At 39.8% G+C, this 144,179-nt stretch overlaps 3 protein-coding genes across 3 annotated transcripts; all 3 read right to left on the bottom strand.

Moving 5' to 3' along the window:
* Nucleotides 1-56,830: 56,830 nt before the first annotated feature.
* On the bottom strand, nt 56,831-58,188 carry LOC149248298 (histone-lysine N-methyltransferase ATX4-like). The gene is made up of 2 exons (XM_089448909.1): nt 57,902-58,188; nt 56,831-57,710 (listed from the first exon to the last, which is right to left on the bottom strand). The coding sequence occupies exons 1-2, from the start codon at nt 58,186-58,188 to the stop codon at nt 56,831-56,833; spliced, it is 1,167 nt and encodes a 388-aa protein (XP_089305035.1).
* A 9,300-nt stretch (nt 58,189-67,488) lies between these two features.
* Nucleotides 67,489-122,517, bottom strand: LOC149248297 (histone-lysine N-methyltransferase ATX3-like). Its single transcript, XM_089448896.1, has 2 exons — nt 122,092-122,517; nt 67,489-69,438 (listed from the first exon to the last, which is right to left on the bottom strand). The coding sequence occupies exons 1-2, from the start codon at nt 122,515-122,517 to the stop codon at nt 67,489-67,491; spliced, it is 2,376 nt and encodes a 791-aa protein (XP_089305022.1).
* A 2,509-nt stretch (nt 122,518-125,026) lies between these two features.
* On the bottom strand, nt 125,027-127,459 carry LOC149248296 (histone-lysine N-methyltransferase ATX3-like). Its single transcript, XM_089448892.1, has one exon. The coding sequence runs from the start codon at nt 127,457-127,459 to the stop codon at nt 125,027-125,029; it is 2,433 nt and encodes an 810-aa protein (XP_089305018.1).
* Between the last annotated feature and the right edge of the window lie 16,720 nt (nt 127,460-144,179).

Raw genomic sequence — 144,179 nt, 5'->3', positions numbered from 1 at the left:
AACATAATTGAAGATAAACTTTAAAATAAACTCAATGAACATAACAACGCATTGGAACATAACGCAAATATTCTAGAGGTCTAGGTTAGAGACGTGTTCCGGCGTCTTTAAACCTGGTAGTTTATCGTCGAGTGGTTGGGTGATTCCTCCACGGGGAAACGATAGGTGCCAATACGGACTGAGCTCCCACGTACCGTCGCGTATATACGGGAGACCCCACTAGGCTATCATCCTTTATCCATAGGAAGCCGAGTCTGCCGCCTTACAAGCCGTAATGCACTGAACACAGCATTCGGGAAGATTGACTGCAGTACGGGAAGTCCTTGGTTTTCATCTGATTGCCAAGGTGTATAAGTAGTTTTACGGATTGTTTGGTAAACCTTTTACCTAGAGTCTCCAGAGTAGTCACTTTTGATCCTTTTCGGACTCCCTAAAAGAAAAGGTGCCTGTGAGCGTCTTGTCACTTCGTGCTCATTAAATATTCGAAGGATACTAGAGTCATCTTTTATCCTTTTCTCGACTCTTAAAATATGAAAAGGTTAAGTTCAGTGTCTTAAAATTTATTGGCCACGATAACATTTACCTAATTAGATTTTGTTTGCGTCAGTTTAGGTAGGGGTTGTCTCAGTAGATTCCTTAGGTTTGTGAAATTTCATCCTGGTGGAATTACCAGTTTCGTCTTCTACCGAGACACCGGTTGTGAGTCTTCCTGTGGTTCTGAGTATACAACCACTTAGTTCTCGTGCCCCAGGTGATGAGACTTACCAGTTTCATTGGAACCCTACGTGGGAACCTTTTGAGGACGGTGTCCCTTTTTGGGACTATACTTCTCCTCGTGTGTCAGTCCCACCTGGTTCATCTGACATGGATGATTTGTCCCCTACAACGACTGATGAGTCCGTTGCGACGAGCGGTGAAATTCCCACCTCAACGGACCCTATACATGTTAGTAGTACACCTACTACTACAAATTTACCACCAGGCTATAAAGCTTTAAGAGATACTATGCCTTCTGGAACTCCATTCACGGGTACCATTTGGTCACCACACACTTTTCCTACTACGGAGCCTTTTACTCCGCAAAGTCGCAGTCCATCTGTTACCTCAGTCACAACCGCTCCAACGGTCTGTGCAGCCTCTTCGACTCCTATTTTTAGTCGTCCCTCGGCTTCCTTGTTCAGAGTCTTTGATCCCATGACAAATGTCCCGATACAGGGGCCATTCGATCCACATTTTTCATCTCAACCGGTTGTTGAGGTATCAGTTTCATTGTCAATTGATTGGACCTCCACCTCTTTCCATGGTGGCCAAGTTTCATCTACGCAGTCTCCACGACAACCCCCCCAAGACCAACCAGGGAAATCCTTTCATGGAAACCCTTTCGCTACTGGTGCTCCCTTTTCCTCTTCTTATATGCAACCTTCTGGTAACTCAGGTCAGTCGTCTTTTCAACAAGCCCAACCTGGTTATCCCGTTGGACAAATTGGTCAACAAACTATTAACCCAAACCAATCCATTGTCCAGTATGGTCCAATATCTGGACAAGTTACTCAACCACTTGGTCAGCCTACTGTCCAGTATTCACAACCTTCTGGGCAAGCTGGTCAGCCTCAAACACAGTTGGGCCAACCAACTGCCCAGACCTCTCAGCCATCTAGTCTGTTAGGACAACCTTCAGCGGCGCAACAACAATTCCAATCCCAACAGGTAGGCCAATCTCCGTATCAGCAGGTACAACCTTCTGGACAGGTCGGTCAACCTTAGTATCAACAAGGTTTTCCTTCTGGCCAGATAGCCCAACCTACAGGGCAGCCTTTTGGCACTGCTCAATCCGGTCCATGGCCCCAAACGGGACCCCAAAACCCATCTGGTCTTCAAATGCAGGCTGGTGCTCAATCGCAAACTTTTTATCCAACCCAGCCTGGTGCTCAAACTCAATTTGGAGCCCCACCATCGTATGGCTACCAGCAACCTCAAGGGCAACCTTCGTTCGCCCCATACCAGAACTACCAACAACTGCAGGCGAATCCTTCGCAGACTTATCACCAGCCATATGGCGCATCTGCAGCATCGTTTGGTAATCCTTATGTTGGGGGGAAAAATACAAATCCCTATGGCCAATACACTATGGGGCCAAATCCGTCCGGACAAACCCCATGGGGGCAACCACCACCTGGTTGGAACCCTGGTGCTCCATCCTACCAGCAGCCCCATATGTCTTTCAATCCTCAATTACCATTCTTAGTGACTTTAGAATTACCGGATGTGTCCAAATTAACCAATGATCCTATTCTTCATAATCCTTATTGGCCTCCAGTTCCAACTAAAATACCTGGTGACTGTCCAAAATTCGATGGTAAAGCCAATGAAGACCCACAAGCCCATGTCATGACTTATCATTTGTGGTGTTCATCTAATTCATGGCTTGATGATTCAATTCGGCTTCGCCTTTTTCAACGGACTCTCACTGGCTCTGCCGCTAAGTGGTATATCGAACTTAATCGTGGGTCCTTTCAGGATTTCAATTCTTTGGCTATGGCATTTCTCACTCATTTCCAGTTACCCATTCGATACGAAACGGGTACACACCTCCTCACTTCTTTAAGACAAACGACGGCTACGCATATCTCTGATCATATCCATGAATGGAGATGGCGTAGACGTATGATCAAATTTTGGATTCCCGACCAGCTTCTTACCGATTGGTTTATGACTTCGTTCGTGCCTCCAATAGCTCGGGATATCGCCATGGGAGCGTGTGTCACTGAAGAGCAAGCTATTGCGCGAGCTCAGTACCTTGACTTGGTTTATTCTCAGTCAGGTACATTATATGATTATTTACCTGATGTCCCTAGACCAGGAACATCCAAAGCCCCGCCAACACCAACTGTTGACGGTATCATTGGTACTGTTAGTTCAAACTCAAAGAAAAATTCCGCGAACCCTGGGAAGCAAAAACCATTTGCTTCGAATGAACAACCTTCCCAGGCACCACCTGGTTCAAATGTTACTTCCGAGGTTAATGCCGTCCAATCCAATACGGCAAACAAGGACTCGAAAGAGAAAAAGAAAGAGAAAGCGAAGAATAAGCCAGAACAACCCAAACCGGAAGCCCCAAAACCTCAACCCCAGGACGGCACTAAATGCAAACCCAAGTATCCTTGTCTTATCTGTGATGAGGATCACGATACCAAGGACTGCCCGAAGCGGTCCGAAGTTAGTCGTTTGTTAAAAGGTGCCCCTGGGACTCCTGTGGTGCTCAAAGAGCCCTTTCCCACCCAACACACTCAAAAAACTCAAATGGTGGCTGACCCTTCTCAGCCTCCCTCTTCCTTTGGTTCTCAAGTGTTTATGGCTGGTACAGTACCTATTAATATCAGTACTCGAATGAAAGATTATCCATCATCTCCCGGTAAGGAGCCTGAGGTTCCCTCGAGTGCTCCTCTGTTCAGTTCAGGTCCACTCCACATTGAGAGACCTACCACTGAGACGCCTCTTCGACCCCTCCAAAAGGAGTACTCCGGAAATCCTCGTACAATCCGAATGCTCGTGCTACACAGCACTACAACATCGTTGAGGACTTAGCACAGACTCCGTCGGCTATGTCCGCTTTAGAGGTTCTCCAGAGCTGCCCTTCTCAGAGGAAGTCCATGCTATCTGCCATTGGTGGCATAGACCCGGCTGATTCGGATTTAATAACTTTTGACTTAGAACGCTATACTCAGATACTGCCTCCCCAAATCGCCTTCCTCATACAGGTGATTATTGATTCCAAGACGATTCATCGTACAGTCATTGATGAAGGTGCGTCAACTTGCATCATGTATGTTGCCTATTGGAAAGCTATTGGATCTCCAACGTTGAGCCAGTCTCCCACTACCTTGGAAGCTTTTGATGGAAGAGCGTCCCGTCCTTACGGTATACTCCAACGTTTACCAATCTCTTTGGAAGGGAAGATGGTCGAGATGGAAGTTGAAGTTGTTGATGCTACTCTAACCTACAACCTCCTTCTCGGACGTAGTTGGATATACGCGATGCAAGCTGTTGCTTCATCTTTCTTCCGAATCATTCGTTTCCCTCATCAAGGGAAGATCGTTACCGTTGACCAACTCTCCTTTTTTGCTTCTTCTTTCGAAGGCACCATCCCGTTTGTGGAGCATACCTCCAAATTACCTAAGAGTCTGGGACCTGGACTTTTCAAAGATCCCGATCTTATGGGTCTTTTTCCACTCCCTCCTCTAAATATCGCCTCTGTCAATATGATCACTACTGGTTCTGATCCATGGATCATACCTCCCATGGACCAAGTAGATTCCTGGGGCGATCGGATGCCGTTGAGTCCTGCCGAGCTTAATTATGTTGAAATCATTGCTGCCTCGGCTCCCTCTTCCACGCTTACTCCATCCTCAGGGCTTCTAGACGAGGCTTCTGAGGATTCCTTAGGAGAAACATTCCTCTCCGACGAAGCCATTATTGAAACCATGTCTCTGGAGGAACCTCCTTGGCATGATTCTCACCATCGTTCCTCATTTCTCTCTGCCCTGTAGAATTTTCTGATATGCCTTGAGCGGTTTGCTCCTTGTCTCCCATCACAAATCCTTCAAATGCCTATTCAAATTGATCAGGTGTTTTCTGAAGGGAATATGGCGAACATTACGCAAACCCAACCCATCGACATCTCTGTCAAACTAGGGATTGTCGAGCATCTTCACATTGGAGTCACTTGTACTCCAGAGGAGATTCAACTTTATTCCAAACTTTTTCGCGAATTTCGCGATTTTTTCGCATGGTCCTATGAAGAAATGCCCGGCATTGATTCTAGTATAATGGTGCATGAAATAATCGCGTACCCAGATGCTAAGCCTGTTCGTCAACGGTTACGCCCTGTACACCCTCGAAAGGCTGCAACAATTAAGGCCAAGGTAGAAAAGCTTCTTAACGCCGGTTTTATTTATCCTATTCCTCTTACAGATTGGGTTTCTAATATTGTACCTGTCACCAAAAAACAGGGTACAATCCGGGTTTGTGTCAACTATCGTGATATAAACAAAGCCTGTCCTAAAGATAATTTTCCCACACCATTCATTGATCAAATCATTGACGAGTGTGCCGGCAGTGAAATGTATTCTTTTATGGACGGTTTCTCTGGTTATAACCAGATCAATATTGCTCCCGCTGATCAACACAAAACTGCCTTTATTTGCCCATGGGGGACTTTTGCCTATAAGAAGCTCCCTTTCGGTCTTAAAAATGCCGGTGCTACCTTCCAGCGTGCAATGTCTTATGCATTTCATGACATTCGGCATATTGTACAACCTTATCTGGATGATCTCCCTGCTCATTCAGCTAAACGTCAAGACCACCCTAAACACCTTCGCGAAATCTTTCTTCGCTGTCGATACTACCGAATCAGGTTAAATCCTCACAAATGTGTCTTCTGCGTCGAATCTGGCAGACTTCTCGGGTTTATCGTTTCTCGAGAGGGCATCCGTTTGGATCCCCTTAAAGTCGAGGCTATCGTGAATCTCCCTCCCCCTGCTTCTTTGCATCAGTTGCAGAGTCTACAGGGAAAAGCCAATTTTTTACGTCGTTTTGTTCCCAACTATGCCGAGGTGGCCAAAGGTTTTACACAGTTACTGAAGCGTGATGTCCCTTTTCATTGGGATGCCACAGCTCAGGAATCTTTTGAGCGTCTCAAGGGTCTCCTTGTTTCTGCTCCATTGCTCCGTCCTCCGAATTATTATCGCGACTACACCTTGTATTTGGCTGCCGCCGATACCACTATCGGCATGGTTCTTGTCCAACCTGATGATGATAACACTGAGCATGTTATTTATTATCTCAGCCGCAACCTATTAGACACGGAAACTCGATATGCTTATGTCGAGAAGTTGGCATTAGCCGTAGTTTGTGCTGTACAACGCTTCCGTCATTATATTCTTTTGCGTACTACTACTGTGATTTCTGATTGCAACCCCATGATGTATATATTGTCACGCCAGTTGCTGGGGGGCAAATACTCAAAGTGGATTGTTATCCTCCAAGAGTTTGACTTGGAATTTACCACTGCCAAGTCTAAGAAATCCCTTGTGTTTGCTGAGTTAATTTGCTCTTTGCCATCTTCTTCCTCGACCTCGCCTATAGAGGATCAAATTCCGGATGAGACCCTGTTCCTCATTAGCACCCTCGATCCATGGTATGGAGATATAATCACATATCTGCAAACGTCCTCCTTTCGCCCGGGTGTGTCTAAAGACGCTCGACGAAGGATTCGTCATCAATCTCAACCATACCGTATCATTGGAGATACATTATATCGTCTCGGTGTAGACTCTGTTCTCCGACATTGTCTTACTCTCAAGGAAGCTGAACGGGTTCTAAATGACTGCCACTTCGGTGCCTGTGGCGGACATATGTCCGGATACGCTACAGCCCAAAAAATCCTTCGTGCTGGCTATTTTTGGCCCTCTATTTTCAAGGATTGCATCCTTGCCGTCCGCTCTTGTCATGAGTGCCAGATATACCAGCGGAAAATGCGAGCGCCTCCTGCTCCGTTGCACCCTGTTGTTTCCGTCGGCCCTTTTGCAAAATGGGGCATTGATTATATGACCTGTAACCCTCGCTCGGCCGGGAGGCATGGGTTTATCGTCGTTGCCGTCGATTACTTTACTAAATGGGCCGAGGCGATGCCTACATTAACTGAAGACGGTCACACAGTGGCGCAATTTTTATTCAATCATGTTATTTCGCGATTCGGCGTCCCTCAGGCCATTGTCACTGATCACGGAAAACATTTCCGTAATCATATGATGTTGGAATTAACAACCCAGCTAGGCTTGCAACACGATAGTTCAACTCCATACTACCCGCAGTCCAATGGTCAAGTTGAAGCTGTCAATAAGATCTTGGTTACAATGCTTCAACGTATCGTTGGTGTGCATAAGTCTAACTGGCATTTGATGTTATTCCCTGCCTTGTGGGCTTACCGAACCTCTGTGAAGGATGCCACTGGTTTCACTCCATTTCAACTAGTTTATGGACTAGAGGTTACCCTTCCAATTGAATGTGAGATCCCTTCATTGAAATTAGCTGTCGAGCTACTTCCCAACACCACTCTGTTAGAAGAACGCCTTCTTTACTTGGAACGGTTAGATGAGACTCGTCGCCTAGCCTCTTTGGCCATCGAAACGCAAAAGAAGCGAGTCAAGACTCACTTTGATTAGACCGTCCGTCCACGTTCTTTCGTTGAGGGAGACTTAGTCCTGCTCTATGATCAAGCAAAAGATAAGCTAGGCGCAGGAAAGCTCGAGTCTATGTGGCTAGGCCCTTACATTGTCAAGAAAGTTCTGCAGAAAGGGGCCTACGAGCTGATCGATTATGAAGGAAACCCTCTTGGCAAGCCCCGAAATGGGCTTTATTTGAAAAAGTACTATGCGTGATGCTGGTACATTTTATTGTGTACATACATGTACTTTAGTGTGTTGTGTGTGTGTGTGTCAGTTTTCAAGACATAGCTACCACTTATTGTGTTTTTCGCTTCTTGTGCAGATGCCGGATGCACCTTATGTCGGTTTCGCTGATGGTGCCTGCCGCAGTACCCGCGATTTGTCTTCTGCGGCATGGGTGATCTACGATCCTCATAGCGAGCTAATAGATTGCCAGGGTGTGTGTTTAGGCCGTACTACTAACAATGTCGCCGAATACTGTGCTGTAATCGAGCTACTTGCTAGAGCAATTAATTTCGGTATTCGCGCATTGGTAGTGAACCTGGACTCTCAACTTGTTGTCCACCAGCTCAACGGGCAATATTCCGTCAGAAACCATCATATTCTAAGGTTGTATTTACGTGTAAGATTGTTAGAAAGGCATTTTGATTTTATCACATATCAACATGTTCCAAGACAATTAAACACATTATCTGATGCATTGGCCAATCATGTATTAGATAGACATTTGCATAATTTGTAATTAAAACAGTATATAAGCAAGCACATGAAAACACAATAATGAACCATAAACATATATATATATATATGTGTGTGTCATAATGTTTGCACCGCGTGCATTACATAACTCAAAAATAATACATGTCCAAGTCCCATACAGCCGCAGACAACATGTCTCTCAAAATATACAAAAATGAAACCTAGGCGTCTAAGCACGGTGATGCTCATGATAGCATGTCACCGCCCGCACCAAACGTCTCAACAGACGATGGACGCGAGTAGATACTCCCACCGTGTGCCTCTGATACGCTCTCGGCACGTCGGCCAATCTGCCATAATCTGGTATTCCTCGAGTAAGGGCCTCAAGGTTCTGAACTAGGTCATCCTCACCCTCTACCTGAGGGTCTGCTGCAGGTTGTGCTCTCCGCACGTTATGAGGCAAGTCGGCTGGTCGCTCTGCACCAACATCTGCATACATATAGATGTTGTAAGAAACAGACATGTATTACAAAAACTTGAATATATAAAAACATTAAAAGCATAAAGAGTTCTTACCTAGCTCCTCATCCCAATCCTCTCCCTCAGGCAATGGGAGGTCTAGATCTCCAGTAAAATCAGTGCCCGCATAGGGCCAGTCCTCCACGACAATCATCTGGTGTTGGAGCCAAATGAAGAACTCGGGCCTCCAGGCCATCTGCTGGCCCCCACCCCCTCTGGGCATAAGTGGTGCCCATCGAGCCAACCTCGGCTCCCGTGGCACTGGATCTGCCACTATACCTCCCAGGATCCGGAATATCGGTAGCCGCTCCAGAAAAAACGACACTATGATGGATCCATATCCAAACTGTTTATTTCCATCACGCTTACACTTGGTAAGCTGCCTCTTTATATTTGTTGTCACTGCCGATGCCCAATCAAATAGTGTCGGTTGCAGACACTCAGTTGCCAGCAGTAAGAGATTCTTGCCGGCCTCGTGGGGTGCCTGTATCCCAGCCGTCCGGGTGATAGTAAATAGTACCACTCGTAGCACCAAATCTGGGATAGTGACAATGTCTACCTTGGTGACGTTGGATCCAAAATGGGCCCCAGGACAAACCCTTTCCATTACCTCACCCATCTTTTCCCCGGAAGGCCTGCTACCGGACAAGATGGGCCGTACACCCCGCCGAGATAATCCAGTAATAAAATAGACATCTGAGACATCCAACTCCAATGTCTAGTCCTTCAGGCGGAATACCTGATCCTCAATATCCCAAGCATCCACAATAAACCTTAGTAACTCGGGCTGTGCACGTAGGTATGAGGTAAGAAAGAATTTTTTCAAACCGCAGTCTCGCAAAGCATCCATGCATGCATCATCTTCCATTGCCATGGCATCTATGGCCTCGTGTTCCCTTTCTCTCCATTCTATTGCCATTTTGACCAATACCTGCAACCAAAAACCGAAGATGTCATCAATAAATCAATGATGAAACCAAATATCAAGGAAAATTGAAGGTTTAACGGTGGAAAGAGGGTAAAAATTTGGTTCGCGCAATTGGCGCGACTCCCTTAGAGAAAATTGCCCATTGGCGTGGACCCGCGCGGGAAACTCGTGCCAATGGGTGCAACCCTAATTTTTGCAATCCCCCTTGCAGAGGATCATTCTGTGGAAGGAAAACTAAATAAAGGGAATAGAAATGGAGCTAAGGATGAGGCCTCTTACCTGTTTCAGACGGCGGCTCGAATAGTCTCCTGGATTGATCGCAATCAGCAGTTGAAATTTGCACCCAAAACCCTCGAACGGTAAACTCACAAGGTAAAAAGTGAAAAGTAATTTTATTTTTTACCATTTCACTATTTATAACTTCTTTTGGCTTAAAAATACATTAAAATAATGTTTTGTGGAATATTTTTATGTCAAAGTGGGTTTTACGCTGTTTTTTGAATGTTGACAGGGTTTAGTGCCACTCAAGCAACATAACGAGCTTCTTTTTTGACTTTTTCAAGCTCGGTAAAACATGAGAAAAGGTTACTTTAAGGTCTACTTTCAGCTCTTTTCTGACCATTTAAAGAGGAAAAGATTGCCGAGTCACTCCTCTTGACTCGTTAAACGTTAATAAGGGGCGGTCGTTTTAAGTTCTTTTTGTCGACCGTTAAAACATAAAAAGATTTCCGGGTTTTTGTCGTTTCAAACTCGTTAATGGTTACGAAACGACATGGTTTTGACCGCTTTTTTACTTTTTCAGGTCGAAATCACTAATTATGAAAAGTACTCCTCGATCGTAATGATCGGGCGGTTCTTTCGGGCATTATTTTATACTTTTTCGGGCTCGAGAGACACAACTTTACGAAAAAGGACACCCCTAGAGTTTCCTTTTCTGCTGTCTTTTCAAACTCTCTAAACATGAAAAGACGCCGAGTTCTTCCTTTGTCAGACTCGTTAAAACCTGATGGCATCGGATTTTGTCGAAATGACACACCACAAGCATATGCTATCCCCATCAAGCTTGTTAAAAATAACTGGGGTACTCGCCAGAAATGGCGGGGGGAAAAGAAAATTTTTGAACCCTAATTATTATCGTGTCGGCAGTATGTCGCTCTTGAACATGGAACTTTTCTGCTTTCGTGTCCAGGGTGGGGATATCTCATCTCATATTTTTCACTTGCTTCCATGGACTTGGGTACCTTATTTGACCTCTCATCCACTCATTGCCTCGTCATCATGACCTTTGATACATTGATGTCAAATACTGCCAATTCCATTAATGTGCCGCCGATATGTTCAAGAGAAGTTGACCTCTGCAAAGAAACAACCTCCCTCTGATAGTTCGTACAATCTTGATTCACAACATTATCTCTCTGTCTCATGTCGATGATGTGGGAAACATTATGGCCCACCTTCGATCAAGGTCACTTCCTGGTGACTTCAGCTCATTATCCATGAAGCTGATCTAGAGACTCCTTTCCGGTGCCCTGGAGCCTGCATGCCTCAATGGCAGGTTCTTCGTGTTCGACGTGAGGTTTTCATCATTGGCCTCCGATCGAATGACTCTACGGGTGTTCGACTTCAGATCATTAATTCGCACGCCGTAGATTGTACCTATAGTACCTTGAGGGCCATTGTCATTATTGGTGGTACCTCTCGCGTCTATTAACAGTTTCCACTATTGACTGGTAATCAGACGATGTTCATGCATGTTCGACTTCAGCTCATATATTCATATGCTTGAACTTGTACTCTTGTTCGGGTCGAAATGGAGCGCAAGACCCTGGATTGTGTCTGTTGTAATCCAGGCGTGATTCTTGATACATGACTCATTCACTGGATGGCTGCGACCATACCTGAGTCAATTCATTGATCCTAACCAGATGGCTGTGTCCATGCTATGGATCTAGATTATTTATGTACTCTCTTATGGATGGCTGCGACCATACCACGTACATCATGTAATTGAACTTTCAGTCGTGTCTCTTAATGCAGATCCTCGGCGGCAGCTATATATGTGTTCTTGTGTGTTCTTGTAAAGCATTTCACCCCTCTCTCTACCTCTCGGACTTCATGCTTTAGGGGGCATTTGTTACACAGTAATTTGTCACCATTGGTCACCGTCCCTATCGCCCCGTTTCCATACATTGGAGGACACATTCCGGGACCTGTGAGCAGTGACATAACCCAAAAACACTTGCATTATGTTCCCCTGAGTATGTACTTCATGATTCCTGAAGACACCTTCTGCAAATTATCCCTGGAAAGTACTCTTGTTCCATTGGCGCAGTCCCACAGTATCTTACCCGCACCAATCACTGAGATCCTCAAAAGAGGGCGCGACCATTGGCGCTCTGTCATAGAACAACACCCGTGCCAGCCCAGTTTGGTAATGATTTTTGCCAAAAGCACGCCCTTCTGCTTTTTCCATTCAGAGCACGAAGTCTTTTGAGGGAAAAATCCACCGGATAGAGGTCAAGAGTCATCATCTATCCTTGACAAATATCAACAGTAGCTTTTCCGAGATAATGCCAATCCACAATGGGTGTCCTAGTTCATCGAATCTTTCCACCTTCTCCATCTATAAATATTTGTCCTCATGCATTAGACAAGCTAGTGCTAGTTGTTGAGTTCTGGAGTTCTTGGAGGAATGCTAGTTGTGATTATGTTTGTCATGAGTGATAGTGAAGCATAGAGAGGTTATGCTGCCGGAGAGGAGGTACATTGCAAGACACATATAGTTGCTCGCCCAGCCAGAGGAGAGGTTCAACGTCAGAACCTTGGTTGTAACTTTTCCTGTCTATTATTAATTAATGAACGACTGCTATTATAGTTCCAATCTCATCGTCTATTATAGTGATGTTTGATTTATTTCCTTTCTGACTGAAATATAGTTGTGCCTTGGTGGATTTTATGCTTGTATCTGTTTCTTCCTTTGCATGTGCAGGTGTCCGTAATCAAGGAGCGCAAGGATTGTGACCTGCTGGAGCGAGGGAGCGGGAATACCAACTCTGCTTCGACTATAGCGTTGGATTCCAGGTTGGTCTTCTTAATTCACCTTTGATGTACAACTAGGAACTTGCGTGGTAGCGTGGTTTGATTGTGGCTAGTTCTGTTTTAGGCTAGTGGGATCGCCTCTGTCCGCAGAGGGGATTTACCTACCCAACATGTATCATCCAAGAATTCTTCATTTATGTAATGTAAAGGAGTTTTCCCCCTCGAAGAGGCTGAATTATAAGGCGTTGATCTATCTTTTCTATCTTTTCTTGAGCTGGTTTCATAACATTTGGTATCAGAGCTTTGGATTCTAGGGTTTCGCTGCTCCAAACCGGTCATCGTGGAATTTTCGCTATAATTTTTTTTCTGTAACGGTTTAGAAGTCTCAAAAAAAACCCATTTGAGTAGAAATCATGCTGAACCTTGGGTCCAAATTTCAGAGCTTTTAGCGCGATATTTGCGGAGATATGATCTGAGGAAGTTGGTATTTTTGCAGACTCTTGAATTACATTCAAAGCAGGTGACCCGGGGAAAATCGTCATAACTTTCTCTCTGGGGATCAGATTAAAATTTCGTAAGAAGGTACAGAAAGAGGACAGATTGTAGTTTCTTGTATGTGAGTTTTAGATCCAAAGGTTGAAACAATGACTCGCAGCACGTCGTACAAGTTCGCTCTACTGAACTAGTCTAAAAGCAAGTCACTGTGGGAGATTTCACATAACGCTTCCTTGGAGAATCCAATTTGGGTCATACTTGTGGCATTGGAAAGAGGATGCAGAAGGATACTACAAGTTTCAATTTCAGAACTGGATGATTCGAAATTACAGAGATACATCAGGTTCAATATCAGACTTCTATAAAGTGAAAAAAGGTGTGTAGTTTTTTTAAATTTTTGTGTAAGCTTAGTTTAACGGAATTCAAAGGGCATAGTAAAGCATTATTATCGGTAACTGATGCCCCGAGGAAAGAAAATGCAAACACCTAGTAAGGAACCTGAAAGCTCTAGCATGACTCATGAAGAAGAGGAAGAAATGCTACATGATATATCTAAATTACAAGAACAAGTGCAACAAATGTCACGCTCACAAAAGCTAACAGAAGCTAAGATAAATGGCGTGGAATCTAAGATAAAGGGCATGGAAGCTAAGATGGATGATTCGAAGACAGATTTGAAGAGAGACATGGCAAATTTGAAGACAGATTTGAAGACAGTTTTGACAAATGTTCTACAAGAAATACTTACTAATGGTGAAAAGGTTGTAAAGGAAACTCATGATGTGAACAAAATTAATGTTAATCATGATTCCATAGACTCTAATGTTGGATCGAAGACCCACCATATTCCAAAAATCGATATGAGGAAGTTTGATGGCAAGGATCCCGCCACATAGATATTACAGATGGAGCAGTTCTTCGATCTCAATAATGTGAAAAACACACAAAAGGTACGTATGGAAACTGTATATTTGGAACCAAATCAGTTTGTATGGTATCAATGGCTTTTCTCTCGTAAACAATTTATCACTTGGGAAATTTTTACGGAAGAATTGATAGCACATTATGAAGATACAAAAAGCAACACTTTTTTTAGCCAATTGATAAGTCTCAAACAAAAGGGTTCAGTAATGGAGCAAATTGAGGAGTTCCAAAAATTGAACATAAGGGTAAAAGATATTCCAGAGGAGCATAGGATTGATGTGTTCATAGGGTCTTTAAAGGATAATATCCAACATGATGTTCGCCTTTGGGAACCTGATTCATTAGAGAAGGCATTCAGGTTAGCAAGAAAAATGGAAAGCAAAATTATGGCAACCCACAACTATAAAGACGGAAGTGTTGTTGCCCCTAGTCTTCCACAACCTATAAGGTTGACACCACAAAAATTTGAAGAAAAAAGAGCAAAAGGGCTTTGTTACAGTTGTGATAGCAAATACACTAAAGGTCATAAGTGTGCGGAGAAGAAATTATTCTACATAGATTGTGAAGAGGAAGAAGAAAAGGAGCAAGAAAGGTCAAAAGAAGAAGATATACTCTAGGAACAAAGCCTAGATGAAGAACAAATAAATCCGACCATATCTTGTAATGCATTGGTGGGAATTACCACTCCTCAAACCATCAAGATAGAAGGACAAATCAAGAAGAAAAAGGTAATAGTGTTGATTGATTCAGGAAGCACCCACAATTTTATTCATTGTAATGTAGCAAAATAATTGAATTGCTTCCTATATCCAGCACCAGAGTGTCAAGTGATGATTACAAATGGAGGAACAATAAATTTCTCTGGAAGGTGCCATAATATCAAGCTATCCATGGGAGAATATGTATTGACTAGCCCAATGCTTTCCATTCCAATGGGAGGTGCTGATGTTGTACTAGGAGTCCAATGGCTACAATCCTTGGGTACAATAGCTTTTAATTTTCAAGAACTTTTCATCAAATTTTCTACGAAAGGAAAAGAAGTTGAATTAAGGGGTATTGCAGGGAAACCAAGAAAGATAATCAGCTCTAATGGTATGACAAAGCTTCTAAAAAAGGAGCAAAGAGGTGTAATTGCACAATTATGTTCACTAGATGTTTCCACATCGGAATCATCTATTTCTCCAGATCTCCAAAAAGTCCTGGACAATCATTCCAAGGTATTTGAGACTCCCAAAGGTCTCCCACCTATGCGTGATCATGGTCATGCTATTCATCTGATTCCAGGAAGTGTTCCTCCAAACATCAGGCCGTATAGATATCCCTATGTCCAAAACAGTGAAATTGAACGTATGGTTGCAGGAATGCTAAAGGTTGGTATAATTCAACCAAGTCAAAGTTCTTTCTCTACTCCAGTAGTATTGGTGAACAAGAAGGATGGATCATGGCACATGTGTCCGGATTATAGGGAGCTCAACAAGCTCACTATTAAAGATAAGTACCCCATTCCTATCATTGATGAATTACTGGATGAATTGCATGGATCAATTTACTTCACCAAGTTGGATCTTCGTTCGGGATATCATCAAATCAGAATGAAGATTGAAGACATTCCGAAAACGGCATTTAGAACTCATGAGGGTCATTATGAATTTTTGGTCATGCCTTTTGGCCTTACTAATGCACCTTCAACATTTCAAGGTTTGATGAATTCAATTTTCAAACCATTCCTTAGAAAATTTGTGTTAGTATTTTTTGATGATATACTAATCTACAACAAGACTTGGAAGGATCATGTTGAACATGTTGACAGGGTGCTACAACTATTGGAGGAGAAACAATTATATGCAAAAAGATCCAAATGTTTCTTTGGAGTCCAGGAGGTGGAATATTTGGGTCATATTGTATCTCATGAAGGAGTTAAGGTAGACCCTAGCAAAATTAAAGCCATTAAGGAATGGAAAATCCCCACATCCATAAAGCATCTGCGAGGATTTCTTGGGTTGACAAGGTATTATCGCAAGTTTGTTAAGAATTATGGGAGAATAGCAGCACCTCTAACAACATTATTGAAGAAAGATGCATTTTCATGGACTCCGAAAGAAACAAATGCCTTTGGACATCTTAAAGAGGCAATGTGCCAAGCACCGGTCTTAGCTACACCGAACTTCACAAAAACCTTTATTGTGGAATGTGATGCTTCAGGAAATGGAATTGGTGTTGTTCTAATGCAAGATGAAAGACCCATTGCTTTTGAAAGTCATCCAATCAAGGGAAAGTTTTTAAGCAAAGCTATTTATGAGAAGGAAATGTTGGCAATACTCCATGCACTTAAGAAATGGCGACCCTACCTAATGGGAAGACACTTCAAGGTAAAAATGGATCATGATAGCCTTAAATACTTTTTAGAACAAAGATTATCCTCTAAAGAGCAACAAAAGTGGGTCACAAAGATGTTGGGTTATGACTTTGAAATCATCTACAAAAAAGGGAAGCAAAATGTGGTGGTAGATGCACTCTCAAGAAAGGATGAGGATGTGGAAGCATTGTTGTTCACCATTTCTATTATCCAACCAGATTGGATAAACGAAGCAAGGGAGGAATGGAAGAATGATGAAGAAGTGTGGGCACTTATTCAAAAGCTACAACAAGATTCCAGTACATCTGATACATTTAGCTGGCAAAATGATTCATTATGGTACAAAGATCGCTTATACCTCTGTAAGAATTCCCAACTAAAACAAAAGATTCTTATGGAATTGCACACTTCTCCCTTAGGAGGGCACTCAAGATTTTTAAAAACTTACCACAGGGTTAAGAAGGAATTTTTTTGGGATGGCCTTAAATCAGATATTCAAAAGTTTGTGGCGGAATGTTTGGTTTGCCAACAAAATAAAGTTGAAACAATTAAGAAACCGGGTCTATTACAACCTTTATCCATTCCAAGCCAATGTTGGGAGGAGGTTTCAATGGATTTTATCACAGGTTTACCCAAGTCTGAGGGAAAGAGTGTCATCATGGTGGTAGTTGACAGACTTACCAAGTATGCACACTTTTGTGCATTATCACATCCATTTAAAGCCAGTACAGTTTCTACTGCATTTATGGAAACAATTCAAAAGCTACATGGAAACCCAAAGATTATTGTAAGTGACAGAGATCCCATTTTCACTGGAAATTTTTGGACATAATTATTTTCTTGTCTTGGTACTCAGTTAGCTCATAGCTCATCTTATCATCCTCAATCTGATGGGAAAACTGAGATAGTAAACAAATGTTTGGAAGGATATCTTCGTTGCTTTGTATCTGATAAACAGACACAATGGGTCAAATGGTTGCCTCTGGCTGAATGGTGGTATAACACTTCCTTCCATACAGAAACAAAAATGACCCCATTTATGGCACTTTATGGGTATCAACCACCATCCATCACATCATATTTAAGAGAAAATTCTAAGGTTCAGGCAGTGGAACATCACATTGAACATCAACAACAAGTCCTCCAAATCTTAAAGGATAACCTCGTGTTGGCACAAAATAGAATGAAACAACAGGCAGATCAACATCACAGTGAAAGAAGTTTTGATGTAGGTGATTGGGTATTCCTACGGCTACAACCATATAAGCAAATGTCCCTAAAGCAAGCTAAGAAGGATAATAAATTATCACCAAAGTATTATGGTCCGTACAAGGTGTTGCAAAAGATTGGTACTATGGCATACAAATTGGAGCTTCCTGCAGCTTCTCGATTGCACCCAGTTTTCCATGTTTCATGTTTAAAGAAGGTTATAGGTGACAAGCTCCCAGTTCAAACAATATTGCCAGAACTTGACGAGGAAGGAAAAATTATATTTGAACCGGAAGCAGTCACAGAAACAAGAACTTAACAGCTACGAAATCGACCAATTTCAGAGTATCTTATCAAGTGGAAGAACTTATCCGCTGAGGATTCCACATGGGAGGATGAGAATTTTATGCAGAAGTATCTAGAACTACTCAAGCGTTGAGGACAACACTTTTTTGAAGGAGAGGGGCATGTTGGGTCCTCATAATACTAGTGATTACCCCATTACTATTGTAGTTGTACCCCTTATTTATATTGTTGTGCCCCTATTACCCCCATGTTGTTATTTCTGTGCCCCATAGAATCCCTCTATTGTTATTTTGTGGCTTTATATTATCATTGTTAGGTCAGCTGGATTATATTGTGACTCCTTAGACTCCTATATATAGGAAGGAGGTTTTGTCATTTGTATCATCCAAGAATTGTTCATTTATGTAATGTAAAGGAGGTTGCCCCCTCGAAGAGGTTGAATTCTAAGGCGTTGATCTATCTTTTCTATCTTTTCTTGAGCTGGTTTCATAACATATTGTAGGAATGAAACCCTATGTATATATTCATCTGTATGATTGAAACCCTAGTATGAATAAAATTATTGCATATCTAACTTTGATGTATTAATGCTTGTGTCTTGGGCTTACTTGTAGATATTGATGTGAAATGCATCCTAGATATGTATATGTGAGTATGCTAACTTAATTGTTGATGTTGATGTTTTAATTTGGGTTTATAACAAAATCCTAGTAGAGATTGATATTCTAGGATATGATGATATTGTTTTCAATATGATTTAGTTTCAATGATAAAATATAGAGTCTAACATGTAATTCTAAAAGAATATTTTTGAAACCTTAGATGTATAGTAATATGATTGGATTGTTATTTGATTGAATGATTGATATCTAAGGATTTGTGTCCCAAAGATGGGGTCGAGGGTTTAAGACACAACCCTAGCAAGAAGTTGAAGTCTAGAATATAAATAATATGACCCTTGCTGATTTTGAACCTATCTAGGTTTAGGTATTTGATTTCTAAAGCATGAATGATTTGATGCTTCCATTATAATGACATGATTTTGATATAGTTGACTTCATGCTTATATATATTTATATTGGTTATGCTTGCTATAAAGTTTTACAAGTACATAATCTTCAAGATGTTGGAGATGTTCGTAATGAAGATGATGATAAAGATAACCTTGATGCCATGAATGAAGCTTCAAAAGGATGAAGTTTCTCTGATGTTATGAAGCTGTTTATATCCCTAAGTTGAGAGAGAGTCTGGATAGAAGAAAGGGTATATCTCCCTAATTGAGAGGGAGGGCATATTATGATAATCATAATGAAGACGTCGAAGTAAGAATGATACCGAATAACGAAAGTACTACAAATAGATGTTCATAAAGACTTGAGAATTATTGAAGCTATATTTGGTGCTACTGAAGAAATGAAAGAAAAATAAAGATTTTGATAAAGCTGTATTTGGATAGTTTGATTATGATACAAGTAGCATAAGAACATTTGAAGCATGTTGTCATGTTTCTATGCTATCATGTGGTTATGTTACCATGATGTTATGACGTCACATGGTTTGGCACCCAACATGATGATCATTGTAAATACCGTAATGAGCGATGTTATAAAGCTCCACTATGCGGTAGTTGTCATGTTGTTTTTCTTTTGAGCATTTCTTTCATTGTAAATACTGCAACGAGTTGTGTTATAAAGGTCCATGAGAAGTATGTCTTCTTTCACTGGGTTGTTGAGGTATATGCGTGATTCAAGATCAAGGACAATGTCTACCAAGGGGGAGGGTTCTGTAACAGCCCTGGTGAAAATCCCATGTAATAAAAGTAAAGAATCAATAAGCACGGTTGTTGGGAGACTTATTCCAAGATAAATGTGTGGCAAGACATCCTAGAGGGTGTTCATTTGGTTATTTATGGCTAAGGAATTTTTTAAAGGAAACGAATAAGGCTTTGGAAAGGCAAAATGACATCTTTGGCACATTTATTTATGAAAATAATGGAAATTAGGAGAAAAGGAAGGTGAAAGGTCATAGGTTTGATGTGAGGACGAAATTGAAGGAAAATAATGGAAAATGAAGAAAATAGAGGCCTCATTCATAAGAAGGCTTATGAGGACCAGTTGGTAACCTTTTGTTAGTTGAGTTTTGGAGCTCTCTCATTATTCTCTCTCTCTCTCTCTCATACTCTTTGACACTTAGAGTTCTCTTGGAGCATTTTGGCATTGGAGAAAGAAAGGAAAAGAAGGTGAGAAGAAGCAAAGATCATGAAGGAAAAGGTAGGATCTAGTAGTTACAACATGCTTCATTGTAGGTATTGACTTGAGTGTGTATTTTCCTTGCTAGATTTGGCATGCATGTATTGCATGTGGTTCTCTTCTATCATGGTACGGGTTTTTTTAGGTGTAACAATGTTTTTGGCCTAGCCTTGCCATTTTTGGATAGCCATGGTGTGATGGGGTTCTCATGTTTTGGTTGAGTTGGATTGCCAGATGGAATCAAAACTGAGTGGGGTGGATCTTTGAATGATAAAGCAAATGGCCTAGTGGTCCCTGAACTAGACCGTGGATCACGATAAATCCACTGGCCTAGTGACCCCTAAGCTAGACTGTGGGTTGTGGTAAAGCCAAGATTGTGTTGCCTCGGTGGGCCTATGAATCCTTGTCAGTGAATAGTATGATATATGGTAAATCCAAGAGGTTGTTTACTCTCTGTTGGGCTTAGTAATCCTGAGTTTGGGATATGTGGTAAAGCCTGGAGGGGGGGTCTTGGTTTAGGGCCTAGTGATATGAGTTTGGATTACAGTAAAGCTTGTGAGACTAGCAGGAGGAAAATTCATCACGGTGTAGGTGGAGAAATTTGGTGGCATCCATGATTGTTTGGCCTAGTGATCTGGTGGAGATCACGGTAAATCCTGTTATGATGTGTTCATTGTGTTTGCCTAGTTATTCAGGATGGTTTATAGTAAAGCCTGATATCTTTTGATGAGGGTGGTGGTTTAGCCTCAGTATTGCCTAGTTGGTTCTTTTGGTTAGAGTCCCACATTCATGCTTGGAATATGGAACGAGGGTGATTGGCTGAAGAGAGACTTGGCTCAACTAGTCTATGGTCAAGTGGAATGTGGTAGTCCCATCTTCGGTTGGTTCATTATATTCATTAATGAGAAATTCATTCCCTTGATTTTCATTGGTAAATATAATGATGTATATGTGGATTTTGATGGCTTATATGTTTTTGGTTTTTCTATTCCTATTATGCTAGTTATATGTGTATTTTATAACAGACACTATGTATAGCTCTAAACATGTGTTGACTTGGATATGAATGGATAATGTGTCTATGACCTAATATATGATAATGCAACAATTGACATGAGGGAATAATGGTTCATAGCAATTCTCAGGTAAGTATGAGATCCCTACACTTAATTCTTTTTTTCACACATGTAGGTTACATGTTGATGATATGTTTGACGAAATTCATGTCATGGCTAGTAGGGGTCTGGCTATGGTCTTGCTCAAATTATTGCTTTTGCATCATTGTTTCCCTATACTTTTACTAATTTCAAGCTATCACTCCATTTTGGATAGTGACCTAGTCTCTAGGAGTGAAAAAGTGGCTTAAATCCTAGGTTGTTAGCAATGAACTAGCAATTTTGGTCTTTGGTTGCCGGCAAGCAAGCTCGTGAGAGCGAATTTAGGTTTATGGTCACTCCCTTGCCCATAACATGAGATCGACTATGGCCTAAGAGACCTAGAACAATAGTGGGACCTAGGGGGACTTAAAAGGCAATTCGACTTATTTGGTTGCTATTGGAATGTGGGGGCCGCCAACATGGGAGTTCGAATTGGCCCATTCAAATAGCTTGGAGGGAAAGTCGAATAGGTGGATGCAGGGGCCCACATGAGGCTAGAGAGGCCCAAGGAGTTATAAGGAGGGAGAAACTCTCAACTGTTTAGCCATGAATATCTTAAGTCAGAGATTCAACCTCTACTTTGGGGGACCATCTGTGCCCGCCCTAGAGAGGCAGTTCCATAAGTATTTTAGGAGTTCTGGGAGTGTGTTACAACACTACGATTCAGCCACAATAGGGAGTGCACATTTCTAGCTAGCTGGAGAATACGCAACGGGATTTTGGAGCTACCAGTGATCAATCATTTTCTAGGAGAGTTAGAGGATTTGGAGAGCTGCAAAGGGCCAACCTTTCTTGCGAGTTGGAGCCAATAGAACCAACATCCCAATAGTTTGATTTATAGTTACTTGGGCCTGTGCAGAGAGCCATCACTAGGCTCATGTGGGAGTTGGAGGAAGGATATGTAGAGATGGAACTAGCCAAGAGAAGTAGGAGATCACGTGGAGGGCCATTTGCAGAGGATTTATAGTGTTGGGAGAGTAGAGATTGACAGGATAAGTCATAAGAAAAAAATTTGAAATTGGAGGAGGACCAAGCTTGGAAGGGTCAACTTTGAAGGTTGGAACCAAGGGAAACCCTTTTTGGGTTTTGTTGGTTTTTGGAAAGGATCACACTACTAATTTTATAGAAGTTTTGGGTAGATCTATGGGGTCAAACAGGGGTCCCAATTCAACCAACAACTAGAGGAGCTAAGGGGAATTTGGGCCAAAATTCTGAGGTCAACATTTGGCCAATTCCTTCATGGGTTTTTCAGGGTTTAGGCCAAGGAGCAAGGAGTTGAAATCTCCTAATTTTCTGAGCACGGGAAGTAGTGATTCCAGCCCTTCGAATTAAACAGACATAACAATTTTCTAGGGAAACACAGTTTAGTTTGGTGCAACAGTTGTAGCAGCCTTCAAGTTAGAATTTTCTCACCTAGGTTTTGTCATGCTTGTCCATATAGACAAGCCCAGGTGCACCATTCTATTTTACTATTGTATTTGTTCTTGAATAAGTAATAAAATGACTCAGGAGTTCTCTATTTCCAGTGTTTCCATGGGTGCTTAATGTATATTTCGTTTTTTCTGGTTACTGGATTGTTTGCATGCTTTATATATCACTTACATTCTTGTTTAGGAACATTATAGTGGTATCAAAGCCATAATCTTGGCTCAGCCTATTGGAAATATTAGAATCAAATAACATGGCGGTCGCCTGGAATGAGGTGGTGAGGATACAACAAATGATGATTGATGTGGGGAAGAAGTTGATTCATTCCTCAGTTGGGAATTCAGACATGATTGCAATTGATGTAGAGTTACTGGAGGAAATCTAGAGGGCATACCAATCATTGGGTCATGGAATTCAGACATCCCTCTCTTTTTGGGAATTCTGTGAACTAAGGGGTATGCACAAACCAATGGAGATTCAGTGGGATTCTGTAGGGATGATGAGAAGTATTTAGAAATAATGTGAAAGAGTAGTTGAAGGGGCCATGGTTGGAAAAGAGATAGTTGAGCATACACCCATTGATGAGGCATCATCCATTGATGAGGTATTTGGGGTTGTGACCGAGTTCTTAGGTGATAACAATGCACCACAGGTTGGTGAGGTGTCAGAAGACAAGTCCCTTGTTGTTGAGGAGCCGATAGGTACAAAGGCCTCCAGATCTATGTTAGCGTTTCTAGGCGACAGTCGCCTACAGCTCACTAGTGAGCATATTGTGCATTTGGGTTGTCTATGGAGGAGAAGTCGAAGGCTCATTTTGAGATCGTGATGGAGGAGGATGTGCAACCATCCCTTGGGCTAGCCATTGATGAGGGGCATCATAGAGGTCACACATTGGGTTTTCAACACAGTTCAGTTCATAGGCCCACTGGTGGGTTTTATGACGTTATCAACCCATCCTTATGCATTGGATTGAGGGAGGTTGCATTGTCTAGATGTACCAGAGGGGGTGGAAAGGTTAGCAGGACTGAGTTGAGCATGATACCACATAAGCTTGGAGGGTTTTTTCCTTCCACAAAATATTACACATTCGATCTGTCCTTTGGGATTGGATGATGAAAGGTATTGAGTTGGTACTCGATGGAGTGGGTTAAGCGGTTGGAAACATCCATGGCCACATGTCAGTAAAGGCCAAGGATTACTAGAGGGACTCAAGGGCGGGGCTATTTTTTGGATCCAGGTGGGATTTTTCATCACATAATAGAGCTGGTAGGTGATGGTAGTAGCTACGGGATGGGTTTGACAATTGAGCACACCCACATTTTCAGATCTCCTTCAAAGCCCCAGTCAACCCTAGTGACAGGATGGTTTGACAAGTGACCAAACAGATTTCATGAGTTGTCTTGGCATATTGTCGGTGCATGGAGTCACAAGGTGATTAACTTACTCTCGTAGGAGCTGGTAGGAGGAGGTGGCAACAACAGGTTATCAGACATGGCATTGTATGGAGAGAGTGATCTCTTACTATCAAATGGGACGTAGGGACTATTGAGGATAGGAGCAGTAGTGTCATTTCCGTTAGCATGTAGGGAGTTGGGCCGCTCGAGTCTTCCAGAGTAGATGGGGGGATGTAGCCCACATCATAGAGGGCGTACTAGCAGAGAGGTCGATATTTTGGCCCATGCAAGATACTGTATGTTAAAACGTGGTACGACAGTGGGTAGTGGTACACAAGACTACACAGAGTTATGTCATAGTGTCTAGTGTTATGTAGAGGGATGCAGTCTGATGCATATAGACCCAACGTCAAGTCAAAGCATCCAACGGTGTGCGGGGCTATGGAGTGAGGAGAAGGGGCCTGTAGAGGAGCATGGAGATATAGGGTGGAGTTTCATAGTATGTTGGACTGTTATGTAGAGTGGGAGTGCCTCACGTCGTATTGAGTACATGCAGGGAGTGACAGGTACAATGACACATGCAGGACCCAGGTCAGTACAGGATGTCATAACCATAGCCAAGGGTATCCAGCAGTGTATAGGGGTAGGCCGTGGTGTACAATGGCATGTCCAGGAATACTGGGATGATCGATTGCATGTAGGGGTATATAGTGCTGCACAACGAGGTCATGGAGTGTTGCCTCTAAGGAGACCCTTGGATGGAAGCACCGGTCATACCTTCAGCATATTTCACCCAAGATCGATGGGGACACAAATGAGTGATACTTGATGGTATCTGCGGGGACTCACACGCCTCACCCTATTCTACATCCCCCACAGGCGCAATCGATTTTTCTGTTGACTTTCTGCACTCTTCGCATGATCCGCGGGGGACGAGGATCTCACTCGAGATATTTGGGTGAGACTCAACACACTAGAGGTGAGAATTTTCAACAATTGCATTGGGTTGGTGCATCAGTTGACAACCACAGGTTGGGGGATGAGGTGATCATATATAGGGGTGGCATATCGTTTATCACCAAGCATATGTCTAGGGATCTAGTCCCAAGGGAAACATGTGTCACTCTTTTCTTAGGGCATGTTAGGAGCGAGCATGAGTAGAAGATAGCGGTTACAACTGAGGTAGTTTCCCAATATGTGTCTGGGCTCCAGACCTTATATTGACACATTATAAAGAGGGTGGATGGTAGGTCTAAGGGATATGGTTGGCAGGGACAGGAGGGATCCACATACCTTGAGTCGATTACGAGTATCAAATACCCATATTTTGGTTGCATTCAGGGGGTATGTCTTTGGCAGAAATGGCTTCCAATGATCATTGGCACTACACAGTGGCACGCACAAGGCATATTGACATGCATAAGATTAGCCCAAGATATATGGAACCTATATAGTGATCACATGCAAGACTAGAGACGAGGGCCAGAGGGATTCCATTAGTTTATAGGGCTATGCCACAACAGGTCTGGCTATGGGATGCAGGGAATCAGTTGATCAATATATCACTCACGATGAGTGGAGTCGTGGTAGAGAGTGATATAGTTCGCTCTTGGGATGACACATTGGGCTTCACAAAGGGTTCATCATATGGGGATGTAGACATTCTCTGTTGCTGCACAGGTTCAGAGTTAGATTTGGATGGGTAGGCCTGGGTACCATGGAGATGCCCAAGCAGGATGTGTCTCACCTCTTTCAGTATTCCACCTTCAAGTTCCAAGAGAGGAGGATACTGACTGTAGACGATGGGGAGTATGGCAAAAGTCAGAGTAGCGCAGCGTTAGCATGGTGGCACCACTCTAGGACTAGCAGGGAACTGGGGCATCACAACTCTTCACAGCTCAATAACGTTTAGGGATGCGCTGACTACTGCAGGAGGAGATCATACAAATCTTCCATTGGGATTTAGCGAGTCAGTGATGGAGTAGGGGACTCTGGTACTTTCACTGGGCAAGAAAGTGAGTGGAGTGAGGGGAGCTTCATGTTGGATAAGATTTCCTGGGATCTTGGTATTGAAGGATTCTTCCATATAGGGATAGTGCATAGGTCAGGCATGATCTAGTGGCACATCTCGGACCCTGGAAATTTTTGCAGTGACAATGGGAGAAACAATTAGAGAGGTTGCTTGCTCAGGCATTGCTTGAGGACAAGTGATTTTTGGTGCATTGGAAGAGCTTGCCGGATGAGGATGCCACCTGGGAGGGTGAGCACATTTTGGAACACCTAGCTGTGAGGTTGCTTGATGGCAAGCAACATTTGGGAGGAGAGGACTATCATGTCCCTTATCAAACACATTTGTAACGGGGTGCTGCTACACAATTTTGCACAATTTTTGGCTAAGGAAGAGAACCCATCATTTTCAACATAGGGAATTATGAGGCAATTCGACTTTATTTGGTTGCTAGTGGAATGTGGGGGCCACCCACATGCAAGTTATAATTGTCCGATTCAAATAACTTGGAGGGAAAGTCGAATAGGTGGATGGAGGGGCCCACATGAGGCTAGGGAGGCCCAAGGAGTTATAAGGAGGGATCGTCTCTCATTTTGGATTCATTCTTACACCTTGCAATCAAAATTACTTGAATGTTCACTCTATTTAGCTTAGTCAATGAACTGTTTAGCCACAAATATCTCAAGTGGGAGATTCAACCTCTACTTCGGGGACCATCTGTGGCCACCCTAGAGAGCAGTTTCGTAAGTATTTCAGGAGTTCCGGGAGTGCGTTACAACACTACCATTCAACCACAATAGGAAGTGCATATTTATAGCTAGCTGGAGAATACACAAGGGGAGTTTGGAGCTATGAATGATCAAGCATTTTCTGGGAGAGTTAGAGGATTGGGAGAGCTACAAAGGACCAAACTTTCTTGCAATTTTGGAGCTAGCAGAACCAACATCCTAGTAGTTCAATTTACAGTTACCTGGGCCTATGCAGAGAGCCATCACTAGGCTCACGTGGGAGTTGGAGGAAGGAATTGTAGAACTGGAGCTGGCCGGGAGAAGTAGGAGATCACTTGGAGGTCCAATTGAGGAGGATTTATGGTGTTGGGAGAGCAGAGTTTGATAGGATCAATCACAACAACAATTCGAAATTGGAGGAGGGCCAAGTTGTGATGGGTCAATTTTTGAAGATTGGAACCAAGGGAAACCATTTCTGGGGTTTTATGGGTTTTGGGCAAGGATCACACTCCTTAATTTATAGAATTTTTTTGGAAGATATAAGGGGTCAAACAGGGGTCCCAACTCAACTAGCAGTTAGAGGAGCTAAGGGGAATTTGGGCCAAAATTCCGAGGTCAACATTTGGCCAAATCCTTCATGGGTTTTTCTGGGTTTAGGCCAAGGAGCAAGGAGATGAAATTTTAGAATTTTCTGAGGACAGGAAGTAGTGATTCAAGACCTCGAAGTCAATACACATAGCAGTCTTCTGGGACAACGTAGTTCAGTTTGGTGCAACAGTCATAACAACTTTTAGTTCAACATTTTCTCACCAGGGTTTTTTCATGCTTGTCCATCGAGACAGGACTAGGTGCACTATTCTATTTTACTATTGTATTTTCTCCTGAAGAAGTACTAAAATGACTCAACAGTTCCCTATTTCCAGTGTTTCCATGGGTGCTTAATATATATTTCGTCTTTATGACTACTGGATTGTTTACATGATTTGTATATCACTTACATTCCTATTTAGGAACATTACATAGGGACAGGCTGTCTGAGTGGCTGACATGTCTCCTGAGGGTTCTAAAGTTGATGTTGGATGATTGTGTGTGATATTTCCGTCGATTCCACTTCCTTAAGGTCACATAGGAGGTCGAATTTGATCATAATAGCCTATCGTCTCATTTTTACCTTGGTTGGAATGGTCACATGGGTAGATGTGGGTGGAGGGTGTTATAGAGTGGTATCATAGCATGGTTCAACCCTTGGACAAGATGGGCGGTATGTGTTGGTCATGCATGCATGTCAGTTACATGTGTGTCTCTTACACTTGAATTTCACGTGCTTGATTATGGTTATAGTATGGTTGTCATGGAGAATTTGATGTTGATTTTTGGAATGAATTTGTCATGAATATGTGCATAGTTTCATATGGATTATATGTTGTTTACATGTTGATTATATGTCTCCTACTTACATCCTTTATGTTAAGTTACATTCTTGTATGTTTTGATTACATGTATCAACCTTGTAGTTTGATTACAAGAATTGTTCGCTTATGTTCGACTGCATGTGTTTGTGCGTAGGTGTAGTTGATTAGGCATTTCTTATGCATGTTGATGGTTGCATGTGGCAATGTGTACAATGGAATAATGGTTGTTGTCATGCATGAGGTCATAACATGCATTGTTGATGTGGCCTTGCATTGATGACTGAACCCTAAATAGAGTGATGTTTATATGTTGATACATTTATTTGTGAATGTATATATACTACTATGCTTATGTTATATATGTATAATGATGACTTATTGATCTGGCAGGAAAGGTATCCTCCTCGAGCTATACTAAGGTACATTGATTTATTGTGATTTGGTTTATCTGACATTTAAGAATTGTAGGAAAGAGATCAAATGGCTAGCAAGATGGTTGACTACAAATACTCTCCCTATGAATCTGAAGAGCAGTATGGTGTTGGGATCTCTTTCTGTTTGGCAATTAGACTAAGAAGTTTGAAGGAAGAGATAAGGAATTGTAAGGCAGATAATGACTGGATCATATAGGCACAAGAGAAGCAAGTGGAAGTTAATGCTATACTTCTTTAGAGTTTAGCAAACTTGCAGGGAAAATGGTTGCTTCGGATTAGCCATGGAAATGAGGATATAATTAATGGGGCATATGGCAATAGGTCTCCTGGTAGACACAAGTCACATAGATCTAACATAGTGAGAGATGGAAAGTTGACAGACACTCTGGATAGGAGCGGTGAAGAGTACAGGTACTATTCTAGTTCTGGTTATGATAGACATCATGATTGTCATCACTATCATCCTTATAGGAGGAATGATAGGGGATACTTCCCAGATGAATTCAAGAAAGCAAAACCACCTATGTTTGATGGAGATGTGAAGAAGCTGGAAGATTCAGAGGCTTGGATACTTGGGATGAACAATTGTTTTGAGTTGCATGATTACACAGATAACATGAAGGCCAGAGTAGCGATCTTAAACTTGAAAGGTAATCATACGTATGGTGGGAAGACGTTAAGTGGGTTAGATACATTAGGATAAATGACTTGAGTTAGAGGGAGTTTAAGAGGATTTTTAGGAAGAATTACTTGTCAAAGAGGTACTACAACAATAAGGCTAAGGAATTCTATGAGCTAAAGATGGGATCAATGAAAGATGAAGCATACACGACAAAGTTTCTGGAGTTATTGAGGTATGTATCATATCTTACTGATGAGAAGGATAAAGTTTAGAGATTTGTCAGTGGTTTTCCATTAGCATTTAGATATTAGATTGAGTATGATGAGCCTCAATCAGTTGAGGAAGTTATTGAAAACTGAAGCGTTGCTATGAACAATCAAAATGTAGGAATGAATCTCAGCAAAGACGGGAGGGAAAAGACAAAGGTAAAGGTAAATGAAAGCCTCAGAGGACAAGGCCTTTGCATGCAAATGAAAAAGAGAGCGTGGCACCGAAAAAGAAGTTTACTGCAACTAGACATGGACATGAGTCACAACAACATCATAGAAGTATGGGTACTATTCAGTTGGAGTGTTGGACATGTGGCAAGGAACACCTTAAGAGAGATTGTCCATTGAATCAAGGTGGTAGGCCTCAAATATACAATGCACATGAAGCGTAAATTTCTAGAGATGTTGGTCAAAGTATTCCACGTATTTATGCACCAGTGAACAATAGGTAGGGAGAACACCAGACATATATCATTGAGATGGATGGTAAGCTTTGTGATCGAGTTATTTCTATTTTGGTTGATCCTGGATAAAATTATAGCTATGTTAGTCTTGAATTGGTGGATAAGTGTGTTTTGAGTAAAGAATTGCATGCAAAATCTTGGTTAATGAAGTTGGCTACAACTCACCACTCTCAGCTTCATCATCTTAGTCAAGTGAAGCGGGGCTCCCTTGTATCTCATCGTCGAAATTTGCATGTAATCAACAATAGCATGTGCGTTCGATAAGATACGTGCTCTTCTAGCACATTGTTGCTATCATCCATTGAGATGGATGACTGCCTTAGGCATGATACCAAACTTGGAATACAATGCCCGTATAACTGTGTCAAGGGACAATACTTCATCTAGTTCTATGTTCTTCAGTTCTGCTCACACAGATTCTTTCACCAACTCTCCTCCTTGCTTGGCCGTCTGTAGCTCCTTAGCCATTCACTCATTCTCAGCTATCAGAAAGTGAACACTTGAGCTAGTGGATTCAGCATATGCTCTAGTGGAATTGGCCAAGGCTGCTAGATGTTTGCGCATGTCAGACACGATCACTCATTCCTCATATTGCACAAGAGATGTATGATCTTCTAGAGTTGACACTCTGCAAGATTGCAAAACTCTATGTTGAGACTCGTCGAATGAGATGTTGTGCATCTCTCCTTTCGACTGATCTCCAAGGATCTCAATGTCTCCTTGGTCACTTGGGACTTGCTCATCTTCTAGATGTGGTGAAGCTGGTTAGTCGACCCCTTGGTTGTGAGGCATGAGGTCGATGTCCTGCTATAACTCCTGCTGCTCCATGTCCGTGTCCATCTATTCAAGTGCTTGCTCTATCTCCTGAGTGAAGTCCTGCTCCTGCGATGGTTCATCCTGTTCGCCTGATGCTAGCTATTCTGATGAGTCCACTACTTGTTCCTTTTGGAGTTGCTCCTTCAACTCATGCAACTCCTTCTCTATTTCCTACATTCTCCATTTCTCTCTCTACCTTTGCACATTTCACTTGTCGCGTTGTTGCCTCTTTGCCTCCATGGAAAAAGCTGCTTTCTCCACAAGTGGATCTGCTTGAGACTTGCAAAGTTTCTCTTCCTTCATGTGATCAACAATATTTCTCTTACCCTTGTCGCGCACTACTATGTTCACCTTTACGGCTGTTGTTGCTTCAAGTGTTGTTCAGGATGATGCTTCACATTGCTTCGCTAGCCATTCCACAGTGAAGCTGACCTGTTCATTGGGTCTGGAGAAACTGTAGCAATATCTCCATCGGTCCTCCTTTGCCCAATGAAATGCCCCGTGGATCCAATTGAACTGCACTCTTGTGCAGTGATCTTTCACAAGACAATGTAGGTCATACAAATTGTAACTTCAGAGGTCAAATGGATACTTCTTCATTTTCTATACTTTGACATCCGCATTCTTGAAATTCCGGATCTCGTATAACCTAATGCGCAGCAGATGAGCAGGCCAAGGTGCCTTCTTCCAGTGCAACCTAGCTATCAATCCTACCGAGATGTGATATGCTACTTCCTACATGGCGAGCACGTTAAAGGAAAACTTCGGTAGAACATTTGAAGGCTTCTCAGCGTTGTACATCCGTATGAAGGTGTTGGATAGTGAAGCATACCAATCATATATGTCTATCAGTGCCTCCATTGTTGCCATTGACATGCAGGGTGGGTCATGTTCGAATATCATCTTTTAAACCAGGGTGAAAAAATTATCAGACAGCCATGTGATAACTCCTCTGAAGCTGCATTCACACAACATATTTACAATAAGTGTTCACAGCAGTCTCCACCAGTGACCATGCCCAATTCAAGCCTGGAAACTCCTATTGGGAACATGCTACATCCATGAGTAGGCGGACAAGTAGATTTATTCTTGCATACCTTTGGGTGATTATCAAGCCCTCGTTACCTGTTCCTTCAGTTGATGAGAAAACATGCTAGACCAATTGCATGGTTTTCCCTCTCTAGCCAGTCGGTCTAGCGCAATCACCCAGCTCCGTGGGAAGGTTTCCTTGCTTTCTTGGCCATACAATTGACATGAAAAGATGACCTAGTATTGATATGCCTTCTGCAATATCTTCATCTTGTAGATTTAGTTAGGTGTCATCCTGAATCTAGCTGATTCCTATAGCCAGTTCTTCTGAATGTCCTTGGAGTTGGCATTGTTGTTGGGTAAGCTGAAGGGAGTCACCATGATAGTTACAGGCTCTGACATCTGATACATCTCATCATAATCCTATCCCATGAAGGTTGAAATCTTCGTCCCACTAACACTACTCAAGGTCATTGTCTCGGGGTTAGTATGCGAGACAATCCGGTGTATCATGTACGCACATGGGAACATGGGGTATCTTCATGCAATCTAGTACAAGCCGGACTTGTGGATGTTCAAGTATATCAGAAGATCTTCGAGGTCTTCACGAGATGTGCCTGCAAATGCATCATTGACCTCTTGCCATTTCAGCTTGATGTCCTTGTCTAGAATCAACTTGGTATCTTCATATATTTTTAGACTTGCAGAAACTCGCTCAACTGTTGCTCGAGTTGCACTTCCATCAGAGTCCTTTAATCCTGCTCTCTTAGAGGCCATTGATCCTAAACTGTCAAGAGGTGGACAAACACCTACTAGATCTGGAGACAAAGCAACATGCATGGCAAGAAATCTGTCAACGAAAACCAAAGCAAATTCAGGAATGACATAACACATACCTGGGGATTCATAGACAAGGATTGCGCAATTTCTTCTGGGAGGATGCCTAACTAGTTTCCAGAACTGCACAAAAGGTAGTCTGGGATGTCTAGGAGGCATGATTGGATTTTGGAATTGTGCAATGGGAATCTAGGTTGACTATTGACTGCTAAAATTGCACAATGTGCAATTTCAGCTAGCAACGGTTGTAGGCTCAGTGACTGCATTGCACAATTTTCTAGGCCAACACTCAATGTCCCTCAGAATTGTGCAAAGCAAGCCCGGGGAAAAACTATTGGGTAGAAATGCACACTTACTGAGGGGAAGACAGAGCCTTCCCTCTTAGGATTGTGTAATTCTATCTTGGTGAGGCAGAGTCCGGGCGAAGGCTGGCCAGACCCGCCGATGGGAAATTGAAAGAAAATGTGAAAGTGAATGCATGGTGATACTGAGTGCACGAAGAAGCAAATTATCGTGCATGAAAACATTTAATGAAAGATTCAAAAAATGGAACAACATGCATGTGGGTGAAGCGAGTCGTCGAATCAGCCATTGTTCATGCAAAATAGTTTCATGCATGCGACAATAGTGAGATAGTAAAAAAAATGAAACGGTGCTAGTACAGGTTAGTATGCATGTGAATGAAAAAAAGCGTTCAAATAAATCAAGCAAACAACACTCACACAAGCAAAACAAAAAAAGCGACAAAAATACTGCAAAAGACAAGTTGACACCACTTACCTGTGAATAGTTGAGTTGGATGTGTCAAAAAGTCCTAGATGTGCTATGGGATGTCAAAGCTCCAAGATCGATGTGAAGAAATGAGCTATGAACCATTGAATAAATAAGTTTGAAGCTCATGACGCACATGCCACAAATCAAGGAAAAAGTGACACTTGGAGGAAAGATTCTAAAACGATCTTTGCATGTAACCTCCAACTGCTAAAAATAGCTCCCTAAAATTTAGGGATGCTTTTTGCATGTTGCTTTTTCTATTCTAGGAAAAGGAAACCCATGCATGCAAGTCAAGTTTCCTTGTTCTTGAGTGGAACTGGTCAAACCAACTGCACATGCAAGAGCATGCTCAAATGCTAGGAGAAAATGCGCATTTCTCGAAGGGAGTTAGGCTCACTGCCCAGGAGATATGCGCAATTTCTTGGTAGAGCATCTGACTGCTACCCAAGATTGTTTAATTCCTAGGTTGAGCAGCCCAGCTAGGAGGAATTGTACAATTTTATGGATGAAGCTTGAATGGAAAAATTGCACAAGTCTGGAGCCTAGTAGGCTGCCATACTGAATTGCGTAATTTCTGGAGGGAAGGTTGGTTGCCCTCCAGAATTGCGCAATTTATTTAGGGAGCTGCTCAACCTGCAGCTAGACATAGTCTCGAGAAACAACCTATGAGAGGAATGCATCAAGCTTTGATAGACAGGTTTTCTTTTTGTAAGAAAATCACTGAAGCTTGTGTACTTAACGAAGCAAGACATGCTGCTATGAAAGGTTGGTAGGGAGGCTCCAAAACAAAGCTAAGGAAAATTTTTGGAGGGTGTTTGTAGCCGCTACAACACTTGGCGACACAGTGGTAGAACTCCATTTCTCTGAATGGACCTTGTTCATGAAAACCAAGTCTAACACATTCAGAGGTATTGTTGAGTTCTTAGTTTGTCTTGGTTTCACACTAGCCTAATTGTAAGATGTAGCATCTACCAAGCTCTTGGTCGATTGACACACATTCCAAGCCAAGTCAACACAGTTGTTTCAATTCGGGTTGAGGGGTATATTGGTGCACAAGCAGTATAATCGTCAGAGCCTTAGTTTCATCTCTAGTGTTGCTCCATTACTAGCAGGCCTGGATAGTACCTTGACGGAGTCACGTAGGAACACAAGCATCGCTTCGCTGCCAGCAAGCCTAGTCAATACCCCGACGGAGTTACTTGCATCACCTCTCTGCACAGGAAGCCTTTCTCTTCTTTCGCTTTATTCATTTTTCATTTTTTTCATTTTCACTTTTCATTTTTTTTCACAACTGTGCATATCACTTATTCATTTCAGAGGTGGAAGAGGGATCCTGAATTATTGAGATCAGAAGAGTTTGTTCCTTCAGATAAGTAGTTTATTATATACCTTTGATGTGCTTGTTAAGGTTTTTCCCCTCACCTTACTCTACTTGATTAAGCTGACAAGGGTTAACCCAAAAATAATTGACTACAATAGGTTACACTATTTAGCACATAGATATTGTGTTTTCACCAGGGTTTACTTTGAACAATGCGTATTTTCCTTCTAAATATCATGGAATAAAGGTAACAAGTTCATGATATAGAGGCAGGATGACAGATAACCAAGTAGTGATAGCAGTACAAGATCTCTTGTACTTTACCTAGCTTGTCTCAAGAGTCATACATGGTTTCATGCGAAACTAACCTATGAACAACAAGAAAAAAAAAAAAAATCAAAGAAGAAGCAGAAGCAAATGCGTAAGAAAAGTAAGAAAACAAGAAGAAAACAAACAAACGAACAAATAAAGTAAGCAAACAACATGCAAGCAAACAATACTCCTACTCCTAAGATAACGATGTATGGGATTGATCACGTGAAGTGATACTTCCAATGCGTCCGCCGATGCATTGGTTGACCCATGTTGGTGAAGTCTCGGTTTGTGAGCAACCTGGTTGTACGAACGAGCAACCAAGAAAGATATAAAAATGAAGACAAACACACTTCATGTTTAAAAGTGTCCATGGGACATAAGTGAGTGCAAGTGCATGACATGTGGTCCATGGAATTGTCACAACGTTGTGCGACACTGTGTGCAGCTTTGAAGCATACACATACCCTTGAATGTGACATACAAGCAAATGAAAGGAACAAAGACAACTTGCGTCATGCACACATGATTTCAATGTAAGATTCCTCCAATGTTTGAGCAATGGGATTGTGAAGTTTGAGTGGAGGAAGCATGATCTATGTGTGAGATTGATCTTCAATGAATACATATGAGTGGTGAGGAGCCTCGGGTGATTGAACATTTTCTTGATCCGAAGTGAAACTAACCCCAAGAGAGTGAGGGCCTGACATAACCATCAACTTAGGCTGAAGTGCCTCAATAGTCTTGGGTGTTTCAACCTCATCGTTAGATAGATCATCATAAATCGATGGCTTCAAAAAATTGATTATGATAGAATCATCATCGTGATCGAATATGGGAGTAAATAGATCATGACAGTCACAATCATAAAAATCAATGATTTCATTGGCATCCTCATGATCTGATGAATCAAACAGAGGGGTAGATGAGAAGCGAAAAAATTCATCCTCTGTGTTTCCAAAAAAGGTAGATGAAAGATAAAGTGGATTTTCAATGAATGACTTATCCTCTCTGTTGTTGGATGATGGACTGATGTCTGGTGTAATCTACGAGTGATCAACAATGGGTGCATCCATGGATGAAGATACAAATGCAAAATTATGGATGGTAGTTTCACCAAAAATGTTAGGAAAGAGCGGAGGAGGCTCATATGGAAGGGAGTCATCCTTCGTTGAGTGTTGATGCTCAAGCTCCTAGTCATACTCTTCATCAATGATAGTGCATTTTGGTTGTGAAACACCAACTCCATTAGTGGCTTGTTCCTCGTTCACAACAAGTGTAGAGTCCGGAATGGAGGAACACAAGACAGTATCATCCAGAGGATGATCCGAGTATTAAGACAGAGGTTGTGGAACGAAATGCATATGAAAACTCGATGGACTCACAACCACTTTGCCTTCACCATCATAGGTGTAAGTGGAAAAGTGATCGAAAAAATCCCATGTGATGGTAACATCTTTGGCATTCAAAAAACATCGCGGAGGGAGAAGAGTGTAAGAATCCATGATAGATATGCAAAGGTTCAAAATAGGATGAGAGGACATGGCTTGTCATCTTCCCTCCTTTTAGTGCCAGAAATGTTGATGGTGTTGGACCCAGCAACATGTCAGGGGATATCCCCGGTAAGAAGTCCCAATGAAACCTCAGACCATTTGGTGTAGGAGTCCCAACAGTGGGTCATACAGTAATGCCTTGACCGTGATTTCGCATAGAGGCAAGTAAGATAACTCTTTTGGTAGCAAGGGTGTGACATATGAAGTGAGCCAAGGTAGGTGCATGAGAGGTTATAACACACGGGTTTCATATGAGTGCGCCCCTTGGAAACCAGTGATAGCACGGAGTTAAGAAGGGAATACACAACTAAGGATGCCTCACAACATGGAAGGAAAGATAGCTAGCAATCCAAAGTGATGGTTAAACCAACAACACATTTCAAAAAGATTCATACATACATACACAGAAATAGATATACATGCATGTGTAAGAAAACAAATACATATATCATTTAGAGTAAACAGATAGATGAAATACGATACAACATATGCATGAAATGTGTTGTCTCTTGTTATAATAAGAAGTGTAAGTTCCAGCCATATAATACATCCATGTCCAACTACTAGTTCCGACAATAGAACGTTACAACCACAACCGTTTGCTCCTCTAAAGAGATGTACTAGCTCTGCGTAGTGGAGAAGCCGAGGCTCGTTACAATATTGTCCAAGCTCTCTCTAAGATAGTCCTATCGGAAGCTTGGCTAGCCAAAATCCTTTACAATGATTTATGAGGGACTATTTATAGAAAAGGGTGGGATGACCCTTGACATTCTCCTTTGTGACAGTTCTTATACCCTCATGACTCTTCATCTACTCTATGGCTATTTGTTGTGGGGGAAAGTATCCAACTCGGAATGACCCTAACCCACTCTAAGGGTGACAGTTCCTTAGCAACAGCTGAAAGCAAAGCTATCTAAAGTTTCTTCTTTATGACATGCAAGAGATAGAAGGAAGAGATCCACTTACCGATGTCTTGCGCAAATGGTCGATCCAATCTCCTCTATTCGCCGCTTGCTCCCAGCTCCAAGTCTTTTCACGGGCCCAGCTACACGAGATCCTGCAAACAAGACAAAGAAAGGAAACTACAAGAGGCATGCATTCATAACTGATTCAAGGATTAGCATAAATCAAATACGCAAGTAAGACAATACATCATTGAAACACATGCGAATAGAAGAACCTCAAATGCTTTATTAATATATGGAAGTAAGGTTCAGGCGGTGATACAACCATGAGAGGTCCAATCCAGCATCACCTTCCCGACGGAGAGAAATCTCTTCTTCACCTCCCTCAAGCAATCACCCAATGCTCACAACTGTAAACCAACAGCAATTCTTTGCACAAAATTCCCAGCCTCCAGATCCCATGGGATGAGATCCTTATATAGAGTTTTGGAGTGAAGATAAGTCAGCTTGATGTGTGACTTGTTGTCCTCTTCAACTCCAGTTGTTCTTCAGTTCTTCACTCGGAGTTTCTGCCTTCCACTTGGAGTTTTAGAAGCTCTTAACTCATCATTAGGCGAATCTTATGATCAAGTGCCTTTTTGGAAGCTTCCTGGGTACTGGCACATTGGGAAAAAGATTCCTCCACATGTCAAAGTACGCCCAGCGCAGGTAGCCTTTGTTGTACCTGCTATGCAGCGCAGGTAGCCTTTGTTGCACTTGCTATGCAACGCAGGTAGCCTTTGGAGCAGCTGCTTTGATCCAAAATTGACCTGTTTTTGAGTGTTTTTTAGTGGAGAACTGATTTGCAGTGCTGTGGTTTGCTGACCTTGTTCCTCTAAGGGTAAGAACAACTTGTTTAGGGACTTTGGATCCCTTAGATTATTGACATTTCATGCTCTATGCTGTAAGGCACAAAAATTTCTATAACAGTTGCCCCCTAAAGTATGAGGTCGTTTATCGGGTGAAATGCTTTATTAGGAGGATCCGAAGTTCATTCAATCGCCGGGAGGTGACCTGTAACAAAATACAATACAATACATTATATTTTCATACTTTCTTTTCATGATCTAGCTGATGCGGGCATTTCCCATGCTCAGCTTTATAAATACATTTGTTGTACATAAACAGACGATCGTCTGATAATAGACTGATAATTCTCTGCTTTTTAATTATCATCCTTTTAGTAGGATGATCATCTGCTGCACATGTCTATGTTTTTATCTCCTGAATATATATCGCAGCCCGGATGGATGAAACTAGATCAGGGGTCTTCAAACTTGTCCGATTTTCACTTTAGTACAAGTTGATCCATGTGAGAATTTCCTGAAGTCGAACATGGAAAGACATCGCTTGATTACCAGTCAATAATGTAAACTGTCAACAAGCGCGAGAGGAATCATCGATAATGATGATGACCCTCAAGGTACTGCAGCACAATTCACGTGGTGTGAATATAGGATCTGACATCAAACACCACGCAAAGTCTCCTGGTCGACGGTCATTAATGTATACCTATCGCCGGGAGTGAGAAACTTGCCATTGAGGCATGCAAGCTTCAAAGTACTGAGGGGGTGTCCTTAGATCAACTTCTTGGATAATGAGCTGATGTCGACAAGAAGTGATCCGTCAAAGGAGGGCCTTAATGAATCCCACATCAGTGACACGGAACGGAGCTAGTGATGATGGTGAAAACGATCTGTGAAATATGATTTAGGGTGGCGGTCATGGAAGGATGAAAGATGATGTACGGTAGTGGATGGGACCCGGTTGAAACTTTCTAAATGACATCTCTTGAACATATAACGACACTGATGTGATGGATCAGTAGCATTACCCCATGTATGGATGGTATGGCGAGACCATGGTGAAGGGACCGGTGAATGATAATAACCCAACCCGATATTTACGGAGGCAAAAGTGTCATGTTCAAGAGCGACTTGCTACCATTAAGCTTTGAGGTTCTTCCCAATTTTTCCCCAGTCATTTCTGACCAGTACCTCTTTATTTTTGTCAAGCTTGAGGAGGATAACATATGCTTGTTCTATAACCTGCCCTTCGGGCAAGCCCATCGCTATGTTTTAATGAACCTAGCGATAGGAAAACTCGTTCTCGTCTAAAGACAAGTTTGTCGCTATCTAATATTTTTAACGAGCCCAGCGACAACGACAACTCGGTCCTTTTCATTTTTAGAGAGTCTGAAAAGTGGACTCCAGGGGTCCTTTTTCGTCATCTAATCCCTTAAGTCCGAAAAAGTATAAAACAATACAGAAGGGATGAATGTTCGATATCTTTATCGAGCCGAACTAGACAAGCGCTCGATCTTTTTGTGCAATAATCCCTCAGGTCCAAAAAGATTAAAATCTAGAGGAGGGATAGCTCTTCCGGTCCTTTTAACGAGCTGGAAGGCCAAAACTCGGCAAACTTTTCATTTTTTACGAGTCAGTGAAAAGAGCTCAAAGAAGACTCGTATTTTGAGGAACAAGTGATAAACAGGGATAGCAACAGATTCCAGGTACAGGTTGGAATTTTCCAATCACGGTAGTATTACAAGGATGGCTAAGTGGGATCACTCTTCGCAGCTGTTCCTCAAAACAGGTAAACAATCAAGTGGATGTGAATGATCGGCCAAATGAAAAGTGGAGGTGACGGTGCACAAACACGACCAAGGCTCTTATGGCTGATGAATTTATGGTCTCAAATGGTTATTTACCGGTTCATTTTTCTGAATGAGCTTGAACTCTGGGGGAAAGCCTGCTCACAAGTGCATTTATTTTTTAACGAGCATGAACTCTTGCTAAAACTGCTCGGTTTTGCGTTTATTTTTTAACGAGCATGAACTTTGCCAAAACTGCTTGTTAAGTTTGCATGCCCCCAGCATCATAATAACGCATGTAGTTTGCATGCCCCCAGCATCATAATAACGCATGTCAAAGGAGGGTGCCCCCCAAGCTTCATTGCATTCAACTTGGTGGTTGGAATGAAGGTTTACCTTTGAATTTTGAAAAGGGGATTTGTTTCATTTTTTAATGAGGTTGACATAGTAAAAGAACTATCCTCGTGACTCCTTGTTTCATTTTTTAACGAGGTTGACACGAGATAAGAACCGTCCTCGGAGCCCACTGTTTTTACAGTATTTCCATTAGGGTGATGATCCATGCTGACAAAATGTTTAGGAATCTTCTGAATCCGTTAGATATAGAAGATTTCATATTGTAGGTTTCCCCTGTGGCTACTTCCGCCAGATTACTCGTCGGCGGTAGGGCAAAAGTACCCATTAAGGCAGGGTCTTTTAGGAGACCTACTCCGATATTTTGGAGTGATTGATTACTTTCATGGATCATTGTGCTGCTTCCCGTAACTTGAGAACTGTTGGGGAGAAATGTTTGTTGGTCGACGATTGTAATTTTTCCTTGAAAAGGAAATACAATCCTCCTGAAGTAGGTCGACACAACTGCAACCATGGCATATATCCAAGGCCTTCCCAGTAGGATGTTGTAATCGAGGTTTCCGTCGATTACTTCAACATCAACTTCTACTGTTTTGCCCCCCAGTTCAACTTGCAAGTTATTTAAAATCCCGTATGGAGTGTATGATCGTCCATCAAATGCTTTTAACGTCGTTGACGATTTCGACAAGGGTGGTGAGCCTAAATTTTTCCAGCAACTCATCGACATAAGACATGTAGATGCCCCCTCATCAATAATTGTTCGATGAACAGTTTTGTTGAGGGCTTTCACTTGAATAAGGAAAGCTTGTTGAGCTGGTTAACTGAGGGTCATATCCTTTATGATCAAAGGCCACAAGATTGGAATCCATTGGGCCAATCCCACCTATAGCTGATAATAAAGCTTGCTCTTGGGAGGTGCAATTTTGCGCTACCTCAGGCGTCGACATAGCGGACGACGATTGAGCCAGGTCCTCTATTATATTATAATTCTGTGCTATTTTTGCACGAGGATTAAATGTCGATTTGTGTACTACTCCCTTTGGCGACTTTATGATTGGTTCAGGAATGATGGGTGGCACAACTTTGGTCAAAGTTGTTGTTGAACTACTAGGTTGTTTATTCGCCTTGTTGTTCAACTGCTTTGGATTCTTGTGATCTTTATTCCTTGTCAAAGCATTATTCTGTTGCTTTGAGGTGGACAACATAAGCACTTGGGATCGGGAAGCATTTTGATTAGCAACCAGATTTTGTCTTGGATTAGGAAATGGATCAGTCAATACTGCTGGGGTTTTTGAACTCTTGAAGAGTTTCTTAACTTCAGCTATATGTGGACAATCTTTCGTCCAATGATCCTCATCGCATATATGACACCCTTTCGGGGGTTTCCCTTTCCTTTTCTTTTTCTTCTTGCCCCCTGGTTGCTTCAGTTGTTTGCTCTTGTCGGTCGACATGGCATTTACTTCTGAGGCAAGAAGTTCCTCATTTTCATTTTGACTAGAGATTTTGCGTTTGCCAGTCACGCCATTACTGGCGTGAGAGTTAGTATTCGATTTAGGAGGGGGAGGAATTGAAAATTCAGGTCTAGGGGCATCAGGTATTTTGTCGTAGAGCGTGCCCGACTGAGTATATACTAAGTCTAAGTATTGAGCACGAGCAATGACTTGCTCCTCTGTTACGACTCCTCCCTTGGCCACATCTTCCGTTATAGCTGGAAGTAACGACTTTATAAACCATTCAGCTAACAGCTGATCGGGAACGTAAGTTTTCACCATCCTACGACGACGTCGCCACTCATGTATATGATCAGATATGTGAGTGGCCGTTGTCTGTTTGAAGTTGGTAAGGAGTTCTGTTCCCATTTCATACCTTATCGGTAATTGGAAATGGGTTAAGAAAATCGTGGCTAAGGAGCTGAAATTGTCGAAAGAGGCTCTTGGCAATTCAATATACCATTTAGCCGCTGGACCTGTCAATGTCCTCTGGAAGAGGCGAAGTCTTATCGAATCATCGTTTAGAGTGTTCGCTGAACACCACAGATGAAAAGTCATGATGTGATTCGATGGGTCTTCACCTGGATTTCCATTGAATTTAGGAATGTCCGATGGAAGTTTATGCGGAATTGCTGGCCACCAAGGGGCATAAGCAATTGGATCATTCGTCAGCCGGTTTAGATCTGGTAATTCTAGAGTTGCTACAAAGGGCAACTGTTGGTTCAGGTTAGGCGAAGCATATCCAGGATAAGATGGTATCGCCTGAGCAATGGGTCTTTGCAGACTGGCATAATGCTGACAACTTTGACAAAGTTGATGGGCATAACCATTATAGCATGGTTGCCCATTACTTACAAAGACTTGTTGCTCAGGTCCTTGATATGATTGCTGGAATGGCGGTTGTTGAGATTGAACCAGCTCTGGTTGTTGGACCATTTGCTGTTGACCAATACTGGATGATTGACCAAGATGAGGAGTCACAGTACTTGTTTGAGCCTGAGTCGCTCCAGATAAGGAGGCACTACCCTGAGATTGTGATTGAGCCGCTGAGACAAGAGGTTGTTGTATTACAACAGGTAGCGCTTGTACTTGCGACGCATTCGCCATAGCAGGTGTGGTGGTAATATTTGACGCAGGGTGTACTGGTTGAATTGAATATACAACTCCTGGTTGTTGGGGCAGTATTGGTACCCAACCGCTGGATGTAATTCCAGTTTGACCTGAACCTTGTTGTAAACTCCCATATGGTTGTTCTCCGGGAGGGAACAATGAAAGAGCATACTGCCCTCCATATGGTGGAAATCCAGTACTTAAAGGGTAAATTGGCCTTTGAAGACACATTGGATCAGTTTGTTGAGTTTCAACATAAGAAGTACCAGATGATAATCCGGATGAAGAAATAGGAACTAACCATATTGTCGCCCCCGATTGGACTCCGACTTGTTGTTGACAATTTGCCGGGACATATGCTATACCAGCGAACATCGTTGGAGTAGCAGCAGGAGGTTCTGCTGCTGCCGTGTCAGACGACACAGTCCTAGATGTCGACGGTTGTTCAGACATATCTAGTCTATCCAAAAGATTTCTTAGCGATTCTACAAGAACTTACGATGCCAAAAGACTAACTTCGAAGATCAACGCAGGAATAGGAGGTGATTATGTTCCGTTTAAAAATGAATTTTATATGACGACGCTTTTAGAAACAACTTGCTTTTTCACTTTTTAAGAGTCGAGAAAAAGCTAAAGATGACTCTAGTCTCCTTCGATGTATTAACGAGCCCGAAGTGACAAATGCTCGGATGGAATTTTTCAGTTATAGAGTTTGAAAAAGGCCAAAAGAAACTACTCTGGAGTTCTAGGCAAGGGTGTGCCAAACCTTTCGCGAAACCACAGAATACGTTTTACGGTACGAGTGGTCGATCTTCGTGAATGCTGTGTTCACTGCATCGCGATCAGTAGGGCGGCCGACACGGCTTCCTATGGATAAAGGCTTTGTTCCTATAGGGGTCCCCCAATATACGCGACGGTACGCGGGGGCACAAGTCCGTATTAGTGCTATCGTCCCTCAGGAGGAATCACCCACCTTCGTAGAGATCGACAGTCACTATGTTTAAAGACGCCGGTTCACGTCTCTACCTAGACCTCTACTGTGTTTCGTTATGTTTCAAAGCGTTGTTAGATAAATTTAGTTCTTTTTAGGTTGATCTTGCTTAGCAGTTTTCCTTTATGGATCACCACGTGATGTATGATACAACTCCTAAATGCAGTCTAAGAATGATAAGCAAGCTTTTTCAATTCTTTCAACTTATGAAAACCTTAACTACTGAAGGAAAAGAAAGACATCATCTTTTCAAACAGATCATAGAGCACACACTGATGCAATTTCCTAAATCGACATGCAAACTGTCAAAATGCACATGCACAATGCAAGTATTTCTTTTCTTCTTTCTTAATGTTGATGTATTACAAAAAGAAAGCTGTTGTATAATTTTGAATTCAATTTCAAGTGAAAGAAAACAAGATTTTGTCCAATAATCAAAAGAACACCTTAAGATTCACTCGTTTCAACACAAGAAATACTGAAATTCGAACCATATAACGAAAGCAAATGCTCAAGCGGCTATGAACAGCAATAAACTAGCTCTTAGAATCACAACGACACTTTCTCATAGGTCTAGATCCAAGAGGTCATAGCAAGACTAGTTCACTTTCGCTATGGGAAACTGTGAATGACGGCAAGAAATACAATAAGAACAATCACGGTTTCTTCATACAACTGAGGTGGAATGAAGGCAAAGAGAAGTGGTTTCAGCTGGGTATACAGGTTGACAACAGGCTGCAAAAACAATACTGAAAATTGGGCAACAGACAGTGGGGAATCCCAGTTGCACAAGGCAAAACTGGATCAGCGCAGGTGCTGCACTGTCAAACTGCGATGCAGCGCAGGTAGCCCCTTCGGGACCTGCGTTGTAGTGCAGGTAGCCTTTGTTGCAGCTGCACTGATGAGACAACTCTCGTCTCTCTCAGATTCCGGGTCACAGTTTGCTCAAAAATCAACTGTTTTTGGCCAAATCAGAGGCTATCAATCAAGTATACTCTAGAGGACGATTAAGGAAGATGAACACTATCACAAAGAGCTAAAAAGAGTCCTTGTGGATCAGCTCTTCAAATCATAAACATGCCCAGCACTGGGCTAGAGTAGCTACCCTCTACTTTGCATTCGAAGGATTCAGATGCAGTTCGATTCGGTACTCCCTTTGTTTAGGAAATGAATAGCAAGAAACACAAGCTACCAACAAGACACGATCCCCAGCGGAGTCGCCAGTCTATTGTGGGGGAAAGTATTCAACTCGGAATGACCCTAACCCACTCTAAGGGTGACAGTTCCTTAGCAACAGCTGAAAGCAAAGCTATCTAAAGTTTCTTCTTTATGACATGCAAGAGATAGAAGGAAGAGATCCACTTACCGATGTCTTGCGCAAATGGTCGATCCAATCTCCTCTATTCGCCGCTTGATCCCAGCTCCAAGTCTTTTCACGGGCCCAGCTACACGAGATCCTGCAAACAAGACAAAGAAAGGAAACTACAAGAGGCATGCATTCATAACTGATTCAAGGATTAGCATAAATCAAATACGCAAGTAAGACAATACATCATTGAAACACATGCGAATAGAAGAACCTCAAATGCTTTATTAATATATGGAAGTAAGGTTCAGGCGGTGATACAACCATGAGAGGTCCAATCCAGCATCACCTTCCCGACGGAGAGAAATCTCTTCTTCACCTCCCTCAAGCAATCACCCAATGCTCACAACTGTAAACCAACAACAATTCTTTGCACAAAATTCCCGGCCTCCAGATCCCATGGGATGAGATCCTTATATAGAGTTTTGGAGTGAAGATAAGTCAGCTTGATGTGTGACTTGTTGTCCTCTTCAACTCCAGTTGTTCTTCAGTTCTTCACTCGGAGTTTCTGCCTTCCACTTGGAGTTTTAGAAGCTCTTAACTCATCATTAGGCGAATCTTATGATCAAGTGCCTTTTTGGAAGCTTCCTGGGTACTGGCACATTGGGAAAAAGATTCCTCCACATGTCAAAGTACGCCCAGCGCAGGTAGCCTTTGTTGTACCTGCTATGCAGCGCAGGTAGCCTTTGTTGCACTTGCTATGCAACGCAGGTAGCCTTTGGAGCAGCTGCTTTGATCCAAAATTGACTTGTTTTTGAGTGTTTTTCAGTGGAGAACTGATTTGCAGTGCTGTGGTTTGCTGACCTTGTTCCTCTAAGGGTAAGAACAAATTGTTTAGGGACTTTGGATCCCTTATATTATTGACATTTCATGCTCTATGCTGTAAGGCACAAAAATGTCTATAACACTATTACTTCCAACTATCGACACTTGAACTTAAACTTGACAAGATGTTACATTACAATGCACATGTACCCATGTGAGACAAAACAACTTGAGCAAGCCATGCAAGACATCACTATGACTCAGACAACCACGGGAAGTCCGACTCTTCAACATCCTTGCGATGATCAATAACAGCGTACTGATGCCAAGATTGGTAGTCCACGATGGTTACCGTGCACTCCGAGGTGACATCTTTCTGGAACCTGACTCTTGCCTCCATAGCATCCGGGTACATTGATTGGGATCCTCTGTCCAACTCATTTGAAAGTATGCGCATCATTGTATTCAATGTGGTCGGACCAACAACATACTTGTGCATGGTGTCTGCACTGATTGGCAAGTCTGGGCTAGTGGCTATGTGCATCAACTTGTTAAAGTACGAGTCAAGCTCTAGTTAGACTTGTGAATTTGTCTTTGCCTTGGTGAGAGTCCCAATAGATGGTATCACATTTTTGTGCACCACAACATCCATACTCTTGAATACATGTACACGGAAAGCCTATAGACTAGTGATGAGCTGCGGGAGCTCTTCATAGTTTCGGATCCGACACCGAATGTGTGCCTTCAGCTCGATTGCTATGGGCTTCATCATCTTACACAAGTGAAGAGGGGATCCCTTGTATGTCATCATCCACATTTTCATGTAATCAATAGTAGCATGTATGTTCGACAAGGTACGTGCTCGTCTAGCACATCGCTGCTGTCATCTGTTGAGATGGTCGACTCACTTATGCACGGTACCAAACTTGGAGTACCACGCTCGCATAACTATGTCAAGGGATAATAATTCGTCTAGTATTGCCACCTTTGGTTCTGCTCAGGTGGATGTTGTCACCAACACTTCTCCTTGCTTGGTCGTCTATAGCTCCCTAGCCATTCACTCATTCTTAGCTATTAGAAAGTGAACACTTGAGCTAGTGGCTTCAGCATATTCTCTAGTGGAATCGGCTATGGCTGCTGGATGTTTGTGCGCATTAGACATAATCACTCGTTCCTCATACTGCGCAAGATATGTATGATCTTCTGGATTTGACACTCTCCGAGATTGCACAACTCTATGTTGAGAATCTTCGAATGAGATGTTGTGCATCTCTCCTTCTAGTTGATCTCCAAGGATCTCAATGTCTCCTTGGTCACTTAGGACTTGCTCATCTTCTGGATGCGGTGAAGCTGGTGGATCAACCCCTTTGTGGTGGGGCATGAGGTCGATGTCTCTCTCTAAATCCTGCTACTCCATATCTGTATCCATCTATTCAAGCGCTTGCTCTATCTACTGAGCAAAGTCTTTCTCCTGCGATGGTTCACACTTATCGCTAGATACTAGCTATTCTGATGAGTCCACTACCTGTATGGGAGTTGTTTCATCCATCTGCACATGTTGCGTCCCCTACTGTACCTATTGCTATTGTGCTTCCCTCTTCTGTTTGCGCAGTTCCTGTTCCTTTCAAAGTTGCTCCTTTAACTCATGTAACTCCTTCTCTGTTTCCTCCATTCTCCATTTCTCTCTTTGCCTTTACGTGTTTTGCTTGTTGCACTATTACCTCTTTGCCTCTATGGCCAAAGCTACTTTCTCAACAAGTGGATCTACTTAGAACTTGCAACTTTTCTCTTCCTCCATGTGATCGACAATCTTTCTCTTGCCCTTGTCGCGCACTAGTATGTTCACCACTACCGTTGTTGCTGCTTCTGGTGCTCTCTGGTAACCATTCCATAGTGAAGCTGACCTATTCATTGGGTCTGGAGAAACTGTAGCAATATCTCCATGGGTCCTCCTCCACCCAATGAAATACCCCATGGATCCAATTGAACTATACTCTCATGTAGTGAGCTTTCACAAGACAATGCGGGTCATACAGATTGTAACTTCAGAGGTCGAAAGGATACTTCTTCATCTGCTTTGCTTCGACATCCACATGATTAAAACTCTGGATCTTGTATAACCTGATGCACAGCGGAAGAGCGGGCCAAGGTGCCTTCTTCTTTCGGTGCAACCTAGCTATCAATCCTACTGAGATGTGATAAGCTACTTCCTGCATGATGAGCATGTCCAAGGAAAACTTTGGTAGAACATGCAGAGGCTTCTCTACACTGTACATTCGTATGAAGGTGCCGGATGGTCAGGCATACCAATTAGCTATGTCTATCAGTGCCTCCATTGCTGCCATCGACATGTAGGGTGGATCTTGTTCAAATGTCCTATTTTAAACTGGGGTGACAAAATGATTGGACAATCGTGTGATAACTCCTCGACAACTGCATTCAGACAACATCTTACAATAAGTGTTCACAACAGTCTCCGCTGGTGACCATGCCCACTTCAAGCTCGGAAACTCCTATGGGGCACAGACTGCATTCAAGATGTAGGTGGACATGTAGATTTTTTCTTGCATACCTTTGGGCAGATGTTGAGCCCTCGCTACCTGTTCCTTCAGCCGATGAGCCAACATTGCAGACCAGTTGCATGGTTTTCTCTCTTTGGCTAGTTGGTCTAGTGCGATCACCCAACTCTGTGGGAAGTTTTCATGCTTTCTTGGCCATACAGTTGACATGCAAAGATGACCCAATATTGATACGCCTTCCATAGTATCTTCATCTTGTAGATCTGGTTGGGTGTCATCTTGAATCTAGCCAGCTACTTTAGCCAATTCTTCAGAATGTCCCTAGAGTTAGCATTGTTGCTAGGTAAGTTGAAGGGAGTCTCCATGATAGTTATGGGCTCCGACATCTGATACATCTCATCATAATCCTATGCCTTGAAGGTTGCAATCTTTGTCACATTGACACTACTCAAGGTCATCATCATCTCGGGGTCAGTGTGTGAGATGATCTAGTGTATCATGTTCGTGCATGGGAACATGAGGTATTTACATGCAAACCGGTATAAGTCGGACTTGTGGATGTTCACGTATACCTGGCAGTCTTCGAGGTCTTCCCCAAATGTGTCTGCAAATGCATCATTGACGTCTTGACATTTCAGCTTGATTTCCTTTTCTATAATCAACTTGGTATCTTCATAGATTGGTAGACTTGCAGACGCTCGCTCAACCGCTGCTCGAGTTTCACTTCCATCAATGTCCTTTGATCTCGCTCTCTTGGAGGCCATTGATCCTGAACTGTCAAGAGGCGGATGAACACCTTCTAGATCTGGAGACAAAGTGACATGCATGGCAAGAAATTTGTCAGCGAAAACCAAAGCAAATTCGTGAACAATATAACACATACCTGGAGATTGATAGGCAAGGATTGAGGAATTTCCTTTCGGAGGATGGCTGACTAGATGCCAAAATTTTGCAAAAGGTAGTTTGGCCTGTTTGGGAGGCATGAATGGCTACTTTAATTTTGCAATGAGTAATCCAAGATGAATGTTGGCTGCTAGAATTACACAATGTGCAATTTCAGTGGGCGAAAGCTGCAAGTTGAGTGACTTCATTGCATAGTTTTCTAGGCCAACAGCCAATATCCCTCAGAATTACACAAATCAGGCTTGTGGAACAACTTCTGGGAAGAAATTCACATTTCCTGAGGGGAAGACAAAGCCTTCCCTTTCAAGATTGCACAATGCTATCTTGGTGAGGCAGAGTCTGGGCGAAGGCTGCCTAGACTTGCCAATGAGCAACTAAAAGCATTTGTGAAAGTGAATGCATGGCGATACTGAGTGTAAGAAGAAGAAAATGACCGTGCATGCAAATAGTGAATGATAGGTTCAGAAAATGGAACAACATGCATGTGGGTGAAGCGAGTTTCCGAATCAACGACCGTTCATGCAAAACAGTTTCATGCATGCGACAATAGTGAGATAGTAATGAAAAACAAAATGGTGCTAGTACAAGCTAGTATGCATGTAAATGATAGCAGGCATTCAAAAAAAAAGTAAACAACACTCACACAAGCGAAAAGACAAAAAGCGACAAAAATGTTGCAAAAGACAACTTGAGCCCACTTACCCATGAATAACTCAGCTGGATGTGTTGAAAAGCCCTGGATGTGTTGTGGGATGTCAGAACTCCATGATCTATGTGAAGGAATGAGTTCTGAAGTGTCGAAAAAATGAGTTTGAAGCTCATGACGTGCATGCCACAAATCTAGGAAAAAAATACACTTGGAGGAAATATTCTAAAATGATCTTCGCATGTAACCTCCAAATGCTAAAAATGGCTCCCTAAAATCTAGGGATGCTTTTTGCATGTTTCTTTTTTTATTCCAAGAAAAGTCAGCCCATGCATGCAAGTCAAGTTTCCTTGGTCCCAGGTGGAACTGGTCAAACCAACAGCACATGCAAGAGCCTGCTCAACTGCTGGGAGAAAATGCACATTTTTGGAAGGGAGCTGGGCTAACTGCCCAAGAGATTTGCGTAATTTCTGGCAGATTAGCTTACTGTTGCCTAGGATTGCATAATCGCTGGGCTGAGCAGCCCTGATAGGAGGAATTGCGCAATTTTCTGGATGAATCTTGACTGGCAGGATTGCACAATTATGGAGCCTATCAGGTTGCCTGGATGAATTACACAATTTTTGGAAGGAAGGTTGGTTGCCCTCCAGAATTGCATAATTTCTTGAGGGAGTTGCTCAACCTGTAGCTAGCCCAAGTCTAGAGAAGCATCTTGTGAGGGGAATGCATTAAGCTTTAATAGACAGGCTGTCTTTTTGCAAGAAAATCACTGAAGCTTGTGTACTTGACGAAGCAAGACATGCTGCTGTGAAAGGTTGGTAGGGAGGCTCCAAAACGAAGCTAAGGAAAAATTTTGGAGGGTGGTTGTAGTTGCTACAACACTTGGAGACACACTAGTAGAACTCCAGTTCTCTGAATGGACCTTGTTCATGAAAACTAAGTCTAACACCTTTAGAACTATTGTTCAGTTCTTAGTTCGTCTTGGGTTTACACTAGCCTGATTGTAAGATGTAGCATCTGCCAAGCTCTAGGTCGATTGACACACATTCCAAGCCAAGTCAACACAATTGTTTCGATTGGGGTTGAGGGGAATATTGTTGCACAAGGAGTATAATCGTCAGAGTCTTAGTTTCATCTCTGGTGTTGCTCCGCTACTAGTAGGCCTAGACAGAACCTCGAGGGAGTCACATAGGAACACAATCATCACTCCACTTCCAGGGAGCCCAGTGAGTACTGCAACGGAGTTACTTGCATCAGCTCTCTATGCATGAACCCTTTCTTCATTTTTTTCATTTTCACTTTTCATTTTTTCATAATTGTGCATAACACTTATTCATTTCAGAGGCAGAAGAAGGATCTCGACTTATTGAGAGAAGAAGAGGTTTTTCATTCAGAGAAGTAGTTTATTATATATCTCTGATGTGCTTGTTAAGTTTTTCCCCCTCACCTTACTCTACTTGAATGAGATGACAAGGGTTAACCCAAAAATAACCGACTAGAGGAGGTGACACTAGTTAGTGCGCAGGCGTTGTGTTTTCACCAAGGTTCACTTCAAACAATACATATTTTCCTTCAACGTATCATGGACTAAAGGTAACAAGTTCATCATACAGAGGCATAATGACAAATAACCAAGTAGTGATAGCGGTACAAGACCTCTTGTACTTTACCCAACTTGTGTCAAGAGTCATACATGGTTTCATGTGAAACTAACCTATGAACAACAAGAAAATAAAAACAAAGAAAAGTAGAAGCAAAAGAAAATGCCAAAGAAAATTAAGCAAACAAGCAAGCAAACAAACAAACGAACAAAGAAAGTAAGAAAACAACTTGCAAGAAAACAAATTGAAAGCAAACACTACTCCTACTCCTGAGTTAACGGTGCATGGGCCTGATCACGTGAAGTGATATTTCCAATGCAGCCACCGATGCATTGGTTGACCCATGTTGGTGAAGGCTTGGTCCGCAAGTAAACTAGTTGTGTGAACCAAAAAACAAGAAAGATATAACAATGAAGACAAACACACTTCATGTTTAAAAGTGTCCATAGGACATAAGTGAGTCCAAGTGCATGACATGTGGTCCGTGGACTTGTCACGGTGCTGTGCGACACTACATGCAGCTTTGAAGCATGCGCATAATCTTGACTATGCCATGCAAGAAAACTAAAGGAACAAAGACAACTTGCGTCATGCATGCATGCTTGCAATGTGAGATTCCTCCAATGCTTGAGTGATGGGATCGCACAGTTGGGGTGGACGAAGCATGATCTCTGCGTGAGATTGATCTTCAAAGCATACAGATGAGTGATGAGGAGCTTTAGGTGATTGAACAATTTCCTGATACTAACCCCAAGAGAGCGAGCGCCTGACATAACTATTAGCTTGGGCTGAGGTGCCTCGACAATCTTTGGTGTTTCGACTTCATCGTCAGATAGATCATCATAAATTGGTGGCTTCGAAAAATTGATTTCGATAGAATCATGATCGTGATTGAATATGGGAGTAAATGGATCACGATAGTCATGATCAGAAAAATAAATGATTTCATCAACATCCTCATGAACTGATGAATCAAACAAGATACATGCTCTTCCATCAACCACTCCTCGACAAGTTGCACTTCCATCAGTGTCCTTTGATCCTTTTCCCTTGGAGGCCATTGATCCTGAATTGTCAAGAGGTGAATGAACACGTGCTAGATCAGGAGAGAAAGTGACATGCATGGAAAGAAATATGTTAGTGAAAACCAAAGCAAATTCGGGAATGACATAACACATACCTAGGGAATCATAGGCAAGGATTGTGTAATTTCTTCTGGGAGGATGGCTGATTGGCTACCAGAACTGCGCAAAAGGAAATCTGGGTTGTTTGGGAGGCATGACTGGCTGTTGGAATTACGTAATGGGAAATCCAAGCTGACTGCTGACTGCTGGAATTGTGAAATGCACAATTTCAGCTAGCAATGGCTGCAGGCTCATTGACTGCATTGCGCAATTTTCTAGGCCAACAGCCACTGTCCCTTAGAATTATGCAAAGTAGGCTTGGGGAACAACTTCTAGGTAGAAATGCACATTTCCTGAGGGGAAGACAAAGCCTTCCATCTCAGGATTGCACAATGTTGTCTTGGTGAGGCAGAGTCCGGATGAAGGATGCCTAGACCCGCCGACGGGCAACTAAAAGCAAATGTGAAAGTGAATGCATGGCGATACTGAGTGTAAGAAGAAGTAAATGATCGTCCATGCAAATACTGAATTAAAGATTTAGAAATTGGAATAACATGCATGTGGGTGAAGCGATTTGTCGAATCGGCAACCTTTCGTGCAAAATAGTTTCATGCATGCGACAACTGTGAGATAGTAACAAAAAATGAAATGATGCTAATACAAGTTGGTATGAATGTAAATGACAACAAGCATTCAAAGAAATCAAGAAAACAATGCTCACACAAGCGATAACACAAAAAGCGACAGAAATGCTGCAAAAGACAAGTTGAGACCACTTACCTGTGAATAGCTGAGCTGGATATGTCGAAAAGTCCTGGATGTGCTGTGGGATGTCAGAGATCTAATATCGATGTGAAGAAATGAGCTTTGAAGCATCGAATAAATAAGTTTGAAGCTCATGATGCACATGCCACAAATCTAGGAAAAAGCGACACTTTGAGGAAAAAATTTTAAACGATCATAGCATGTAACCTCCAACTGCTAAAAATAGGTCCTTAAAATCTAGTGATGATTTTTGCATGTTTATTTTTCTATTCTAGGAAAAGGCATCCCATGTATGCAAGAAAGTTTCCTTGGTCCTGGGTGGAACTGGTCAAACCCACTGCACATGCAAGAGCCTGCTCAACTGCTCGGAGAAAATGCACATTTCTGGAAGGGAGCTGGGTTGATTGCCCAAGATATTTGTGCAATTTCTTGGCAGAGCAGCTGACTACTGCCTAGAATTGCGTAATTCCTAAGTTGACCAGCCCTCCTGGGAGGTATTGCGTAATTTTCTGGATGAAGCTTGATTTGCAGATTTGCACAATTCTAGAGCCCATCAGGCTGTCAGACTGAATTGCGCAATTTCTGGAGGGAAGGATGGTTTCCCTCCAGAATTGTGCAATTTCTTGAGGGAGTTGCTCAACTTGCAGCTAGACCAAGTCCGGAGAAACAACATGTGAGGGGAATGCATCAAACTTTGATAAACATGCTACCTTTCTGCAAGAAAATTATTGAAGCTTGTGTACTTGACGAAGCAAGACATGCTATTGCGAAAGGTTGGTAGGGAGGCTCCAAAATGAAGCTAAGGAAAATTTTTGGAGGGTGGTTGTAGCTACTACAACACCTTGTTATTTACATTATTAATTTACATTGTGTAAAGGTTACATTATATGATGTAGTAGTTGATTTTGATTAAAAAAAATTCCTTCTTTCACCTATATTGCACTCAGCTTATTACAAGTTCAAATAGATTTGGGGTAATAAAATGAATGATTATGTCAAATGACTTGACCCTACTAATAATAAAACAAATATCAACATTGCCAAATGTACTCTAAAAAACATCATTTACATAAATGTATCTTCTAAAATTAAAAGAAAAAAATTATGCAAAATTTTAGAATTGATAAATGATAATAAATATAATCTTCCAAAATAAATAAAACTTACTATAATTTTTAATGTCTCTATATATATGTAAATCAAACACATTGTAGAGCCAATATGATATCACACACAATCAACTAATAAAACTCATTACATTGAGGCGACTTAGAGAAATACTTATTGAAAAAGCAATAATGATAAGATTAATGAATTATTAACCCTACCCTATCAATTGCGTTATAGAAAATGATAACATATTTAATCAATGCAAAAATTTGCTAAATGTTCATAATATTTATAAATAAAAGAGACTTGTGAAATATGCTTTTGGAAAAATATAATTTGACTAGGATCAAGATTAAAAAATGACACACATATATATAGAGCAAGCAAGAAGATAATGGCGATATACACCTATGCATTTAGGATTAGAATCATAAGACCTGGAGCGAGGTGGTGTTTGAGAAAAGGGATGTAAAGGAATAAGGGATATCTAGGATAAGAAAGAAGGGGATATCAAAGATGTTAGAATGTGGAGGAAATGGGAAATGCAGGGGAAATAGATGTAGAGGAAAGCGGGTAAGCAGAGAAAATGAATATGAAATTAAGATAGAAGGAAAATTGACCATAGAGGAATAAGGGATAAGGAGGATGAAAAAGAAGGGAATGTGGGAGATGGATGAATATGGAGGAAATGAAAAAAGTAGAAATAAATGTGGAGGAAAGAGGGTAAGTGGAGAAAACGAATGTGGAATTAAGATAGAAATAAATTCATTTTCATGTGTATAAGTGGTTTCTACATGAAAATGATTACAAATTTGAAAAGATAACATAATAGTTATATCATATTATTTATGGATAAACACTCTTGCTAATGATATTAGATTATTAAATAATTATCTTATTACTATATAATAATTATTTGAAACTCTATAATAAATCCATGTGGATGGATAAAAAATAAAATTACTTGAAAGTAATATATTAACAATTTTTTGAAATATTGCAGTTTTTTTTTTTTAATTTAATATATGAACTTAAATAAATTGAATTTTATTTTTATTAAAGTATCATATTTCCCATGTTTATAAAGAATGAAATTAACGTTTTAAAATTTGAATACATTTTACTTGATTTTAAATTAATCAAATTAATCTTAATTTATCTTAAAAAAATTAAATATATTAAATTGATTTTTAATTTATTAAAAAAATATACATATTTCAACTAAAATTAAATATTAGTAAATAAAATATAAATTTTAAAAATGTATTTCATTTTCAACTAATTATAAAAAATAAAGATATTTCTCTCTATTACAGACATATTAATTAATTAGTAAATTTAGAAAATTAATTTAAAGAAAGACCAAAATTCAAATCACACTAATTACGCGACGTGCATGACATAGTGGCTGGGGCAGATGGCTTTCGCTCCCCCCAGCCGCGATCGAATCCTGCGACGGTTGGTTGTGGACCCCCCGATTTGGTATCTGCAGGCTTTGGCCTATGATTTGTAATGGCTATGCCGTAAATATTCTGCGTTGGTTATCTGCTGGCTTCGGCCTATGATTTGTAATGGCTATTCTGAATTCCGCTGGCTTCGGCCATATATTGTAAATATCTGCTGGCCTAGGCCATATGTTGATTTTCCCTCTGAAAAAAAAATACTAATGGCTATTCTGAATTGTGCTGGCTTCGGCCATATATTGTAAATATCTGCTGGCCTATGCCATATGTTGATTTTCCCTCTGAAAAAAAAATACTATTTTAAGAGATTTACAAATTTATACCCTTTTTAGGTCCTTATAGATGATTCTCTTATATAAAAAAAACACACCCATATTAATTGATTAGTAAATTTAGAAGATTAATTTGGTTAAAAAACCCAAATTCAAATCACACCCATTGCTACTATTCATCTCAATTTCAAGATATTTACAGATTTATGCCTTATAAGATTTTTCTCAAAACTAATGAACAGTAATACTCAACACTCAACACTGTTTCTTATTATTTCACGCCGATATTCTATCACCATCTCCCCTCTAAGAATGGGTTCGATAGTAAAACGACCATGTCCATGAACTCCAGATTTCCCAAAGCAAAATCGTTTTTTTTTCATCTTTCTGGAAGTAAGAAAGACGGTCTCTGTATGAAGAGAACTGTGGTGGATCTGCTTCTCGTTCTGTTTTTAATCTCTTGTTTATAGCTTCTCTGGAATGGTGGGCGTATCCCACAGGTCGGTGAATTATGGAACTTATGCCGGATTTTGCTTTCAGACGATTATGCACAGAGGTTCTAGATGCATATGTTTCTTTTATTTTGCAGAATCCAACTTCTTCTAGGTTATTATCATCGTTTGAAAAAGAACTCTCATATGATGAATCTTCTGAATGTGTCATTGCAACAACTTCCTTTTGGATTCCCATTTTTATAGAATCTAGATCATGGATTCTTACACCCACGTTTGGATCTGGAACCCTATGAGAGGCGCAATAGGAAATGTAGGTGCATACATCCTTTCCTTTATTGTTCCAGTAGGACAGCTCCATGTGATACCCTTCAATTAATGCACAGGTGGGGTGGTAAAAAGTTTCACATTCCATACACTTGACGCAAAATCCCTTCATTTTGTTACAGACTATGCGTGACTTCCGAAAAGAGCCTGGATTGATTTTCAATATGCCATCAACAGGTTCCATAATTTTATCATTCACAAAAGTTACTTCATTAGTAAAACAAGCACAAGTAACATGCACCCAAAATCTAGATGTTGTTGTAGGTTTCAGGGCGCCACCCATCACAGGGCAGAGACAGCAGCGTTGTGGAGTAGTGTCTGTCTTTAAACTCTGGCAAGCTGTGCAAAGCCAGTCTTCCCCTGATTCACTTGCACCATAACAATTTTCATGAACTCCAATATTACATCTATTGCAGATGATGAGTTTATTATCATGCCAATCTTCAGCTCGGCGGCATATTGCACACCTTTTTGGTATCCAGGTTTCTTGGATTGGTTTGTATGGTTCTAGCAGCCATCCTCTTAATTATCTTTCTCTATTTGCTGAATGGTGTCTTCCCTCCCTGGGTAAAGAATCCAAGGCCACCTGGCCACGAACCCCAGCTTCATAGGCCTTGTTAAGCCCCAATCAATGAGATGCTGATTGGAACCGTTGAGTCTAACACTTTGCTTCCATTTCTTCATCTTAGAGCCCACGTGCTTTTCCCATTGCGACAGGCTCATCGACTTACCCTTTTCACATTCATTGCCTTCACAGAGGATTAAGTGGCTATTAGTCACATAATTCGCCTCCTTGCCATTACAAATAACAGTAACGTGCTCTGGAACACTGAAAGGTTTTTCTCCTTCAGAGAGGTTCCCAGGGCCGGTTGCTTCGGTGTGCATTGAGGACAGGAATATTCAATAAGGTTTTCTAGTTGTTCACTACTTATATTATCACAATTATAATGAACCCAAATATTGCATTTTTGACATTGAAGCCAACCTATTTTGAAAGTGGGAGTCCGTACCTTCATGCAAATGCCACAGTACTGATTGATCTTGTACAACTTGTAGCAAGGTCGACAGATCAACAAAGCCTTCGCAGATGAAGTACGCAGCTGCTTCACCTGAACAGATGGTAATAATCCTGAAGCGGGAAACTTCTCGTTACAGCTGCTGCACGTTGTTTCTTCTTCTTGATCTTGCATAACCCTGTATCTAGACCAAAAATCTGCTTTTGTGGCTTCGTCAATTGCCTCAGAAAACTCATCCTTAAGGTCCTTAGCTTTTCAAGAATTTCCATAGATCAACAAGCCCTTCTAAGATGAATTACCCAGCTGCTTCGCCTGAACATATGGTAATAATCCTGAAGCTGGAAACTTCTCGTTACAGCTGCTGCACGTTGTTTCTTCTTCTTGATCTTGCATAACCCTGCATCTAGAAAAGAAATCTGCTATTTTGGCTTCCTCAATTGCCTCAGAAAACTCATCCTTAAGGTCCTTAGAAGAGCTTTTCAAGAATTTCTGATTCTTGTATTCTAATGTTCTGAAGTATTCCCAAAAAGGGAATACCCTTTTTTCTTTAACCATCTTTATGCCCAATCCGAGTTATTTTTAATGTGGAAAAACTTAACACAAAGTCTTCCAGGAACACAAACGCTCTGCATAGATTTTGGGGCATCTTTCACCGGGCGGTTAACTTTAGCGGGCCAAACAGGTCTCTCCTTTCTCCTCTTAGACTTCACCCAAACGATATCACCCACGTCAAACTGTTCCCGACGCGGGCCCTCTGAACATTCAAACCCCACCAGAGAAGATGGGTTGGAAACCCTAAAATCATCATACTGCTGCTCCTGATTTGCCTCCGTCACCTGCTTCTTATTGGGTTCGTTAGGATAGATGCTTCCACCAACCTCTACCGTAGCGTTTTGACCCTTCAATTTTATGCCTTGCTCGGTGTCCGTACTTTTCATGCGCTTAGTTGGTCTATTTCTGAATTTCCCTGATTCATCTTTAACATCGCAAAACAGAGCCTGAAGCCTCCCATTTGCAGGCACCCCGTAATCATCCCCACTATTATGGCGACGAAATACATACCCCAATGATCCCGCATCGCCCCTCTGGCGTCTCACATCTCTAATTCTGTTCCTAGAATTCCCCATGTTAAAGTAAAACCTCGATGAAACCCTATCTCATTCGCCCACAGGAGTTATATTGAAAATCAATGAGCCATCTTTTTGGCATTCATTCAATGGCAAGATTGACTGGTGATGATCAGAGCCACAATAGGCTAGATGGGTGGTAGATAACGATAACTCCTAGTCAAGAAAATCACTTCCTCCTAGAAAAATGATCTAGCCTAGTTGCTATGTGCCCTCGCTCGATTTATTTGTTGCTCAAAGTATATTTTGATAGTTTTGGTTTTACATCAAAGAGATATAACTCAGAAATAAAATCCTCCTTTTCTTGGAATTGATTTTTGACTAGGCTAAGATTCCTCCGATTCTTCTCCCACCGGTGGATAGTAACCTTAAAGTCCCGCCTAATATATGACTGGAATTCTAAAGATGATCTTTCTTTCCTAAGAGGTATGTAGCTTGAAAGAAAGGGATATCAAAGATGTTGAAATGTGCAGGAAATGGGAAATGTAGGAGAAATAGATGTAGAGGAAAGAGGCTAAGTGGAGAAAATGAATATGAAATTAAGATAGAAGGAAAATTGACCATAGAGGAATAAGGGATAAGGAGGATGAAAAAGAAGGGAATGTGGGAGATGGATGAATATGGAGGAAATGAAAAAAGTAGAAATAAATGTGGAGGGAAGAGGGTAAGTGGAGAAAATGAATGTGGAATTAAAATAGAAAGAAAATTCATTTTCATGTGTATAAGTGGTTTTTGCATGAAAATGATTACAAAGTTGAAAAAATAACATAATAATTATATAAAATTATTTATGGATAAACACTCTAGTGATATTTTTTTATTAAATTATTATCTTATTACTATATAATAATTATTTGAAACTCTATTACAGTTCTTTTGAGATTTAATATACTAAATTAAATAAATTGAATTTTATTTTTATTTTTATTTTTATCGAAGTATCATATTTCCAATGTTTATAAAATTGAAATTACAACTCACTATAATGTTTTAAAATTTGAAAACATTTTACTTGGATTTTAATTTAATCAAATTAGTTTTAATTTATATTAAAAAAATAATTATATTAAGTTAATTTTTAATTTATTAAAAAAATGAAATAAATATACATATTTCAACTAAAATTAAAGGTTAGTGAATAAAATATAAATTTTAAAGATATATTTTATTTTCAACTAATTATAAAAAATAAAGATATTTCTATCTCTTACACACATATTAATTAATTGGTAAATTTAGAGGATTAATTGCAAGAAAGACCCAAGGTCAAATCACACCAATTGATACTATTCATCTTAATTTTAAGAGATTTATAGATTTCTGCCCTTTTTAGGTCCTTATAAATGATTATCTCACTCATACACAAAAACACACACACATATTAATTAATTAGTAAATTTAAAGGATTAATTTCGTAAAAAATCCAAGATCAAATCACACCAATTGCTAATGTTCATCTTAATTTCAAGAGATTTACAGATTTATGCCTTGTAGATTTTTATAAGATTTTTACCAAAACTAATGAACAAGAATACTCAACTTGTACAATTTCTTTTTCACAATAGCCACCATGTCTCCAGAGAATAGAAATTGCGTAAAGAGAAATTAAACCTACTTACTTTCACTAGAACCATTATCCCTTTACTATATTATAAATATTTACAGATTATGAATATATTTAATAACAAATATAAATATATAATTATATGAATTATTAAATATAAAAATCTGATTATTAAATAATTTTGTAATCGCACGTTATCTCTTCGCCAGCTTCAATGTCTTTCTTCGCAAACAATGCAATCCGGTTCTCAGCACTGACTGGCAATATCCTCGAAAAACAATTGGGTGCACACGAATGGTTGATCATACGCGTTGCATTTTGTTGGAATGGTAATTTCAACTTGTAGATTTTTTTCTCTGCGATGCGATCGCAGATCGCATATCGCACTTTCCCTCGTCACCCTTCGTTGCATGCTTGTATTATCTGCGATGCGATGGTGTGATAAGCCATGCATTAAATTCAAATAGGATATTTTGAGCTGTGTAATAAATGATATTTACTAGGGTCGGTAAATGTAGGTGAAATCTTAAATTTTATTATTCTTTATTTTCACGGAAGTAGGGTAAAGCAACATGTATTGTAAAAGATAATTTTGTGTTGTTCGATATAAAAAGGAATGCAAGAGCAAGAGACGAGTGTAGAGAGTATTAGCGTGAAGAGCTTTTTCTTCTCTTTCTTCTCTGCAACGCACAACAGTGCTGACGATAATTTTCTGAGATAGTGGAATCAGATTCTGGAACTGAAGTTCCTGTTGTAAATCCCTCTGAGTCGAGGAAGGCAATTCTGTAACAGTTTTTATTTTTATTTTATATGATTAAAGATCCTGTAGAAAACCAGAGCGTTGTTCTCTGTGTGTTATTTTTGTGTGTGTTTGAAATGAACAGAAATTTCCATCATGGTATTAGAGCTAGTCTAGGCACTCAGTGAGTTAAAAAAAACAGAGCTTGTTTTTCACTGTAGGAGCTGTAAGAAGTTTGTTGAGCAGATTTTTCCAGTAGAGAAAGTTTTTGCTTGTTTTTCAAAACACAGTCAGTATCTCTTCTTTACAAGTACAGGTTAAGATGGCAGATGCTAGAACAGGTTTGACAAATCCCCAACTGCCACAGTTTAATGGGAAAAACTACAATTATTGGTCCATAACAATGAAGGCATTGTTTGCTTCTCAAGGAATATGGGAGCTGGTTGAAACTGGCTATGCTGAACCTGCAGATGCAACAGCACTGGCTGCTTTGACAGTAACAGAAAGAGACTAGTTGAAGGGCGACAAGAAGAAGGATGCTAAAGCCCTCTTTTTCCTCTTCCAATCAGTACATGAAAGTGCTTTTCCACGGATTGCAGCAGCAACAAAATCCAAAGAGGCATGGGATATTCTCAAAACTGCCTATCAAGGCATGGAGAAGGTGAAGACTGCAAAGCTGCAGATGTTGAGGAAAGACTTTGAAAATCTTAGCATGAAGGAATTTGATACAATAGATTCATTCTTCACTCAGGTTATTGGCTTGATAACCCAGATAAGATCTCATGGTGAGGTTCTTGAAGATAGAAGGATTGTAGAGAAAATCTTGAGATGTTTACCCTCAAGGTTTGAATCTATTGTGGTAGCAATAGAAGAAACAAAAGATCTCTCACAGTTCACGGTAGATGAACTGAGTGCTTCTCTGTTGTCTCATGAACACAGACTGAGTAGAGGAACAGATTCCTCTTTTGAGCAAGCATTCAAGACTCAGATGTCTTTTGGCCAAAGAAGAGGTCGAGGCAGAGCAAACAACAGAGGTCGTGGAAGAAGCCAAAACAGAGGCAGAAATTATCCTGCAAGCACAAGCGGAAGGAGCTGCAATCAGAACCAAGATGAAGGTTCAAGCAAACAACAAGCTCATGGACAAAGGTATGTTAAATCCCAAGTCCAATGTCATTATTGTAAGAAATATGGGCACTATGCCAATGAATGTAGGAAAAAGCAAAGTGACATGAATAATAGGCATAATGCTAATTTCGCAAATGAAGAAGATAAGAACCCAAAGAACGTGCTGTTAACATGTAACATAGCACAAGACAAACAAGAAGATTTTTGGTTCTTAGACTCAGGTTGTAGTAATCACATGACTGGAAATATTGAAATGTTTGCCAATCTGGATGAAAATGTGAAATCTGAGGTAACAACAGGGACTGATGGTACGATATCTGTCAAGGGTAAGGGCAGAGTCAGTATCCGAGCAACAAATGGAGAACAGATGATTGTGCCAGATGTATACTATGTACCTGGTCTGAAATGTAATCTTTTGAGCATTGGATAGCTCATTAACAAAGGTTACAACGTGTTCTTCAAAGATGATTTGCGTACAATCAGAGACATACCTCCAAGTAAGAAGATCATTGCACAGGTGCAAATGACCAGCAATAGAATGTTTCCTCTCAAACTCAGGGCAGATTTGAAAGAAGGCAGAACTATTGCAGCTGTAACACAAGAAGTCTTTCAGGAACAACTGAAAGATGTGAATTGGTTGTGGCATTTGAGATTTGGACATCTCAATTTCGGAGGCCTGAATTTGTTGCACAGAAAGGGAATGGTAAAGGGATTACCATTGATCGAGAAACCAGACAGCCTTTGTGAAGGCTGCATCTTGGGAAAGCAACACAAAGAAAGCTTTCCAGCAGGAAAGAGTATAAGGGAAAAAGCACCATTGGAAATTGTTCAATCCGATGTGTGTGGACCAATGCAAACACTATCATTTGCCGGAAATAAATATGTTTTAACTTTCATTGATGATTACACCAGAAAGACATGGGTGTATATGCTGAAAGAGAAGAGTGAAGTGTTTGAGAAATTCCGCCACTTCAAAACTCTTGTTGAGAAGCAGTGTGGGCATTATATCAAAGTGCTCAGAACAGATAGAGGAGGAGAGTACATCTCCCAAGACTTCCTGCGTTTTTGCAGAGAGAATGGCATACAAAAGCAGTTCACCGCTAGGTATACACCTCAGAAAAACGGAGTTGCTAAAAGAAAGAATAGGACCATTCTTGACATGGTCAGAAGTATGCTGAAGGCAAAACACTTGCCGCATGAGTATTGGGCAGAAGCTGTTACTTGCGCAGTTTACATCTTGAATAGATGCCCAACTAAAGCTGTCATGAACAGAATACCAGAAGAAGCATGGAGTGGTCAAAAGCAAACTGTCACTCACATGAGAGTATTCGGTTGTGTGGCATATGCACATGTACCGGATCAGCTAAGGAAGAAGCTTGATAGTAAGGGGGAGAAGTGTGTCTTTATTGGCTATTGTGATGAGTCAAAAGCATACAAACTCTATAATCCATCCACCAAGAAATTGATAGTAAGCAGAGATGTGCAGTTCATTGAAGATGAAGCTTGGGATGGAAGCTTAGAGAAGACAGTGAATGTGAAGACAATTGTGTCTCACGAAGAAGAAGAGGAAGGGACAGCAGCAAATAATCCTTCCTTGGTGGCTCCTCCTCCACCACAGCAAGTACAACAAACCACACCACAATCTGGAATTCGAACAACCTTAAGAAGTCAAGGAAGTGCTTCTCCAAGCACACCACAGGGATCAGATATACCCTCAAGTTCGGATGGAACTCCAAGTACACCAAGAAGACCAAGATTCAGAAATCTGAATGAGATTTATGAACAAGGAGAGGTAAGTAACAATACCGGTCTGAATTCATTATTCGCTTTATATTGTCATGTTGATGACCCAGTCCATTTTGAAGATGCTGTAAATGAAGATAAATGGATTGAAGCAATGAATGAAGAAATTGGTGCAATTGAGAAAAGTAAAACATGGGAGTTAGTGGACCTCCCTGTAGGCAAAGCTGCCATTGGTGTTAAGTGGGTCTATAAGACCAAAAGCAATGCTGAAGGCAAGATTGACAGGCACAAAGCAAGACTTGTTGTGAAAGGCTACAAGCAGCAACAAGGCAAAGACTATGATGAAACCTTTGCACCAGTAGCAAGGATGGAAACAGTCAGAACAGTGTTGTCTATTGCGGCACAACACAAGTGGAAGATTTATCAGATGGATGTTAAATCTGCATTCCTGAATGGAGTGTTAAAAGAAGAGGTTTATGTGGATCAACCTCCGGGCTATGAAGTTGAAGGCCAAGAGCATAAAGTTTGTAAACTGAAGAAGGCTCTTTATGGGCTGAAGCAAGCTCCAAGAGCATGGTACATCAGATTAGATGCTTATCTGATTGAGAATGGGTTTGACAAGTGTGATGGTGAACCTACACTCTACATAAAGGAGAATGACGGTAAGATTCTTATCGTTGTTCTATATGTAGACGATTTGATTTTTACAAGCAATGATGCTTCTCTCATTGCTGATTTTAAAGCAGCCATGAAAAGTGAATTTGAAATGACTGACTTAGGCTTCTTAAGATATTTTCTTGGAATTGAAGTAGACCAAAGTGAAAATGGCATTTTCATTTCTCAAGATAAATATGTAGAAGCAGTGTTAAAGAGATTTAACATGCAGAACAGCAAGGCAGCTGTGACTCCAACTGTAATGGGGTTGAAATTGACCAAAGAAGACAGCAGCAAGGATTTTGATCCAAAATTGTACAAGAGCATAGTTGGCAGCCTTATGTACTTGACTGCAACTAGGCCGGACATTATGCATGTTGTGAGTTTAATCTCCAGATTTATGGAAAGACCGAAAGAGACTCATTGGCAGGCAGCCAAGAGGATTCTAAGGTATGTGAATGGAACGAAGGGGTTTGGTATTTTATACTCCTCTTCTGAAAGTTTCATGTTGACAGGTTACACTGACAGTGATTGGGCTGGAAGTGTTGATGATAGGAAAAGCACATCAGGATATGTGTTTCATATGGGATCGGGAGCCATCTCATGGGATTCCAAGAAGCAACCAGTTGTGGCTTTGTCAACAGCAGAGGCAGAGTATGTGGCAGCAACAACAACAGCATGCCAAGCAGTATGGCTGAGAAGAGTTCTCAGAGACTTGTGTCATGAACAAGGAAAGGGCACAACCATTTACTGTGACAATAGCTCAGCAATAGCATTGTCTAAAAATTCTGTTTTTCATAAAACAACAAAGCACATAGACACCAAATTTCACTTCATACGTGAATTGGTTAACAATAGTGAGATTGTTTTGCAGCACTGCAGAACAGAGGATCAGCTAGTTGATATCTTGACAAAACCTTTGGCAAAGAAAAGCTTTGATCATTTCAGGAAATGCCTGGGTATGCAGGAAAAACCCAGCAGTTAAAATTAAAGGGGAGCGTTGGAATGGTAATTTCAACTTGCAGATTTTTTTCTTTGCGATGCGATCGCAGATCGCATATCGCACTTTCCCTCGTCACCCTTCGTTGCATGCTTGTATTATCTGCGATGCGATGGTGTGATAAGCCATGCATTAAATTCAAATAGGATATTTTGAGCTGTGTAATAAATGATATTTACTAGGGTCGGTAAATGTAGGTGAAATCTTAAATTTTATTATTCTTTATTTTCACGGAAGTAGGGTAAAGCAACATGTATTGTAAAAGATATTTTTGTGTTGTTCGATATAAAAAGGAATGCAAGAGCAAGAGACGAGTGTAGAGAGTATTAGCATGAAGAGCTTTTTCTTCTCTTTCTTCTCTGCAACGCACAGCAGTGCTGAAGATAATTTTCTAAGATAGTGGAATCAGATTCTGGAACTGAAGTTCCTGTTGTAAATCCCTCTGAGTCGAGGAAGGCAATTCTGTAATAGTTTTTATTTTTATTTTATATGATTAAGATCCTGTAGAAAACCAGAGCGTTGTTCTCTCTGTGTTATTTTCGTGTGTGTTTGAAATGAACAGAAATTTCCATCACATTTCCCTTCTTAGTGGCATCAATCACTGTTTCTTTGTCGATTGCAAAGAAGTACGTTGATTGTTTACCCTCTGATTGATATCTCTTTTCTCTTACATTGGCAACACTGTTTCTTATTATTTCGCCCCGATATTCTATCACCATATCCCCTCTTCGAATGGGTTCGATAGTAAAAAGACCATATCCATGAACTCCAGATTTCCCAAAGCGAAATCGGTTTTTTTCATTTTCCTGGCAGTAAGAAAGACGGTTTCTGTATGAAGAGAACTGTGGTGGATCTTCTTCTCGTTCTGTTTTTAATCTCTTGTTTATAGCTTCTCTGGAATGGTGGGAGTATCCCACAGGTTGGTGAATTATGGAACTTATGCCGGATTTTGCTTTCAGACGATTATGCACAGAGGTTCTAGATGCATATGGTTCTTCTATTTTGCAGAGTCCAACTTCTTCTAGATTATTACCATCCTTTGAAGATGAACTCTCATCTGATGAACCTTCTGAACGTGTTACTGCAGCAACTTCCTTTTGGATTCCCATAAGTATAGAATTTAGATCAGGGATTCTTACACCCATGTTTGGATCTGGAACCCTATGAGAGGCGCAATAGGAAATGTAGGTGCACACATCCTTTCCTTTATTGTTCCACTAGGACAACTCCATGTGATACCCTTCAATTAATGCACAGGTGGGGTGGTAAAAAGTTTCACATTCCATACACTTGACGCAAGATCCCTGCATTTTGTTACAGACTATGCATGACTTCCGAAAAGAGTCTGGATTGATTTTCAATATACCATCAACAGGTTCCATAGTTTTATCATTCACAAAAGTTACTTCATTAGTAAAACAAGCACAAGTAACATGCACCCAAAATCCAGATGTTGTTGTAGGTTTCAGGGCGCCACCCATCACAGGGCAGAGACAGCAGCGTTGTGGAGTAGTGTCTGTCTTTAAACTCTGGCAAGCTGTGCAAAGCCAGTCTTCCCCTGATTCACTTGCACCATAACAATTTTCATGAAATCCAATATTACATCCATTGCAGATGATGAATTTATTATAATGCCAATCTTCATCTCGGCGGCATATTGCACACGTTTCTAGTATCGAGGTTTCTTGGATTGGCTCGTATGGTTCCAGCAGCCATCCTCTTAATTCTCTTTCCCTATTGCTGAATGGCATCTGCCCTTCCTGGGTAAAGAATCCAAGGCCATGAACCCCAGATTCACAGGCCTTGTTAAGCCAATCAATGAGATGCTGATTGGAACCGCTGAGTCTAACACTTTGCTTCCATTTCTTCATCTTAGAGCCCACGTGCTTTTCCCATTGCGACAAGCTCATTGACTTACCTTTTTCACATTCATTGCATTCACAGAGAATTAAGTGGCTATTAGTCACATAATTCGCCTCCTTGCCATTACAAATAACAGTAAGGTGCTCTGGAACACTGAAAGGCTTATTGTTTTTCTCCTTAATTAGAGAGGTTCCCAGGGCCGGTTGCTTCGGCGTGCATTGAGGACAGGAATATTTATCTAGGTTTTCTAGTTGCTCACTACTTATATTATCACAATTATAATGAACCCAAACATTGCATTTTTGACATTGAAGCCAACCTGTTTTGAACGTGGGATTCCGTACCTTCATGGAAATGCCACAGTACTGATTGAACTTGTACAACTTGTAGCAAGGTCGACAGATCAACAAAACCTTCGCAGATGAAGTACGCCGCTGCTTCACCTGAACAGATGGTAATAATCCTGAAGCGGGAAACTTCTCGTTACAGCTACTGCACGTTGTTTCTTCTTCTTGATCTTGCATAACCCTGTATCCAGACCAAAAATATGCTTTTGTGGCTTCGTCAATTGCCTCAGAAAACTCATCCTTAAGGTCCTTAGAAGAGCTTTTCAAGAATTTCCGACTCTTGTATTTTAATGTCCTAAAGTCCCAAAATGGGAATACCCTTTTTTCTTTAACCAATCTATATGCGCAGTCCAAGTTATTTTTAATGTGTAAAAACTTAACACAAAGTCTTCCAGGAACACAAACGCTCTGCATAGATTCTGGGGCATCTTTCACCAGGTGGATAACTTCAGCGGGCCAAACAGGTCTGTCCTTTCTCCTCTTAGACTTCACCCAAATGACATCACGTACCTCAAACTGTTCAAGACGTGGGCCCTCTGAACATTCAAACCCCACTAGAGAAGATGGGTTGGAAACCCTAAAATCATCATACTGCTGCTCCTTCTGATTTTCCTCCGTCACCTGCTTCTTATTGGGTTCATTAGGATAGATGCTTCCACCAACCTCTACTGTAGCGTTTTGACCTTTCAATTTTATGCCTTTCCCGGTGTCCGTACTTTTCATGCGCTTAGTTGGTCTATTTCTGAATTTCGCTGATTCATCCTTAACAGCGCAAAGCAGATCCTGAAGCCTCCCATTTGCAGGCGTCCTGTCCTCATCCGCGCTATTATGGCGGCAAAATCCATACCCCAATGATTCCCCATCGCGGCTGTGGCGTCTCACATCTCTAATTCTCTTCCTAGAATTCTCCATGCTAAAGTAAAACCTCAATGAAACCCAACCTGAACTTTGCCTTGCCTGGAATTTGTATTGCAAACCTTAGTTCGAATTCATTGAGACAGTTGGCTGGAGGATAGTGCGAGCCTTTAAAAGCTTTGCACTAACTGATCATTGTTTCATCTGTTGCCGGAGCCGTTGGAGATGAAAGGTTGCACGACAAAACCTCCCAAGGGGCGGGAACTGCTATTCTAACTTTTCTCGGAGGATTACAGAAAAACACAAATTAAGCTTAATTTAGCCAATCATAAAAAGTCGAGAACTAACGACGTGGAGTCCAAACTGGAACTAAACTTACTAACGACGTGGAGTCCAAACTGGAACTAAACTTACTAAAAAAGGAGGCAGGAATGAGCTCACAGCTGTAGCCAGGGCTGAAGCGGTCACTTGGGATCAAAGTATATTCATACATTCGTAAAACAATTTACAATAATGCTATCCATATGTTAATAAATCTATTATATAAAATGATTCTTTATTCCAGCAAGACAACGTCTCATATGTGAATTGTTTGTATTACCCTAACATGAAATTATTTATTATTATTATTAATATTTAATCAAAATTTAAAATCACTGTTACACATATAAATTATAATTATATATTTATTTATTTTTATAAATTATAATTATATATTATTTATTTTTTAAAATTTTTAATTAAAATTTATGTTAAATTTTTAAATACTTATTTTTTTCATTTAATTCTATATTTTATATTAATCTTTTCCTATTAAATAATAATAAAAGAAAAAATATACTAAAAAATTTGTTATATATATATATTTTTAATTTTATAATTAAAGTTATGTTAAATTCTTAAATGTGTATCTTTTTCATCAATTAATTTTATATTTTATATTAATTTCTTTATATTAAGTAATAAAAAAAAATACACTAAAAACCATATATATATATATATATATATATATATATATATATATATAACAATATTAGGTTATATAATAACATTTTTTTTATTGAACATTTTCTTACTCTTGATGCAATGTGTAAACTATATATAGAAAATTTTCCAAATAAATACTTTTTCAATTAGTTATCTTAATGCAATAAGTAAACTATATACAGAAAATTTTCTCAACAAATACTTTTTAAATTATTTATCTTATTGCAATGAGTAAACTATATATAAATTTGTTTCCCAACAAATATTTTTTTAATAATTTATCTTAAAGCAATGAATAAATTATATATCGAATTTTTTCTCAACAAATACTACTGATTTAATTATTTACCAACATAGATAATCTTAACCATGATCTAATATGAGCCCAGAAAGATCAAATTATATAACATGTGCATTGAGCCATTTTATCAATTGGTTTTTTTGGTATTAATATACTTTTAAGTATATGTCAATATTAATTAATATTAAAATATTTTATTCATAACCCACATTGGACATTTTATTCTATAGAACATTAAAATATTTTGTTTTAACATTTTTTTTCTATATATAAATATATATGAAGTTAATATCAAGTGTTAAAATATTTTTGAAAAATATAAGGTTTAAACATCCTACTTATAAGTTTTTTCTTTTTTATTATAGCTGACATCACTTTTATATTTAGAGAATATTTTGTATTTATTTTAAGATTTCTATTTAGAGAATATTTTATTTTTATTTTAAGAGGGACAAATATACTTACACATAGCCTTCACATTAGGTTGTAGAATGAGCCTCTCCGCTCAATCATAATGTCATATGACATATTGATTTACTAGTAGGTATTTACAATAAATTTATCATAGTATTTCTTTTAAGTAAGATGATTATATATGTATACAAAGAAAGGGATGAGGATGATATCTCACAGCATGTTAGTGGCAATGCAATAATCTACTAACTTGGAGGGATGAATGGAAGTACTTAATGATTGGAAGTACTTATACAATGAATTTAAATGTGGTGTAAAAGATGCAATGTAGGAAAATTAATTAGCTTTCCTAAAAATGAATTTTACCTATAGAAATGATGTAAAACTGTGTGAATTTTGAGCTTTTCTAATAGTGTATGATATTTGTCATGCGAAATATAATGCATATGTTTTCATTAGTGCTAAATTGGAGTACTTAAATAATGAAATTTCACTACAAAAAATTGTAGAATTGTAAAGACATATTGTTCTTATCAATATATATTTTTTCAAAATTACACTTTATCCCAAACCTATATCAGAAGCAACCAAAACATCATGCACATAAGCTTCCCACCTGGGAAAATTTTAAATTCAAAAAAGATGTGCACATTCTTAGAGCTCGGAACATATGCATGTTCGTAGCTCTAAAAATGTGCACACATTTCTAGCTCTAGAAACACTTGTACATTTTTAACTCCAAGAACGTACACATGTTTCTAGAGATAACAAATAGGGAAAGGGTTAAGGTTGAGGTGGGGGGATGGAAGGATTAAAGAGAGCAAGGGGGACATGGGAGAGCGAGGGAAAGAAGGGGCATGAGAGAGAGAGAGAGAGAGAGAGAGAGAGAGAGAGAGAGAGAGAGAGAGAGAGAGGCTAGAGGGAGACAGAGGGGGAAATAATGAGAAAGGAAGAGGCAAAGAGGGGATAGAGGGAGAGAGAGGGGGAAAGAGGGAGAGGGGGGAGAGAGAGGAAAAGAGGGTGGGATAGTGGGTAAGCGAGAGAGGGGGAAAGTGAAGGGGTGCGGGGTGGGAAAGAGGCAGGGATAAAATGAGAGAGGGGGGGGGGGAGTGAGAAAGAGGTGTTGAAGAATGTAATTAGTGTCGGTCTTCATAATTGTATTTAAGTCATGATGTAATGTATTTGTCAAAAGAAAGAAAATTAATTTTTATTATAAAAGAAATTGATTTATTAAAGTATGAGTTTCATGCTTGGACCAATGGTTTATAGGTAAAATCCTCCATTGTAGGCTTCTAGGGTTTATGTCAAGTGTCTTTTTCTATTTCATAATGTAAAAGACACTTCTTGGGCTTCATTTGTCAAGAAATAAATTTATTTTGATGTAAATTAGGTCTTCTAGGCCTCCTGCACCAAGTCGGCCTCAAATTGGACAAGTCAGCCTAATTGAGGGGAAAAATCTCCTATATAAAGAAACAACTCAATCTCATTTGGAGTACTCTTCCATCAAGTTCGATCTGCAATTTCCGCGTCAAGAAAAAGTGTGAAATCTAAGGGACAAGAAGGAAAGGGTTAGCGAAGGATAAGGAGGTCTTCATCAAGCACAAGAAGTTGAAATTATCTCTCTCTCTCTCACACACACATTTGAAGCTGATGAGCTACTAGAAGGGCTGAAATTGTATTCTTGAAGTTGGGTCGAAATTCTGAAGCTAAGGGTTGAAGTTCTGAAGCTGGAGTCAAAATTCTAGGTTGAAGTTTCTTTTGAGAAGCTGAAACTTGGTGACTTTGGGAGAAATCATCTATTGGAAGGAAGAGCTGACTTGGTGGAGGAGGAAGGTATTTGGTCTAGGGTCATTTTCTATCTCAACTTGATTTTGATAGTGGAAGAGTTTGACTGGATTTTCCCTTATAGAAAGGTTTTAGCCCTATTTGAGTGTCTACATTTGGTGCCATTGATCTTCATATTTTTGTTTTGATGATTTCTTGATGAAACAAAGATGAAAGAAAAACATAAGAAAGTTAATAAAGAAAACAAATATATCACAAATAATTATCAACATAAGAAGATATTTTTGTCTTTCTAATTTTCTAACATGGTATCAGAGCTAAGGTGAAGAAGAAGGAAAAAGGTTGATTGGAGATCTATTGAAAAGAGAGATATAAGAAAAGGGTTTCAAGAAAGGTCACAAGGAGTAGAATATATCAATACGAAAAACTTAATGAAGTTAGAAAGAAAGCTAGAAGGAGCCTCCAACTACAGGGCATGGAAGAAGAGAATGGATCTTATTCTTGTAAGAAAAATGTTGGATTTTGTTTAAGTTGTAAGAAAAATGTTGGATTTTGTTTAAGGATCCAACTAAGAGAAACAAGATTGAAGAATCTGAAATAAAATATCTATTTGCCAAATACTCTTAGGGAATACTATCCCTTGCATATCCTTCAATCTTAAGTTTTGCATTGTTTTCTTTTATGTTTTGATTTCTAAAGTTTTTAGGTCTAACATGTCTTGTTAGAAATTTTTTGCAGGTATCCCTCAGAAAGATTTGGATTAAGAGGGAGGCTTCACCAATTTATCAAAAGATACGTATCTTGTTCTTTGTTTCCTCTTTTATGTTTGGTTTCCCTCTCATATCAACATTTGTTTGTATTATATGCTAATAACCTTTTCTTTATATTTTCCTTGGTAGGAAAGACTGAAAAATACAAAAAGGTTATGGAAGATGCTTCAAAGGATAGAATTGAAGCATGAAATAAGTTCTGTTGAAAAGGAATCCATTATATTATTGATGTCGTAAACGGTTTTTTAGGGAACAACTCAAGGTATGTCTTAGACTATAACTTTTGTTATAAAGTTCTCTTCATGAAAAAGGTATGTTCATTCTTCTTTTGAAATTTTCTTTACATTACTCACATCGTTATGTCTAGGGTTTTGAATCACATATATTCTTGTTAGGGCGATTAATCATTAGATTAAATCTACCCTCGTTATTCTATCATTTGATCATTCTTGTGAAACCCTAACCCTTAGGGTACACTGTAAAATGATAACCTCTTATTGCTAAGGGTATGCCAATTGTTAGGATATTTCGACACATAGGAAATAGTTAAGTTCAACTTGGTCTAGTATAGAGTTAGGTATAGAGTTAGGTAAAGTGTGTTTCTTTACCGTTGTACATTTTGTAACTTACAATCCAACGGTCACGATATGTAGTGATCCGACGGTTCACTCTCTCCTCGGTATTACCGACACTTGATCCGTGGCTTGACACCTGATTGGTCCATGAGTTCTATTTAAAGCGCATGGAGGGTCATTGTTCGGGTAATCCGTGCATGAGAGAAGCTTATGTAAATTTTCATTCTTTGATTAATAAATTGCCTGTAGTACCCACGTTGGGACATGCCGTGGACTGTTTCCCTCTTTGAGGGTTTTAACCACGTCAAAAATACCGGTGTATTGATCTGTGATCTGGTTGTGAGCGGTGTCCTTTTGGTATTCTTTCTGAGGAACTTACCCTGTAAATTCCTACATGGTATCAGAGCTATTTGAGGGCCGCGTCCGTTGGTGATCCAAATCTGAAGCCGGTAGAACTGCATGCGGCTGTCGTTTCCTAGATATGCTGTTTCCGACTGCTTTCGGGCCGAGAGGACTGCTCTGTTACATTCGGAGCATCTGTTCCAGTGAGGAACCCCTTTCGTTTCACGCGAAAAGGTTTCTGGTAGCCCTAGCTGCGTCATTTTTCAGATCGGGAGGTATGCAGTGTTTTTGCAGTTTACTGTTATTTTCTCTCTGCTTATTTCGGTTTCGGTTTATTTAGCCATTTTTTTTAACTAGATCTATACCTTTCATTTCTGCGTATGCTCTTTGCCCTGCGACTCTGTGCGATCTGGGCAAATCAGAAACAGAACGGAAGGATTTTTCTCATGCGTATGCTCTTTTCCCTGCACCTTAGTGTGATCTCGGAAAATCAGAAACATTGAGAAAAATATCTAGTTTTTCGGCTAAAGCTAACTTTGAGCCGCAAGGTTCATTTTTTAAAAAATATCTAGTTTTTTTTGGCTAAAGCTAACTTCGAGCTGCAAGGTTCGTTTTTCTTTGCATATTCGTGTTGGGTTTTGTGTTTTGTGTTTTGTAGGGAAAAAGAGCTTTCTCTAGGCAAGCACGCAAACCAAGGCCCCCCCCCCCCTGCTCTCTCTCTCTCTCTCTCTCTCTCTCCCTCTCTCAAATTTTTTGTATAGATCAATTGGTTCAAAGCTATTTTAAGAGAGTAGAGGTCTTGGGTTCAAGTCTCCATTTTGTGGGGGCGGATTTTTTCATTCCTGCACATTCGCGCACTTTGCCGGCAACTTCAACAATTTTTTTCAAAAAGCCATAACTTCTTCATCCGGAAGCCTTTCTCAGAGCCGTTTTTTTTTTAAAACAGCCTAATTTTTTGAGATCTATCCATTGGAACACTTACTTTAAGCATCTTCAGCTTTAGTTTCTTAAAAAAAAAAATGGAAATTCCATGCCAAGTCATTCTTGACAGCACTAACTACTTCCAATGGGTAGCCTACATGGAAGATTTACTTAGAAGTAAAGGTCTCTACAGAATAGCCACAGACCAAGAGAAGAAACCAAAAGATGAAGACAAGGCTGCAAAATGGGAAAATAGACAAGATCAAGCACGTGGTTTGATAGGGATGTCTATTTCTCCTGATCTTAGATTCCATATTGCAGAACTTGAGACTCCTCATGAAGCATTGGAAAAAATCGCTAAAGTTTTTGGGATTAAAAATCAAATTAGAGCCCATCAACTTGAAAATGAGTTGCTTACTTTGGATCCTAATAATTTTTCTTGCATTGAAGATTTCTTGTCCAAATTCAAGACCCTTAGATATCTCTTGGAAGGTGTTAAGGTTAAGAAAGAAGATGGTAACCTTATTTATTCCATCCTTACTAAGTTGGGACCAGCCTACTCTGTATTTGTTTCCACTTTCCATTCTACAAGGGAAGCTTTCATTTGTCAAGGAAAAGACTACAAGGCCCCTTCCTTTGACTCCTTTTGTGATTCCTTAATAAGAGAACAAGAAAAACTCTTACACCTTGGTCTTCTTAATCTTGGAAACTCTTCCAAGAAAGCGTTAGCCGCCCAGCAGCAACCAAATTCAAAGAATCCTAAGAAGTCATATCCTAAAAAGAATGGTCCTAAACCAAACAAGGGTCCTAAGCAATCTCAGCCTCAAAATGAAAGATCATTTCAGCAAAATGATAAGACCAATAAAAACAAATGGAAGAAGACTGATAGACATTTTAACTTTTGTAATCGAGATGGCCACTTAGAATCTAAATGCTTTAAGAAGATGGAAGCCTTGGAAGCCGCAATGAAGAAACATAACATCCATGTGGAGCATACTTCAACTTCAACTTCTGGAATGGCACTTTCTGCATTTCGTTGTCAATCATCTCAGTCTGGTTATGCATTAAATGTATCTTCTTCTTCTCCTTCTCGTGAGTGGCTCATTGATTCTGGAGCCTCTTATCACATGGCCAAAAACCAAGCCATGTTTTCTTCTTTAAATGATTGTAACACCAAAAATATATATGTTGGTGATGATAGATCTCTTAATGTTGTAGGGACTGGAACTGTTCATCTAGACAATGGTCAGTTTAATGATGTATTATGTGTTCCAACCTTATCCTACAACCTTCTATCTGTATATCAGATAACTCATTTAGGTGAAGGTAAAATTGTTGAATTTTCACCTCATGATGTTGTAATCAAGGATCTAAGAGATCCTAAACAGATTCTAGCTATTGGTATTGCTGATGATTCCACAAGGTTGTATAAGTTTCACAACTTTGGGTCATCAAATCTTCCCTCAGTATTTGTTGCTCATAATGATGAAGTGAGCAAACTTTGGCATGAGCGATTTGGTCACTTAAACTATCGCTCCCTTCAGCATCTATGTAAAGAAAATATGGTGACAGGTCTTCCTATGGTATCTTGTAGAGATGGTGTTTGTTCCGGATGTGTACTCGGAAAACATCATCGGGACAGTTTTGAAAAACGTGCCTCTTGGCACGCCTCAGCCCCTTTACAGCTTGTGCACAGTGATTTATGTGGTCCACTTCCTGTTGCTTCATTCTCTGGCTGCAAGTATTTCTTAACTTTCATTGATGATTTCTCCAGACGCACTTGGGTATACTTCTTAAAACTCAAGAGCGAAGTATTTAACACATTTTTGGCCTTCAAAGCCTTTGTTGAAAAACAATCTGGACATCAAATTCTTAAGCTAAGAACTGATAATGGTGGAGAATATGTTAAAAACACATTCATCAACTTTTGCACCGAAAATGGAATTCAAATGCAACATACTGTTCCATACACTCCACAACAAAATGGTGTAGCTGAAAGGAAAAATCGCACCTTAAAGGAAATGGCTAATTGTATGCTGCAATCTAAAGGACTCAGTCTTAGTTTTTGGGCCGAAGCAATTAATTGTGCAAATTATATAATCAATCGCACTCCTACTAAGGTTCTAAAGAATATCACTCCAGAAGAAGCTTGGAGTTCCATTAAACCAGATGTAAGTCACTTTCGTGTTTTTGGAAGTGAAGCATGGGCCCATATTCCAGATGAAAAGCATAAAGCTTTAGAACCTAAGAGTGAGAAATGTACTTTTGTTGGATATTCTGAAGATGTAAAAGGTTATAGACTTATTCCATTTAAGTCCAAAAATGTTATCATTAGAAGAGATGTAAAATTTGATGAAAATATATCGGCCTGCGAGCCTAGTCCGGCGGATGTGCCACCTCTTCCTATCTCTTCTACTTTTGAAAACATTTCTTCTTCAGATGATGAAAGTGAGGATGATAATCCTTCCCCACCTTCTCAGGATCCTCAACTTCCAAGATGGGTCCGTGCTACTCGGGATGCAGCAGGTGATCTTGCCGGTGATCCTACAGATCAACGACGTACACGTTCTCAGTTTGAAAGAGCCTCTTCTTTACTGGCTCAAGCTCCAGTAAATCATGATCCTGACACTTTTGTAGAAGCTTCAGGCCATCCACATTGGGAAGCAGCTATGAATGAAGAATATCATTCATTGTTGACAAATGATACATGGGATCTTGTTCCTCTACCAAAGGGACGCAAACTTGTTAGATGTAAATGGGTTTACAGAACCAAGTATGGACCAGATGGGAAAGTTGATAAACATAAAGCTCGTCTTGTTGCTAAGGGCTTTTCACAGGTTGAAGGCATTGACTACACTGAAACCTTCTCCCATGTTGCCAAAATGAACTCTATCCGCCTTGTTCTTTCCCTTGCTGCCTCTTTAAAATGGGAAGTTCATCAGATGGATGTTAAATCTGCCTTCTTGCATGGGGACTTGCAGGAAGAAATCTATATGGAACAACCCATTGGCTTCATACAAACAGACTCCAGCCTTGTTTTTCGACTTAAGAAATCCCTTTATGGTCTCAAGCAAGCTCCTCGGGCTTGGTATGCCAAAATGGATAGCTTTCTTTTAGAATCTGGCTTTTCTAGGTGTCATTCTGACAATACTGTCTACACCAAGAAAGTGGGCAACTCTCTTATCATCCTTGTTCTTTATGTTGATGATCTTATTCTTACTGGTAGTGATCCCAACCTTTTCAACCATGTGAAGTCCAGCCTTAAAAAGAAATTTGAAATGACAGACTTAGGACACTTAAACTATTTTCTCGGTCTTCAAGTCTTGCAATCCAAGGAGGGTATTTCCCTTTCCCAGTCCAAGTATGCTTGTGATATTCTTCGTCATTTTCACATGGAAGACTATAAGCCAGCCCCTTCTCCCTTTCAGTCTGGAGTCAAACTTTCAGTCTCTTGTACTTCTCCTGAAGTTGATGCTACCTTATACCGTCAACTTGTAGGAAAACTCTTGTATTTAACCCATACTCGTCCTGATCTTTCCTTTGTTGTTGGCCTTGTTGCTTGTTTTATGCAAAACCCCCGTGAAAGTCATTGGAAAGCAGCCAAAAGAATACTTCGTTATGTTCGAGGTACAGTACAGTTTGGGATTCATTACAGTGCCAAAGCAGCTCCTCTATTAGTTGGTTTGACTGATTCTGATTGGGCTGGTGACCCTGATGATCAGAAGTCTACTGCCGGTTATGTCTTCACTCTTGGTTCAGGACCTATTACATGGGCTTGTAAGAAACAGGCTGCCATTTCTCTTTCGTCAGTAGAAGCAGAGTATCGTGGTGCCGTGGAAGCTAGTAAGGAAGCCTTATGGCTTCGTCAGATCCTATCAGAGTTTGGCCTTGAGTAGCAGCATCCAACCACACTTTGGTGTGATAATCAAAGTGCCATTCAGCTATGCAAAGATCCAGTCCAGCATCAGCGCAGCAAACACATTGAACTACACATGCACTTCATCAGAAAGCTCATTCATGACCATGTTCTTGAAGTGCAATATTGTTCAACAGATGATCAGGTTGCAGACATCTTCACAAAGGCTCTCACAGAGGCGAACTTCACTAAACTTCGATACATGCTTGGAGTTCAGGAAGTTGTCACTAAGGGGGGATAGGCTCTAGTGCCTCCTTCCTTCTCCTATTGTGTCATATTTGTAAATCCTTCAATCCTATCCCAAGTTGTTCTTAAGGGGGGATGTTAGGATATTCCGACACATAGGAAATAGTTAAGTTCAACTTGGTCTGGTATAGAGTTAGGTATAGAGTTAGGTAAAGTGTGTTTCTTTACCGTTGTACATTTTGTAACTTACAATCCGACGGTCACGATATGTAGTGATCCTACGGTTCACTCTCTCCTCGGTATTACCGACACTTGATCCGTGGCTTGACACCCGATTGGTCCATGAGTTCTATTTAAAGCGCATGGAGGGTCATTGTTCGGGTAATCCGTGCATGAGAGAAGCTTATGTAAATTTTCATTCTTTGATTAATAAATTGCCTGTAGTAGCCACGTTGGGACCGGCCGTGGACTGCTTCCCTCTTTGAGGGTTTTAACCACGTCAAAAATATCGGTGTATTGATCTGTGATCTGGTTGTGAGCGGTGTCCTTTTGGTATTCTTTCAGAGGAACTTACCCTGTAAATTCCTACGTTGATTAATGAAACCTTAATCTACTTAGGGGTTGTTGATAATGTATATAAATCCTATTCTTTTAAATTTTATGGTTTTGAAAATGCTATGATAAAAACCGTATATTTTTAGGATTTGGTGATTTAGAGTTTGTGAACAAAACCTTTATAGTAAGATTGTGTTGGGTCCCTATAATGCTAGTGATTACCCCATTACTATTGTAGTTATACCCCTTATTTATATTGTTGTTCCCCTATTACCTCCATGTTGTTATTTCTGTGCCCCATAGAATCCCTCTATTGTTATTTTTGTGGCTTTATATTATTATTGTTAGGTCGGCTGGATTCTTCACATGACTCCTTAGACTCCTATATATAGAAACGAGGTTTTGTCATTTGAATCATCCAAGAATTCTTCATTTATGTAATGTAAAGGAGTTTAACCCCTCGAAGAGGCTGAATTCTAAGGCGTTGATCTATCTTTTCTATCTTTTCTTGAGCTGGTTTCATAACATTTGGTATCAGAGCTTTGGATTCTAGGGTTTCGCTGCTCTAAACAGGTCATCGTGGCATTTTCGCTATAACTTTATTTCTGTAACGGTTTAGAAATCTCAAAAAAACCCATTTGAGTAGAAATCACGTTGAACCTTGGGTCCAAATTTCAGAGCTTTTAGCACGATATTTGCGGAGATATGATCTGAGGAAGTTGGTATTTTTGCAGACTTCTGAATTACATTCAAAGCAGGTGACCCGGGGAAAATCGTCATAACTTTCTCTCTGGGGATCGGATTAAAATTTCGTAAGAAGGTATAGAAAGAGGACAGATTTTACTTTCTTGTATGTGAGTTTCAGATCCAAAGGTTGAAACAGTGACTCGCAGCACGTCGTACAAGTTCGCTCTACTGAACTAGTCTAAAAGCAAGTCACTGTGGGAGATTTCACATAACTCTTCCTTGGAGAATCCAATTTGGGTCATACTTGTGGCATTGGAAAGAGGATGTAGAAGGCTACTACATGTTGCAATTTCAGAACTGGATGATTCGAAATTACAGAGATACATCAGATTCAATATCAGACTTCTATAAAGTGAAAAAAGGTGTGTAGTTTTTTAAAATTTTTGTGTAAGCTTAGTTTAACGGAATCCAAAGGGCATAGTAAAGCATTATTATCGGTAACTGATGCCCCGAGGAAAGAAAATGAAAACACCTAGTAAGGAACCTGAAAGCTCTAGCATGACTCATGAAGAAGAGGAAGAAATGCTACATGATATATCTAAATTACAAGAACAAGTGCAAAAAATGTCACGCTCACAAAAGCTAACAGAAGCTAAGATAAATGGCGTGGAATCTAAGATAAAGGGCATGGAAGCTAAGATGGATGATTCGAAGACAGATTTGAAGAGAGACATGGCAAATTTGAAGACAGATTTGAAGACAGACATGGCAGATTTGAAGACAGTTTTGACAAATGTTCTACAAGAAATACTTACTAATGGTGAAAAGGTTGTAAAGGAAACTCATGATGTGAACAAAATTAATGTTAATCATGATTCCATAGACTCTAATGTTGGATCGAAGACCCACCATATTCCAAAAATCGATATGAGGAAGTTTGATGGCAAGGATCCCGCCACATAGATATTACAGATGGAGCAGTTCTTCGATCTCAATAATGTGAAAAACACACAAAAGGTACGTATGGAAACTGTATATTTGGAACCAAATCAGTTTGTATGGTATCAATGGCTTTTCTCTCGTAAACAATTTATCACTTGGGCAATTTTTACGGAAGAATTGATAGCACATTATGAAGATACAAAAAGCAACACTTTTTTTAGCCAATTGATAAGTCTCAAACAAAAGGGTTCAGTAATGGAGCAAATTGAGGAGTTCCAAAAATTGAACATAAGGGTAAAAGATATTCCAGAGGAGCATAGGATTGATGTGTTCATAGGGTCTTTAAAGGATAATATCCAACATGATGTTCGCCTTTGGGAACCTGATTCATTAGAGAAGGCATTCAGGTTAGCAAGAAAAATGGAAAGCAAAATTATGGCAACCAGGAAGCATACCACTCACAACTATAAAGACGGAAGTGTTGTTGCCCCTAGTCTTCCACAACCTATAAGGTTGACACCACAAAAATTTGAAGAAAAAAGAGCAAAAGGGCTTTGTTACAGTTGTGATAGCAAATACACTAAAGGTCATAAGTGTGCTGAGAAGAAATTATTCTACATAGATTGTGAAGAGGAAGAAGAAAAGGAGCAAGAAAGGTCAAAAGAAGAAGATATACTATAGGAACAAAGCCTAGATGAAGAACAAATAAATCCGACCATATCTTGTAATGCATTGGCGGGAATTACCACTCCTCGAACCATCAAGATAGAAGGACAAATCAAGAAGAAAAAGGTAATAGTGTTGATTGATTCAGGAAGCACCCACAATTTTATTCATTGTAATGTAGCAAAAGAATTGAATTGCTTCCTATATCCAGCACCAGAGTGTCAAGTGATGATTGCAAATGGAGGAACAATAAATTTCTCTGGAAGGTGCCATAATATCAAGCTATCCATGGGAGAATATGTATTGACTAGCCCAATGCTTTCCATTCCAATGGGAGGTGTTGATGTTGTACTAGGAGTCCAATGGCTACAATCCTTGGGTACAATAGCTTTTAATTTTCAAGAACTTTTCATCAAATTTTCTACGGAAGGAAAGGAAGTTGAATTAAGGGGTATTGCAGGGAAACCAGGAAAGATAATCAGCTCTAATGGTATGACAAAGCTTCTAAAAAAGGAGCAAAGAGGTGTAATTGCACAATTATGTTCGCTAGATGTTTCCACATCGGAATCATCTATTTCTCCAGATCTCCAAAAAGTCCTGGACAATCATTCCAAGGTATTTGAGACTCCCAAAGGTCTCCCACCTATGCGTGATCATGATCATGCTATTCATCTGATTCCAGGAAGTGTTCCTCCAAACATCAGGCCGTACAGATATCCCTATGTCCAAAACAGTGAAATTGAACGTATGGTTGCAGAAATGCTAGAGGCTGGTATAATTCAACCAAGTCAAAGTTCTTTCTCTGCTCCAGTAGTATTGGTGCACAAGAAGGATGGATCATGGCACATGTGTCCGGATTATAGGGAGCTCAACAAGCTCACTATTAAAGATAAGTTCCCCATTCCTATCATTGATGAATTACTGGATGAATTGCATGGATCAATTTACTTCACCAAGTTGGATCTTCGTTTGGGATATCATCAAATCAGAATGAAGATTGAAGACATTCTGAAAACGGCATTTAGAACTCATGAGGGTCATTATGAATTTTTGGTCATGCCTTTTGGCCTTACTAATGCACCTTCAACATTTCAAGGTTTGATGAATTCAATTTTCAAACCATTCCTTAGAAAATTTGTGTTAGTATTTTTTGATGATATACTAATCTACAACAAGTCTTGGAAGGATCATGTTGAACATGTTGACAGGGTGCTACAACTATTGGAGGAGAAACAATTATATGCAAAAAGATCCAAATGTTTCTTTGGAGTCCAGGAGGTGGAATATTTGGGTCATATTGTATCTCATGAAGGAGTTAAGGTAGACCCTAGCAAAATTAAAGCCATTAAGGAATGGAAAATCCCCACATCCATAAAGCATCTGCGAGGATTTCTTGGGTTGACAGGGTATTATCGCAAGTTTGTTAAGAATTATGGGAGAATAGCAGCACCTCTAACAACATTATTGAAGAAAGATGCATTTTCATGGACTCCGGAAGCAACAAAGGCCTTTGGACATCTTAAAGAGGCAATGTGCCAAGCACCGGTCTTAGCTACACCGAACTTCACAAAAACCTTTATTGTGGAATGTGATGCTTCAGGAAATGGAATTGGTGTTGTTCTAATGCAAGATGAAAGACCCATTGCTTTTGAAAGTCGTCCAATCAAGGGAAAGTTTTTAAGCAAAGCTATTTATGAGAAGGAAATGTTGGCAATACTCCATGCACTTAAGAAATGGCGACCCTACCTAATGGGAAGACACTTCAAGGTAAAAACGGATCATGATAGCCTTAAATACTTTTTAGAACAAAGATTATCCTCTGAAGAGCAACAAAAGTGGGTCACAAAGATGTTGGGTTATGACTTTGAAATCATCTACAAAAAAGGGAAGCAAAATGTGGTGGTAGATGCACTCTCAAGAAAGGATGAGGATGTGGAAGCATTGTTGTTCGCCATTTCTATTATCCAACCAGATTGGATAAACGAAGCAAGGGAGGAATGGAAGAATGATGAAGAAGTGTGGGCACTTATTCGAAAGCTACAACAAGATTCCAGTACGTCTGATACATTTAGCTGGCAAAATGATTCATTATGGTACAAAGATCGCTTATACCTCTGTAAGAATTCCCAACTAAAACAAAAGATTCTTATGGAATTGCACACTTCTCCCTTAGGAGGGCACTCAAGATTTTTAAAAACTTACCACAGGGTTAAGAAGGAATTTTTTTGGGATGGCCTTAAATCAGATATTCAAAAGTTTGTGGCGGAATGTTTGGTTTGCCAACAAAATAAAGTTGAAACAATTAAGAAACCGGGTCTATTACAACCTTTATCCATTCCAAGCCAACGTTGGGAGGAGGTTTCAATGGATTTTATCACAGGTTTACCCAAGTCTGAGGGAAAGAGTGTCATCATGGTGGTAGTTGACAGACTTACCAAGTATGCACACTTTTGTGCATTATCACATCCATTTAAAGCCAGTACAGTTTCTACTGCATTTATGGAAACAATTCAAAAGCTACATGGAAACCCAAAGATTATTGTAAGTGACAGAGATCCCATTTTCACTGGAAATTTTTGGACAGAATTATTTTCTTGTCTTGGTACTCAGTTAGCTCATAGCTCATCTTATCATCCTCAATCTGATGGGAAAACTGAGATAGTAAACAAATGTTTGGAAGGATATCTTCGTTGCTTTGTATCTGATAAACAGACACAATGGGTCAAATGGTTGCCTTTGGCTGAATGGTGGTATAACACTTCCTTCCATACAGCAACAAAAATGACCCCATTTATGGCACTTTATGGGTATCAACCACCATCCATCACATCATATTTAAGATAAAATTCTAAGGTTCAGGCAGTGGAACATCACATCGAACATCAAAAACAAGTCCTCCAACTCTTAAAGGATAACCTCGTGTTGGCACAAAATAGAATGAAACAATAGGCAGATCAACATCGCAGTGAAAGAAGTTTTGATGTAGGTGATTGGGTATTCCTACGGCTACAACCATATAAGCAAATGTCCCTAAAGCAAGCTAAGAAGGATAATAAATTATTACCAAAGTATTATGGTCCGTACAAGGTGTTGCAAAAGATTGGTACTATGGCATACAAATTGGAGCTTCCTGCAGCTTCTCGATTGCACCCAGTTTTCCATGTTTCATGTTTAAAGAAGGTTATAGGCGACAAGCTCCCAGTTCAAACAATATTGCCAGAACTTGACGAGGAAGGAAAAATTATATTTGAACCGGAAGCAGTCATAGAAACAAGAACTTAACAGCTACGAAATCGACCAATTTCAGAGTATCTTATCAAGTGGAAGAACTTATCCGCTGAGGATTCCACATGGGAGGATGAGAATTTTATGCAGAAGTATCTAGAACTACTCAAGCGTTGAGGAAAACACTTTTTTGAAGGAGAGGAGCATGTTGGGTCCCTATAATACTAGTGATTACCCCATTACTATTGTAGTTGTACCCCTTATTTATATTGTTGTGCCCCTATTACCCCCATGTTGTTATTTTTGTGCCCCATAGAATCCCTCTATTGTTATTTTGTGGCTTTATATTATTATTGTTAGGTCGGCTGGATTATATTGTGACTCCTTAGACTCCTATATATAGGAAGGAGGTTTTGTCATTTGTATCATCCAAGAATTGTTCATTTATGTAATGTAAAGGAGGTTTCCCCCTCGAAGAGGCTGAATTCTAAGGCGTTGATCTATCTTTTCTATCTTTTCTTGAGCTGGTTTCATAACAGATTGTAAGAATGAAACCCTACGTATATATTCATCTATATGATTGAAACCCTAGTATGAATAAAATTATTGCATATCTAACTTTGATGTATTAATGCTTGTGTCTTGGGCTTACTTGTAGATATTGATGTGAAATGCATCCTAGATATGTATATGTGAGTATGCTAACTTAATTGTTGATGTTCATGTTTTAATTTGGGTTTATAACAAAATCCTAGTAGAGATTGATATTCTAGGATATGATGATATTGTTTTCAATATGATTTAGTTTCAATGATAAAATATAGAGTCTAACATGTAATTCTAAAAGAATATTGTTGAAACCTTAGATGTATAGTAATATGATTGGATTGTTATTTGATTGAATGATTGATATCTAAGGATTTGTGTCCCAAAGATGGAGTCGAGGGTTTAATACACAACCCTAGCAAGAAGTTGAAGTCTAGAATATAAATAATATGACCCTTGCTGATTTTGAACCTAACTAGGTTTAGGTATTTTATGTCTAAAGCATGAATGATTTGATGCTTCCATTATAATGACATGATTTTGATATAGTTGACTTCATGCTTATATATATATTTATATTGGTTATGCTTGCTATAAAGTTTTGCAAGTACATAATCTTCAAGATGTTGGAGATGTTTGTAATGAAGATGATGATAAAGATAACCTTGATGCCATGAATGAAGTTTCTCCGATGTTATGAAGCTGTTTATATCCCTAAGTTGAGAGAGAGCCTGGATAGAAGAAAGGGTATATCTCCCTAATTGAGAGGGAGGGCATATTATGATAATCATAATGAAGACGTCGAAGTAAGAATGATACCGAATAACGAAAGTACTACAAATAGATGTTCATAAAGACTTGAGAATTATTGAGGCTATATTTGGTGCTACTGAAGAAATGAAAGAAAAATAAAGATTTTGATAAAGATGTATTTGGATAGTTTGATTATGATACAAGTAGCATAAGAACATTTGAAGCATGTTGTCATGTTACTATGCTATCATGTGGTTATGTTACCATGATGTTATGACGTCACATGGTTTGGCACCCAACATGATGATCATTGTAAATACCGTAATGAGCGATGTTATAAAGCTCCACTATGCGGTAGTTGTCATGTTGTTTCTCTTTTCAGCATTTCTTTCATTGTAAATACTACAACGAGTTGTGTTATAAAGGTCCATGAGAAGTATGTCTTCTTTCACTGGGTTGCTGAGGTATATGCGTGATTGAAGATCAAGGACAATGTCTACCAAGGGGGAGGGTTCTGTAACAACCCTGGTGAAAATCCCATGTAATAAAAGTAAAGAATCAATAAGCACGGTTGTTGGGAGACTTATTCCAAGATAAATGTGTGGCAAGACATCCTAGAGGGTGTTCATTTGGTTATTTATGGCTAAGGAATTTTTTAAAGGAAACGAATAAGGCTTTGGAAAGGCAAAATGACATCTTTGGCACATTTATTTATGAAAATAATGGAAATTAGGAGAAAAGGAAGGTGAAAGGTCATAGGTTTGATGTGAGGAGGAAATTGAAGGAAAATAATGGAAAATGAAGAAAATAGAGGCCTCATTCATAAGAAGGCTTATGAGGACCAGTTGGTAACCTTTTGTTAGTTGAGTTTTGGAGCTCTCTCATTATTCTCTCTCTCTCTCTCTCATACTCTTGGACACTTAGAGTTCTCTTGGAGCATTTTGGCATTGGAGAAAGAAAGGAAAAGAAGGTGAGAAGAAGTAAAGATCATGAAGGAAAAGGTAGGATCTAGTAGTTACAACATGCTTCATTGTAGGTATTGACTTGAATGTGTATTTTCCTTGCTAGATTTGGCATGCATGTATTGCATGTGGTTCTCTTCTATCATGGTATGGGTTTTTTTAGGTGTAACAATGTTTTTGGCCTAGCCTTGCCATTTTTGGATAGCCATGGTGTGATGGGGTTCTCATGTTTTGGTTGAGTTGGATTGCCAGATGGAATCAAAACTGAGTGGGGTGGATCTTTGAATGATAAAGCAAATGGCCCAGTGGTCCCTGAACTAGACCGTGGATCACGATAAATCCATTGGCCTAGTGACCCCTAAGCTAGACTGTGGGTTGTGGTAAAGCCAAGATTGTGTTGCCTCGGTGGGCCTATGAATCATTGTCAGTGAATAGTATGATATATGGTAAATCCAAGAGGTTGTTTGCTCTCTGTTGGGCTTAGTAATCCTGAGTTTGGGATATGTGGTAAAGCCTGGAGGGGGGGTCTTGGTTTAGGGCCTAGTGATCTGAGTTTGGATTACAGTAAAGCTTGTGAGACTAGCAGAAGGAAAATTCATCATGGTGTAGGTGGAGAAATTTGGTGGCATCCATGATTGTTTGGCCTAGTGATCTGGTGGAGATCACGGTAAATCCTGTTATGATGTGTTCATTGTGTTTGCCTAGTGATTCGGGATGGTTTATAGTAAAGCCTGATATCTTTTGATGAGGGTGAGGTGGTTTAGCCTCAGTATTTCCTAGTTGGTTCTTTTGGTTAGAGTCCCACATTCATGCTTGCAATATGGAACGAGGGTGATTGGCTGAAGAGAGACTTGGCTCAACTAGTCTATGGTCAAATGGAATGTGGTAGTCCCATCTCCGGTTGGTTCATTACATTCATTAATGAGAAATTCATTCCCTTGATTTTCATTGGTAAATATAATGATGTATATGTGGATTTTGATGGCTTATATGTTTTTGGTTTTTCTATTCCTATTATGCTAGTTATATGTGTATTTTATAACAGAAACTATGTATAGCTCTAAACATGTGTTGACTTGGACATGAATGGATAATGTGTCTATGACCTAATATATGATAATGCAACAATTGACATGAGGGAATAATGGTTCATAGCAATTCTCAGGTAAGTATGAGATCCCTACACTTAATTCTTTTGTTCACACATGTAGGTTACATGTTGATGATATGTTTGACGAAATTCATGTCATGGCTAGTAGGGGTCTGGCTATGGTCTTGCTCAAATTATTGCTTTTGCATCATTTTTTCCCTATACTTTTACTAATTTTAAGCTATCACTCCATTTTGGGTAGTGACCTAGTCTCTAGGAGTGAAAAAGTGGCTTAAATCCTAGGTTGTTAGTAATGAACTAGCAATTTTGGTCTTTGGTTGCCGGCAAGCAAGCTCGTGAGAGCGAATTTAGGTTTATGGTCACTCCCTTGCCCATAACATGAGATCGACTATGGCCTAAGAGACCTAGAACAATAGTGGGACCTAGGGGGACTTAAAAGGCAATTCGACTTATTTGGTTGCTAGTGGAATGTGGGGGCCGCCAACATGGGAGTTCGAATTGGCCCATTCAAATAGCTTGGAGGGAAATTCGAATAGGTGGATGCAGGGGCCCACATGAGGGTAGGGAGGCCCAAGGAGTTATAAGGAGGGAGAAACTCTCAACTGTTTAGCCATGAATATCTTAAGTCAGAGATTCAACCTCTACTTCGGGGGACCATCTGTGCCCGCCCTAGAGAGGCAGTTCCATAAGTATTTTAGGAGTTCTGGGAGTGTGTTACAACACTACGATTCAACCACAATAGGGAGTACACATTTCTAGCTAGCTGGAGAATACGCAACAGGATTTTGGAGCTACCAGTGATCAATCATTTTCTAGGAGAGTTAGAGGATTGGGAGAGCTACAAAGGGCTAACCTTTCTTGCTTGGAGCTAATAGAACCAACATCACAATAGTTTGATTTACAGTTACCTGGGCCTGTGCAGAGAGCCATCACTAGGCTCATGTGGGAGTTGGAGGAAGGATATGTAGAGATGGAACTGGCCAAGAGAAGTAGGAGATCACGTGGAGGGCCATTTGCAGAGGATTTATAGTGTTGGGAGAGTAGAGATTGACAAGATCAGTCACAAGAACAAAATTTGAAATTGGAGGAGGACCAAGCTTGGAAGGGTCAACTTTGAAGGTTGGAACCAAGGGAAACCCTTTTTGGGTTTTGTTGCTTTTTGGAAAGGATCACACTACTAATTTTATAGAAGTTTTGGGTAGATCTAAGGGGTCAAACAGGGGTCCCAATTCAACCAACAACTAGAGGAGCTAAGGGGAATTTGGGCCAAAATTCTGAGGTCAACATTTGGCCAATTCCTTCATGGGTTTTTCAGGGTTTAGGCCAAGGAGCAAGGAGTTGAAATCTCCTAATTTTCTGAGCACGGGAAGTAGTGATTCCAACCCTTCGAATTAAACAGACATAACAGTTTTCTAGGGCAACACAGTTTAGTTTGGTGCAACAGTTGTAGCAGCCTTCAAGTCAGTATTTTCTCACCTAGGTTTTGTCATGCTTGTCCATATAGACAAGCCCAGGTGCATCATTCTATTTTACTATTGTATTTTTTCTTGAATAAGTAATAAAATGACTCAGGAGTTCTCTATTTCCAGTGTTTCCATGGGTGCTTAATGTATATTTCGTTTTTTCTGGTTGCTGGATTGTTTGCATGCTTTATATATCACTTACATTCTTGTTTAGGAACATTATAGTGGTATCAAAGCCATAATCTTGGCTCAACCTATTGGAAATATTAGAATCAAATAACATGGCGGTCGCCTGGAATGAGGTGGTGAGGATACAACAAATGATGATTGATGTGGGGAAGAAGTTGATTCATTCCTCAGTTGGGAATTCAGACATGATTGCAATTGATGTAGAGTTACTGGAGGAAATCTAGAGGGAATACCAATCATTGGGTCATGGAATTCAGACATCCCTCTCTTTTTGGGAATTCTTTGAACTAAGGGGTATGCACAAACCAATGGAGATTCAGTGGGATTCTGTAGGGATGATGAGAAGTATTTAGAAATAATGTGAAAGAGTAGTTGAAGGGGCCATGGTTGGAAAAGAGATAGTTGAGCATACACCCATTGATGAGGCATCATCCATTGATGAGGTATTCAGGGTTGTGACCGAGTTCTTAGGTGATAAAAATGCACCACAGGTTGGTGAGGTGTCAGAAGACAAGTCCCTTGTTGTTGAGGAGCCGATAGGTACAAAGGCCTCCAGATCTATGATAGAGTTTCTAGGCGACAGTCGCCTACAGCTCACTAGTGAGCATATTGTGCATTTGGGTTGTCTATGGAGGAGTAGTCGAAGGCTCATTTTGAGATCGTGATGGAGGAGGATGTGCAACCATCCCTTGGGCTAGCCATTGATGAGGGGCATCATAGAGGTCACACATTGGGTTTTCAACATAGTTCAGTTCATAGGCCCACTGGTGGGTTTTATGACGTTATCAACCCATCCTTATGCATTGGATTGAGGGAGGTTGCATTGTCTAGATGTACCAGAGGGGGTGGAAAGGTTAGCAGGACTGAGTTGAGCATGATACCAGATAAGCTTGGAGGGTTTTTTCCTTCCACAAAAGATTACACATTCGATCTGTCCTTTGGGATTGGATGATGAAAGGTATTGAGTTGGTACTCGATGGAGTGGGTTAAGCGGTTGGAAACATCCATGGCCACATGTCAGTAAAGGCCAAGGATTACTAGAGGGACTCAAGGGTAGGGCTATTTTTTGGATCCAGGTGGGAATTTTCATCACATAATAGAGCTGGTAGGTGATGGTAGTAGCTACGGGATGGGTTTGACAATTGAGCACACCCACATTTTCAGATCTCCTTCAAAGCCCCAGTCAACCCTAGTGACAGGATGGTTTGACAAGTGACTAAACAGATTTCATGAGTTGTCTTGGCATATTGTCGGTGCATGGAGTCACAGGGTGATTAACTTACTCTCGCAGGAGCTGGTAGGAGGAGGTGGCAACAACAGGTTATCAGACATGGCATTGTATGGAGAGAGTGATCTCTTACTATCAAATGGGACGTAGGGACTATTAAGGATAGGAGCAGTAGTGTCATTTCCGTTAGCATGTAGGGAGTCGGGCCGCTCGAGTCTTCCAGAGTAGATGGGGGGATGTAGCCCACATCATAGAGGGCGTACTAGCAGAGAGGTCGATATTTTGGCCCATGCAAGATATTGTATTTTAAAACGTGGTACGATAGTGGGTAGTGGTACACAAGACTACACAGAGTTATGTCATAGTGTCTAGTGTTATGTAGAGGGATGCAGTCTGATGCATATAGACCCAACGTCAAGTCAAAGCATCCAACGGTGTGTGGGGCTATGGAGTGAGGAGAAGGGGCCTGTAGAGGAGCATGGAGATGTAGGGTGGAGTTTCATAGTATGTTGGACTGTTATGTAGAGTGGGAGTGCCTCACATCGTATTGAGTACATGCAGGGAGTGACAAGTACAATGACACATGCAGGACCCAGGTCAGTACAGGATGTGATAACCATAGCCGAGGGTATCCAGCAGTGTATAGGGGTAGGCCATGGTGTACAATGGCATGTCCAGGAATACTGGGATGATCGATTGCATGTAGGGGTATATAGTGCTGCACAACGAGGTCATGGAGTGTTGCCTCAAAGGAGACCCTTGGATGGAAGCACCGGTCATACCTTCGACATATTTCACCCAAGATCGATGGGGCACAAATGAGTGATACTTGATGGTATCTGCAGGGACTCACATGCCTCACCCTATTCTACATCCCCCACAGGCGCAATCGATTTTGCTGTTGACTTTCTGCACTCTTCGCATGATCCGCGGGGGACGAGGATCTCACTCGAGATATTTGGGTGAGACTCAACACACTAGAGGTGAGACTTTTCAACAATTGCATTGGGTTGGTGCATCAGTTGACAACCACAGGTTGGGGGATGAGGTGATCATATATAGGGGTGGCATATCGTTTATCACCAAGCATATGTCTAGGGATCTAGTCCCAAGGGAAACATGTGTCACTCTTTTCTTAGGGCATGTTAGGAGCGAGCATGAGTAGAAGATAGCGGTTACAACTGAGGTAGTTTCCCAATATGTGTCCAGGCTCCAGACCTTATATTGATACATTATAAAGAGGGTGGATGGTAGGCCTAAGGGATATGGTTGGCAGGGTCAGGAGGGATCCACATACCTTGAGTCGATTACGAGTATCAAATACCCATATTTTGGTTGCATTCAGGGGGTATGTCTTTGGCAGAAATGGCTTCCAATGATCATCGGTACTACACAGTGGCACGCACAAGGCAGATTGACATGCATAAGATTAGCCCAAGATATATGGAACCTATATAGTGATCACATGCAAGACTAGAGATGAGGGCCAGAGGGATTCCATCAGTTTATAGGGCTATGCCACAGCAGGTCTGGCTATGGGATGCAGGGAATCAGTTGATCGATATATCACTCACGATGAGTGGAGTCATGGTAGAGAGTGATATAGTTCGCTCTTGGGATGACACATTGGGTTTCACAAAGGGTTCATCATATGGGGATGTAGGCATTCTCTGTTGCTGCACAGGTTCAGAGTTAGATTTGGATGGGTAGGCCTGGGTACCATGGAGATGCCCAAGCAGGATGTGTCTCACCTCTTTCAGTATTCCACCTTCAAGTTCCAAGAGAGGAGGATACTGACTGTAGACGATGGGGAGTATGGCAAAAGTCAGAGTAGCGCAGCGTTAGCATGGTGGCACCACTCTAGGACTAGCAGGGAACTGGGGCATCACAACTCTTCACAGCTCAATAACATTTAGGGATGCGCTGACTACTGCAGGAGGAGATCATACAAATCTCCATTGGGATTTAGCGAGTCAGTGATGGAGTAGGGGACTCTGGTACTTTCACTGGGCAAGAAAGTGAGTGGAGTGAGGGGAGCTTCATGTTGGATAAGATTTCCTGGGATCTTGGTATTGAAGGATTCTTCCATATAGGGATAGTGCATAGGTCAGGCATGATCAAGTGGCACATCTCGGACCCTGGAAATTTTTGCAGTGACAATGGGAGCAACAATTAGAGAGGTTGCTTGCTCAGGCATTTCTTGAGGACAAGTGATTTTTGGTGCATTGGAAGAGCTTGCCGGATGAGGATGCCACCTGGGAGGGTGAGCACATTTTGGAACACTTAGCTGTGAGGTTGCTTGATGGCAAGCAACATTTGGGAGGAGAGGACTATCATGTCCCTTATCAAACACATTTGTAACGGGGTGCTGCTACACAATTTTGCACAATTTTTGGCTAAGGAAGAGAACCCATCATTTTCAACATAGGGAATTATGAGGCAATTCGACTTTATTTGGTTGCTAGTGGAATGTGGGGGCCACCCACATGCGAGTTATAATTGGCCGATTCAAATAACTTGGAGGGAAAGTCGAATAGGTGGATGGAGGGGCCCACATGAGGCTAGGGAGGCCCAAGGAGTTATAAGGAGGGATCGACTCTCATTTTGGATTCATTCTTACACCTTGCAATCAAAATTACTTGAATGTTCACTCTATTTAGCTTAGTCAATGAACTGTTTAGCCACAAATATCTCAAGTGGGAGATTCAACCTCTAATTCGGGGACCATCTGTGGCCACCCTAGAGAGCAGTTTCGTAAGTATTTCAGGAGTTCCGGGAGTGCGTTACAACAATACCATTCAACCACAATAGGGAGTGCGTATTTATAGCTAGCTGGAGAATACACAAGGGGAGTTTGGAGCTATCAATGATCAAGCATTTTCTGGGAGAGTTAGAGGATTGGGAGAGCTACAAAGGACCAAACTTTCTTGCAATTTTGGAGCTAGCAGAACCAACATCCCAGTAGTTCAATTTACAGTTACCTGGGCCTGTGCAGAGAGCCATCACTAGGCTCACGTGGGAGTTGGAGGAAGGAATTGTAGAAATGGAGCTGGCCGGGAGAAGTAGGAGATCACTTGGAGGTCCAATTGAGGAGGATTTATGGTGTTGGGAGAGCAGAGTTTGATAGGATCAATCACAACAACAATTCGAAATTGGAGGAGGGCCAAGTTGTGATGGGTCAATTTTTGAAGATTGGAACCAAGGGAAACCATTTCTGGGGTTTTATGGGTTTTGGGCAAGGATCACACTCCTTAATTTATAGAATTTTTTTGGCAGATATAAGGGGTCAAACAGGGGTCCCAACTCAACTAGTAGTTAGAGGAGCTAAGGGGAATTTGGGCCAAAATTCTGAGGTCAACATTTGGCCAAATCGTTCATGGGTTTTTCTGGGTTTAGGCCAAGGAGCAAGGAGATGAAATTTTAGAATTTTCTGAGGACAGGAAGTAGTGATTCAAGCCCTCGAAGTCAATACACATAGCAGTATTCTAGGACAACGTAGTTTAGTTTGGTGCAACAGTCATAGCAACTTTCAGTTCAACATTTTCTCACCAGGGTTTTTTCATGCTTGTCCATCGAGACAAGCCTAGGTGCACTATTCTATTTTACTATTGTATTTTCTCTTGAAGAAGTACTAAAATGACTCAACAGTTCCCTATTTCCAGTGTTTCCATGGGTGCTTAATATATATTTCGTCTTTATGACTACTGGATTGTTTACATGATTTGTATATCACTTACATTCCTATTTAGGAACATTACATAGGGACAGGCTGTCTGAGTGGCTGACATGTCTCCTGAGGGTTCTAAAGTTGATGTTGGATGATTGTGTGTGACATTTCCATCGATTCCACTTCCTTAAGGTCACATAGGATGTCGAATTTGATCATAATAGCCTATCGTCTCATTTTTACCTTGGTTGGAATGGTCACATGGGTAGATGTGGGCGGAGGGTGTTATAGAGTGGTAGCATAGCATGGTTCAACCCTTGGAAAAGATGGGCGGTGTGTGTTGGTCATGCATGCATGTCAGTTACATGTGTGTCTCTTACAGTTGAATTTCAAGTGCTTGATTATGGTTATAGTATGGTTGTCATGGAGAATTTGATGTTGATTTTTGGAATGAATTTGTCATGAATATGTGAATAGTTTCATATGGATTATATGTTGTTTACATGTTGATTATATGTCTCCTACTTACATCCTTTATGTTAAGTTACATTCTTGTATGTTTTGATTACATGTATCAGCCTTGTATTGATTACAAGAATTGTTCGCTTATGTTCGACTGCATGTGTTTGTGCGTAGGTGTAGTTGATTAGGCATTTCTTATGCATGTTGATGGTTGCATGTGGCAATGTGTACAATGGAATAATGGTTGTTGTCATGCATGAGGTCATAACATGCATTGTTGATGTGGCCTTGTATTGATGACTGAACCCTAAATAGAGTGATGTTTATATGTTGATACATTTATTTGTGAATGTATATATACTGCTATGCTTATGTTATATATGTATCATGATGACTTATTGATCTGGCAGGAAAGGTATCCTCCTCGAGCTATACTAAGGTACATTGATTTATTATGATTTGGTTTATCTGACATTTAAGAATTGTAGGAAAGAGATCAAATGGCTAGCAAGATGGTTGACTACAAAGACTCTCCCTATGAATCCGAAGAGCAGTATGGTGTTGGGATCTCTTTCTGTTTGGCAATTAGACTAAGAAGTTTGAAGGAAGAGATAAGGAATTGTAAGGCAGATAATGACTGGATCACATAGGCACAAGAGAATCAAGTGGAAGTTAATGCTATACTTCTTTAGAGTTTAGCAAACTTGCAGGTAAAATGGTTGCTTCGGATCAGCCATGGAAATGAGGATATAATTAATGGGGCATATGGCAATAGGTCTCCTGGTAGACACAAGTCACATAGATCTAACATAGTGAGAGATGGAAAGTTGACAGACACTCTGGATAGGAGGGGTGAAGAGTACAGGTACTATTCTAGTTCTGGTTATGATAGACATCATGATTGTCATCACTATCATCCTTATAGGAGGAATGATAGGGGATACTTCCCAGATGAATTCAAGAAAGCAAAACCACCTATGTTTGATGGAGATGTGAAGAAGCTGGAAGATTCAGAGGCTTGGATACTTGGGATGAACAATTTTTTTGAGTTTCATGATTACACAGATAACATGAAGGCCAGAGTAGCGATCTTAAACTTGAAAGGTAATCATACGTATGGTGGGAAGACGTTAAGTGGGTTAGACACATTAGGACAAATGACTTGAGTTAGAGGGAGTTTAAGAGGATTTTGAGGAAGAATTACTTGTCAAAGAGGTACTACAACAATAAGGCTAAGGAATTCTATGAGCTAAAGATGGGATCAATGAAAGATGAAGCATACATGACAAATTTTCTGGAGTTATTGAGGTATGTATCATATCTTACTGATGAGAAGGATAAAGTTTAGAGATTTGTCAGTGGTTTTCCATTAGCATTTAGATATTAGATTGATTATGATGAGCCTCAATCAGTTGAGGAAGTTATTGAAAACTGAAGCGTTGCTATGAACAATCAAAATGTAGGAATGAATCTCAGCAAAGACGGGAGAGAAAAGACAAAGGTAAAGGTAAATGAAAGCCTGAGAGGACAAGGCCTTTGCATGCAAATGAAAAAGAGAGTGTGGCACCGAAAAAGAAGTTTAATGCAACTAGACATGGACATGAGTCACAACAACATCATAGAAGTATGGGTACTATTCAGTTGGAGTGTTGGACATGTGGCAAGGAACACCTTAAGAGAGATTGTCCACAGAATCAAGGTGGTAGGCCTCAAATATACAATGCACATGAAGCGTAGATTGCTAGAGATGTTGGTCAAAGTATTCCACGTATTTATGCACCAGTGAACAATAGGCAGGGAGAACACCAGACATATATCATTGAGATGGATGGTAAGCTTTGTGATCGAGTTATTTCTATTTTGGTTGATCTTGGATAAAATTATAGCTATGTTAGTCTTGACTTGGTGGATAAGTGTGTTTTGAGTAAAGAATTGCATGCAAAATCTTGGTTAATGAAGTTGGCTATAGCTCACCACTCTCGGCTTCATCATCTTAGTCAAGTGAAGCGGGGCTCCCTTGTATCTCATCGTCGAAATTTTCATGTAATCAAGAATAGCATGTGCGTTCGATAAGATACGTGCTCTTCTAGCACATTGTTGCTATCATCCATTGAGATGGATGACTGCCTTAGGCATGATACCAAACTTGGAATACAATGCCCGTATAACTGTGTCAAGGGACAATACTTCATCTAGTTCTATTTTCTTCAGTTCTGCTCACACAAATTCTGTCACCAACTCTCCTCTTTGCTTGGCCGTCTGTAGCTCCTTAGCCATTCACTCATTCTCAGCTATCAGAAAGTGAACACTTGAGCTAGTGGATTCAGCATATGCTCTAGTGGAATTGGCCAAGGCTGCTAGATGTTTGCACATGTCAGACACGATCACTCATTCCTCATATTGCACAAGAGATGTATGATCTTCTAGAGTTGACACTTTGCGAGATTGCAAAACTCTATGTTGAGACTCGTCGAATGAGATGTTGTGCATCTCTCCTTTCGGCTGATCTCCAAGGATCTCAATGTCTCCTTGGTCACTTGGGACTTGCTCATCTTCTAGATGTGGTGAAGCTGGTTGGTCGACCCCTTGGTTGTGAGGCATGAGGTCGATGTCCTGCTCTAACTCCTGCTGCTCCATGTTCGTGTCCATCTATTCAAGTGCTCGCTCTATCTCCTGAGTGAAGTCCTGCTCCTGCGATGGTTCATCCTGTTTGCCTGATGCTAGCTATTCTGATGAGTCCACTACTTGTACAAGTGATGTTTCATCTGTCTGCACATGTTGCACCTCGTGCTATACCTATTTCTGCTTCACTTCCCTCCTTTTTGCGCAACTCCTGTTCCTTTTGGAGTTGCTCCTTCAACTCATGCAACTCCTTCTCTATTTCCTACATTCTCCATTTCTCTCTCTACCTTTGCACATTTTTCTTGTCGCGTTGTTGTCTCTTTGCCTCCATGGAAAAAGCTGCTTTCTCCACAAGTGGATCTGCTTGAGACTTGCAAATTTTCTCTTCCTTCATGTGATCGACAATATTTCTCTTACCCTTGCTGCGCACTACTATGTTCACCTTTACGGCTGATGTTGCTTCAAGTGTTGTTTAGGATGATGCTTCACATTGCTTCGCTAGCCATTCCACAGTGAAGTTGACCTGTTCATTGGGTCTGGAGAAACTGTAGCAATATCTCCATCGGTCCTCCTTTGCCCAATGAAATGCCCCGTGGATCCAGTTGAACTGCACTCTCGTGCAGTGATCTTTCACAAGACAATGCAGGTCATACAAATTGTAACTTCAGAGGTCAAATGGATACTTCTTCATTTTCTATACTTTGACATCCGCATTCTTGAAATTCCGGATCTCGTATAACCTAATGCGCAGCAGATGATCGGGCCAAGGTGCCTTCTTCCAGTGCAACCTAGCTATCAATCCTACCGAGATGTGATATGCTACTTCCTACATGGTGAGCACGTTAAAGGAAAACTTCGGTAGAACATTTGAAGGCTTCTTAGTGTTGTACATCCGTATGAAGGTGTCGGATAGTGAAGCATACCAATCAGATATGTCTATCAGTGCCTCCATTGTTGCCATTGACATGCAGGGTGGGTCCTGTTCGAATGTCATCTTTTAAACCAGGGTGAAAAAATTATCAGACAGCCATGTGATAACTCCTCTGAAGCTGCATTCACACAACATATTTACAATAAGTGTTCACAGCAGTCTCCACCAGTGACCATGCCCAATTCAAGCCTAGAAACTCCTATTGGGAACATGCTACATCCATGAGTAGGCGGACAAGTAGATTTATTCTTGCATACCTTTGGGTGATTATCAAGCCCTCGTTACCTGTTCCTTCAGTTGATGAGAAAACATTCTAGACCAATTGCATGGTTTTCCCTCTCTAGCCAGTTGGTCTAGCGCGATCACCCAGCTCCGTGGGAAGGTTTCCTTGCTTTCTTGGCCATACAATTGACATGCAAAGATGACCTAGTATTGATATGCCTTCTGCAATATCTTCATCTTGTAGATTTAGTTAGGTTTCATCCTGAATCTAGCTGATTCCTATAGGCAGTTCTTCAGAATGTCCTTGGAGTTGGCATTGTTGTTGGGTAAGCTGAAGGGAGTCACCATGATAGTTACGGGCTCTGACATCTGATACATCTCATCATAATCCTATCCCATGAAGGTTGAAATCTTCGTCCCACTAACACTACTCAAGGTCATTGTCTCGGGGTTAGTATGCGAGACAATCCAGTGTATCATGTACGCACATGGGAACATGGGGTATCTTCATGCAATCTAGTACAAGCCGGACTTGTGGATGTTCAAGTATATCAGAAGATCTTCGAGGTCTTCCCCAGATGTGCTTGGAAATGCATCATTGACCTCTTGCCATTTCAGCTTGATGTCCTTGTCTAGAATCAACTTGGTATCTTCATATATTTTTAGACTTGCAGAAACTCGCTCAACTGTTGCTCGAGTTGCACTTCCATCAGAGTCCTTTAATCCTGCTCTCTTGGAGGCCATTGATCCTAAACTGTCAAGAGGTGGACAAACACCTACTAGATCTGGAGACAAAGCAACATGCATGGCAAGAAATCTGTCAACGAAAACCAAAGCAAATTCAGGAATGACATAACACATACCTGGGGATTCATAGACAAGGATTGCACAATTTCTTCTGGGAGGATGCCTAACTGGTTGCCAGAACTGCACAAAAGGTAGTCTGGGATGTCTAGGAGGCATGATTGGATTTTGGAATTGTGCAATGGGAATCTAGGTTGACTATTGACTGCTAAAATTGCACAATGTACAATTTCAGCTAGCAATGGTTGTAGGCTCAGTGACTGCATTGCACAATTTTCTAGGCCAACACTCACTGTCCCTCAGAATTGTGCAAAGCAAGTCGGGGGAAAAACTATTGGGTAGAAATGCACATTTACTGAGGGGAAGACAGAGCCTTCCCTCTCAGGATTGTGTAATTCTATCTTGGTGAGCCAGAGTCCAGGCGAAGGCTGGCCAGACCCGCCGATGGGAAATTGAAAGAAAATGTGAAAGTGAATGCGTGGTGATACTGAGTGCACGAAGAAGCAAATTATCGTGCATGAAAACATTTAATGAAAGATTCAAAAAATGGAACAACATGCATGTGGGTGAAGCGAGTCGTCGAATCAGCCATTGTTCATGCAAAATAGTTTCATGCATGCGACAATAATGAGATAGTAAAAAAAATGAAACGGTGCTCGTACAGGTTAGTATGCATGTGAATGAAAAAAAGTGTTCAAAGAAATCAAGCAAACAACACTCGCACAAGCAAAAACAAAAAAAGCGACAAAAATACTGCAAAAGACAAGCTGACACCACTTACCTGTGAATAGTTGAGTTGGATGTGTCAAAAAGTCCTAGATGTGCTATGGGATGTCAAAGCTCCAAGATCAATGTGAAGAAATGAGCTATGAACCAATGAATAAATAAGTTTGAAGCTCATGACACACATGCCACAAATCAAGGAAAAAGTGACACTTGGAGGAAAGATTCTAAAACGATCTTTGCATGTAACCTCCAGCTACTAAAAATAGCTCCCTAAAATCTAGGGATGCCTTTTTCATGTTGCTTTTTCTATTCTAGGAAAAGGAAACCCATGCATGCAAGTCAAGTTTCCTTGTTCTTGAGTGGAACTGGTCAAACCAACTGCACATGCAAGAGCATGCTCAAATGCTAGGAGAAAATGCGCATTTCTGGAAGGGAGTTAGGCTCACTGCCCAGGAGATATGCGCAGTTTCTTGGTAGAGCATCTGACTGCTACCCAAGATTGTTTAATTCCTAGGTTGAGCAGCCCAGCTAGGAGGAATTGTACAATTTTATGGATGAAGCTTGACTGGAAAAATTGCACGAGTCTAGAGCTTAGTAGGCTGCCATACTGAATTGCGTAATTTCTGGAGGGAAGGCTGGTTGCCCTCCAGAATTGCGCAATTTATTGAGGGAGTTGCTCAACCTGCAACTAGACATAGTCTCGAGAAACAACCTATGAGAGGAATGCATCAAGCTTTGATAGACAGGCTTTCTTTTTGTAAGAAAATCACTGAAGCTTATGTATTTAACGAAGCCAGACATGCTGCTATGAAAGGTTGGTAGGGAGGCTCCAAAATGAAGCTAAGGAAAATTTTTGGAGGGTGTTTGTAGCCGCTACAACACTTGGCGACACAGTGGTAGAACTCCAGTTCTCTGAATGGACCTTGTTCATGAAAACCAAGTCTAACACCTCCACAGGTATTGTTGAGTTCTTAGTTTGTCTTGGTTTCACACTAGCCTAATTGTAAGATGTAGCATCTGCCAAGCTCTTGGTCGATTGACACACATTCCAAGCCAAGTCAACACAGTTGTCTCAATTCGGGTTGAGGGGTATATTGGTGCACAAGTAGTATAATCGTCAGAGCCTTAGTTTCATCTCTAGTGTTGCTCCATTACTAGCATGCCTGGATAGTACCTTGACGGAGTCACGTAGGAACACAAGCATCGCTTCGCTGCCAACAAGCCTAGTCAATACCCCGACGGAGTTACTTGCATCACCTCTCTGCACAGGAAGCCCTTCTCTTCTTTCGCCTTATTCATTTTTCATTTTTTTGATTTTCACTTTTCATTTTTTTTCATAACTGTGCATATCACTTATTCATTTCAGAGGTGGAAGAGGGATCCTGAATTATTGAGATCAGAAGGGTTTGTTCCTTCAGATAAGTAGTTTATTATATACCTTTGACGTGCTTGTTAAGGCTTTTCCCCTCACCTTACTCTACTTGATTAAGCTGACAAGGGTTAACCCAAAAATAATTGACTACAGTAGGTTACACTATTTAGCACATAGACATTGTGTTTTCACCAGGGTTCACTTCGAATAATGCGTATTTTCCTTCTAAATATCATGGAATAAAGGTAACAAGTTCATGATACAGAGGCAGGATGACAGATAACCAAGTAGTGATAGCAGTACACGATCTCTTGTACTTTACCTATCTTGTCTCAAGAGTCATACATGGTTTCATGCGAAACTAACCTATGAACAACAAGAAAATAACAAAAAATCAAAGAAGAAGCAGAAGAAAATGCGTAAGAAAAGTAAGAAAACAAGAAGAAAACAAACAAATGAACAAATAAAGTAAGCAAACAACATGCAAGCAAACAATACTCCTACTCCTAAGCTAACGATGCATGGGATTGATCACGTGAAGTGATACTTCCAATGCGTCTGCTGGTGCATTGGTTGACCCATGTTGGTGAAGTCTCGGTTTGTGAGCAACCCGGTTGTATGAACGAGCAACCAAGAAAGATATAACAATGAAGACAAACACACTTCATGTTTAAAAGTGTCCATGGGACATAAGTGAGTGCAAGTGCATGACATGTGGTCCATGGAATTGTCACGACGTTGTGCGACACTGTGTGCAGCTTTGAAGCATACACATACTCTTGAATGTGACATACAAGCAAATGAAAGGAACAAAGACAACTTGCGTCATGCACACATTATTTCAATGTAAGATTCCTCCAATGTTTGAGCAATGGGATTGTGAAGTTTGAGTGGAGGAAGCATGATCTATGTGTGAGATTGATCTTCAATGAATACATATGAGTGGTGAGGAGCCTCAGGTGATTGAACATTTTCTTGATCCGAAGTGAAACTAACCCCAAGAGAGTGAGGGCCTGACATAACCATCAACTTAGGCTGAAGTGCCTCAATAGTCTTGGGTGTTTCAACCTCATCGTTAGATAGATCATCATAAATCGATGGCTTCAAAAAATTGACTATGATAGAATCATGATCGTGATCGAATATGGGAGTAAATAGATCATGACAGTCACAATCATAAAAATCAATGATTTCATTGGCATCCTCATGATCTGATGAATCAAATAGAGGGGTAGATGAGAAGCGAAAAAATTCATCCTTTGTGTTTCCAAAAAAGGTAGATGAAAGATAAAGTGGATTTTCAATGAATGACTTATCCTCTCTGTTGTTGGATGATGGACTGATGTCTGGTGTAATCTACGAGTGATCAACAATGGGTGCATCCATGGATGAAGATACAAATGCAAAATTATGGATGGTAGTTTCACCAAAAATGTTAGGAAAGAGCGGAGGAGGCTCATACGGAAGGGAGTCATCCTTCGTTGAGTGTTGATGCTCAAGCTCCTAGTCATACTCTTCATCAATGATAGTGCATTTTGGTTGTGAAACACCAACTCCATTAGTGGCTTGTTCCTCGTTCACAACAAGTGTAGAGTCCGGAATGGAAGAACACAAGACAGTATCATCCAGAGGATGAGCCGAGTATGAAGACAGAGGTTGTGGAACAAAATGCATATGACAACTCGATGGACTCACAACCAAATCTGCATGAAAATTAAGCGAAGTGATGTTGGGAGGATGTGATAGCTGAAAAAATGTGTGAGCATGATCTCCCACATCACTCTGCAGTGGTGGAGTTGTTTGATAAGGGGATGAAGGACAATCACTTGTGACAGTGACCGCATTCATATGTGATTGTGTAGCTCCATCCCTAAAGAATACTCAGTGAGGCTTGATTTCAAACTTCTTCTTGAGACGAGTATATTTCTTAATGAAATACTTGTATCGGTCCCAAAGATACAAAAATTTCATCTGGCTCTTCAGAGCTTGAAACTGCAAATCACAGAAGGACTACCAAAAATCCATAGGCGATTCATGCGGAGCCTTCTGTTGTTGTCACAGTTTTTGGTCAAGATGGTCTATATCAAAATGATAGAAAGTGTCTTCAATGAGATCATAAAAGTGCTCATGTGAGTGCACGCTATCAGCTAGCAGGCTACACAACCATTGATGTGGAGATTCGTGAAGTGTGTATGAAAGGAGAAAACTGGCTTGTTCGTCAGAACATCCATATTCCTCATGCAACATGGAAAGAAAGTCATGCAAAAGCTCAGGCCAGGCCACTTTTCCTTCACCATCATAGGTGTAAGTGGAAAAGTGATTGAAAAAATCCCATGTGATGGTAACATATTTGGCATTCAAAAAACATCGTGGAGGGAGAAGAGTGTAAGAATCCATGATAGATATGCAAAGGTTCAAAATAGGATGAGAGGACATGGCTTGTCATCTTCCCTCCTTTTAGTGCCAGAAATGTTGATGGTGCTGGACCCGGCAACATGTCAGGGGATATCCCCGGTAAGAAGTCCCAATGAGACCTCAGACCATTTGGTGTAGGAGTCCCAACAGTGGGTCGTACAGTAATCCCTTGACCGTGATTTCGCATAGAGGCAAGTAAGATAACTCTTTTGGTAGCAAGGGTGTGACATATGAAGTGAGCCAAGGAAGGTGCATGAGAGGTTATAACACACGGGGTTTCATATGAGTGCGCCCCTTGGAAACCAGTGATAGCACGGAGTTAAGAAGGGAATACACAACTAAGGATGCCTCACAACATGGAAGGAAAGATAGCTAGCAATCCAAAGTGATGGTTAAACCAACAACACATTTAAGAAAGATTCATACATACATACACAGAAATAGATATACATGCATGTGTAAGAAAACAAATACATATATCATTTAGAGTAAACAGATAGATGAAATACGATACAACATATGCATGAAATGTGTTGTCTCTTGTTATAATAAGACGTGTAAGTTCCAGCCATATAATACATCCATGTCCAACCACTAGTTCTGACAACAGAACATTACAACCACAACCGTTTGCTCCTCCAAAGAGATGTACTAGCTCTGCGTAGTGGAGAAGCCGAGGCTCGTTACAATATTGTCCAAGCTCTCTCTAAGATAGTCCTATCGGAAGCTTGGCTAGCCAAAATCCTTTACAATGATTTATGAGGGACTATTTATAGAAAAGGGTGGGATGAACCTTGACATTCTCCTTTGTGACAGTTCTTATACCCTCATGACTCTTCATCTACTCTATGGCTGTTACTTCCAACTATCGACACTTGAACTTAAACTTGGAAAGATGTTACATTACAATGCACATGTACCCATGTGAGACAAAACAACTTGAGCAAGCCATGCAAGACATCACTATGACTCAGACAACCACGGGAAGTCCGACTCTTCAACATCCTCGCGATGATCAATAACAGCGTACTGATGCCAAGATTGGTAGTCCACGATGGTTACCGTGCACTCCGAGGTGACATCTTTCTAGAACCTGACTCTTGCCTCCATAGCATCCGCGTACATTGATCGGGATCCTCTATCCAACTCATTTGAAAGTATGCGCATAATTGTATTCAATGTGGTTGGACCAACAACGTACTTGTGCATGGTGTCTGCACTGATTGGCAAGTCTGGGCTAGTGGCTATGTGCATCAACTTGTTAAAGTGCGAGTCAAGCTCTAGTTAGACTTGTGAATTTGTCTTCGCCTTGGTGAGAGTCCCAATAGATGGTATCACATTTTTGTGCACCACAACATCCATACTCTTGAATACATGTACACGGAAAGCCTGTAGACTAGTGATGAGCTGCGGGAGCTCTTCATAGTTTCGGATCCGACACCGGATGCGTGCCTTCAGCTCAATTGCTATGGGCTTCATCATCTTACACAAGTGAGGAGGGGCTCCCTTGTATGTCATCATCCACATTTTCATGTAATCAATAGTAGCATGTATGTTCGACAAGGTACGTGCTCGTCTAGCACATCGCCGCTGTCATCTGTTGAGATGGACGACTCCCTTATGCACGGTACCAAACTTGGAGTACCACGCTCGCATAACTATGTCAAGGGATAATAATTCATCTAGTATTACCACCTTTGCTTCTGCTCGGGTGGATGTTGTCACCAACACTTCTCCTTGCTTGGTCGTCTATAGCTCCCTAGCCATTCACTCATTCTTAGCTATTAGAAAGTGAACACTTGAGCTAGTAGCTTCGGCATATTCTCTAGTGGCATCGGCTATGGCTGCTGGATGTTTGTGCGCATTAGACACAATCACTCGTTCCTCATACTGCGCAAGATATGTATGATCTTCCGGATTTGACACTCTCTGAGATTTCACAACTCTATGTTGAGAATCTTCGAATTAGATGTTGTGCATCTCTCCTTCTAGTTGATCTCCAAGGATCTCAATGTCTCCTTGGTCACTTAGGACTTGCTCATCTTCTAGATGCGGTGAAGCTGGTGGATCAACCCCTTGGTGGTGGTGCATGAGGTCGATGTCTCTCTCTAAATCCTGCTACTCCATATCTGTATCCATCTATTCAAGCGCTTGCTCTATCTACTGAGCAAAGTCTTTCTCCTGCGATGGTTCACACTTATCGCTAGATACTAGCTATTCTGATGAGTCCACTACCTGTATGGGAGTTGTTTCATCCATTTGCACATGTTGCGTCCCCTACTGTACCTATTGCTATTGTGCTTCCCTCTTCTGTTTGCGCAGTTCCTGTTCCTTTCAAAGTTGCTCCTTTAACTCATGCAACTCCTTCTCTGTTTCCTCCATTCTCCATTTCTCTCTTTGCCTTTACGTGTTTTGCTTGTTGCACTATTACCTCTTTGCCTCTATGGCCAAAGCTACTTTCTCAACAAGTGGATCTACTTAGAACTTGCAACTTTTCTCTTCCTCCATGTGATCGACAATCTTTCTCTTGCCCTTGTCGCGCACTAGTATGTTCACCACTACCGTTGTTGCTGCTTCTGGTGCTCTCTGGTAACCATTCCATAGTGAAGCTGACCTATTCATTGGGTCTGGAGAAACTGTAGCAATATCTCCATGGGTCCTCCTCCACCCAATGAAATACCCCATGGATCCAATTGAACTGTACTATCATGTAGTGAGCTTTCACAAGACAATGCGGGTCATACAGATTGTAACTTCAGAAGTTGAAAGGATACTTCTTCATCTGCTTTTCTTCGACATCCACATGATTAAAACTCTGGATCTTGTATAACCTGATGCACAACGGAAGAGTGGGCCAAGGTGCCTTCTTCTTTCGGTGCAACCTAGCTGTCAATCCTACCGAGATGTGATAAGCTACTTCCTGCATGATGAGCATATCCAAGGCAAACTTCGGTAGAGCATGCAGAGGCTTCTCTGCACTGTACATCTGTATGAAGGTGTCGGATGGTCAGGCATACCAATTAGCTATGTCTATCAGTGCCTCCATTGCTGCCATCGACATGTAGGGTGGATCTTGTTCAAATGTCCTATTTTAAACTGGGGTGACAAAATGATCGGACAACCGTGTGATAACTCCTCCACAACTGCATTCAGACAACATCTTACAATAAGTGTTCACAACAGTCTCCACTAGTGACCATGCCCACTTCAAGCTCGGAAACTCCTATGGGGCACAGACTACATTCAAGATGTAGGTGGACATGTAGATTTCTTCTTGCATACCTTTGGGCAGATGTCGAGCCCTCGGTACCTGTTCCTTCAGCTGATGAGCCAACATTGCAGACCAGTTGCATGGTTTTCTCTCTCTGGCTAGTTGGTCTAGTGCGATCACCCAACTCTGTGGGAAGTTTTCATGCTTTCTTGGCCATACAGTTGACATGCAAAGATGACCCAATATTGATATGCCTTCCATAGTATCTTCATCTTGTAGATCTGGTTGGGTGTCATCTTGAATCTACCCAGCTACTTTAGCCAATTCTTCAGAATGTCCCTAGAGTTAGCATTGTTGCTAGGTATTTGAAGGGAGTCTCCATGATAGTTATGGGCTCCGACATCTGATACATCTCATCATAATCCTATGCCTTGAAGGTTGCAATCTTTGTCACATTGACACTACTCAAGGTCATCATCGTCTCGGGGTCAGTGTGCGAGATGTTCTAGTGTATCATGTTCGTGCATGGGAACATGAGGTATTTACATGCAAACCGGTATAAGTCGGACTTTTGGATGTTCACGTATACCTGGCGGTCTTCGAGGTCTTCCCCAAATGTGTCTGCAAATGCATCATTGACCTCTTGACATTTCAGCTTGATTTCCTTTTCTATAATCAACTTGGTATCTTCATAGATTGGTAGACTTGCAGACGCTCGCTCAACCGCTGCTCGAGTTTCACTTCCATCAATGTCCTTTGATCTCGCTCTCTTGGAGGCCATTGATCCTGAACTGTCAAGAGGTGGATGAACACCTTCTAGATCTGGAGACAAAGTGACATGCATGGCAAGAAATTTGTCAGCGAAAACCAAAGCAAATTCGTGAACAATATAACACATACCTGGAGATTGATAGGCAAGGATTGAGGAATTTCCTTTGGGAGGATGGCTAACTGGATGCCAAAACTTTGCAAAAGGTAGTTTGGCCTGTTTGGGAGGCATGAATGGCTGCTTTAATTGCGCAATGAGTAATCCAAGATGAATGTTGGCTGCTAGAATTACACAATGTACAATTTCAGTTGGCAATAGCTGCAAGCTGAGTGACTTCATTGCATAGTTTTCTAGGCCAACAACCAATACCCCTCAGAATTACACAAATCAGGCTTGTGGAACAACTTCGGAAGAAATGCACATTTCCTGAGGGGAAGACAAAGCCTTCCCTTTCAAGATTGCCCAATGCTATCTTGGTGAGGCAGAGTCTGGGCGAAGGCTGCCTAGACTTGCCAATGGGCAACTAAAAGCATTTGTGAAAGTGAATGCATGGCGATACTGAGTGTAAGAAGAAGAAAATGACCATGCATGCAAATAGTGAATGATAGGTTCAGAAAATGGAACAACATGCATGTGGGTGAAGTGAGTTGCCGAATCAACGACCGTTCATGCAAAACAGTTTCATGCATGCGACAATAGTGAGATAGTAATGAAAAATAAAATGGTGCTAGTACAAGCTAGTATGCATGTAAATGATAGCAAGCATTCAAAAAAATAAAGTAAACAACACTCACACAAGCGAAAAGACAAAAAGCGACAAAAATGTTGCAAAAGACAACTTGAGCCCACTTACCCATGAATAACTCAGCTGGATGTGTTGAAAAGCCCTGGATGTGTTGTGGGATGTCAGAACTCCATGATCTATGTGAAGGAATGAGTTCTGAAGTGTCGAATAAAGAAGTTTGAAGCTCATGACGTGCATGCCACAAATCTAGGAAAAAAATACACTTGGAGGAAATATTCTAAAATGATCTTCGCATGTAACCTCCAAATGCTAAAAATGGCTCCCTAAAATCTAGGGATGCTTTTTGCATGTTTCTTTTTTTATTCCAAGAAAATTCAGCCCATGCATGCAAGTCAAGTTTCCTTGGTCCCAGGTGGAACTGGTCAAACCAATAGCACATGCAAGAGCCTGCTCAACTGCTGGGAGAAAATGCACATTTTTGGAAGGGAGTTGGGCTAACTGCCCAAGAGATTTGCGTAATTTCTCGGCAGATTAGCTTACTGTTGCCTAGGATTGCATAATCGCTGGGCTAAGCAGCCCTGCTAGGAGGAATTGCGCAATTTTCTGGATGAATCTTGACTGGCAGGATTGCACAATTATGGAGCCTATCAGGTTGCCTGGCCGAATTGCACAATTTTTGGAAGGAAGGTTGGTTGCCCTCTAGAATTGCATAATTTCTTGAGGGAGTTGCTCAACCTGTAGCTAGCCCAAGTCTGGAGAAGCATCTTGTGAGGGGAATCCATTAAGCTTTAATAAACAGGCTGTCTTTTTGCAAGAAAATCACTGAAGCTTGTGTACTTGAAGAAGCAAGACATGCTGTTGTGAAAGGTTGGTAGGGAGGCTCCAAAATGAAGCTAAGGAAAAATTTTGGAGGGTGGTTGTAGTTGCTACAACACTTGGAGACACACCAGTAGAACTCCAGTTCTCTGAATGGACCTTGTTCATGAAAACTAAGTCTAACACCTTTAGAACTATTGTTCAGTTCTTAGTTCGTCTTGGGTTTACACTAGCCTGATTGTAAGATGTAGCATCTGCCAAGCTCTAGGTCGATTGACACACATTCCAAGCCAAGTCAACACAATTGTTTCGATTGGGGTTGAGGGGAATATTGGTGCACAAGGAGTATAATCGTCAGAGTCTTAGTTTCATCTCTGGTGTTGCTCCACTACTAGTAGGCCTAGACAGAACCCTGAGGGAGTCACATAGGAACACAATCATCACTCCACAGCCAGGGAGCCCAGTGAGTACTGCAACGGAGTTACTTGCATCAGCTCTCTATGCATGAAGCCTTTCTCTTCTTTTGACTTAGTCATTTTTCATTTTTTTCATTTTCACTTTTCATTTTTTCATAATTGTGCATAACACTTATTCATTTCAGAGGCAGAAGAGGGATCTCGACTTATTGAGAGAAGAAGAGGTTTTTCATTCAGAGAAGTAGTTTATTATATATCTCTGATGTGCTTGTTAAGTTTTTCCCCCTCACCTTACTCTACTTGACTGAGCTGACAAGGGTTAACCCAAAAATAACCGACTAGAGGAGGTGACACTAGTTAGTGTGCAGGCGTTGTGTTTTCACCAAGGTTGACTTCAAACAATACATATTGTCCTTCAACGTATCATGGACTAAAGGTAACAAGTTCATCATATAGAGGCATAATGACAAATAACCAAGTAGTGATAGCGGTACAAGACCTCTTGTACTTTACCCAACTTGTGTCAAGAGTCATACATGGTTTCATGTGAAACTAACCTATGAACAAAAACAAAATAAAAACAAATAAAAGTAGAAGAAAAAGCAAATGTCAAAGAAAATTAAGCAAACAAGCAAGCAAACAAACAAATGAACAAATAAAGTAAGAAAACAACTTGCAAGAAAACAAATTGAAAGCAAACACTACTCCTACTCCTGAGTTAATGGTGCATGGGCCTGATCACGTGAAGTGATATTTCCAATGCAGCCACCGATGCATTGGTTGACCCATGTTGGTGAAGGCTTGGTCCGCAAGTAAACTAGTTGTGTGAACCAAAAAACAAGAAAGATATAACAATGAAGACAAACACACTTCATGTTTAAAAGTGTCCATAGGACATAAGTGAGTCCAAGTGCATGAGATGTGGTCCGTGGACTTGTCACGGTGCTGTGCGACACTACATGCAGCTTTGAAGCATGCGCATAATCTTGACTATGCCATGCAAGAAAACTAAAGGAACAAAGACAACTTGCGTCATGCATGCATGCTTGCAATGTAAGATTCCTCCAATGCTTGAGTGATGGGATCGCACAGTTGGAGTGGACGAAGCATGATCTCTGCGTGAGATTGATCTTCAATGCATACATATGAGTGATGAGGAGCTTTAGGTGATTGAACAATTTCCTGATACTAACCCGAAGAGAGCGAGCGCCTGACATAACTATTAGCTTGGGCTGAGGTGCCTCGACAATCTTGGGTGTTTCGACTTCATCGTCAGATAGATCATCATAAATCGGTGGCTTCGAAAAATTGATTTCGATAGAATCATGATCGTGATTGAATATGGGAGTAAATGGATCACGATAGTCCTGATCAGAAAAATAAATGATTTCATCGACATCCTCATGAACTGATGAATCAAACAAGATACATGCTCTTCCATCAACCACTCCTCGACTAGTTGCACTTCCATCAGTGTCCTTGGATCCTTCTCCCTTGGAGACCATTGATCCTGAATTGTCAAGAGGTGAATGAACACGTGCTAGATCAGGAGAGAAAGTGACATGCATGGAAAGAAATATGTTAGTGAAAACCAAAGCAAATTCGGGAATGACATAACACATACCTAGGGAATCATAGGCAAGGATTGTGTAATTTCTTCTGGGAGGATGACTGATTGGCTACCAGAACTGCGCAAAAGGAAATCTGGGTTATCTGGGAGGCATGAATGGCTGTTGGAATTACGTAATGGGAAATCCAAGCTGACTGCTGACTGCTGGAATTGTGAAATGCACAATTTCAGCTAGCAATGGCTGCAGGCTCATTGACTGCATTGCGCAATTTTCTGGGCCAACAGCCACTGTCCCTTAGAATTATGCAAAGTAGGCTTGGGGAACAACTGCTAGGTAGAAATGCACATTTCCTGAGGGGAAGACAAAGCCTTCCATCTCAGGATTGCACAATGTTGTCTTGGTGAGGCAGAGTCCGGATGAAGGCTGCCTAGACCCGCCGACGGGCAACTAAAAGCAAATGTGAAAGTGAATGCATGGCGATAATGAGTGTAAGAAGAAGTAAATGATCGTCCATGCAAATACTGAATTAAAGATTTAGAAATTAGAACAACATGCATGTGGGTGAAGCGAGTTGTCGAATCGGCAACCTTTCGTGCAAAACAATTTCATGCATGCGACAACTGTGAGATAGTAACAAAAAATGAAACGGTGCTAATACAAGTTGGTATGAATGTAAATGACAACAAGCGTTCAAAGAAATCAAGAAAACAATGCTCACACAAGCGATAACACAAAAAGCGACAGAAATGCTGCAAAAGACAAGTTGAGACCACTTACCTGTGAATAGCTGAGTTGGATATGTCGAAAAGTCCTGGATGTGCTGTGGGATGTCAGAGATCTAATATCGATGTGAAGAAATGAGCTTTGAAGCATCGAATAAATAAGTTTGAAGCTCATGACGCACATGCCACAAATCTAGGAAAAAGCGACACTTTGAGGAAAATTTTTTAAACGATCATAGCATGTAACCTCCAATTGCTAAAAATAGGTCCTTAAAATCTAGTGATGATTTTTGCATGTTTCTTTTTCTATTCTAGGGAAAGGCATCCCATGCATGCAAGAAAGTTTCCTTGGTCCTGGGTGGAACTGGTCAAACCCACTGCACATGCAAGAGCCTGCTCAACTGCTCGGAGAAAATGCATATTTCTGGAAGGGAGTTGGGTTGATTGCCCAAGATATTTGTGCAATTTCTGGGCAGAGTAGCTGACTGCTGCCTAGGATTGCGTAATTCCTAAGTTGACCAGCCCTCCTGGGAGGTATTGCGTAATTTTCTGGATGAAGCTTGATTTGCAGATTTGCACAATTCTAGAGCCCATCAGGCTGTCAGACTGAATTGCGCAATTTCTGGAGGGAAGGATGGTTTCCCTCCAGAATTGTGCAATTTCTTGAGGGAGTTGCTCAACTTGAAGCTAGACCAAGTCCGGAGAAACAACATGTGAGGGGAATGCATCAAAATTTGATAAACATGCTACCTTTCTGCAAGAAAATCATTGAAGCTTGTGTACTTGACGAAGCAAGACATGCTATTGCGAAAGGTTGGTAGGGAGGCTCCAAAATGAAGCTAAGGAAAAATTTTGGAGGGTGGTTGTAGCTACTACAACACCTTGTTATTTAGATTATTAATTTACATTGTGTAAAGGTTACATTATATGATGTAGTAGTTGATTTTGATTAAAAAAAATTCCTTCTTTCACCTATATTGCACTCAGCTTATTACAAGTTCAAATAGATTTGGGGTAATAAAATGAATGATTATGTCAAATGACTTGACCCTACTAATAATAAAACACATATCAACATTGCCAAATGTACTCTAAAAAACATCATTTACATAAATGTATCTTCTAAAATTAAAAGAAAAAAAATTATGCAAAATTTTAGAATTGATAAATGATAATAAATATAATCTTCCAAAATAAATAAAACTTACTATAATTTTTAATGTCTCTATATATATGTAAATCAAACACATTGTAGAGCCAATATGATATCACACACAATCAACTAATAAAACTCATTACATTGAGGCGACTTAGAGAAATACTTATTGAAAAAGCAATAATGATAAGATTAATGAATTATTAACCCTACCCTATCAATTGCGTTATAGAAAATGATAACATATTTAATCAATGCAAAAATTTGCTAAATGTTCATAATATTTATAAATAAAAGAGACTTGTGAAATATGCTTTTGGAAAAATATAATTTGACTAGGATCAAGATTAAAAAATGACACACATATATATAGAGCAAGCAAGAAGATAATGGCGATATACACCTATGCATTTAGGATTAGAATCATAAGACCTGGAGCGAGGTGGTGTTTGAGAAAAGGGATGTAAAGGAATAAGGGATAACTAGGATAAGAAAGAAGGGGATATCAAAGATGTTAGAATGTGGAGGAAATGGGAAATGCAGGGGAAATAGATGTAGAGGAAAGAGGGTAAGCAGAGAAAATGAATATGAAATTAAGATAGAAGGAAAATTGACCATAGAGGAATAAGGGATAAGGAGGATGAATGTGGGAGATGGATGAATATGGAGGAAATGAAAAAAGTAGAAATAAATGTGGAGGAAAGAGGGTAAGTGGAGAAAACGAATGTGGAATTAAGATAGAAATAAATTCATTTTCATGTGTATAAGTGGTTTCTACATGAAAATGATTACAAAGTTGAAAAGATAACATAATAATTATATCATATTATTTATGGATAAACACTCTTGCTAATGATATTAGATTATTAAATAATTATCTTATTACTATATAATAATTATTTGAAACTCTATAATAAATCCATGTGGATGGATAAAAAATAAAATTACTTGAAAGTAATATATTAACAATTTTTTGAAATATTGCAGTTTTTTTTTTTTTAATTTAATATATGAACTTAAATAAATTGAATTTTATTTTTATTAAGGTATCATATTTCCCATGTTTATAAAGAATGAAATTAACGTTTTAAAATTTGAATACATTTTACTTGATTTTAATTTAATCAAATTAATCTTAATTTATCTTAAAAAAATTAAATATATTAAATTGATTTTTAATTTATTAAAAAAATATACATATTTCAACTAAAATTAAATATTAGTAAATAAAATATAAAATTTAAAAATGTATTTCATTTTCAACTCATTATAAAAAATAAAGATATTTCTCTCTATTACACACATATTAATTAATTAGTAAATTTAGAAAATTAATTTAAAGAAAGACCAAAATTCAAATCACACTAATTAATACTATTTTAAGAGATTTACAAATTTCTGCCCTTTTTAGGTCCTTATAGATGATTCTCTTATATAAAAAAAACACACCCATATTAATTAATTAGTAAATTTAGAAGATTAATTTGGTTAAAAAACCCAAATTCAAATCACACCCATTGCTACTATTCATCTCAATTTCAAGATATTTACAGATTTATGCCTTATAAGATTTTTCTCAAAACTAATGAACAGTAATACTCAACAGTCAACACTATTTCTTATTATTTCACGCCGATATTCTATCACCATCTCCCCTCTTCGAATGGGTTCGATAATAAAACGACCATGTCCATGAACTCGAGATTTCCCAAAGCAAAATCGTTTTTTTTTTCATTTTTCTGGAAGTAAGAAAGACGGTCTCTGTATGAAGAGAACTGTGGCGGATCTGCTTCTCGTTCTGTTTTTAATCTCTTGTTTATAGGTTCTTTGGAATGGTGGGTGTATCCCCAGGTCGGTGAATTATGGAACTTATGCCGGATTTTGCTTTCAGACGATTATGCACAGAGGTTCTAGATGCATATGTTTCTTTTATTTTGCAGAATCCAACTTCTTCTAGGTTATTATCATCGTTTGAAAAAGAACTCTCATCTGATGAATCTTCTGAATGTGTCACTGCAACAACTTCCTTTTGGATTCCCATTTTTATAGAATCTAGATCAGGGATTCTTACACCCACGTTTGGATCTGGAACCCTATGAGAGGCGCAATAGGAAATGTAGGTGCATACATCCTTTCCTTTATTGTTCCAGTAGGACAGCTCCATGTGATACCCTTCAATTAATGCACAGGTGGGGTGGTAAAAAGTTTCACATTCCATACACTTGACGCAAAATCCCTTCATTTTGTTACAGACTATGCATGACTTCCGAAAAGAGCCTGGATTGATTTTCAATATGCCATCAACAGGTTCCATAATTTTATCATTCACAAAAGTTACTTCGTTAGTAAAACAAGCACAAGTAACATGCACCCAAAATCCAGATGTTGTTGTAGGTTTCAGGGCGCCACCCATCACAGGGCAGAGATAGCAGCGTTGTGGAGTAGTGTCTGTCTTTAAACTCTGGCAAGTTGTGAAAAGCTAGTCTTCCCCTGATTCACTTGCACCATAACAATTTTCATGAACTCCAATATTACATCTATTGCAGATGATGAATTTATTATCATGCCAATCTTCAGCTCGGTGGCATATTGCACACCTTTTTGGTATCCAGGTTTCTTGGATTGGTTTGTATGGTTCTAGCAACCATCCTCTTAATTATCTTTCTCTATTTGCTGAATGGTGTCTTCCCTCCCTGGGTAAAGAATCCAAGGCCACCTGGCCACAAACCCCAGCTTCATAGGCCTTGTTAAGCCCCAATCAATGAGATGCTGATTGGAACCGTTGAGTCTAACACTTTGCTTCCATTTCTTCATCTTAGAGCCCACGTGCTTTTCCCATTGCGACAGGATCATCGACTTACCCTTTTCACATTCATTGCCTTCACAGAGGATTAAGTGGCTATTAGTCACATAATTCGCCTCCTTGCCATTACAAATAATAGTAACGTGCTCTGGAACACTGAAAGGTTTTTCTCCTTCAGAGAGGTTCCCAGGGCCGGTTGCTTCGGTGTGCATTGAGGACAGGAATATTCAATAAGGTTTTCTAATTGTTCACTACTTATATTATCACAATTATAATGAACCCAAATATTGCATTTTTGACATTGAAGCCAACCTGTTTTGAAAGTGGGAGTCCGTACCTTCATGCAAATGCCACAGTACTGATTGATCTTGTACAATTTGTAGCAAGGTCGACAGATCAACAAAACCTTCGCAGATGAAGTACGCAGCTACTTCACCTGAACAGATGATAATAATCCTGAAGCGGGAAACTTCTCGTTACAGCTGCTGCACGTTGTTTCTTCTTCTTGATCTTGCATAACCCTGTATCCAGACCAAAAATCTGCTTTTGTGCCTTCGTCAATTGCCTCAGAAAACTCATCCTTAAGGTCCTTAGAAGAGCTTTTCAAGAATTTCCATAGATCAACAAGCCCTTCTCAGATGAATTACCCAGCTGCTTCACCTGAACATATGGTAATAATCCTGAAGCTGGAAACTTCTCGTTACAGCTGCTGCACGTTGTTTCTTCTTCTTGATCTTGCATAACCCTGCATCTAGAAAAGAAATCTGCTATTTTGGCTTCCTCAATTGCCTCAGAAAACTCATCCTTAAGGTCCTTAGAAGAGCTTTTCAAGAATTTCTGATTCTTGTATTCTAATGTTCTGAAGTATTCCCAAAAAGGGAATACCCTTTTTTCTTTAACCCATCTTTATGCCCAATCCGAGTTATTTTTAATGTGGAAAATCTTAACACAAAGTCTTCCAGGAACACAAATGCTCTGCATAGATTTTGGGGCATCTTTCACCGGGTGGTTAACTTTAGCGGGCCAAACATGTCTCTCCTTTCTCCTCTTAGACTTCACCCAAACGATATCACCCATGTAAGGCCTCCGAGCTGCGGTGCAACGGGCACCGGGTGGGCGATCGTGCAAGAGGGCGTGGGCGGGCACACAGTCGCGCGGGCAAACGGGAGTGCGACGAGCTGCGACGTTGGTGCGACGATCATACGCGTTAAATATGACGAAATGCGACGAAAGGGAAAAAACACTTAAAATGGTTAAGTGTTGAAACCTCTTTCATAATGTGACTAAGTATTATGTACGCACATTATATATAACATGGAGGTTATATATACGTATGGAATTATAAAACATATGAAGTTTATATGTGGAATAATAAAATATAATATAACCAAGCCACATGTAAAGGGGATATGTGCACATAAGACAAAAAACCTATGTAATACGAAAGATAATGGAGTGGACATAATAATATAATATTATTATGTGAAAAGGACTTCATGACATAAGTCGGCTTTAAAGGAGATTAAAAGCATGGTATTGAGAGTATATATACGTGAGCATGAGAGCTCATTAAGACAAGAATCTTCGTTCATCTTCATTCGTACAAGGGGTAAAACAACATAAGGGTAAAGAAGACTACGCATATCTCATGCGTAGTACTTCTAAGGTGTAGTTTGGACTTAAGTACGGTTTGAGATGTGAAGGTGAAGGTTGTGTGCGGTTTTATGCAGAGTTTTGGTGTAGGACTTGGCAGAGGATTTTAGGTGGCTCGGGTGAGCACCATCCTTTGTGCAAGAGGTGCACAAGACTATTGTAAAAGGCAGGTGGCCTACCTTTGTAAAAATTGGTTAAGTGTGAGACTTGGTTCGGCCAAGACACACTTGTTGTAAAATCTGATATTCTGATATAATATTATTGTTGGGCAGACTGTTCGGGGAGTTTCCCCTCCCTTCATATTGTGTATTGTTCTCGGTTTATTGTTGATGATTGATGAATGAGAATGTTCTTTGATGAAGTATAAAAGATAACATTTATTCGGTTATAAGAACGCAAGTTAACTAAGTTTATGTTGAAGTAGGCGTAGTCCATAAACGTGAGTATTGTTAAAAAGAAAGCGTTCGGTGGTGCCACGCCGGCACGGTTGAAAGACTACCGTAGGCTTGGGGGCGTGACAGTTGGTATCAGAGCTCGGTCGGAGCTGGTGAGCAAAGGTTGCTCATACATGGCAGATATGGAACTCAAGGAACTTGATGATCTTCAAGAGCTCTTTGATGAAAGAGCCCGGTTGAAAGCTAAAATCAAGCAAGTTGAGGAAGAGATAAAGAAGAATCTTCTTGATAAGAAGGTTGAGCTTCTTCAACCTGGTTGGATAATGGGGCAAGGTGAAGTTGCAGATTGTGCCATCAAGGAAGAGGAAGCCGTGATGATTGAAGATGTTGCAGACATGACTACGATAGAGGATGAACTTGAAGCTGATCAAGTTGAACCGGGATCGTGCAGTTTGTCAACATGTATGGATGAGGTCACTCACATGGAGGAGCCTCATGATGATGAAGTAAGTGGTGATACTTGTGTTTCATTTAGACATTTGGTAGGTGGACCGTGTGCAGTGAAGGGCAAAGTCAGTTTGCCAAGGCGAGAGGACATCTTACCATGGATGACTATGATGGAACCTTGTATGGAAGAGCAAGGATTGTTAGTTGTTGGGAAGCTTGTTGGGGTTACTTGTGACCTTATGATGAAAGGTGCAAGGACCCGGGACAAGGGTGGAACTTGATGATCGTTGTGAAGAGATGAGTCATGCTTTAGCCACATGGAGGATTGGCTAAGTGCCTGGCATGACTCATGGACAGATTGAGGAGGGCACACACTTGTGATGTTTTGGGTGGACTTCTCATGGTCGAGACCAAGAGGTAGTCTTGGTGGACACTTTGGTGGAGGAGCTATGGTGAAGGGACTCATGACATGATGATGATGTGATGATGGGATGGTTGGGTGACCGAGTTCACTAAACCAAAGATAGTAGCTTGAGTGAGGATGATCGATTGTTGTGGTAGGTCTACTTGGTTGGAAAACCTGGACAACATAGTCATGGACATCAAGTTGGAGACTTGAAGACATGGAGACTTGAGGATGGCACATTGCAGATGATGAAGAGGGCTTCATGGACCTGAATGGGGCACATCGAAAGTTGATTATTTGGATGGAGTTGTGAGCAGCTATGGAGCATTCCTACTACATGGGGAGCTGAGGCATATTGTATGCTTGCTGAGGTGTGGTTGAGGGATGGCTTATGGAGCTCATGATGACATGAGATTGTTGTGACTTTTAGGGACTTCATGTATGGTGGACTTAGAAGATCTGATGCATTGAGGAGCTGAAGTCAGGTGACTTTGATGCAGTATGGGATGCATACTTTCAAAGTACATGCATGGACATGGCTTGGAAGAGTGACTTGATGTGGAGGATCGATGAGGCACTTTGGAGTGATGGAGTTACAATGATGATGCTTTGGTGATACACCTGAGCATGGATTATGGATGATGAGCTTGGTGGCAGTGGTCACTAGGTCGAGACATAGTGGAGAAAGAGTCTCTACATATGTTGCAAGGATGTTTTCCTTGTGTAGAAAGGTCGACATCCTGAATGATGATGATCTTGGTGGAGAGCTACCGAGATGGTATGTTGTCGAGGACGACAACGATTTCAGGTGGAGGAGAATGTAAGGCCTCCGAGTTGCAGTGCGATGGGCGCCGGGCGGGCGATCGTGCACGAGGGCGCGGGCGGGCACACGGGCGCGCGGGCAAACGGGAGTGCGACGAGCTGCGACGTTGGTGCGACGATCATACGCGTTAAATGTGACGAAATGCGACGAAAGGGAAAAAACACTTAAAATGGTTAAGTGTTGAATCCTCTTTCATAATGCGACTAAGTATTATGTACGCACATATTATATAACATGGAGGTTATATATACGTATGGAATTATAAAACATATGAAGTTTATATGTGGAATAATAAAATATAATATAACCAAGCCACATGTAAAGGGGATATGTGCACATAAGACAAAAAACCTATGTAATACGAAAGATAATGGAGTGGACATAATAATATAATATTATTATGTGAAAAGGACTTCATGACATAAGTCGGCTTTAAAGGAGATTAAAAGCATGGTATGGAGAGTATATATACGTGAGCATGAGAGCTCATTAAGACAAGAATCTTCGCTCATCTTCATTCGTACAAGGGGTAAAACAACATAAGTGTAAAGAAGACTACACATATCTCATGCGTAGTACTTCTAAGGTGTAGTTTGGACTTAAGTACGGTTTGAGGTGTGAAGGTGAAGGTTGTGTGCGGTTTTATTCAGAGTTTTGGTGTAGGACTTGGCAGAGGATTTTAGGTGGCTCGGGTGAGCACCATCCTTTGTGCAAGAGGTGCACAAGACTATTGTAAAAGGCAGGTGGCCTACCTTTGTAAAAATTGGTTAAGTGTGAGACTTGGTTCGGCCAAGACACACTTGTTGTAAAATCTAATATTCTGATATAATATTATTGTTGGGCAGACTGTTCGGGGAGTTGCCCCTCCCTTCATATTGTGTATTGTTCTCGGTTTATTGTTGATGATTGATGAATGAGAATGTTCTTTGATGAAGTATAAAAGATAACATTTATTCGGTTATAAGAACACAAGTTAACTAAGTTTATGTTGAAGTAGGCGTAGTCCATAAACGTGAGTATTGTTAAAAAGAAAGCGTTCGGTGGTGCCGCACCTCGCCGGCACGGTTGAAAGACTACCGTAGGCTTGGGGGCATGACAACCCACGTCAAACTGTTCCCGACGCGGGCCCTCTAAACATTCAAACCCCACCAGAGAAGATGGGTTGGAAACCCTAAAATCATCATACTGCTGCTCTTGATTTGCCTCCGTCACCTGGTTCTTATTGGGTTCGTTAGGATAGATGCTTCCACCAACCTCTACCGTAGCGTTTTGACCCTTCAATTTTATGCCTTGCTCGGTGTCCGTACTTTTCATGTGCTTAGTTGGTCTATTTCTGAATTTCCCTGATTCATCTTTAACATTGCAGAACAGAGCCTGAAGCCTCCCATTTGCAGGCACCCCGTAATCATCCCCGCTATTATGGCGACGAAATACATACCCCAATGATCCCGCATCGCCCCTGTGGCGTCTCACATCTCTAATTCTCTTCCTAGAATTCCCCATGTTAAAGTAAAACCTCGATGAAACCCTATCTCATTCGCCCACATGAGTTATATTGAAAAGGAATGAGCCATCTTTTTGGCATTCATTCAATGGCAAGATTGACTGGTGATGATCAGAGCCACAATAGGCTAGATGGGTGGTAGATAACGATAACTCCTAGTCAAGAAAATCACTTCCTCCTAGAAAAATGATCTAGCCTAGTTGCTATGTGCCCTCGCTGGATTTATTTGTTGCTCAAAGTATATTTTGATAGTTTTGGTTTTACATCAAAGAGATATAACTCAGAAATAAAATCCTCCTTTTCTTGGAATTGATTTTTGACTAGGCTAAGATTCCTCCGATTCTTCTCCCACCGGTGGATAGTAACCTTAAAATCCCCCCTAATATATGACTGGAATTCTAAAGATGATCTTTCTTTCCTAAGAGGTATGCCAAACATTTAGTGGTAGCTTGAAAGAAGGGGATATCAAAGATGTTGAAATGTGCAGGAAATGGGAAATGTAGGAGAAATAGATGTAGAGGAAAGAGGCTAAGTGGAGAAAATGAATATGAAATTAAGATAGAAGGAAAATTGACCATAGAGGAATAAGGGATAAGGAGGATGAAAAAGAAGGGAATGTGGGAGATGGATGAATATGGAGGAAATGAAAAAAGTAGAAATAAATGTGGAGGGAAGAGGGTAAGTGGAGAAAATGAATGTGGAATTAAAATAGAAAGAAAATTCATCTTCATGTGTATAAGTGGTTTTTGCATGAAAATGATTACAAAGTTGAAAAAATAACATAATACTTATATAAAATTATTTATGGATAAACACTCTAGTGATATTTTTTTATTAAATTATTATCTTATTACTATATAATAATTATTTGAAACTCTATTACAGTTCCTTTGAGATTTAATATACTAAATTAAATAAATTGAATTTTATTTTTATTTTTATTTTTATAGAAGTATCATATTTCCAATGTTTATAAAATTGAAATTACAACTCACTATAATGTTTTAAAATTTGAAAACATTTTACTTGGATTTTAATTTAATCAAATTAGTTTTAATTTATATTAAAAAAATAATTATATTAAGTTAATTTTTAATTTATTAAAAAAATGAAATAAATATACATATTTCAACTAAAATTAAAGGTTAGTGAATAAAATATAAATTTTAAAGATATATTTTATTTTCAACGAATTATAAAAAATAAAGATATTTCTATCTCTTACACACATATTAATTAATTGGTAAATTTAGAGGATTAATTACAAGAAAGACCCAAGGTCAAATCACACCAATTGATACTATTCATCTTAATTTTAAGAGATTTATAGATTTCTGCCCTTTTTAGGTCCTTATAAATGATTATCTCACTCATACACAAAAACACACACACATATTAATTAATTAGTAAATTTAAAAGATTAATTTCGTAAAAAATCCAAGATCAAGTCACACCAATTGCTAATGTTCATCTTAATTTCAAGAGATTTACAGATTTATGCCTTGTAGATTTTTATAAGATTTTTCCCAAAACTAATGAACAAGAATACTCAACTTGTACAATTTCTTTTTCGCAATAGCGACCATGTCTCCAGAGAATAGAAATTGGGTAAAGAGAAATTAAACCTACTTATTTTCACTAGAACCATTATCCCTTTACTATATTATAAATATTTACAGATTATGAATATATTTAATAACAAATATAAATATATAATTATATGAATTATTAAATATAAAAATCTGATTATTAAATAATTTTGTAATATATTTACAAATTATATAAACAATCATAATCCATTAAACTTTTAAAATATAAACATAAAAACATAATACGAAGAAGCATAAATGTTAGACAAAAATAATCTGATAAATAAGCCGATGCTATCTCTTTCCATCTTACTCAAGTAATCGGCCTCAGACCATACATGAAGTGGATGAATGGGAGCTAACAGCTAGCAGGTCACAATTAATTACAGTTGCCTGAGTCTGAGCAACAGGAAAACTGGCTCAAACTTCACAGAAATTAGACAATCCATACAATTTTTTTGTAAAAGAGTAAAATAATAAGAATGTATATTTGAATGCTTTCTTAAAATACATCCATCAATAATAACCCTTGAATTCAAAGAAAGATAGGGAATCCTTTCCAATGGAAATTATCAAAATTCTTGCATTACCTTACGACATGTTGCTGCACCGCAAAAGCATAGTTCTTTAATGCCCTCTTTGGATAATCTGTAATCGCACGTTATCTCTTCGCCAGCTTCAATGTCTTTCTTAGCAAACAATGCAATCCGGCTCTCAGCACCGACTGGCAATATCCTCGAAAAACAATTGGGTGCACACGAATGGTTGATCATACGCGCTGCATTTCCCTTCTTAGTGGCATCAATCACTGTTTCTTTGTCGATTGCAAAGAAGTACGTTGATTGTTTACCCTCTGATTGATATCTCTTTTCTCTTACATTGGAAACACTGTTTCTTATTATTTCGCCCCGATATTCTATCACCATCTCCCCTCTTCGAATGGGTTCGATAGTAAAAAGACCATATCCATGACTCCAGATTTCCCAAAGCGAAATCGGTTTTTTTCATTTTTCTGGCAGTAAGAAAGACGGTCTCTGTATGAAGAGAACTGTGGTGGATCTGCTTCTCGTTCTGTTTTTAATCTCTTGTTTATAGCTTCTCTGGAATGGTGGGAGTATCCCACAGGTTGGTGAATTATGGAACTTATGCCGGATTTTGCTTTCAGATGATTATGCACAGAGGTTCTAGATGCATATGGTTCTTCTATTTTGCAGAGTCCAACTTCTTCTAGATTATTACCATCCTTTGAAGATGAACTCTCATCTGATGAACCTTCTGAACGTGTTACTGCAGCAACTTCCTTTTGGATTCCCATAAGTATAGAATTTAAATCAGGGATTCTTACACCCACGTTTGGATCTGGAACCCTATGAGAGGCGCAATAGGAAATGTAGGTGCACACATCCTTTCCTTTATTGTTCCAGTAGGACAGCTCCATGTGATACCCTTCAATTAATGCACAGGTGGGGTGGTAAAAAGTTTCACATTCCATACACTTGACGCAAGATCCCTGCATTTTGTTACAGACTATGCGTGACTTCCGAAAAGAGTCTGGATTGATTTTCAATATACCATCAACAGGTTCCATAGTTTTATCATTCACAAAAGTTACTTCATTAGTAAAACAAGCACAAGTAACATGCACCCAAAATCCAGATGTTGTTGTAGGTTTCAGGGCGCCACCCATCACAGGGCAGAGACAGCAGCGTTGTGGAGTAGTGTCTGTCTTTAAACTCTGGCAAGCTGTGCAAAGCCAGTCTTCCCCTGATTCACTTGCACCATAACAATTTTCATGAACTCCAATATTACATCCATTGCAGATGATGAATTTATTATAATGCCAATCTTCATCTCGGCGGCATATTGCACACCTTTCTGGTATCCAAGTTTCTTGGATTGGCTCGTATGGTTCTAGCAGCCATCCTCTTAATTCTCTTTCCCTATTGCTGAATGGCGTCTGCCCTTCCTGGGTAAAGAATCCAAGGCCACGAACCTCAGCTTCACAGGCCTTGTTAAGCCAATCAATGAGATGCTGATTGGAACCGCTGAGTCTAACACTTTGCTTCCATTTCTTCATCTTAGAGCCCACCTGCTTTTCCCATTGCGACAGGCTCATCGACTTACCTTTTTCACATTCATTGCATTCACAGAGAATTAAGTGGCTATTAGTCACATAATTGGCCTCCTTGCCATTACAAATAACAGTGAGGTGCTCTGGAACACTGAAAGACTTATTGTTTTTCTCCTTCAGAGAGGTTCCCAGGGCCGGTTGCTTCGGCGTGCATTGAGGACAGGAATATTCATCTAGGTTTTCTAGTTGCTCACTACTTATATTATCACAATTATAATGAACCCAAACATTGCATTTTTGACATTGAAGCCAACCTGTTTTGAACGTGGGAGTCCGTACCTTCATGGAAATGCCACAGTACTGATTGAACTTGTACAACTTGTAGCAAGGTCGACAGATCAACAAAACCTTCGCAGATAAAGTAAGCCGCTGCTTCACCTGAACAGATGGTAATAATCCTGAAGCCGGAAACTTCTCGTTACAGCTGCTGCACGTTGTTTCTTCTTCTTGATCTTGCATAACCCTGTATCCAGACCAAAAATCTGCTTTTGTGGCTTCGTCAATTGCGTCAGAAAACTCATCCTTAAGGTCCTTAGAAGAGCTTTTCAAGAATTTCCGACTCTTGTATTTTAATGTCCTAAATTCCCAAAATGGGAATACCCTTTTTTCTTTAACCAATCTATATGCGCAGTCCAAGTTATTTTTAATGTGTAAAAACTTAACACAAAGTCTTCCAGGAACACAAACGCTCTGCATAGATTCTGGGGCATCTTTCACCAGGTGGATAACTTCAGCGGGCCAAACAGGTCTGTCCTTTCTCCTCTTAGACTTCACCCAAACCTTTCTCCTCTTAGACTTCACCCAAACGACATCAACCACCTCAAACTGTTCAAGACGTGGGCCCTCTGAACATTCAAACCCCACCAGAGAAGATGGGTTGGAAACCCTAAAATCATCATACTGCTGCTCCTTCTGATTTGCCTCCGTCACCTGCTTCTTATTGGGTTCGTTAGTATAGATGCTTCCACCAACCTCTGCTGCAGCGTTTTGAGCTTTCAATTTTATGCCTTTCCCGGTGTCCGTACTTTTCATGCGCTTAGTTGGTCTATTTCTGAATTTCGCTGATTCATCCTTAACAGCGCAAAGCAGATCCTGAAGCCTCCCATTTGCAGGCGTCCTGTCCTCATCCGCGCTATTATGGCGGCGAAATCCATACCCCAATGATTCCCCATCGCCGCTGTGGCGTCTCACATCTCTAATTCTCTTCCTAGAATTCTCCATGCTAAAGTAAAACCTCAATGAAACCCAACCTGAACTTTGCCTTGCCTGGAATTTGTATTGCAAACCCTAGTTCGAATCCATTGAGACAGTTGGCTGGAGGATAGTGCGAGCCTTTAAAAGCTTTGCGCTAACTGATCATTGTTTCATCTGTTGCTGGAGCAGTTGGAGATGAAAGGCTGCACGACAAAACCTCCCAAGGGGCGGGAACTGCTATTCTAACTTTTCTCAGAGGATTCCAGAAAAACAGAAATTAAGCTTAATTTAGCCAATCATAAAAAGTCGAGAACTAAGGACGTGGAGTCCAAACTGGAACTAAATTTACTAACGACGTGGAGTCCAAACTGGAACTAAACTTACTAAAAAAAGGAGGCAGGAATGAGCTCACAGGTGTAGCGAGGGCTGAAGCGGTCACTTGGGATCAAAGTATATTCATACATTCTTAAAACAATTTACACGGTTACACATATAAATTATAATTATATATTTATTTATTTTTTATAAATTATAATTATATATTTATTTATTTTTTAAAATTTTTAATTAAAATTTATGTTAAATTTTTAAATACTTATTTTTTTCATTTAATTCTATATTTTATATTAATCTTTCTCTATTAAATAATAATAAAAGAAAAAATATACTAAAAAATTTGTTATATATATAAAAAAATATACTAAAATCAGTAACATAGACTATCATAGACTTCCTAAGCTAGCATTAAATTCTAGCCAAAACCACCTAAGGCTCAATCCAGGGTGGCATAAAGACACAAGGACCTGGTTAAACTATTGGGAGATCAACGAAAATGATGCATTGCAAAACATAAATAACATTAAAGATATTGTTACTTCTAAGTTCAAAGAAAAAATGTGGTGTGAGAAAGACTTAGCGACTAAAAGAAAATTAAGTTATTATAAAAAGGTCATCAACCCCACCCTAGAAGATCAAAAGTATCTCTCTATTTTAACTAGCTCAAAGAAGAAAATTAATATAGCAAAGATTAGAACGAATTCTCATGAGCTCCATAGTGAAACAGGTCGTTGGGCAGTTCCTAAAACGCCATGGACGGAAAGGATCTGCGGTATATGTGAGAATAGGAACATCGAGGATGAAAACCACTTCCTCTTAGAGTGCCCCGCATATAACCACATTAGATCTCAGTTTCACAATCTTTGTTACAATACTGACCTTCCTAGCCTTTTACAATGTCAAAATTATAGTGAGCTCGGGAGGCTTCTCTCCAAGCTTTTTGAGCATAGAAATAAAATCTTAAATCGAAATAGATAATTTGTTTCTTTAGGTCCGATAAACCATTATTTGGTCTCAGTGGACGTTAACCACCACCATCATCATCATTATATATATATATATATGTTTAATTTTATAATTAAAGCTATGTTAAATTTTTAAATGTGTATCTTTTTCATCATTTAATTTTATATTTTATATTAATTTCTTTATATAAAATAATAATAAAAAAAATACACTAAAAACCATATATATATATAATTAATAATAACTATATATATATATATATATATATATAAAATAACAACACTATGTTTATAATAACATTTTTTTATTGAACATTTTCTTACTCTTGATGCCATGTGTAAACTATATATATATAAAATTTTCCAAATAAATACTTTTTCAATTATTTATCTTAATGCAATAAGTAAACTATATACAAAAAATTTTCCCAACAAATTTTTTTTAAATTATTTATCTTATTGCAATGAGTAAACTATATATAAATTTGTTTCCCGACAAATATTTTTTTAATTATTTATCTTAACGCAATGAGTAAATTATATATCGAATTTTTTCTCAACAAATACTTTTATAGTTGTTTATTATGACATACTTATTTAATTATTTACCAACATAGATAATCTTAACCATGATCTAATATGAGCCCAGAAGGATCAAATTATATAACATGTGCATTGAGACATTTTATCAATTGGTTTTTTTTGTTATTAATATACTTTTAAGTATATGTCAATATTAATTAATATTAAAATATTTTATTCATAACCCACATTTGACATTTTATTCTATACAACATTAAAATATTTTGTTTTAACATTTTTTTCTATATATAAATATATATGAAGTTAATATCAAGTGTTAAAATATTTTTGAAAAATATAAGGTTTAAACATCCTACTTATAAGTTTTTTCTTTTTTATTATAGCTGACATCACTTTTATATTTAGAGAATATTTTATTTTTATTTTAAGAGGGACAAATATACTTACACATAGCCTTCACATTAGGTTGTAGAATGAGCCTCTCCGCTCAATCATAATGTCATATGACATATTGATTTACTAGTAGGTATTTATAATAAATTTATCATAGTATTTCTTTTAAGTAAGATGATTATATATGTATACAAAGAAAGGGATGAGGATGATATCTCACAGCCTGTTAGTGGCAATGAAATAATCTAGTAACTTGGAGGGATGAATGGAAGTACTTAATGATTGGAAGTACTTATACAATGAATTTAAATGTGGTGTAAAAGATGCAATGTAGGAAAATTAATTAGCTTTCCTAAAAATGAATTTTACCTATAGAAATGATGTAAAACTGTGTGAATTTTGAGCTTTTCTAAAAGTGTATGATATTTGTCATGCGAAATATAATGCATATGTTTTCATTAGTGCCAAATTGGAGTACTTAAATAATGAAATTTCACTACAAAAAATTGTAGAATTGTAAAGACATATTGTTCTTATCAATATATATTTTGTCAAAATTACACTTTATCCCAAACCTATATCAGAAGCAACCAAAACATCATGCACATAAGCTTCCCACCTGGGAAAATTTTAAATTCAAAAAAGATGTGCACATTCTTAGAGCTCGGAACATATGCATGTTCCTGGCTCTAAAAATGTGCACACATTTCTGGCTCTAGAAACACTTGTACATTTTTAACTCCAAGAACGTACACATGTTTCTAGAGATAACAAATAGGGAAAGGGTTAAGGTTGAGGTAGGGGGATGGAAGGATTAAAGAGAGCAAGGGGGACATGGGAGAGCGAGGGAAAGAAGGGGCATGAGAGAGAGAGAGAGAGAGAGAGGGGCTAGAGGGAGACAGAGGGGGAAATAGTGAGAAAGGAAGAGGCAAAGAGGGGATAGAGGGAGAGAGAGGGGGAAAGAGGGAGAGGGGGGAGAGAGAAGAAAAGAGGGTGGGATAGTGGGTAAGCGACAGAGGGGGAAAGTGAAGGGGTGCGGGGTGGGAAAGAGGCAGGGATAAAATGAGAGAGGGGGAGGGGAAAAGTGAGAAAGATGTGTTGAAGAATGTAATTAGTGTCGTTCTTCATAATTGTATTTAAGTCATGATGTAATGTATTTGTCAAAAGAAAGAAAATTAATTTTTATTATAAAAGAAATTGATTTATTAAAGTATGGGTTTCATGCTTGGGCCAATGGTTTATAGGTAAAATCCTCCATTGTAGGCTTCTAGGGTTTATGTCAAGTGTCTTTTTCTATGTCATAATGTAAAAGACACTTCTTGGGCTTCATTTGTCAAGAAATAAATTTATTTTGATGTAAATTAGGTCTTCTAGGCCTCCTGCACCAAGTCGGCCTCAAATTGGACAAGTCAGCCTAATTGAGGGGAAAAATCTCCTATATAAAGAAACAACTCAATCTCATTTGGAGTACTCTTCCATCAAGTTCGATCTGCAATTTCCGCGTCAAGAAAAAGTGTGAAATCTAAGGGACAAGAAGGAAAGGGTTAGCGAAGGATAAGGAGGTCTTCATCAAGCACAAGAAGTTGAAAATATCTCTCTCTCTCTCACACACACACACGTTTGAAGCTGATGAGCTGCTGGAAGGGCTGAAATTGTAGTCTTGAAGTTGGGCCGAAATTCTGAAGTTGAGGGTTGAAGTTCTAAAGCTGGAGTCAAAATTCTAGGTTGAAGTTGCTTTTGAGAAGCTGAAACTTGGTGACTTTGGGAGAAATCATCTATTGGAAGGAAGAGCTGACTTGGTGGAGGAGGAAGGTATTTGGTCTAGGGTCTTTTTCTATCTCAACTTGATTTTGATAGTGGAAGAGTTTGACTGGATTTTCCCTTATAGAAGGGTTTTAGCCCTATTTGAGTGTCTGCATTTGTTGCCATTGATCTTCATATTTTTGTTTTGATGATTTCTTGATGAAACAAAGATAAAAGAAAAACATAAGAAAGTTAATAAAGAAAACAAAGATATCACAAATAATTATCAACATAAGAAAATATTTTTGTCTTTCTAATTTTCTAACATGGTATCAGAGCTAAGGTGAAGAAGAAGGAAAAAGGTTGATTGGAGATCTATTGAAAAGAGAGATATAAGAAAAGGGTTTCAAGAAAGGTCACAAGGAGTAGAATATATCAACACGAAAAACTTAATGAAGTTAGAAAGAAAGCTAGAAGGAGCCTCCAACTACAGAGCATGGAAGAAGAGAATGGATCTTATTCTTGTAAGAAAAATGTTGGATTTTGTTTAAGTTGTAAGAAAAATGTTGGATTTTGTTTAAGGAAAAGTCAAGGAACCAACAGATGAGGCAGGAAAAGAAAAATACAAAGAAACCGATATCTTGGCTATGAACTTAATTGTGGATGGAGTGAAGGAAAATCTCATCCCTTACATATATAGTATATAATATGCAAAAGAAATGTATGAATTCCACTCCAAGTTATTCACCATCAAGAACATTGATCAGATAGCTCGTCTTAAGAATGAACTAAGGACAATAAGGATGACAAGATATGATACTGTATCATGAGATTTTGTAAGGATATCTAGAATAAGAGATGAACTCCAAGAAATAGATGAGGTTGTACTAGAAAAATAACTCGTAATTGTTGCTCTTCTAGGTCTACTAGAATCTTGGAGTGCTTTTGCACAAGGAATTAGCAGTTGGAAGGATACTCCAACCTTTGAACAAGTGTGGAATGCATGCAGTCAAGAAGAAGCCCAAATATCATTAGTAAACAACAAGGAGGATGAATACGACAACACATTTAATGCCTATTCTGCTCATCACAAGAAGAAGGGAACCTTCAAGAAGTTCAAAGGACCAAAGAAGAAATTTGACCTATCTAAGGTTGAATGCTACAACTGTCATAAGATGGGTCACTAGAAAAACCAATGTTTTAAGAATCTAAGGAATAAGAAGATAAAAAGAGAACATGTGAATGTTTCTAATAATGATCCACCTAAGAGAAACAAGATTGAAGAATCTGAAATAAAATATCTATTTGCCAAATACTCTTAGGGAATACTATCCCTTGCATATCCTTCAATCTTAAGTTTTGCATTGTTTTCTTTTATGTTTTGATTTCTAAAGTTTTTAGTTCTAACATGTCTTGTTAGAATTTTTTTGCAGGTATCCCTCAGAAAGATTTGGATTAAGACGGAGGCTTCACCAATTTACCAAAAGATAAGTATCTTGTTCTTTGTTTCCTCTTTTATGTTTGGTTTCCATCTCATATCAACATTTGTTTGTATTATATGCTAATAACCTTTTCTTTATATTTTCCTTGGTAGGAAAGACTGAAAAATACAAAAAGGTTATGGAAGATGCTTCAAAGGATAGAATTGAAGCATGAAATAAGTTCTGTTGAAAAGGAATCCATTCAATAATTGATGTCATACACGGTTTCTTAAGGAACAACTCAAGGTATGTCTTAGACTATAACTTTTGTTATAAAGTTCTCTTCATGAAAAAGGTATGTTCATTCTTCTTTTGAAATTTTCTTTACATTACTCACATCGTTATGTCTAGGGTTTTGAATCACATATATTCTTGTTAGGGCGATTAATCATTAGATTAAATCTACCCTCGTTATTCTATCATTTAATCATTCTTGTGAAACCCTAACCCTTAGGGTACACTGTAAAACGATAGCCTCTTATTGCTAAGGGTATGCCAATGTTGATTAATGAAACCTTAATCTACTTAGGGGTTGTTGATAAAGTATATAAATCCTATTCTTTTGAAGTTTATGGTTTTGAAAATGTTATGATAAAAACCGTATATTTTTAGGATTTGGTGATTTAGAGTTTGTGAACAAAACCTTTATAGTAAAATTGTGTTCGGTCCCTATAATACTAGTGATTACCCCATTACTATTGTAGTTATACCCCTTATTTATATTGTTGTGCCCCTATTACCCCCATGTTTTTATTTCTGTGCCCCATAAAATCCCTCTATTGTTATTTTTGTGGCTTTATATTATTATTGTTAGGTCGGATGGATTCTTCACATGACTCCTTAGACTCCTATATATAGAAAGGAGGTTTTGTCATTTGTATCATCCAAGAATTGTTCATTTATGTAATGTAAAGGAGTTTTCCCCCTCGAAGAGGCTGAATTCTAAGGCATTGATCTATCTTTTCTATCTTTTCTTGAGCTGGTTTCATAACATTTGGTATCAGAGCTTTGGATTCTAGGGTTTTGCTGCTCCAAACAGGTCATCGTGGCATTTTCGCTATAACTTTTTTTCTGTAATGGTTCAGAAGTCTCAAAAAAAACCCATTTGAGTAGAAATCACGCTGAACCTTGGGTCCAAATTGCAGAGCTTTTCGCATGATATTTGTGGAGATATGATCTGAGGAAGTTGGTATTTTTGTAGACTCCTGAATTACATTCAAAGCAGGTGACCCGGGGAAAATCGTCATAACTTTCTCTCTGGGGATCGGATTGAAATTTCGTAATAAGGTACAGAAAGAGGACATATTTTAGTTTCTTGTATGCGAGTTTCATATCCAAAGGTTGAAACAGTGACTCATAGCACGTCGTACAAGTTCGCTCTAGGGAACTAGTCTAAAAGCAAGTCACTGTGGGAGATTTCACATAACTCTTCCTTGGAGAATCCAATTTGGGTCAGACTTGTGGCATTGGAAAGAGGATGAAGAAGGCTACTACAAGTTGCAATTTCATAACTGGATGATTCGAAATTACAGAGATACATCAGATTCAATATCAGACTTATATAAAGTGAAAAAAGGTGTGTAGTTTTTTTAAATTTTTTTGTAAGCTTGGTTTAACGAAATTCAAAGGGCATAGTAAAGCATTATTATCAATAACTGATGCCTCGAGGAAATAAAATGAAAACACCTAGTAAGGAACCTGAAAGCTCTAGCATGACTCATGAAGAAGAGGAAGAAATGCTACATGATATATCTAAATTACATGAACAAGTGCAACAAATGTCACGCTCACAAAAGCTAACAGAAGCTAAGATAAATGGCATGGAATCTAAGATAAAGGGAATGGAAGCTAAGCTGGATGATTCAAAGACAGATTTGAAGAGAGACATGGCAGATTTGAAGACAGATTTGAAGACTGACATGGCAGATTTGAAGACAGTTTTGACAAATGTTCTACAAGAAATACTTACTAATGGTGAAAAGGTTGTAAAGGAAACTCATGATGTGAACAAAATTAATGTTAATCATGATTCCATAGACTCTAATGTTGGATCGAAGACCCACCATATTCCAAAAATCGATATGAGGAAGTTTGATGGCAAGGATCCCGCCACATAGATATTACAGATGGAGCAGTTCTTCGATCTCAATAATGTGAAAAACACACAAAAGGTACGTATGGAAACTGTATATTTGGAACCAAATCAGTTTGTATGGTATCAATGGCTTTTCTCTCGTAAACAATTTATCACTTGGGCAATTTTTACGGAAGAATTGATAGCACATTATGAAGATACAAAAAGCAACACTTTTTTTAGCCAATTGATAAGTCTCAAACAAAAGGGTTCAGTAATGGAGCAAATTGAGGAGTTCCAAAAATTGAACATAAGGGTAAAAGATATTCCAGAGGAGCATAGGATTGATGTGTTCATAGGGTCTTTAAAGGATAATATCCAACATGATGTTCGCCTTTGGGAACCTGATTCATTAGAGAAGGCATTCAGGTTAGCAAGAAAAATGGAAAGCAAAATTATGGCAACCAGGAAGCATACCACTCACAACTATAAAGACGGAAGTGTTGTTGCCCCTAGTCTTCCACAACCTATAAGGTTGACACCACAACAATTGGAAGAAAAAAGAGCAAAAGGGCTTTGTTACAGTTGTGATAGCAAATACACTAAAGGTCATAAGTGTGCTGAGAAGAAATTATTCTACATAGATTGTGAAGAGGAAGAAGAAAAGGAGCAAGAAAGGTCAAAAGAAGAAGATATACTCTAGGAACAAAGCCTAGATGAAGAACAAATAAATCCGACCATATCTTGTAATGCATTGATGGGAATTACCACTCCTCGAACCATCAAGATAGAAGGAAAAATCAAGAAGAAAAAGGTAATAGTGTTGATTGATTCAGGAAGCACCCACAATTTTATTCATTGTAGGGTAGCAAAAGAATTGAATTGCTTCCTATATCCAGCACCAGAGTGTCAAGTGATGATTACAAATGGAGGAACAATAAATTGCTCTGGAAGGTGCCATAATATCAAGCTATCCATGGGAGAATATGTATTGACTAGCCCAATGCTTTCCATTCCAATGGGAGGTGCTGATGTTGTACTAGGAGTCCAATGGCTACAATCCTTGGGTACAATAGCTTTTAATTTTCAAGAAATTTTCATCAAATTTTCTATGGAAGGAAAGGAAGTTGAATTAAGGGGTATTGCAGGGAAACCAGGAAAGATAATCAGCTCTAATGGTATGACAAAGCTTCTAAAAAAGGAGCAAAGAGGTGTAATTGCACAATTATGTTCGCTAGATGTTTCCACATCGGAATCATCTATTTCTCCAGATCTCCAAAAAGTCCTGGACAATCATTCCAAGGTATTTGAGACTCCCAAAGGTCTCCCACCTATGCGTGATCATGGTCATGCTATTCATCTGATTCCAGGAAGTGTTCCTCCAAACATCAGGCCGTACAGATATCCCTATGTCCAAAACAGTGAAATTGAACGTATGGTTGCAGAAATGCTAGAGGCTGGTATAATTCAACCAAGTCAAAGTTCTTTCTCTGCTCCAGTAGTATTGGTGAACAAGAAGGATGGATCATGGCACATGTGTCCAGATTATAGGGAGCTCAACAAGCTCACTATTAAAGATAAGTACCCCATTCCTATCATTGATGAATTACTGGATGAATTGCATGGATCAATTTACTTCACCAAGTTGGATCTTCGTTCGGGATATCATCAAATCAGAATGAAGATTGAAGACATTCCGAAAACGGCATTTAGAACTCATGAGGGTCATTATGAATTTTTGGTCATGCCTTTTGGCCTTACTAATGCACCTTCAACATTTCAAGGTTTGATGAATTCAATTTTCAAACCATTCCTTAGAAAATTTGTGTTAGTATTTTTTGATGATATACTAATCTACAACAAGACTTGGAAGGATCATGTTGAACATGTTGACAGGGTGCTACAACTATTGGAGGAGAAACAATTATATGCAAAAAGATCCAAATGTTTCTTTGGAGTCCAGGAGGTGGAATATTTGGGTCATATTGTATCTCATGAAGGAGTTAAGGTAGACCCTAGCAAAATTAAAGCCATTAAGGAATGGAAAATCCCCACATCCATAAAGCATCTGCGAGGATTTCTTGGGTTGACAGGGTATTATCGCAAGTTTGTTAAGAATTATGGGAGAATAGCAGCACCTCTAACAACATTATTGAAGAAAGATGCATTTTCATGGACTCCGGAAGAAACAAAGGCCTTTGGACATCTTAAAGAGGCAATGTGCCAAGCACCGGTCTTAGCTACACCGAACTTCACAAAAACCTTTATTGTGGAATGTGATGCTTCAGGAAATGGAATTGGTGCTGTTCTAATGCAAGATGAAAGACCCATTGCTTTTGAAAGTCGTCCAATCAAGGGAAAGTTTTTAAGCAAAGCTATTTATGAGAAGGAAATGTTGGCAATACTCCATGCACTTAAGAAATGGCGACCCTACCTAATGGGAAGACACTTCAAGGTAAAAACGGATCATGATAGCCTTAAATACTTTTTAGAACAAAGATTATCCTCTGAAGAGCAACAAAAGTGGGTCACAAAGATGTTGGGTTATGACTTTGAAATCATCTACAAAAAAGGGAAGCAAAATGTGGTGGTAGATGCACTCTCAAGAAAGGATGAGGATGTGGAAGCATTGTTGTTCGCCATTTCTATTATCCAACCAGATTAGATAAACGAAGCAAGGGAGGAATGGAAGAATGATGAAGAAGTGTGGGCACTTATTCGAAAGCTACAACAAGATTCCAGTACGTCTGATACATTTAGCTGGCAAAATGATTCATTATGGTACAAAGATCGCTTATACCTCTGTAAGAATTCCCAACTAAAACAAAAGATTCTTATGGAATTGCACACTTCTCCCTTAGGAGGGCACTCAGGATTTTTAAAAACTTACCACAGGGTTAAGAAGGAATTTTTTTGGGATGGCCTTAAATCAGATATTCAAAAGTTTGTGGCGGAATGTTTGGTTTGTCAACAAAATAAAGTTGAAACAATTAAGAAACCGGGTCTATTACAACCTTTATCCATTCCAAGCCAACGTTGGGAGGAGGTTTCAATGGATTTTATCACAGGTTTACCCAAGTCTGAGGGAAAGAGTGTCATCATGGTGGTAGTTGACAGACTTACCAAGTATGCACACTTTTGTGCATTATCACATCCATTTAAAGCCAGTACAGTTTCTACTGCATTTATGGAAACAATTCAAAAGCTACATGGAAACCCAAAGATTATTGTAAGTGACAGAGATCCCATTTTCACTGGAAATTTTTGGACAGAATTATTTTCTTGTCTTGGTACTCAGTTAGCTCATAGCTCATCTTATCATCCTCAATCTGATGGGAAAACTGAGATAGTAAACAAATGTTTGGAAGGATATCTTCGTTGCTTTGTATCTGATAAACAGACACAATGGGTCAAATGGTTGCCTCTGGCTGAATGGTGGTATAACACTTCCTTCCATACAGCAACAAAAATGACCCCATTTATGGCACTTTATGGGTATCAACCACCATCCATCACATCATATTTAAGATAAAATTCTAAGGTTCAGGCAGTGGAACATCACATCGAACATCAAAAACAAGTCCTCCAACTCTTAAAGGATAACCTCGTGTTGGCACAAAATAGAATGAAACAACAGGCAGATCAACATCGCAGTGAAAGAAGTTTTGATGTAGGTGATTGGGTATTCCTACGGCTACAACCATATAAGCAAATGTCCCTAAAGCAAGCTAAGAAGGATAATAAATTATCACCAAAGTATTATGGTCCGTACAAGGTGTTGCAAAAGATTGGTACTATGGCATACAAATTGGAGCTTCCTGCAGCTTCTCGATTGCACCCAGTTTTCCATGTTTCATGTTTAAAGAAGGTTATAGGCGACAAGCTCCCAGTTCAAACAATATTGCCAGAACTTGACGAGGAAGGAAAAATTATATTTGAACCGGAAGCAGTCATAGAAACAAGAACTTAACAGCTACGAAATCGACCAATTTCAGAGTATCTTATCAAGTGGAAGAACTTATCCGCTGAGGATTCCACATGGGAGGATGAGAATTTTATGCAGAAGTATCTAGAACTACTCAAGCGTTGAGGACAACACTTTTTTGAAGGAGAGGGGCATGTTTGGTCCCTATAATACTAGTGATTACCCCATTACTATTGTAGTTGTACCCCTTATTTATATTGTTGTGCCCCTATTACCCCCATGTTGTTATTTCTGTGCCCCATAGAATCCCTCTATTGTTATTTTGTGGCTTTATATTATTATTGTTAGGTCGGCTGGATTATATTGTGACTCCTTAGACTCCTATATATAGGAAGGAGGTTTTGTCATTTGTATCATCCAAGAATTGTTCATTTATGTAATGTAAAGGAGGTTGCCCCCTCGAAGAGGCTGAATTCTAAGGCGTTGATCTATCTTTTCTATCTTTTCTTGAGCTGGTTTCATAACAGATTGTAAGAATGAAACCCTACGTATATATTCATCTGTATGATTGAAACCCTAGTATGAATAAAATTATTGCATATCTAACTTTGATGTATTAATGCTTGTGTCTTGGGCTTACTTGTAGATATTGATGTGAAATGCATCCTAGATATGTATATGTGAGTATGCTAACTTAATTGTTGATGTTCATGTTTTAATTTGGGTTTATAACAAAATCCTAGTAGAGATTGATATTCTAGGATATGATGATATTGTTTTCAATATGATTTAGTTTCAATGATAAAATATAGAGTCTAACATGTAATTCTAAAAGAATATTGTTGAAACCTTAGATGTATAGTAATATGATTGGATTGTTATTTGATTGAATGATTGATATCTAAGGATTTGTGTCCCAAAGATGGAGTCGAGGGTTTAAGACACAACCCTAGCAAGAAGTTGAAGTCTAGAATATAAATAATATGACCCTTGCTGATTTTGAACCTAACTAGGTTTAGGTATTTGATGTCTAAAGCATGAATGATTTGATGCTTCCATTATAATGACATGATTTTGATATAGTTGACTTCATGCTTATATATATTTATATTGGTTATGCTTGCTATAAAGTTTTGCAAGTACATAATCTTAAAGATGTTGGAGATGTTCGTAATGAAGATGATGATAAAGATAACCTTGATGCCATGAATGAAGCTTCGAAAGGATGAAGTTTCTCCGATGTTATGAAGCTGTTTATATCCCTAAGTTGAGAGAGAGCCTGGATAGAAGAAAGGGTATATCTCCCTAATTGAGAGGGAGGGCATATTATGATAATCATAATGAAGACGTCGAAGTAAGAATGATACCGAATAACGAAAGTACTACAAATAGATGTTCATAAAGACTTGAGAATTATTGAGGCTATATTTGGTGCTACTGAAGAAATGAAAGAAAAATAAAGATTTTGATAAAGCTGTATTTGGATAGCTTGATTATGATACAAGTAGCATAAGAACATTTGAAGCATGTTGTCATGTTACTATGCTATCATGTGGTTATGTTACCATGATGTTATGATGTCACATGGTTTGGCACCCAACATGATGATCATTGTAAATACCGTAATGAGCGATGTTATAAAGCTCCACTATGCGGTAGTTGTCATGTTGTTTTTCTTTTGAGCATTTCTTTCATTGTAAATACTGCAACGAGTTGTGTTATAAAGGTCCATGAGAAGTATGTCTTCTTTCACTGGGTTGCTGAGGTATATGCGTGATTCAAGATCAAGGACAGTGTCTACCAAGGGGGAGGGTTCTGTAACAGCCCTGGTGAAAATCCCATGTAATAAAAATAAAAAATCAATAAGCACAGTTGTTGGGACACTTATTCCAAGATAAATGTGTGGCAAGACATCCTAGAGGGTGTTCATTTGGTTATTTATGGCTAAGGAAATTTTCGAAGGAAACGAATAAGGCTTTGGAAAGGCAAAATGACATCTTTGGCACATTTATTTATGAAAATAATGGAAATTAGGAGAAAAGGAAGGTGAAAGGTCATAGGTTTGATGTGAGGAGGGAATTGAAGGAAAATAATTGAAAATGAAGAAAATAGAGGCCTCATTCATAAGAAGGCTTATGAGGACCAGTTGGTAACCTTTTGTTAGTTGAGTTTTGGAGCTCTCTCATTATTCTCTCTCTCTCTCTCTCATACTCTTGGACACTTAGAGTTCTCTTGGAGCATTTTGGCATTGGAGAAAGAAAGGCAAAGAAGGTGAGAAGAAGCAAAGATCATGAAGGAAAAGGTAGGATCTAGTAGTTACAACATGCTTCATTGCAGGTATTGACTTGAATGTGTATTTTCCTTGCTAGATTTGGCATGCATGTATTGCATGTGGTTCTCTTCTATCATGGTATGGGTGTTTTTAGGTGTAACAATGTTTTCGGCCTAGCCTTGCCATTTTTGGATAGCCATGGTGTGATGGGGTTCTCATGTTTTGGTTGAGTTGGATTGCCAGATGGAATCAAAACTGAGTGGGGTGGATCTTTGAATGATAAAGAAAATGGCCTAGTGGTCCCTGAACTAGACCGTGGATCACGATAAATCCATTGGCCTAGTGACCCCTAAGCTAGACTGTGGGTTGTGTTAAAGCCAGATTGTGTTGCCTCGGTGGGCCTATGAATCCTTGTCAGTGAATAGTATGATATATGGTAAATCCAAGAGTTTGTTTGCTCTCTGTTGGGCTTAGTAATCCTGAGTTTGGGATATGTGGTAAAGCCTGGAGGAGGGGTCTTGGTTTAGGGCCTAGTGATCTGAGTTTGGATTACAGTAAAGCTTGTGAGATTAGCAGACAGAAAATTCCTCACCGTGTAGGTGGAGAAATTTGGTGGCATCCATGATTGTTTGGCCTAGTGATCTGGTGGAGATCACGGTAAATCCTGTTATGATGTGTTCATTGTGTTTGCCTAGTGATTCAGAATGGATTATAGTAAAGCCTGATATCTTTTGATGAGGGTGAGGTGGTTTAGCCTCAGTATTGCCTAGTTGGTTCTTTTGGTTAGAGTCCCACATTCATGCTTGGAATATGGAACGAGGGTGATTGGCTGAAGAGAGACTTGGCTCAACTAGTCTATGGTCAAGTGGAATGTGGTAGTCCCATCTCAGGTTGGTTCATTACATTCATTAATGAGAAATTCATTCCCTTGATTTTCATTGGTAAATATAATGATGTATATGTGGATTTTTATGGCTTATATGTTTTTGGTCACTCCCTTGCCCATAACATGAGATCGACTATGGCGTAAGAGACCTAGAACAATAGTGGGACCTACGGGGACTTAAGAGGCAATTCGACTTATTTGGTTGCTAGTGGAATGTGGGGGCCACTAACATGGGAGTTCGAATTGGCCCATTCAAATAGCTTGGAGGGAAAGTCAAATAGGTGAATGTAGGGGCCCACATGAGGCTAGGGAGGCCCAAGGAGTTATAAGGAGGGAGAAAATCTCAACTGTTTAGCCATGAATATCTTAAGTCAGAGATTCAACCTCTACTTCGGGGGACCATCTGTGCCCGCCCTAGAGAGGCAGTTCCATAAGTATTTGAGGAGTTCTGGGAGTGTGTTACAACACTACGATTCAACCACAATAGGGAGTGCACATTTCTAGCTAGCTGGAGAATACGCAACGGGATTTTGGAGCTACCAGTGATCAATAATTTGCTATGAGAGTTAGAGGATTGGGAGAGCTGCAAAGGGCCAACCTTTCTTGCGAGTTGGAGCCAACAGAACCAACATCCCAATAGTTTGATTTACAGTTACCTGGGCCTGTGCAGAGAGCCATCGCTAGGCTCATGTGGGAGTTGGAGGAAGGAATTGTAGAGATGGAACTGGACAAGAGAAGTAGGAGATCACGTGGAGGGCCATTTGCAGAGGATTTATAGTGTTGGGAGAATAGAGATTGACAGGATCAGTCACAAGAACAAAATTTGAAATTGGAGGAGGACCAATCTTGGAAGGGTCAACTTTTGAAGGTTGGAACCAAGAGAAACCATTTTTGGGTTTTGTTGGTTTTTGGAAAGGATCACACTAGTAATTTTATAGAAGTTTTGGGTAGATCTAAGGGGTCAAACAGGGGTCCCAATTCAACCAACAACTAGAGGAGCTAAGGGGAATTTGGGCCAAAATTCCGAGGTCAACATTTGGCCAATTCCTTCATGGGTTTTTCTGGGTTTAGGCCAAGGAGCAAGGAGTTGAAATCTCCTAATTTTTTGAGCACGGGAAGTAGTGATTCCAACCCTTCGAATTAAACAGACATAACAGTTTTTTGGGGCAACACAGTTTAGTTTGGTGCAACAGTTGCAGCAGCCTTCAAGTCAGCATTTTCTCACCTAGGTTTTGTCATGCTTGTCCATATAGACAAGCCTAGGTGCACCATTCTATTTTACTATTGTATTTGTTCTTGAATAAGTAATAAAATGACTCAGGAGTTCTCTATTTCCAGTGTTTCCATGGGTGGTTAATGTATATTTCGTTTTTTCTGGTTGCTGGATTGTTTGCATGCTTTATATATCACTTACATTCTTGTTTAGGAACATTATAGTGGTATCAAAGCCATAATCTTGGCTCAGCCTATTGGAAATATTAGAATCAAATAACATGGCGGTCGCCTAGAATGAGGTGGTGAGAATACAACAAATGATGATTGATGTGGGGAAGAAGTTGATTCATTCCTCAGTTGGGAATTCAGACATGATTGCAATTGATGTAGAGTTACTGGAGGAAATCTAGAGGGCATACCAATCATTGGGTCATGGAATTCAGACATCCCTCTCTTTTTGGGAATTCTGTGAACTAAGGGGTATGCACAAACCAATGGAGATTCAGTGGGATTTTGTAGGGATGATGAGAAGTATTTAGAAATAATGTGAAAGAGTAGTTGAAGGGGCCATGATTGGAAAAGAGATAGTTGAGCATACACCCATTGATGAGGCATCATCCATTGATGAGGTATTCGGGGTTGTGACCGAGTTATTAGGTGATAACAATGCACCACAGGTTGGTGAGGTGTCAGAAGACAACTCCCTTGTTGTTGAGGAGCCGATAGGTACAAAGGCCTCCAGATCTATGATAGAGTTTCTAGGCGACAGTCGCCTACAGCTCACTAGTGAGCATATTGTGCATTTGGGTTGTCTATGGAGGAGCAGTCGAAGGCTCATTTTGAGCTCGTGATGAAGGAGGATGTGCAACCATCCCTTGGGCTAGCCATTGATGAGGGGCATCATAGAGGTCACA

The sequence above is a fragment of the Pinus tabuliformis genome, chromosome 7 (genome assembly GCF_031772625.1).
Source record: "Pinus tabuliformis cultivar Carrire ecotype Pingquan chromosome 7, CPIR1, whole genome shotgun sequence".
Taxonomy (NCBI): Eukaryota; Viridiplantae; Streptophyta; class Pinopsida; order Pinales; family Pinaceae; genus Pinus; species Pinus tabuliformis.
This window is presented reverse-complemented; position numbering and strand designations above follow the sequence as displayed.

What these genes read in the sequence shown, in the direction of transcription:
- LOC149248296 (XM_089448892.1), bottom strand. Translation starts at nt 127,459, where the DNA reads ATGGAGAATTCTAGGAAGAGAATTAGAGATGTGAGACGCCACAGCGGC.
- LOC149248298 (XM_089448909.1), bottom strand. Translation starts at nt 58,188, where the DNA reads ATGCACACCGAAGCAACCGGCCCTGGGAACCTCTCTGAAGGAGAAAAA. An exon ending in ACAAGGCCTATGAAGCTGGG is followed by an intron (nt 57,711 to 57,901) that starts GTTCGTGGCCAG and finishes CATCTGCAATAG; the next exon opens with ATGTAATATTGGAGTTCATG.
- LOC149248297 (XM_089448896.1), bottom strand. Translation starts at nt 122,517, where the DNA reads ATGGGGAATTCTAGGAAGAGAATTAGAGATGTGAGACGCCACAGGGGC. An exon ending in GTCATGCCCCCAAGCCTACG is followed by an intron (nt 69,439 to 122,091) that starts GTAGTCTTTCAA and finishes TACAAATTCCAG; the next exon opens with GCAAGGCAAAGTTCAGGTTG.